Source organism: Podarcis filfolensis (genome assembly GCF_964270895.1).
Source record: "Podarcis filfolensis genome assembly, chromosome: 3".
NCBI lineage: Eukaryota > Metazoa > Chordata > Lepidosauria > Squamata > Lacertidae > Podarcis > Podarcis filfolensis.
This window is the reverse complement of record NC_139606.1, coordinates 117264308-117395966: the sequence shown is the minus strand read 5'-3', so window position 1 is coordinate 117395966 and position 131659 is coordinate 117264308. Positions and strand designations below refer to the sequence as shown.

Here is a 131659-nt window from a genome sequence, read left to right as displayed (position 1 = left end):
TATCCCTTCCACCCCCAGCAAACCTGGCACTCTTCAGGTGTTACGGACTGCAACTATGGGCGAGAGAATCGATTTCTCTCCCTGCTGCCGTCCATCTCAACTCGAATTCTTCACAGGCAACCCTGGGAAACCCAGAAGCAGGATTCGGGAGCAACTGATATTCAGTAGAATCGCTGCCTCTGGCTGTGAAGACACAGCACAACCATCATTGCCACTAGCCATGAATTTGCCCAATCCTCTTAAAAATAAAATAAAATAAATTATTTAATTTTTTTGTTGATACACCGAGAAGAAGAAAAACAGAAATACAAATGAAAATGAACACAATATTACTTAAAGGTAAAGGTAAAGGGACCCCTGACTGTTGGGTCCAGTCGTGGCTGACTCTGGGGTTGCGGTGCTCATCTCGCTTTACTGGCCGAGGGAGCCGGCGTACAGCTTCCGGGTCATGTGGCCAGCAGGACTAAGCCGCTTCTGGCGAACCAGAGCAGCGCACGGAAATGCCGTTCAACTTTCCGCAGGAGCGGTACCTTTGAAAGCACTTTGACGTGCTTTCGAACTGCTAGGTTGGCAGGAGCAGGGACCGAGCAACGGGAGCTCACCCCATCGCGGGCATTCGAACCGCCAACCTTCTGATCGGCAAGTCCTAGACTCTGTGGTTTAACCCATAGCGCCACCCACGTCCCGCCCCACAATATTACTTACAAAACAATAAAGCAAATATTGGTCTTTGAACTATAGACCCGACCTCCCGTCTATTCCTTACTTCAATTACATATTGCTTGTTGCCAATACACACTTTTATCCTAATTTGACTAGTCCTTAATTTATCTTAGATCTGATGTCTTTCTTAAAGCCCGGTCCTCTTTTATAGGAGTTCCTCTCGTCTGTCCTGAATCTTCCAGGATGTCCACCAGTTCTAGGGGAGAGAAGGAGAAAAGCTTTTCTCTATCCACCTTTCTCTATCACCTTGCCAACAAAGGTCTGTATAGTAAAAGCTATGGTTTTCCCAGTGGTGATGTATGGAAGTGAGAGCTGGACCATGAAGAAGGCTGATCGCCAAAGAACTGATGCTTTTGAATTCTGGTGCTGGAGGAGACTCTTGAGAGTCCCATGGACTGCAAGAAGATCAAACCTATCCATTCAGAAGGAAATCAGCCCTGAGTGCTCACTGGAAGGACAGATCCTGAAGCTGAGGCTCCAATACTTTGGCCATCTCGTGAGAAGAGAAGACTCCCTGGAAAAGACCCTGATGTTGGGAAAGATGGAGGGCACAAGAAGAAGGGGACGACAGAGGACGAGATGGTGGGACAGTGTTCTCGAAGCTACTAACATGAGATTGACTAAACTGCGGGAGGCAGTGGAAGACAGGAGGGCCTGGCGTGCTCTGGTCCAGGCGGTCACGAAGAGTCGGACACGACTAAACGACTAAACAACAACAACAACAACATCCACCTTTAAGCTGACGTTGGATGGCCACAACAACAACAACAACAACAACAACAACAACAACAACAACCACCACAACAACATATTATTTATTCCCTGCCCGTCTGGCTGGGTTTCCTCAGTCACTCTCCGCGGCTTACAGCACATTAAAAATTGTAAAATATTAGACATTGAAATTTACTGATGCAGGGCTGCCTTCAGATGTCTTCTAAACATCAGATGGTTGTTTATTTCCTTGACATCTAGTGGGAGGGCGTTCCACAGGGCAGGCACCACCACCGAGAAGGCCCTCTGCCTGGTTCCCTGCAACCTCACTTCTCGCAGGGAGGGAACCGCCAGAAGGCCCTCGGAGCTGGACGTCAGTGTCCGGGCTGAATGATGGAGGTGGAGACGCTCCTTCAGGTCATGTATGATCTAACTGAGATTCCTGCATTGCAAATGGGTTAGACTAGATGGGCCTGAGGGTCCCTCCCAACTCTACATTTCTGTGATTCCAAGACATGCACAATGTGAGAAACTTCTATCACGTCGCCTCTGAGTCACCTGTTTCCTAAACCGCCCTGAGATCCACGGTTATAGGACGGTATACAAATTTAATAAATAATAATAATATAATAATAATAGAATTCTGGGGTTGGAAAGGACCGCAAAAGGCATCTAACCCAACCCTGTGCAATGCAGGAATTTCAGCTAAATCATCCATGACAGATGGCCATCCAACCTCAGCTTAAAAACCTGCAAGGAAGGAGACTCCACTACTTCTCATGGCAGTCTACTCCACTGCTGAACAGCTCTTACTGTCAGAAAGTTTTTCCCCAAATGTTTAGTCAGACTCTCCTTTCTTGTAACCTGAAGCCCTGGGTTCGAGTCCTGCCCTCCAGAGCAGGAGAAAGCAAGCTTGCACCATCTTCCATGGGACAACCCTTGAGATAGTTGAAGATGGCGATCTCCACTAACTCTCGCTTCTAGATAATAAACCAAAACAGTGTTTCTCAACCTGTAGGTCCCCAGTTGCTGTTGGACTACAACTCCCATCATTCCTAGCCAGCATGATCAGTGGTCAAGGATGATGGGTGTTGTAGTCCAACAACATCTGGGGACCCAGAGGTTGAGAACTGCTGAGCTAAAACATCCCAAACACTGGCAACTTTTCTTTATCTGGAGGGCACCAGGTTGGAAAAGCCTGTCCTTACAATATAAATAAAAGGAATGACTGCATTACATCATTATGTTTGTCTTGCATATTTATGTTACTAGTTCTATAATGTGCCTGGAAATCTTGGACTGTTAGGATTTTTCTTGCTTTTCTAATGCTATGTGTTTTGTGAGTAGGTATGACTTTTTATATAGCGTGTGGGTTGTTTTTTTGTTTAAAATGTATTAACTTGTAAAAGTGGGGGCCTTGTGCTGTACTGAATGGTGATTCAATAACTTTGCTTAAACTTTTCCCCCCTATATGTATTGTAAACAAAACCGTGCCTTTTTAAGTGACTTGTATACCAGACTTGAACTTGAAGACTTAAAAAAAGGGATATTTCTGTTGGTATAAATACTGTGCACCAGTCTATGCATTAGGTAAAGGTAAAGGGACCACTGACCATTGGGTCCAGTTGCAGACGACTCTGGGGTTGTGGCGCTCATCTCGCTTTACTGGCCGAGGGAGCCGGCATACAGCTTCTGGGTCATGTGGCCAGCATGACTAAGCCACCTCTGGCGAACCAGAGCAGCGCATGGAAACGCTATTTACCTTCCCGCCAGAGCGGTACCTATTTATCTACTTGCACTTTGATGTGCTTTCGAACTGCTAGGTTGGCAGGAGCAGGGACCAAGCAACGGGAGCTCACCCCGCCGCGGGGATTCGAACCGCCGACCTTCTGAGTCCTAGGCTCTGTGGTTTAAACCACCCGTGTCCCTTACAGTTTTTGCATTACACCCCCCAAAAAAGGGGCGATCTCAATGGAGACACTCTCTTAGCCCTACCAATAAAGTTCCTTCAGCCACAAATCCGCTGAACCTGAAAATTTCTGCAGACAAAGAAGTTTCTCCTCTGTCGCAGAACCATCGCCTCTTTCCCAGGGGACTTGAGGGAACCTCAGGGTAACACATTTTTTTTCCTCTACGTTATTTCAATGCCTGGCTGCCGTATCTTCCATCAATTGTGTGCTCTCCCTAGATTTCCTCCCCAGGTAGGTGCCGGCTGAATTGTTGAATGGGAGCCTTTTCAGACAGGATACATGCTGAATGCCAGGTGCAGAAATATTTTCCTGTGGGGCAACGTGGTGCATGTGAATTGCTGATAACACAAACAATGCAGCAAAAGGGGGGGAAGGGGGGGTTAACAAGTAGATGCTGGAAGCTCCTGGGACAGAAACCGTGTTGTCGTCTCTCTGCCCCCCCTCCCCATTTTTCACAGACTTTCTAGAAAGGTGGGTGTCGAGGAGAGCTTGAAAAGAAACTTCGCCTCAAAATGCTGTTCCCAGCTTTCTCCTCTGCTAATAATAATAATAATAATAATAATAATAATAATAATAATAATAAAAATAATTTTTATTTATACCCCACCCTCCCTGGCCAAAACTGGGCTCAGAGCAGCTAACATCAAATGTATAACACATTAACATAAAATCAGGCAATCAATTAAAATACATCCTAAAATCAGATCAGGATCAGAATAAAATCCAATCAGATGGCAACCCACAGATTAGGGTTGGGGACATTAAATGCTCACCGTAATATACTGAGATTATATACTGATTTTATATATATACAAACAAAACAAAACAAACCCCTGATTTTATTATTTAAAATTTAAGGTTATAAAGAATTGCACTCTGTCTAAATCCCTCATACCAGGTCTTCCAAGGCTGGGAAAGTGCCTGAAAAAGCCTTAAAATATTACACTCTCATTTTAAAAAGTGTATTTGTGGGTACCATAGTTTTCCGTGTATAAGACGATGGATGTTCTTTGCTAAGAAAAAAAATAGTCAAAAATGGAAATATTAAGAAATTGATTTCTTAATTTGGGATTCAAATTTTGGGTCATCTTATACATGGGGGTGTCTTATACACAGAAAAAGATATGGTAATTGCTGCTTGAGAATAGAATCCCAGAGTTATAAGGAACCTCAAAGGTCATCTAGTCCAACCCCCTGCAATGCAGGATCGCCGTTGACCCTGAATAATTTCTTGGTAGCCATTAACACACTTTGCACTACAGCACTCTCGCTATACCTGGCAATATTTGGCAGTGTTTGCCATGAAACAGTCAATATCTGAGAGTACCTGACAACTGACATGCAGAAGCAAGCAGCGTTTGACAGCGTTTGACATGTAACAGTCGATATTTGGCACTTTCTGGAAGGTAATTCGTAGTATGACTCAGTCAGGTGATTGGCACGCAGTAGCAATTGACATTCGACAGTTTGCTGGCAGGCGACATGCAGAAGCGTGTAGTAAATTCTGTTCTTTGTCCGTTCATTCATTTAACCTACCAGGAAACACCGCCTTCGAGAGGAGCGGCGCAAAGTTGAATGTTGGTGTCAAATTGTGTTTTTCTGAGGCAGGCTTTTCGAAGCAAAATCTCAAACCTTGAAAATAAGACAGATTTATTCCCACCCCCCCCCTCTCTCTCTTGGCCCAATCCCTGTCTCTCAGCCTAGCCTACCTCACAGGGTGGCTGTGAGGATTAAATGAGGAAGGGAAAGAAACATGTACACCCCCTTCAGCTTCTTGGAGGAAAGGGGGGGCGGATATAAATGTAACACATAAAATATATTTGGTGTTTCATGGGTAGTAGTAGTAGTAGTAGTAATAATAATAATAATAATAATAATAATAATAATAATAATAATAATAAATTTTATTTATATCCCACCCTCCCCAGCCAGAGCCAGGCTCAGGGCAGCTAAGATCAAAATATATAATACATTAAAACATAAAGTAGACTTCTTCAAGACGTGGAGGTGCCATTTAGCTGTTTGCCATCCTGTCCCAGGGTTCAGCATGTAATAATAATAATAATAATATTAATAATAATAATAATATATTCTTTATACCCTGCCCATCTGGCTGGGCTTCCCCAGCCACTCTGGGAGGCTTCCAACAGCTTAAAATACCATAATACATCAAACATTAAAAGCTTGCCTAAACAGGGCTGCCTTCAGATGTCTTCTAAAAGTCTGGTAGTTATTTTTCTCTTTGACATCTGATGGGAGGGCGTTCCACAGGGCAGGCGCCACTACCGAGAAGGCCCTCTGCCTGGTTCCCTGTAACTTGGCTTCTCGCAGAGAGGAAACCACCAGAAGGCCCTCGGAGCTGGACCTCAGCATCCGGGCAGAACAATTGGGGTGGAGATGCTCCTTCAGGTATACTGGACTGAGGCCGTTTAGGGCTTTCAAGGTCAACACCAACACTTTGAATTGTGCTCGGAAACGTACTGGGAGCCAATGCAGATCTCTCAGGACCGGTGTTATGTGGTCTTGGCGGCCACTCCTAGTCACCAGTCTAGCTGCCGCATTCTGGATTAGTTGCAGTTTCCAGGTCACCTTCAAAGGTAGCCCCACGTAGAGCGCATGGCAGTAGTCCAAGCGAGAGATAACTAGAGCATGCACAACTCTCGCCAGACAGCCTGCGGGCAGATAGGGTTTCATCCTGCGTACCAGATGGAGCTGGTAGACAGCTGCCCTGGACACAGAATTGACCTGTGCCTCCATGGACAGCTGTGAGTCCAAAATGACTCACATATGTCCTTCAAAGCAATGGGCTGCCCAGGAAGCTGAGAACAAACCATGGAGCCAAGGCACGAGATTTCATCCTTCTCCTTCGAGTGATTGAGACTGACTTGGCCGAGCTCCTTGTTACAAACTGTTTTGTCAGCATTTGGTGCTGGGCTGAGCCGAGCCGAGTGACACCAATTATGTTTGTCAAGCCCCCTTTGGAAGCCCAAAGATATATGAAATCTAGCCGGGGAATGATCCATCAAGGCCCCTTTCGCCGCAGAAGGCCTGTCACGCTGACAGGGTATTGAGTGAGCCGGGAGTCTCTCCGGACGGACAGGTTATGGGGAACATTATATCATCCCAAGCCGATCCTTCAGCTGCGGAGAGTGAAAAATGACGCCAGGGTGGTTTCCGCTTGGGGCTATTGACCAGGAAAAGCCTGCGCTGAGATGTAGCGTATTGGCTTTAAACTCGCACAGGCATCGCTGAGACTGCAGCAGGACTGGAATCGCAGAAGAGTTGTAAGGGACACCCAAGGGTCCTGTAGTCCAACCCCCTGCAATGCAGGGATTGCAGGTAAGGGAGCTCAACAATGTCTAGGCAACATGATGACCATCGTTGTTGTTTAGTCGTTTAGTCGTGTCCGACTCTTAGTGACCCCCTGGACCAGAGCACGCCAGGCCCTCCTGTCTTCCACTGCCTCCCGCAGTTTGGTCAGACTCATGCTGGTAGCTTTGAGAACACTGTCCCACCATCTCGTCCTCTGTCGTCCCCTTCTCCTTGTGCCCTCCATCTTTCCCAACATCAGGGTCTTTTCCAGGGAGTCTTCTCTTCTCATGAGGTGGCCAAGGTATTGGAGCCTCAGCTTCAGGATCTGTCCTTCCAGTGAGCACTCAGGGCTGATTTCCTTCAGAATGGATCGGTTTGATCTTCTTGCAGTCCATGGGACTCTCAAGAGTCTCCTCCAGCACCAGAATTCAAAAGCATCAATTCTTCGGCGATGAGCCTTCTTTATGGTCCAGCTCTCACTTCCATACATCACTACTGGGAATGTATGACAGCAGTCACGAAATTAAAAGACACCTGCTTCTTGGGAGAAAAGCAATGACAAACCTAGACAGCATCTTAAAAAGCAGAGACATCACCTTGCCAACAAAGGTCCGTATAGTTAAAGCTATGGTTTTCCCAAACCATAAAAAAGCAAATCAGCGTGCATTACTATCTGTCTTCCTTCAGTGAATCCCAGGGCAAGGTACAACAATTTAAAATTCAGAATTAAAAACAGTGGAAAGAGATTCCTGTCACAGGAATAGGGGGATTCTGAAAACACACATAGGGTTGCCATATTCCAAATAGCAAAACTCCCAAAGTTGTTGAATCACCCAAAAAACATGATTTTTCGATTGACTTATCTAAGATCCAGTACAAGCATAGGCAAACTCGGCCCTCCAGATGTTTTGGGACTACAGCTCCCATCATCCCTGACCACTGGTCCTGTTAGCTAGGGATGATGGGAGTTGTAGTCCCGAAACATCTGGAGGGCTGAGTTTGCCTATGCCTGATCCAGGACAAAGCGTTGCCTTTCAGAAATCCCCCCAGATGTCAATTTGGCCTATGAAATCCAGGTAGACACATCTCAGGTGTGATTCCTTTAATCTAGTCCAACCTCCATTGGAGGTTGGACTAGAATAAAGAGGTGCATTTTCAGTGTTTACTGAAAACTTTCTCATGAAGGTGCCGGACAACACCTTTGTATACATATCTTTGTACACATTTTTGCCTAATTTCTGCAACCAATTTCCCTTAACAGACTGCATTTCTGTATGCATTTCTGTGCAAACTACCCCCCCCTTAAAATGCACATTTCTGGGACATGTGCTTTGTAGTAATGCATTGCAAAATCCGGACGAGTGGCTGCGCTTTGTTTTGGGAAGTGTGCATGAGCTTGAACCGAACTGTTTTCCTCTCTCGTCCCTACTCAAAAGTATATCGTTTGCAGGCTGCAACCCGTGAAGGCCCGGGCGCAAGCAATTATGGATTAAGTCCTTAATTAAAGACTCTCGTTCTCCGCGTAGGAACCGCCACCACCCTGTCTCCTGAAAAAATTCCGAGCAAATATTCCTGCCCCATCTATAGATCATAGACTCAGAGCAGTGACATAATAAATAATCCACCGTAAGTTTTTAAAGGTAAACCCCGGCATGCTATTAATAACCATCCTGGCCCCATATATCAAAGTGAAGCCTTCCCATTAGAGCTGATCTCTGGTCTCTGCTCGCCTTCTGCTGCCTCCCTTCGTTGGGTTTGCTGCTGTGAATTGTACTGCTCCGTATTGCTCATCTCAGGGAACCGCCGTCGCCTTGGGACTTGATGCCAACTGCCCAGGCTAGAATGGTCCTGCAAAGCTGAGACCACATAACACTGGTCCTGAAAGACCTACCTTGGCTCCCAGTACGTTTCCGAGCACAATTCAAAGTGTCGGTGCTGACCTTGAAAGCCCCAAACGGCCTCGGTCCAGTAGACCTGAAGGAGCATCTCCACCCCCATCGTTCTGCCCAGACACTGAGGTCCAGCTCCGAGGGCCTTCTGGCGGTTCCCTCACTGCGAGAAGCCAAGTTACAGGGAACCTTGGTAGGGCCTTCTTGGTGGTGGCACCCTTCCTGTGGAACACCCTCCCATTAGATGTCAATGAAATAAACAACTATCTGACTTTTAGAAGGCATCTGAAGGCAGCCCTGTTTAGGGTAGTTTTTAATGACTGATGTTTTAATTACAGGTAGGTAGCCGTGTTGGTCTGCCGTAGTCAAAACAAAGCAAAACAAAACAATTCCTTCCAGTAGCACCTTAGAGACCAACTAAGTTTGTTATTGGTATGAGCTTTCAGGTATCTGAAGAAGTGTGCTTGCACATGAAAGCTGATACCAATAACAAACTTAGTTAGTCTCTAAGGTGCTACTGGATGGAATTTTTATTTATTTTGATGTTTTAATGTACAGTGGTACCTCGGGTTACAGACGCTTCAGGTTACAGACTCCACTAACCCAGAAATAGTACCTCGGGTTAAGAACTTTGCTTTAGGATGAGTACAGAAATCACGCAGCAGCAGCAGCAGGAGGCCCCATTAGCTAAAGTGGTGCTTCAGGTTAAGAACAGTTTCAGGTTAAGAACGGACCTCTGGAACTAATTAAGTACTTAACCCGAGGTACCACTGTATTTCTAATCCTTTGCTGGAAGCCATGCAGAGTGGCTGGGGAAACCGAGGCAGATGGGTGGGGTAGAAATACTACTACTACTACTACTAATAATAATAATATCATCATCATCATTTTGATTTTGTAGGCTGGTGTAGGCTGTAGCTTCACCCAAACAGGGAGAGAAGAGAATGGCAACCAAAACTTATCCGAACATTTCCAGATGAAGCAAAGGTAAGAGAGAAAGCGCTTTCTATTTCACCTGGGGAAAAGGAGTGCTTTTTCCCCTGAAGCTGAATGTGATGAACCCAGAAGGAAGCCACTGTCATCTCTGGGGAACCACAGCTAAAGTTCCAGTTCAGCAGTTGCTCTCAGTCGTAGGCAGGAACCCCCTCTTGGGACTCAATTAGCAAGGCCTCAAATTAGGAGCACAGAGACTTTTCTCTCCCTGGAACTTGTCCTGCTCATTTGGGAACGTTGTTTTCCATGAAGTATGCCGTTGACTTTAAGGGTGCATTGACCATGTTGGCCATACAGTGGTACCTTTGTTCTCAAATCAGCCTTCTTGATGGTCCAGCTCTCACTTCCATACATCACTACGGGGAAAACCATAGCTTTAACTATACGGACCTTTGTGGGCAAGGTGATGTCTCTGCTTTTATGGATCTATAAAATTAACAGCTTCACCTTTGGGTCATATTAAGCAATTCTGGCCCTATCATTAGGCAGAGCGAGGCAGGGGACTCAAGAATGGCAGCCCCCATTTCTCCTGAGCCCCATGGCAACTCCTTCTCCTGTCAGCTTTGAGCAAAGATTCGGTTGTTGTTGGGGGAGGTGAATCAGCCTGTTTTGGTTCTTCATTTTTCCACCCTTAAGTTCATTTCTCCTCATTTCCACATCAGTTTGGGTGCTGTTCCACCCCCCCCCAAAACCCTACTCATGAAAATTCATCAGCATCGCATTGCAAATTCCTTCTGATATACATTGATTGATTGATTGATTGATTGATTGCATTCACATCCCACCAAGGAGCTCTCAGTGATATGCAATGGTTCTCCCCCCCCCCACTTTATCTTCGCAACAACCCTGTGAGGTAGGCTAGGCTGAGAGGCAGAGACTGCCCAAATGAGCTTCATGGTCATTTGGGGATTTGAACCTTGGCTCTAACCACTACACCACACAGCCTCTGCACTGCCTGATAGACACATTTTTGCAAAGCTATCTCCTCTAACATTAAGCATTTTTGGAATTTATTTTTTAGCCAAATGCATGCAGCTTTCTGCATGTTACATAGCTGGAGAACTGTGCTTTCAAAATTCAGAGGACTACAAAATTCAAAGTTAGGAAACTTCATGCATGAGCTGGACTGAATTTCTGCCCCAGCCCTCTTTCAGTTTTTTGAATAACACCCTTGTTCTAGTTTGGTCCTGAGAAAGGGGCTCTATCCATTCATCTTAATAGCCTGAGCTACAGACCTTCTGGGTACCTGCTTGAATCCACACTCTTTTCCTCCAGGTGGTTAATGTCATCCGAAGGTGAGGCTGATCAGATTAGATCCACAAACCGCTTCTGCAGTTGGTCGGCTGCCACTGGAGGCTGACAATGTAATTAATTCCGCCAGTGATAAGAACACAGCCGTGGAAGTTCCTTAAGAGGAGGTGTGGATTAACCTCCCCCTTTCACTCTGCTCTTTGCACCTATGGGATGGAACATGATGCAATAACTTTAAGCTGGCTTTGCAAACACGACTCTGCAGAATTGACGGGGATGGCTGTGGCCGGGGTGATTTTCTCTTCCAAGCAGCTATTTAGGAGCCTGTTTAGCAATGGGTTTCTCTGCTGCGCATTGTGCTATGGTCTTGCCCTTTGCATGGGCCGGATTTAGGTTTGATGAGGCCCTCAGCTACTGAAGGTAATAGGGCCCTTCGTATGTCCAGCCATCCTTTGTCAACAACAAATTGTTGCTGTTCTTTGTGTTGAATATATGCTCTATGGTAATTTATGGACCTAACAGGTATCTCCCGCAGTTGAAGACAGGAGTGCCTAGCATGCTCTGGTCCATAGGGTCACGAAGAGTCGGACACGACTAAATGACTGTTGTTATTTAGTCGTGTCCGACTCTTCGTGACCCCATGGACCAGAGCACGCCAGGCACTTCTGTCTTCCACTGCCTCCCGCAGTTTGGTCAGACTCATGTTTGTAGCTTCAAAGACACTATCCAACCATCTCGTCCTCTGTCGTCCCCTTCTCCTTGTGCCCTCCATCTTTCCCAACATCAGGGTCTTTCCCAGGGAGTCTTCTCTTCTCATGAGGTGGCCAAAGTATTGGAGCCTCAGCTTCACGATCTGTCTTTCCAGGGCTGATTTCCTTAAGAAGGGAGAGGTTTGATCTTCTTGCAGGCCATGGGACTCTCAAGAGTCTCCTCCAACACCATAATTCAAAAGCAGACTAAACAACAACAAATAGGTATCTAAAGCCATTTGCACATGTTGCCCTGCAACCAGTCCATGCAGAATGTAGGCACCCTGTATATAGAAAGGAGCAAACCAGTGATATTTTAGGGAGCAGGCTAGCAGGCGGGGCCCATGACTTACATCATAGGAGCCTACACAATGCAAAACACTGTTGCTATATGTAGGTTTTATTCTATTTGTTTTTTATCTTGTATTTTGGAAATGTACGTCCAGTTTTTTCCCCTTTAGTTTTTTTGGCCCCCCCCAAGAGAGTGGGGCCCTAAGCTAGAGCTTGTTTAGCTTATACGTAAATCTGGCACTGCGTGGACACACCCTTTGTGCTGGGGCAGACCCGTGAAATAAATGCTCATCGACGCCGGAATGCAGATTCTCATTTCCAGTACTCCCAGACTCCTGAAAGCAACAGCACCTTCCTTCCTACTCCAGACTTTTGTGGCTGTAGGGTCTGCAATGTGCTTGTGTGGCAGCGGGAGGGGGTGGGTAGGAAATGTGAACCCCCCATTCCAGATTCTTGCCCATTTCTTCTTCCATGTGGACATTAATGCACTCCCTCAACTCAAGAGAGAACAAAGCAGTACATGTGAAAAGGATCTAGGAGTCTTGGTTGACCACAAACTTGACATGAGCCAACAGTGTGATGCGGCAGCTAAAAAAGCCAATGCAATTCTGGGCTGCATCAATAGGAGTATAGCATCTAGATCAAGGGAAGCAATAGTGCCACTGTATTCTGCTCTGGTGAGACCTCACCTGGAGTACTGTGTCCAGTTCTGGGCACCACAGTTCAAGAAGGACACTGACAAACTGGAACGTGTCCAGAGGAGGGCAACCAAAATGGTCAAAGGCCTGGAAATGATGCCTTATGAGGAACGGCTAAGGGAGCTGGGCATGTTTAGCCTGGAGAAGAGGAGGTTAAGGGGTGATATGATAGCCATGTTCAAATATATAAAAGGATGTCACATAGAGGAGGGAGAAAGGTTGTTTTCTGCTGCTCCAGAGAAGCGGACACGGAGCAATGGATCCAAACTACAAGAAAGAAGATTCCACCTAAACATTAGGAAGAACTTCCTGACAGTAAGAGCTGTTCGACAGTGGAATTTGCTGCCAAGGAGTGTGGTGGAGTCTCCTTCTTTGGAGGTCTTTAAGCAGAGGCTTGACAACCATATGTCAGGAGTGCTCTGATGGTGTTTTCTGATTGGCAGGGGGTTGGACTCGATGGCCCTTGTGGTCTCTTCCAACTCTATGATTCTATGATTCTATGATTCTATGATTCTATGATTCTATGAAAGGTCTGGGTTTCCACAGTCAGCCTGGATAGCTCAGCTGATTAGAGCGTGGTGCTGATGATGCCAAGGTTGCAGGTTCGGTCCCCATATGGGAAAACTGCATGTGCCTGTCTTTGCAGGGGGTTGGGCTAGATGATCCTCAGGGTCCCTTTCCAACTCTATGATAACATCAGCATACGCCCACTTTTAATGAAAGTTTTGGCGACTCTTCATTTTTTGATGGTGCTTTGCTTGGGTTTGTGTGTAGGTGTTTTGCCAGTGTTTTTTTTTTGGGGGGGGGCATATGATTCTGAGAAAGAAAGTCCTTTTTTTCTGCAATTAAACAATGGAATCCACTCTCACGGGAGGCAGCGATGGCCACCAAAGTAGAAGGTTTTAAAAGAGGATTGGATGAATTCAAGGAAAAGGAAGAGGCGTAGGAAGATCAGGTGGCACCTGGGGTGGAAAATTTCTTGTCGTCACCCCCCCATTGATTTATTTATTTTTTGGCTTGCAAAAATGGTTTTACGTTATTTCATATTTTCTTACAAAGGAATAATAATAAGTAGTAGTAGTAGTAGTAGTAGTAGTAATAGTAATAATAATAATAATAATAATAATAATAATAATAATAATAATCTTTTATTTATACCCCGCCCTCCCCAGCCGAAGTCAGGCTCAGGCCGGCTAACATCAGATACATAACATTGGTATAAAATCAAACAATAATTAAACTACCTCCTAAAAACATGTCAAAATCAAATTAAAGTCTAATAAGGTGGCTTTCCGCAGGGTTAGGGTTAGGAACAGTAAGTGCTCCGCTAAACTGAAATCTCAGCCTTCACAACATAGGAAAACGGCCAAGTCAACAGCTGTTTTCGTGGAAGAGGGTCAAGATATTCACTACAAAAAATTTTTTTCCCTTCCAGTAGCACCTTAAAGACCAACTAAGTTAGTTCTTGGTATGAGCTTTCGTGTGCATGCACACTTCTTCAGATACACTGAAACAGAAGTTGCCAGATCCTTCTATATAGTGAGAAGGTGGGGAGGGGTATTACTCAGAAGGGTGGTGGGAATGGGTGATTGGCAGATAGCTGTGATGAGCCTGTTGACGACTCTTAACGACTGCAATAGGTCTTACAGGAAAAAGCAAGGGGTGAGAAGGTGAAAAATGGCTTTGTCATGTATAATGAGATAAGAATCCAATGTCTTTGTTCAGACCAGGTCTCTCCATGGTTTTAAGTTTGGTAATGAGTTGCAATTCAGCAGCTTCTCTTTCCAGTCTATTTCTGAAATTCCTTTGTAGTAATACAGCTACTTTGAGATCTTGTATAGAATGTCCTGGGAGATTGAAGTGTTCTCCTACTGGTTTCTCTGTCTTGTGATTCTTGATGTCCGATTTATGTCCGTTTATTCTTTGGCATAAGGTTTGGCCTGTTTGTCCAATATAGAGAGCTGAAGGACACTGTTGGCATTTGATGGCATATACAATGTTAGACGGTGAGCAATTAAATAGTCCCGAGATGGTATGTGTGATGTTGTTGGGGCCAGTAATGGTGTTGTCCGGGTGTATGTGGCAGCAAAGTTGGCATCTGGGTTTATTGCAGGCTCTGGTGCCAGTGTCCGTGTTACGTCTGGTTGTAGTATTATTGTGGGTTAGGAGTTGTTTAAGATTGAGTGGCTGTCTGTAGGCAATTCACTGATATGCATGAAATTTCATATACAGCTATATAATCCCTTGTGTAGTAAGAGAAGACCTTTGGAGCAGGCTTTTTTTTTTAAAAAGGTTTTTTTTATGAACCGCCCTAGTACGGCAGTAATTGTTCCTTGATAATTTGTCACCCCCCCTCCATGATGGCACCTGGGGCTGACCGACCCCCTACCCCCTTCCTACGCCCCTCAGGGTCGCTTCCAACTCTATGATAAGATCAGCATCCCCTAGATCTAGGGTTGCCCATATTGTGCCCTCAGATGCCCCCTTGGCACCCAGCATGACCACCTGACTCCTCACTTTTAATGAAAGTTTTGGTGACCCCCCCTTCATTTTTTTTGATGGTGTTTTGTTTTGGGGTGTGTATAGGTGTTTTGCCAGTTTTTTTGGGGGGGCACATGATTCTGAGAAAGAAAGTGATTTTTTGTGCAATCCACTATCACTGGAGGCAACGGTGGCCTTGTGATAGGAATTCTGAGGTCTTAGGTATATGTTAAATGTTCATAAGTGTACCAACCAAGCACGTACATAGATCAGCACAGGAAGACTGACCTGAAACCATTTTGATTCCCAAACTGACCAAATGTTTTCTCTGCAAGGTCAAAGTGGGAAACCTCCCCATTGTCTCTTTCCTCACAAATCATGTCTTAAGGGCACATTTAAGATATGAATAGGGTGTGAGCCTGTGAACTGGCTCAGGAACCAAGTATTTATCATTACAAAAGACTGGCCAGGCTCCCCAGGCAATCCAATCAAGTGACCATTAAAGAGGTAACCTGGCAGACAGGAGGTAAACAAAGCACTCAGATTTCTGCTGTAGACCGCCTCTTCTGTGATGTAGGTATGATGTATCTGGGGGTGGTCTTGGACTCCAGGGAGGGAATTTAAAATGTCTATATAAGGGGTGACACACCTTGGTTCTGGGTTCCTCCTCCTTTCCTGCGTGTGAGGGGAGCACCCTGTTGCAACAGATCAATAAAGATCAGGCTTACTAGCTGCTTTGCTTCTCAATATTCTCTGGTTATTTTCTCCTACCAATAGGGAACCTACGTAAGGACTCTATATGGGCTCTTGGATACCCCATAAGGGAAAAACGGCAGATTTTGTTTACAACAGCCTCCAAAGTAGAAGGCTTTAAAAGAGGATTGGATGAATTCATGGAGGAGGAGAACGCTGCCAGTGGCTATTAGGCATGATGGCTGTGCCTCCACAGTTGGCTGGAAACTGCAGGAGGGGAGAGTTGGTCTTGTGTTCCAATCCTGCTTGCCAGTTACCCACAGGTTGGCTACTGTGGGAATAGGATAGTGGCCTGGATGGACCTGATTTAGCAGGCTCTGAGCATCACCAGTTTTTCTTCTGGCTAATGGCTATTTTTGTGGGCCTCTGGCAGCTTCTTAAATGTCCATATGTGCCCCTCAGCCTCAATTAGGTTGGAGATGAAACCCCCATCCTAAAGTCCAAGGGAAAATGGAAGAATCCCAATAGTGTTTTTGCATCCAATGTGCAAACCAATTTTTTTTTTGTGTGTGTGTAAACAGAATCAGGTCCGCCTGCAGCTTCCAATCTCCAGTCTCTGCTCCCAGCACCTTTTCCTTGTTTCACTGGAAAATCCAATTCTTGGAGCCTGGCAGGCAAAAAGGAGACTTGGGGAGGGCTGGAGAAGGTAAAATATCGAGGCTCAAAGCAACCGAGCTCCCCTTGTGCTGCATTAGGGATGAAATCCGAGACCTGAGGACATTTGGTGACGCTTTGCAGGAAATATTTGTGGGAATCGAAGCTCACCGGCTTCCTCCCATCTCTGCTCCTGGTGTTTCTGCCCATGTTCATGCTTAGCAGCAAGGAGAGGCTTTTATGCAAGGAGCAAAGAATTAGAGAGCTCAGCCCCAGAGCATTTCCTGGCTGACCTACAGAAGCAGCTCATGCAGCACAAAGGTTCAGAGCAAGGGAGGCAGCTAAAATTAGATGCACTGCCAGGTTAAACTGAGAACTAGCCCTTCACAGCCTAGGACCCTCGTACCTACGGGACCGCCTCTCCTGGTATGCCCCGCGGAGGACCTTAAGGTCCATAAGTAGGAATACTCTAGAGGTCCCAGGCCCTAAGGAAGTCAGATTAGCCTCAACCAGGGCCAGGGCCTTTTCAACAAAACAACAACAACAAAAAATAGTACCAATGGGTCATTCTGACTGGTGGGGTTGCCCACACGCCAGCCTCCCAATTCATTTGGGCAGGGATTGGCTGCACTCCATCCAAACCAATAATAAACCAATAAATAATAATAATAATAATAATAATAATAATAATAATAATAATTATTAACCAGCAGGTTCAAATGACAAGGAAAGGGATTTTGTCTAGACTTTAGGAGGAACTCTCTGGTGGTATTAGAGGGACGCAGGTAGCACTGTGGGTTAAACCACAGAGCCTATGACTTGCCGATCAGAAGGTCAGCGGTTCGAATCCCTGCGACGGGGTGAGCTCCCGTTGCTTGGTCCCTGCTCCTGCCAACCTAGCAGTTCGAAAGCACGAAGTGCAAGTAGATAAATAGGTACCGCTCTGGCGGGAAGGTAAACGGCATTTCGGTGTGCTGCTCTGGTTCGCCAGAAGCGGCTTAGTCATGCTGGCCACATGACCCAGAAGCTGTACACCAGCTCCCTCGGCCAATAAAGCGAGATGAGTGCTGCAACCCCAGAGTCGGCCACGACTGGACCTAATGGTCAGGGGTCCCTTTACCTTTACCTCTGGTGGTATTGGCTGTTTGACAGAGGAGCAGCCTGCTATACAAGGTGCAGGATTCCTTAGAAGTGGGTTGGGACAAATGACCTTTGAGGTCCCTTCCGAGTGCATGGTTCTAGCTTCTCATTGGGGTGGGGCATTTAAAAAAAAGAACGAAAGAAAACATAGATAAACAAATCAGGTTTGTTTTATTTTCTCATGTGATGCACATCCATTTTCCACATTTCATTCACATTTACATGCTTGACTAAAAACAAACAATTAAAAAAAGCTATTTTTTAAAATATAAAAAGGCAGGGGGAACCCACACATTTGGAAAGACAGCCTTCTTGCTGCTTAAACCAGACACATTTTATACAGCGGTGCAAATGAGATTTGATTGTCCTTTTCCACCAACCGTTCCCCCCTGGAAAGCTACAATTCGCTTGGTGGGGGGCAGGGAGCAGAAATACAAATTGCTGCCTTTCCCTCCTCAAGTAAAAGGGATGACATATTGTCTCCACGGTAAACACATAATCTGTTGAGCAAAGTTGGATTACCTTAAAAGTTCAAGAAAGTTGTGACGTTCAAATGACGTGCAAACGTCGTCAGGGAGTGGAAAGTGACCTTGTCTATGCGCACGAAACACCTGTGGAACTCCCTGCAGGTTTGTCCATAAGCAAAGCTTCTCATTCAAGAAGCAAATGCCCCGTTCCCCTTGGGAGCAAATTGTTCGCCCTATGACTTGAGTGCAAGAGGCTCTGAAGGAATTCCAGTTTGCCATATGGAGAAGACACTCCCTGCAATGCAATATTCGCAACGGGAAGTCGCTTATCTGCACTGCTGTGGCCGATTCCCCCGTTACAAAGATGCACAGGTATTTGCGCTGCCGATAGACGCAAACAACATCGAGGGAATCAGAGGGTGAGAGATGTCTGGTTTAGTAGGACCTGAGAAAACAGACGCTTCTCCAATGGTCCCCAGAGTCTTGGGTAGCTTAATTTAAAAGTCCAGGTCGTCTTGATCAATCGCCTCTGAGCTTGCCTCCTTTTTAGGGACTGGGCTGCTTCCACCTTTGCTCTTGCCAGTTTTGGGTTTCTTCTTTGCCTGAGGGGATGCTTGGTCTTCTTCCTCTCCCTCTTCCTCCTCCTCCTCTTCTTCACTATCTGGGTACATCTTTGTGGGTTTGGCCTCTGCGTCGCCTTCTGTCTCTCCATCACCACCACCACCACCGTCCTCCAATTCCTTACAGTCTTCTTCTTCTTCGCCACTCCCCTCCTCAGACCCTTTTTGGGATTGCTGGGAACAATTCCCCATAGAGGAGAAGGCGGAGCTTTTTCTCTGGGTCTCTGCCCCCTCGGTGGCTCCTTCTTCCGTTTCTCTGGGGTCTTCACTGCCACCGTCCTGCACAGGTTCGCTGCCCTCGCCATTCGCCTCTGCTTTGTTTTCTCCTGCTTCTTCCACTTCTGTCTCTGGCTTGGCATCGCCCTCATCCTCTTCTTCACCGTCTGCTGGAGGCTGTTCCTCCGCTTCTGCTGGTGCCTCAGAGATCTCGCCATCGTCAACATTTGTTGCACATTCAGGTTCGTTATTTCCTTCAGCTGCCTCTGGATCGGCTGCCACACCATCAGTTTCATCTTCTGTTTTAGGTTCCTCTGCAGCTTCTTCTTCTTCGTCTACTGCCTCTTCTTCCTCATTCATTTCCCCCTCTCCTTCACTTTTGGCTCCCACTTCCTCTTCTTCTTCTTCCATTGCAACCTCCTTTCCCCCCTCTTGTTCCTCTGCTTCCACTTCCTCTTCCCCTTCTTCCTCTTCCCTTCCCTCTCCCTCCTTTTCTTCTTCCCCTTCTCGTTCCCCTTCCTCCTCCTTTTCTTCTGCTTCCTCCTCCCCCTTTTCTTCTACTTCCTCCTCATTTTCTTCTACTTCTTCCCCCTTTTCTTCTACTTCTTCTTCCTCCTCCCCCTTTTCTTCTGCTTCCTCCTCCCCATTTTCTTCTTCTGCTTCCTCCTCCTTTTCTTCATCTACTTCCTCTTCCTCCTCCCCTTTTTCCTCTGCTTCCTCCTCCCCCTTTTCTTCTACTTCCTCTCCCTTTTCTTCTTCTACTTCTTCTTTCTCCTCCCCCTTTTCTTCTACTTCCTCTCCCTTTTCTTCTTCTACTTCTTCTTTCTCCTCCCCCTTTTCTTCTACTTCCTCCCCGTTTTCTTCTTCTGCTTCCTCCTCTTTTTCTTCATCTACTTCCTCTTTCTCTTCCCCCTTTTCTTCTACTTCCTCCTCATTTTCTTCTACTTCCTCCCCCTTTTCTTCTACCTCCTCATTTTCTTCTACTTCCTCTCCCTTTTTTTCTTCCGCTTCCTCCTCCCCCTTTTCTTCTACTTCCTCCTCATTTTCTTCTACTTCCTCTCCCTTTTCTTCTTCTACTTCCTCTCCCTTTTCTTCTACTTCCTCCTCATTTTCTTCTACTTCCTCTCCCTTTTCTTCTACTTCCTCCTCATTTTCTTCTACTTCCTCTCCCTTTTCTTCTACTTCCTCCTCATTTTCTTCTACTTCCTCTCCCTTTTCTTCTACTTCCTCCTCATTTTCTTCTACTTCCTCTCCCTTTTCTTCTTCTGCTTCCTCTTCTACTTCCTCTTCCCCCTTTTCTCCTACTTCCTCCTCTCCCTCTCCTCCTTCCTCCATTGCTTCCTCTTGTGCTTCCCCGCCTACTTCTTCGTTCATAGTTTCCTCCCCCTCGGCTTCCTCACAGTTCTGATTTTCTTCCTCCCCATCTGCTGGGGCTTCTACTGCTTCACCTTCGGTCACTTCCTGCTTGTCAGCCAACACTTCCTGCTCTGCCTCAGCTTCAGTGGCCTCCCCTTCTGCTTCCTCTTCTGCAATGTCCTCTTCTGCCTTGCCTCTCTGCATCCTCAAGATTTGCTGTAGGTCAAAGGCCTTCACAATGGGGGCATTGGCTGCCACCACCGGCCCTCGAGACCGCAGGGCTTTGGCCTCCATTTTCTTCTGGAAGCAGGCATCGCAAGGGCAGTACTCGTCTTCCCCAGGGGGGTCACTTATATCATCTCTGATGGTCGTACTGAAAAAATCTAATTCCTCATCTAATTCCCTTGTCTCGCGTGGCTTGCTGCGGTCATTGTAGAGGGACATTTTGTGAATGCTCTGCAAACGGCGCCTTCGGTTTTCCACTTGCAGGATGGAGGAATCGCGGCGCAGCTGCTCGTCCGGAGGCCTTGGGACCCTCCTGCCTGCCCTGCTTCTGATTTTCCCTAACTCTTTCTCAATGCTCTTTTGGATCCTCCGACTCACTTCCTCTTTCAGCTGCGCAATCATCAAGTCCAACTCCTCACTATTTGGCAAGTTCCACTTCACCTTGAAGTCATTCATGGCGCTGACATAGTGAGCCATGAATTCCTTCTCGATCTTCTTCAAAAGCTTTAGCACCCAAACCGGGTCGGGGTCGATAGATTTCTGTGGGGTGATGAGGGAAGCTTTTGCTGTGGGTTGGTGAGAAACTATGTTGCTGGATACTGTGTCAGCTTCTGACTCATCCACCAGCTGTTTTTCGACACTCTCTTGGGGTTCACTCTTATTTGTGTTTGGATCGGGTTCAGCTTGACTGTTGCTTGGCTCTTCAGCATTCTCTTGGTTGTTGCTTGGCTCTTCAGCCTCTTCAACATTCTCTTGATCATCGCTTGGCTCTTCAGCCGCTTCAACATTCTCTTGGTCATCGCTTGGCTCTTCAGCCGCTTCAACATTCTCTTGGTCATCGCTTGGCTCTTCAGCCACTTCAACATTCTCTTGGTCATCGCTTGGCTCTTCAGCCGCTTCAACATTCTCTTGGTCATCGCTTGGCTCTTCAGCCGCTTCAACATTCTCTTGATCATCGCTTGGCTCTTCAGCCTCTTCAACATTCTCTTGATCATTACTTGGCTCTTCAGCCACTTCAACATTCTCTTGGTCATCGCTTGGCTCTTCAGCCGCTTCAACATTCTCTTGATCATCGCTTGGCTCTTCAGCCACTTCAACATTCTCTTGATCATCGCTTGGCTCTTCAGCCTCTTCAACATTCTCTTGATCATTACTTGGCTCTTCAGCCACTTCAACATTCTCTTGGTCATCGCTTGGCTCTTCAGCCGCTTCAACATTCTCTTGATCATTGCTTGGCTCTTCAGCTGCTTCATCACCATTCTCTTGATTGTTGCTTGGCTCTTCATCAGCTTCATCAGCGTTCTCTTGACTGGGACTCTCTTCTACTTCCTGGATAGCGGGGTCCTCTTGGGTCTGCTCAACAGGGTCTGCATCACCCTCATCAGCTTCTGCCTGCTCCACCTTGACATCTTCCATTTCTTCTTCTCCAACAACTTCTTTATCTTCCTCCTCCTCCTCTTCGCCAACGTCACTGCCCCGGTTCTCGTTGGTTTCTGTCACATCCTCTCCACCAGTAGAGGCTGCCTTTTCTTCTCCTTCAGATTTTAAGCATGGCTGGGAATGCTCCTCTTCCTCTTCCTCACTACAGCCTCCCTCTTGCTCTGCCTCCTCTTTCGCCTCTTCTTTGGTGGGTTTGGCTCCGTTCATTTTCTCTGGCGACAAGGCACAGTCTCGGGCACCAGCCACACTCCCCTCTCCTGAGCCTCCATCGCCACTGCTCACATCCACTCCAGAAGAGGACAAGGGTGTGAAGTCGCCATCTTTACGGTCCTTGAAAGTGGAGGGCACTTTTTCAGGGGCCTCTCCTTGGAGGCCTGAGCTCGTGCCCCCTTTCTCTGACGTGCACCCAAACCAGAGAGCCTGGAAGATGTTCAACAGCTCAGTGTACCTTGGCCTATTCAGGCATTTGCTGGACTTGCTTGAGGGGTCCAGCTCTTCGTCAAGGATCTGCAGGCTAGCCAGGCACGTGATCAGAATGTTTGCCGAGTTGCTGAGCTTTCTGCCCATCGTAGGGGAGACTTCGGGCAAGCTGTGTGAACGGTCCAGCTTGGCTTCTTGCTTGGAAGCCAGCAGCGCCTTCATGATCTGCACGGAGGTCTGGATGGTGCTGGGCAAGTCCTTTTTGTGGTTGTTCTGGCTGGAGATGACAGAGTGGTTGCATTCTGCTTGGCCTGCCTTAGCCTCTTCTGACACCGCTTTGGAAGCTGCCTCGTCATTGAGATCCTCGTCGGCTCCCTCCTCAACGGCCCCCTCCTCAGCTGCCTCCTCAGCTGCCACTTCTTCCTCCTCCTCCTCCTCCTCTTTCTTTCCTTCTGACTCCTCTCCCAATGATTCCTGGTTGTTTGAGCAACTGGGCATTTCAGCATCCAGTTCTGTGCCATCTCCGTCATCCTGCATCTCACATTTCATCAGCAGAGTCTCTGAGGGGATCTTCCTCAACCACTCATGCACAACTTCTTCTGGAGAGGAGTTGGGAAGAGAAGAAGGGATGATGTCCTCATCGCCTTCCACCTCAGCCTCTCCTGCCTCGTTATGCAGCGCTTCAGAAGGACCCCCTGGCCCGTTCTCCTCCTCCATTTCAGTGGGCTGTGAACGGGCTGCTTCCTCTTCCTCCTTGCTCGCAGTTGGCTCCGACCCAGCGGCGCTGGCATTGTTCGATTTCTTCTTCAGCACCGCAGACCGACTTTTTTTGCCACTTGGCCTCCCTTTCGGCGGAGCTGGGCAGTGCAAACTGTACATGGATGCAGACTCTGATGCCAAAGCTTGACTAGAGCGTTCCGCGTTGGAATGGAGGCTGCTTTTCTTCTTCCTCGAGGATTGCGCAACGCTCGACTGTGAGCCAGCATGCTCGCTCCTCCCTGACGCCTCTGTCTCTGCGCATTTACTCTCCGAACGGGAAGACACAATCGACTGGATCCTCCCAAGGCCATTGTTTCTCGCTGCCGCCGTGCAGCCGCATTTGGAGCACGTGGATTCGAACACGCTCCCCGGCCTTGATGCCTTGTCAGTTCCATTTTTCCCATTGGAATTGGAGAAACTGGAGCCAGGAGATGATTCCTTGCTGGAGGAATCTGGCTGGCCGCCCTCCTGGATGCTCTTGGAGGACTGGCTGCAATGCCCGGAAGAGCTACTTTCACTCTCCACGTTGCCGGCGGGAGGTGCCGCTGCTTCGCTTAAGGACGACACGTTGGAACGAGGAGAGCTTGAGTCATGAGATGCATGGCATTCTCCCTCTCTTCCTTCCATCTCTGGGGAGCTTTTGGAGTAGCAAGAGGCCCTGCTGCTCGACCGTGCATCTTCTGCATGCAGAGACCTTTTTGTCCTCTTTTTCTTGATGGTGGACACCCTGGAGACTTTGGCGCCTGCCTCTCGGTGACTGTGGCTGTGCTTGCTCCTCCTGGAGGAAGAGGAAGCTGCTGCGCTGCACACCTGCGTTTCGTTGCTATCTTCTCTCTGGCTATTCCCATCACAAGCTTTGGAACGGAAGGACCGTTCTGTGGAGCACCTCCCGCACTCGCTGACGTCATCCCTGACCGATTGGTTGGACGCCACATTTTCCAAGGCGGAATGAACTTCGCTGGTCTCCTCTTGTTCCTTGGCCGCCTCTTCCTCCATGGAGAACGAAGAGATTGGCTGAGAGTCTTCTGAAGGCTCATCTGGGTTGTCCCTTTTCTCAGGTGTTGTCCGCTGAATGGATTGGCTGTAGGCGCTCTTTGGAGAGGACGGGCAGCTGGCCTCTTCCAAGTCAACCTCTTCCCTCGCCTTGATGCTACGGGAGGAGATGGTCCTCACCACGCTGCTGCTCTCCTCGCACACTTTGATCTGGCTTTCCTCCGAACAGCGAGACGATTTCGACCCGCTGCTCCCCGCCCTGCTGCCATTGCCCTCCGTTCCTTCTGCCGTCGCCGTGGAATTGTCCTCATTTTGGGAATTGGCTAAGCAAGCTGCGGAATCCATTTCCACAGGTGACCCCCTTTTGCTCGTGTTGCTCTGGCCGTGTCGACAACGGCATTTTTGCACCGCACGGTATTCTACCCTGTTCTCTACAGTCTCTGAGTAGCAAGAGGATTCCCGTACGACATGCTTGGAATATTCTTCTCCACTGGATGAGGTGCGGCTGCTCTCGACGGAGGCCGTCTTTTTGCGAATGACCCTACGGTGGGACGACGCGCTTGAGCAGGAAGAGTGGGTGTACCAAGTGTTCTTGACCCATGGCTCCTCTTTCTGGGATGCATGCATGGGGTTCTTCCAAATGTCATACTCTTTGCATGGCTTGCCACAATTGTGGCAACACGCCTCCTCGTTTTCGGACACGTCAAGGTTCGAGATGTAGGAATCGGCATCGCAGGGATATAATGAGTCATCCACCTCAGAGTTGACCTCTGGGTTCTCTTTCTCTGCGGGGTCAGTTCCATTGTCTTCGTCTATGCCCATCTCTTCACAGGGCACCTTGCCCTTCAGACTGGACTTCTGGATGTGTGTGGACCACTGGAGCGTCTCGTCGTTGAGCAGGCGGAAGCGGACTTTCATCTCAACGGACAGGCTGCCATCTTTGTTCACATGCACCCTCTTCTCGATGTCATCGTTGACCAAGGAATGAAACAGGTTGCCCGCTTTAGAGTGTGGGCAGTGGCTCAAGCAGGGGGCGCCATTCTCCGGCGATGTCACGAGGCCGTTTGGATAGGATTTTTCCGACGACAAAGAGAATCTTGCGGAGCGATTGCTCAAGGCCGACCGCGGATGAATCACACTTTTCTTGGCTTTGAGTCCAAAGTTCACTGGAGTTTGCGGGAGATGGGGGTGTCGAGGAAAGACAAAAAGGGAAATTATAAGGAATTATGCCAAGCATACAGCGACACTTAGGACAGTAAACTGGGAGCTCAGGGATATTGTTATTATTATTGGCTCCCAGTACGTTTCCAAGCACAATTTAAAGTGTTGGTGCTGACCTTTCAAGCCCTAAACGGCCTCGGTTCAACATACCTGAAGGAGCGTCTCCACCCCCATCGTTCTGCCCAGACACTGAGGTCCAGCACCGAGGGCCTTCTGGCAATTCCCTCACTACGAGAAGCCAAGTTACAGGGAACCAGGCACCCGCCCTGTGGAACGCCCTCCCACCAGATATCAAAGAGAAGAACAACTACCAGACTTTTAGACGACATCTGAAAGCAGCCCTGTTTAGGGAAGCTTTTAATGTTTAACAGACCACTGTGTTTTAATACTTTGTTGGAAGCTGCCCAGAGTGGCTGGGGAAACCCAGCCAGATGGGCGGGGTATAAATAATTAATAATAATAATAATAATAATAATAATAATAATAATAATTACCTGCCCTTTGCCATAAGATCCCAAGGTGGCTTACAACATCAAAGCAACATCAAAAACTATTTAAAACAACCCACAGCATAAATATAAGGTGGGTCCAAAAACATATGCCTCAGGTGTTAAAAGCCAAGGTACAGAGGTTGCTGCTGCTGCTGCTGTTTTATGACCTGTCTGGCACTTAGGAATCGGCAACATCTTCAAAGCCCTACGGCTGTTTGCAAAGGGCTTTTAAGGCAGCTCCTCCCCTCCTGACACAAGAGCCTCAAATGGGAGCAGGGGGAGGCTCTTTGCAAAAGGGCTCTTTGAAACAGCCAGCCCTTTCAACACCACTCAAGCAACGTTTAGAGGAGGATGCAGGCAGCTTCCTAATGTGCTCTGCAAAATCACTGTTTAACGCAGCCTCCCTGCTTTAAACATTCCCCCAAGTTCCCATCAGAGTTACAGAATTGCCATAAAGAAAATAATCATTCTTTAGCTGTGATTCCTGTATTGCATGTGCCTTTGCACTAACCCTGCAATTCTCTGGTTCATTATACGGTCCTGATACTTACTGCTCCAAAATATAACAAACAAAGCGCATCTCTATATTTTGCAGTATGTTAATGCAATCATTGTTCTCTCATGCTTTATTAATCCATATTTTTTTAAAAAATAAACCATTCTTCTTGCATTGGAACATTATTTCCCCTCCCCCCTTCATTTTTTTGAAATACCGTATTTTTCTGTGTATAACACGCCCCCGTGTATAAGACGCCCCTTATTTTGGGGGACTCAAAATTAAGAAAATGGGAGGAGGGGAGATTGCCCTGTGTATAAGACAACCCCAATTTTTCTCTATTATTTTAACGTAAAAAAACTGGGGACTCAAAATTAAGAAAATGGGAGGGAAATTGCCCAGTGTATAAGACGACCCCAATTTTTCTCCATTATTTTAACATAAAAAACCCCTAGTCTTATACATGGAAAAGTATGGTACTTTTTCATTTTTGGCAGCAGGAAGCAGATTTACCAGTTCTTATCAATCTGTTTCCAGGACTAAATGCTTCAAACAACCCAGCACTAGTATTTCTGCTGGTAATAAACTATATTTTATATATTATATATATATATATATATATATATATATATATATATATATATATATAAAAATCCCATGTGTTTCAAAGATCGAGCACTCCCAAAATATAGGTCTAAAATCTGCTCAATGTTGAATGCAATTGATTTTGTCTCTGTTGTGTTAAGTACCAGTGCTACTGAATTGTTCCCTTCAGCCTCCAAAGCAGATTTGGGGAGGAGATAGACAGGAAGTCCTGTTAAGCAGGTGGAGGTACTTGTGCCAACTTCCGCTTCCCCATCTGTTCTTTACTGAACCTGCAGAACAGCGGCATGTTGGAAGACCAGGAGGTTGAGGCACCTGGCACCTGCCCATCAAGAAAAACTGAAAGACCTAAACTTCCCTAAACAGAGTTGCCTTCAGATGTCTCCTAAAAGTCAGGTATGTCTCCTAAAAGTCAGGCAGAGGGCCTTCTCGGTAGTGGCACCCGTCCTGCGGAATGCCCTCCCAAATAAACATTTCCTTCACATCTGATGGGAGGGCATTCCACAGGGTGGGTGCCACCACTGAGAAGGCCCTCTGCCTGGTTCCCTGTAACCTCACTTCTCGCAGCGAGGGAACTGCCAGAAGGCCCTCGGAGCTGGACCTCAGTGTCCGGGCAGAACAATGGGGGTGGAGACGCTCCTTCAGGTATACATATTGCGTTCTTGTACAAACTGTAGTTTTAATGCATTTTATTTTGTACTCATCCATTCACCCTCGTGCAAAGAAGTGGTATATAAATAAACCAATCAATGAATGAACTGTGATTTGAGGTATTTTTCTATCAGATCTGCAGAAACCAGGTTTGATAGTGGTTTGGCCCCATCCATTCCCAGTCCTTCTCCCCAATTCCTCACAATGGCAACTTCTTTATCTTCCAGCCCCACAAATATTGTTGCTGGCACCTGTCTGTCTCAAGAGACAATGGAATATGCCTCCGCGGGTGAAGTCAAACTGCTGCGTTAATTTGTCTACTGGCTGTTAATTTAAATAGCACCTCACATTTGCAATCTCCCTGTATATTTTCTTGCTTTCTTCACGAGGATAATACAGTTCCCCTGATCCAAAAATAGTGAAATAAGCGGGTTGGTTTGCAACCCATAACACCTGTGGTCTCATCAAATAACTTGGCTACATTTTTGTCCATTTGTTAAATCCTTAATTGTGTTTGAACCAGATTGGGGTCACCCTATTAGGTTGCCCAACATGCTAGTAGTATAAACTAAAAATTCATTATAAAAATAAATGGTGATAGTTCTGTGCATACAGTATTTTTTATTTAAATTATTTCGTCTAAGGTGGCGGATATTGGCAACGTATTTCTTATGCCTCCCCTCTCCACTGCTCTTCCTGATGTCACGTCATCATTTAAACAAACGGAATTCATTTCAGCCAGGATAAGTTAAATGGAACCTCCATGGTCAGGCACACTGTACCTTGGCTTGCCAGATGCTGGAATATAACCAAGCGTTTCCCAAGGCATCTGAGTGGCCGCTGTCTGCAGTCTGAATTCAGACCTACATGGATCCACATTCTGATCCAGGAAGGCCATTCAGATTTTGTCACCCCACCCTGAGACCTTTGGATGGGGTGGGTGATCAATACGTTTTCCAGAAAAAGAACAAATTGCTTCCAAACCACCAACCGAAATGCAACCCCGCTGCCCTCTTTCTTACTTTCGTGGTTTTCGCCAACGTTGCCTCTGCTGTTGGACTGTGAAGGTAGACCGGGCAGCTTCTCTGAGGAGGGCTTCCGGGGGTTTTCCACCACGATGGGTTTGAAGGGCTCTCTCCCCACACAGACGAGGACATTGGGACAGTGCAGCAGAGCTTGCATGTTGTCGATCTGGAGGGGAGGCAAGCACAGCAGACGTCAAAACTGGACTTATCTTACACACCACCTGGGAAGACAGGCGAGCTAATGCCAGTGTACTGGAAGAAGCAAAGATCATCAATGTCGAAGCAATGATTCTTCAACATCAACTTTGTTGGACTGGTCATGTTGTGTGGATGCCTGATGATCGTCTTCCAAAGCAACTACTCTATTCCTAACTAAAATGGAAAGCGTAATGCTGGTGGTCAACAAAAGAGGTTCAAAGATTCTCTCAAGGCAAATCTTTAAAAATGTAGGATAAACACCGACAACTGGGAAACACCGGCCTGCGAGCGCTCCGATTGGAGAACAGCCTTTACCAAAGGTGTCATGGGCTTTGAAGACACTCGAACTCAGGACGCAAGGGAGAAACGTGCTAAGAGGAAGGCATGCTTGGCAAATCCACACCGTGATCAACTCCCGCCCGGAAACCAATGTCCTCACTGTGGAAGGACGTGTGGGTCCAGAATTGGCCTCCACAGTCACTTACGGACTCATGGTTAAAACCGTGTTTATGGAAGACAATCCTACTTGGCTACGACTGATTGCCAAAGTTATACATCATATACCTGTGTAAGGCTTGCAACTTACACAGGTTTTACTTGTGCAATTGTAGCATTATGAACTTCACTTGGGGGGTGGGGATCTGCTAGGAAACTAAGGTAGCTTAAGCTTCAGGTCCCCAGAACCAACTTTAGTCCACATTGCTTAAATGTTTTGGGTCTAATAGACCCAATTTGCATTGCATGACTCAAATTGATTTGTTGTTGTTGTGCATATTTCAACAATCCCAAGTCAGTAGCACAGATGTTGTACAGGTGTGGTGGAACAACCCCATTGAATAAGGTCACAGTGGCTACCCAGATCTCCTTGCTGGTTGCGAAGGGGTTTCCCCATGACAGCTCAAGCTTCAGGGGCCCCCCAAATTTAGGTCTGCTACTGACTTGGCTGAAATTAAAATTTAAATGAGGTGTGGGAGAGAAGGGGGAAAAGAGTGGAAGGTGCCGTTCAAGATCTTGCAAGAGCTTCCAGAGACCACATGAATCTTTCCCAGAGCCTAGAAAGCAAGGCAGAAAGCTTTAAAAGCTCTTAAAAGCTCTTTCCATTCCAAGTTTTCCCACCACAGGAAGAGTTTTGAAGCCCTCTGCCTTGCTTTCCAGGCTTTGGGAAGGTGGCACATGGTTTCTGAAGGCCTTCGTGAGATCTGACAAGATTTTGTGCCTGCTCTGGAAGGCAAAATTGCTTGCGCAGGGCAGTAGGGCATGTAGAATTTTTCAGCATCCAACTTCCGAAAAATGAGGGGGTGCTAAAAAGTTGCAACATGACTTGGGAATCCGAAAGATATTTCGGTTAAATTAATGGGATTTAGTTTTGCTTGGTAAGTGAAAATGTGTGCAAAATTGCATTGAAATCATTAAAAATGATTGCCAAGCAGTTGCAGTTTGTTTGACCACCACCTGACATTTTCAGAAGGAAAAATTAAAATTATTTGGTAGTACGAAAGTAGTTTATATGCTTCTTCATCAAACGTAGATTTGCCAAGCTAAATGTTGTCCTGTCACAAAAATAATAGCAGGTTTGAATTCCTCACATCCCGGAACATATTTTTAAGACCTCTCACGGAAGGAAATGTTCCAAAACTTACATTTCACCCCCTAAAATGGCATGTCCTTGGAAGGCAATTAGGTACTTCCAGGTCCCCTCCCCCCCCGACATCACATGATTTTGTCTTTACGCACCTACCCCCACCCCGGAACGTAACCCCCTTGCAATATGCAATCCTGCTTTTATTTTTGGACACGTACCATCCTAGAACAAGACAGAAGAGAAGCTGCTTATGTGTTCACAGCTAAGAATGGGCAAACATGTCAATTTATTGCTTTCCCAATACTGAGTTCAGTTGTCCATTTTACCATATCAATTGTGATTGATTGATTGATTGATTTATATATATATTTAAAAAGGCCCCCTGAAAATTCGTCATGTGGGACAAGGCAGGTCTTAAGGTGTCTCAAACTGGTTATTCCCCAAAAGCCTGAAGCTTTTATCTTAGGGACAATTGGGTCAGAGGTTCCCAAAGAACATGATTAAATTATTTTTGTATTCAGCTACAGTAACCAGGGGATGCGGGTGGCGCTGTGGGTTAAACCACAGAGCCTAGGACTTGCCAATCAGAAGGTCAGCGGTTCGAATCCCCATGACAGGGTGAGCTCCTGTTGCTTGGTCCCAGCTCCTGCCCACCTAGCAGTTCGAAAGCACGGCGAAAGCACCTAGCAGTTCGAAAGCACATCAGAGTGCAAGTAGATAAATAGGTACCGCTTCCGGCGGAAAGGTAAACGGTGTTTCTGTGCGCTGCTCTGGTTCACCAGAAGCGGCTTTGTCATGCTGCCCACATGACCCGGAAGCTGGATGCTGGCTCCCTCGGCCAATAAAGCGAGATGAGCGCCGCAACCCCAGAGTCGTCCACGACTGGACCTAATATTCAGGGGTCCCTTTACCTTTACCTGGGTAGCCAAGGAATGTGCAGAAAATATGCTATGGCACAGAGATAACATTTACATTCATTGTTCCACCAACTTATTATTATTGATAGATTGTTTGATTGATTGATTGACTGATTGATTTCATTGCATTTGTATCCCACCCTTTTCATTTAATCCCCTCAACAACCCTCCAAAGGAGGCTGGGCCAAGAGGCAATAATTGCCCCTAAACCCCCCAGCGGGTTTCAAGGCCAACCTTCCAGGTCCTAGTCAGAAACTCTAACCTAAACTAAACTGGCTCTCTGGATATGCAAAATATCCACAGTGACATACAACATTTGAAAAAAATATAAACTGAGAGAACCTGAGAGCGTGGGAGAGGATCATCCGACATGTATTAACTTGTAAAAATATTATCTCGTGACTTTTAATGTAATTTTCTATTAATGTTTCTGGGCTATGTTTTAGGGTGGTAGGTTGTGTTTATCCCTTACGAAGGAGTTATCTCGCAATTTGGCAAATTGATTCTTTGGCAGGCTGATTTGCTCTCATGTTCCTGGTCTTTGGGTTCTGGATTCCCGTGCTTGTCGATCATATCACACACGACTTGTGCTTTGGGAGTTGTTTAACCCAGCGACGTACATCACCCATAGAACGTATGATATGGGGCAAGGAGAGATAATAATAATAATAATAATAATAATAATAATAATAATTTTTATTGATATCCCCACCCTCCCCAGCCAAGACCCAATATAAAAACAAATTGATTGAAATACAACTTAAAAACAAGATGAAAATACATTAAAATTTTAAAATACAGCCTCATTTCAGTGGAATGAAATGAGGGATGAAAACGTCAAGTCTTCACCAAGGCTAACTATCCAGCCTGGTCCTACATGGGCCAGAAAAAAGCCAGGGAAGTCCCCAAATAGGAGTTCCATCACAGAAGGAAAAAGGGGGAGGGGATCAAGTTGATTCCAAGCCAAAGGCCAGGCGGAACAACTCTGTTTTACAGGCCCTGCAGAAAGAAATCAGATCCTGCAGGGCCCTGGTCTCATGAGGCAGAGCATTCCACTATGTCGGAGCCAGTGTTGAGAAGGCCCTGGCTCTGGTTGAGGCTAATCTGACTTCCTTAGGGCCCAGGACCTCTAGGGTGTTACTATTTATGGACCTTAAGGTCCTCCGTGGGGCATAATCAATAACCAATCCATAAAAGCCTCTGAAATAGGAGGGGAATTGGACTGGGACTGTAAGGAAGCTAGTAATAGAATCAGATAAACAGAGAATTGTAGAGTTGGGAGGGATCACAAGGGTCAATGCAGGAATTGCAACTACAGTGGTACCTTGGTTCTCAAACTTAATCCGTTCTGGAAGTCCGTTCCAAAACCAAAGCATTTCAAAATCAAAGCACGCTTTCCCATAGAAAGTAATCTGTACCAGACTTTTAAAAACAACCCCTAAAACAGCAATTTAACATGAATTTTACTATCTAACGAGACCATTGATCCATAAAATGAAAGCAGTAAACAATGTACTGCAGTCGCACAATCCATCAATCAGTAGCTGAAGAGGGTTCCACACAGTTGCAAAAGCAAAACAAAAAAGAGCCGCAAAAACAAAAACGCAAAATAAATGGCAAAAACAGACCGATCTCAGCGTAACACTCAAAACGGAAGTGTGGCACTCAAATCGGAAGCGTAACACTTAAAAAGTAGTGTGTTTGGCTTCCAGAAAAAGTTCGCAAACCGGAACACTTACTTCTGGGTTTGCGGTGTTTGGGTTCCAAGTTGTTTGAATACCAAGGCGTTTGAGAACCAAGGTACCACTGTAACCCTTTCCTTTCTCTGTGATGTTTGGGAATTTAAACCCCCTTGGAGTTATCCTAAGTGGGATAGCTCTGTCAGTAGAGCATGAGACTTAACCTCAGTGCTGTTGTAGATTTGAGCTCCATATCAGGCGGCAATATTCCTGCTCCCTCAGCCAGTAAAGCCAGATGAACACCGCAACCCCAGAGTCGTCCTCAACTGGATCTAACGGTCAGGGGTCCCTTTATCTTTACCTTTATGATTTTATGATTAGCCTGAGGACAAGGTGGGTGGGGAAGACAGTTCTCAGTTATGCTGGGCAACGTTATGGCAGAAGACCCGTGGTTTTGGGACTGTGACCGAGGGAACTTCAGGCTCCTTGTTGGGGCTCCTTTGTGAGGTCTGGGCTTCCCATCTGCTACTAGGTGAGATTTGGGATTCCTAAGCTAGTGTGCAAAACCCTGAACAAATCGGGACACCTTGCGTTGAAATTTTTATTAGGTTCCATAACTTTAACCAATTAATCTCAAATTTCTTATACATTTCCTCTTATGATTTGACTTCCGACCTTCCCTTCTATGCTGTTTGTAAACCGATCATCCCTTTTGCATACTGCATAATATCACCTATTTCATTTAATACACCGTCCTCTATTTCATATATTATCATTTTCTTCCCGTTGCTCGGATTCCAAATCCTGCCCATGATTTCATTGGATTATATTATATGTTTTTCATATTGTTGTTGTTGTTGTTTAGTCGTTTAGTCGTGTCCGACTCTTCTTTTTTTTTTTTTAAATAATTTTTATTAACTGGCCAATCACATCAAATTAAATCACATCACATAAATTCCAAATTACAAAGCCAAATTTTTAAATTTTGTTGGGGGAACCCATACTTCAAGATCCAAGTAAGGTAAAGGTAAAGGTACCCCTGCCCGTACGGGCCAGTCGTGTCCGACTCTAGGGTTGTGCGCCCATCTCACTTAAGAGGCCGGGGGCCAGCGCTGTCCGAGGACACTTCCGGGTCACGTGGCCAGTGTGACAAGCTGCATCTGGCGAGCCAGCGCAGCACACGGAAACGCCGTTTACCTTCCCGCTAGTAAGCGGTCCCTATTTATCTACTTGCACCCGGGGGTGCTTTCGAACTGCTAGGTTGGCAGGCACTGGGACCGAGCAACGGGAGCGCACCCCGCCGCGGGGATTCGAACCGCCGACCTGACGATCGGCAAGTCCTAGGCGCTGAGGTTTTACCCACAGCGCCACCCGCGTCCCTCAAGATCCAAAGGGGGATTCAAATCATCTTCTTATTACTGCGTTAGTGTCCAAATCAGTCCCACTCAGTCCAGACAAAGTTCATAATTCTATCCAGTCTTATCTTGGTGTTTCCACATCATATCTTGTTCATAAAATTTCTCTTTTTCTTTTACGATCTCTTCTGTTAGTCTCCTTAAGCCGATAAGCAAATATAATAATCCTGTGTGAATTTCCCGTTCTTCCAATCTAAGTCCAGATGGTTTCCATATATCTCCTTCGTAGATAACATCACTCTTTCCATCATAAATCAGGCATTTTTTTCGCTCTTAAATCCCACAGAGGAGTTTATCCACGATATGTAAACAGCACTATTTCTCTCTTTCTCCTCCCAGACCCAAGAGCTCCAACAATGCCTCCCAAGATGGCGACGGCATTTTTAACTGCGTCATTCCAAAACTCTTAACTTTCCAGCTTCGTCTTGAAACATTGCTTTGGTTCGAAAGTTTATCTCCACACAGCCTTAAATCACAGCTTAAGTCCTTAAAGTTCTGACTTATTAGGGGAGGGGATTCTTGTTAAGTCACGTAAAAAGGAATGGAAGGTTTTTCCCTCCTCCCCCCTCAGTCATTTGCAATACCGTATCTTGTCGTATCTTCTCATATTTTATTCTTGCCTTGTTATCAGAGATCTCTTCTGTCAGCAGTCTTTACTCCCCCTTTTTCCTTGAAGTATGTGCAATTTATCTCGTCAAAATTGTTTCTTTTGAAGATTCTTGCAAACTAGAGGCGCGGATCAGAGACGGCGTCAAGGAGTGCCGGAATCCCACAGGAGGGCTTTGTGCCTAGTGCCCCCACCCCCACAAATTCGGGGGTGGTATAGGGCACAGCAGGCAAGGGCCATCCCCCCCATAATCCTGGGGGGGTTAAGGAGGCTAATTACCCCCATCATAGCCTCCAAATTACCTCGTGTGGGTCGGAGAGATGTTATTGTCAGCCATCTTCCGATGCGCCACCTAGTGGCCCCTCGTGTCCGACTCTTCGTGGCCCCATGGACCAGAGCACGCCAGGCACTCCTGTCTTCCACTGCCTCCCACAGTTTGGTCAAACTAATGCTGGTAGCTTCAAGAACCATCTCGTTCTCTGTCATCCCCTTCTCCTTATGCCCTCCATCTTTCCCAACATCAGGGTCTTTTCCAGGGAGTCTTCTCTTCTCATGAGGTAGCAAAAATATTGGAGCCTCAGCTTCAGGATCTGTCCTTCCCGTGAGCACTCAGGGCTGATTTCCTTCAGAATGGAGAGGTTTGATCTTCTTGCAGTCCATGGGACTCTCAAGAGTCTCCTCCAGCACCATAATCCAAAAGCATCTATTCTTCGGCGATCAGCCTTCTTTATGGTCCAGCTCTCACTTCCATACATCACTACTGGGAAAACCATAGCTTTTACTATACGGACCTTTTACTATACGTCTTCCCTATTTTACAAGCACCGGAAAGGAACATTCCAAGATTCTGTGACTGTTGGGATTGCGGGGGAAACGGCTCTTGGGAAGTGAGCTCAGGAGAGGAGTTGGGAAGCTGGACGAAGGAGAAAGGAAGAGGAGGTGAGTTGAAAAGTAGAAGGTAAATGTCAATATCAGCTGTGCTCGTGTGAACACATTGACAAGCCCCTCACAAGGGAAGCTGTGGCCTTCCAGATGTTGCTGGCTCCATCTCCCATCAGCTGGCAGAGACCGTGATAAAGGCAGTTGTTTTCTAGTACCATCTGGAGAACCTCTGATTTCCCCCATCTCCAGATGTCTTTGGGGTCCTGTTGCGTTCTCAGCAAAGGGGAGGAGATAAACTGAGCAGCAAACAAGAAGGTATGCTCTCCTTGAAGGACCAAATACACACAGAGACTCTTGTCAAATGTAGAAAGAGGAGGCATGGAAGGTCAGGATTGTATCCACTGGTTTAGCCACTGACCTCCATGTCTTCTGGGTCCCATATCTGCCAGGCAGGGCTGGCACAAGAAATTTTGGCACCTGAATCGAATCACAAAATGGTGGCTCTCTCCCAACCAGGAAAGAAGAGGTGAGTGAAGATCTACATTAGGAACACGGGGGAAATAAAGATCTAACTCAGGATCTGCTGCCCCTGTGAATCTTGCCACCTTGACGCCAGGCCTTCTGTTCTGACACAAACTGATTTAAGAGTCAGTGTCATGTGAAAGATGGACTTAGGTTACATTCACGCCATTTCGTTTTGTTTCACTTTTAATTTTTATACCGCCTTTCTATATTACTATGCACAAGGCAGTTCACAAGCTGAAAAAGCAACAAAATATAAAACGCCGCTCATCTTATAGCAATCTGATCCAATACGAATAAATTGTAATAAAAATATGACTTAATGTAAACAACTTTTATCAAATGAAGTAATATCCAGTAATCCATTAAAATATACCCAATAAAATTAACCCACAACATATCAACACATAATTGAACAGAAATTCACTCTCGACAATTACAATAGATCGTTATTAATTTATAATCAATAAAAACAACCACAAAATTACAATAATAAAATATCCCAATGCATTTTTTAAAAACCATGTAAAAAGACTGAATTGAGCAAGAAGGTTACATAGCTTATAAAATTATTATTTTTTAAAAAAAAGATTAAGCACATTTAAAGCACTGTGATACCACTTCAAATAGTCATGGCCTCCCACAAAGAATTCTGGAAGCTGTAGTTTCTTAAGGTTTCTGAGAAATGCTAGGAGTGCCCCATTCTCTTCATGGAGAGGTTTCACAATCAACACCTCTTCACAGGGAACTCTGGAAATTATAGCTTTGCGAGGGAAATAGGAGAACCTTAATGATTCTCAGCAGTACCCTTAAGAAACTACAGCTCCCAGAATTCTTTGGGAGAAGCCACGAATGTTTAAAGTGGTATCGCAGCACTTTAAATGCAAGGTGTGAATATGGCCTCAGAGTGGGGAGACCTGGATTCAAATTCTCACTTCGGTCCAAAGCTTACTGAGTGACTGGCTCCTTTTTCCTTCCCTCCCTCCTCTGATGAACCTCTCCCATCTCTGCCTCCCAAAGGCTTGCACAGCTGTTTCTTGCAGCAGCCCTGGCCACAAGCTCCGCAGGCGTATGGTCCCTCAGGGGCTGGCCAGGGGGTGCTGGGTGCCAGGAACAGAGGCAACCTCGGAGTAAGCAAGCAAGCAGGTGTGGGAACCCAGTCAGCCAGTCCGCCAGTGCTTGCTTTTGGGATGGACAGACAAGTCACAGGCTTCAGTGGTGCAATTTGAGGAGGCATCTCTCTTTGGGTCAGGAGGGGTAACTCAGAGACCAGGGGCAGCAGCAGCGGCTGCTCAGAAGACTACCAAGGAAGATGGGAGAGGAGGCTGAGGGAACCCTCCACCAGGGAGGGTGTTCGAAAAAGGGTGAGAGGCTGCCAGCTCTGCAGGCAAGGGGTGCCGCAACTGGGCCCCTGAGCCCCCCAAGGCTGCCGCAGAAAGAATGCGATTGGTCAAGGGAGCCGTGGACTCAAAAAGGTTGAAAACCTCTGGCCTTAATCTATCTCACAAAGTTGCTTTAAGGACAAAATTGGAGAAGGGGAGAACCCTTAAGGAAGAGAGCAGCAAGATAAAATTCAATTGCTCATTAATTACCCATTTGTTCAAAATCCAGTTCAAACTACAGTGGACGCTCGGGTTGCGAACGTGATCCGTGCGGGATGCATGTTCACAACCCACAGCGGCACGTCTGTGCATGCACAGGTTTGCAATTTGGCACTTCTGTGCATGCGCAAAGTGCAATTTAGCACTTCTGCACATGCGTGACCGCCGAAACCTGGAAATAACCCGTTCCAGTACTTCCGGGTTTTGGCAGTCCATAACCCGAAAACCGTCCGTACCAGGGACGCAGGTGGCACTGTGAGCTAAACCACAGAGCCTAGGACTTGCCGATCAGAAGGTCGGCAGTTTGAATCCCTGCCACGGGGTGAGCTCCCGTTGCTCGGTCCCTGCTCCTGCCAACCTAGCAGTTCAAAAGCATGTCAAAGTGCAAGTAGATAAATAGGTACCACTCTGGCAGGAAGGTAAATGGCGTTTCCGTGCGCTGCTCTGGTTCGCCAGAAGCGGCTTAGTCCGGCTGGCCCATGACCCGGAAGCTGTACGCTGGCTCCCTCGGCCAATAAAGTGAGATGAGCACTGCAACTCCAGAGTCGGCCACGACTGGACCTAATGGTCAGGGGTCCCTTTACCTTTACCTTTAACCCGAAAAAACAAAACCTGAAGCATCTGTAACCTGAGGTATGACTGTATTCGGTTTGATTAGTTCAACAAAATGGAAGAACTTGATCCACTGATACCGGCTTTTCAAAATCTGGTCGTAATTTACACTTCCAGCACCCCCCTGCTACTCTGCTGCCTCTTAACGCCCCCTCCCCCAGGCCATCCCATTGCCCCCCCCACCCTGGGAGGCAATACCACCCACTCTGGGAACCATCAGTTGATCAGCTCAGCTTCTGCCTGGTTCTATTAGAGAAGCCATCAAGCTTTCTAGGGCTGCTTGGGTTTCCATCATGCCGCAATATGCGTCCTGCACTTTTGAGTGTGTAGAGTACACACGCTTTGGACCGAAGCAGCCAAGTCAGGCTATTATTCTATGGAGTGCTCTGTGGCACAAAGACTTGCCCTCTTCCTGTGGCGTTAACATATAATAATAATAGTAATAATTTTTTATTTATACCCTGCCCTCCCCAGCCAAGACCGGGCTCAGGGCGGCTAACAACCAATAATAAAAACAAGTTGATTAAAATACAATTTAAAAGATTCAGATACAACATTAAAACATTAGTATGCAGTCTCTTCATAGGAGGAGAAAGGAAAAAGAAAGAGAGGGAGGGAATCAAACTGATTCTAAGCCAAAGGCCAGGCGGAACAACTCTGTCTTACAGGCCCTGCGGAAAGAAATCAGATCCCGCCGGGCCCTGGTCTCATGAGACAGAGCGTTCCACCAGGTCAGAGCCAGTGTTGAGAAGGCCCTGGCTCTGGTTGAGGCTAATCTGATTTCCTTAGGGCCTGGGACCTCTAGGGTGTTGCTATATATGGACCTTAAGGTCCTCCATGGGGCATACCAGGAGAGGCAATCCTGTAGGTACGAGGGTCCTAGGCCATGAAGGGCTTTAAAGGTCAAAACCAGCACCTTAAATCTGACCCTGTACTCCACCGGGAGCCAGTGCAGCTTGAAAAGCACTGGGTGAATATGCTCCCATGGCAGGGACCCCGTGAGAATCCTCGCTGCAGCATTCTGCACCCGCTGGAGTTTCTGGGACAGCTTCAAGGGCAGCCCCGCGTAGAGCGAATTACAGTAGTCAAGCCTGGAGGTGACCATTGCATGGATCACTGTGGCCAGATCAGGGCGGGAAAGGTAATCTGAGAGAGTGCTGAAGGTGAAATAGGTTACCCAATCAGAACCCAGGGGGGTGGAGTCAGTGAGACTATAAAACCAGCTCTGGGAGGGGCAAAGGGAGGAGTTCATTGAGGAGTTGGGTGGTTGGTTGGAGTGGGAGTGAATTGGGCTAGAGTTGTGGGTAGGTTGAGTTAGTGTAGCGAAATAGGCTGAGTCAGGAATAGTTAGGGGCTAGGCAGACAAGTAAATATCTGAGAGGTGGTTTAGTGAGTGAGAGCAGGTAGCGAAAGTTATAGGACTGGATAGGCACCCCATGAATGTAATGGACTGATACTGTTTATGAAACCACACACTTGTTAAACTGCAATAAATAAACAGAAGTTTCTGTTCCAATTTAAACCTGACTGGACTCAGTATTGTACCAGGTAGGGTCTGGGTGGTGGCAGTGAGAAATAAAGTGGTGGCACAGGGATCAATCGACGGTGAAACGTCCGGGGACCCTGTGTGATCGCTACAGAAAAGTCCTCCCCCTGGGGATTACCATTCTCTTCTCCAGAATGGAGTGAGTCAGTATTTTCACTAATTAATTAAATAAGAGAATTTTACTCTCAACACTGTTCCTCCCAGCTTGGCTTTTCAAGACCCTGGTCCCCAAAGTATAGCTTTAGGTTTTTGCCTCTAACCTTTCAAGCTTACAGTATTTTTCGCTCTATAAGATGCACCAGACCACAAGACTCACCTAGTTTTTGGAGGAGGAAAACAAGAAAAAAATAATATTCTGAATCTCAGAAGCCAGAACAGCAAGTGGGATCGCTGCACAGTGAAAGCAGCAATTCCTCTTGCTGTTCTGGCTTCTGGGATAGCTGCGCAGCCTGCATTCACTCCGTAAGACGCACACACATTTCCCCTTACTTTTTAGGAGGGAAAAAGTGAGTCTTATAGAGCAAAAAATACGGTACTTCCACCGACCCTGAGCCTAAGCCTCTGCCAGACAGTCTTTTCAGATCTCTTGCTCTTATTGTTATCTGGGCCTCACGGCAATCTGGGGTTTATCCCCAGTCCCACCCTCTGCACCACAAAGACTCACCCTCTTCCCGTCCAACGTGTACAGCTTCTTCACCGTGAACTGCATGATCTCCGAAATCTCATCCAGGAAAGTCTTGAAGCTCCGCGCGTTCCTGCGGTTGAGGATTATCGGCCGCCTGGTGCCCACATCCCCGTTCTTAACCAGAGTGACTTTCTTGGGTATCCGCGGACTCTGCTGGGCGAAAGCGGCTGGGTTGTCTTCACGCTTGATGTCTTGGACTGCCCTCCGCAACTCACTGGCTGGCTGGCCGACCTTCTGAGGAGCTGCTCTCCGGCCGCCGGGACCAATACTGATGGGCGTGACGTATTTCTTATCGGAGCACAGGTAACACCCTCCGTCCTCCAGCTGGTCCAGGGTGCTGATGCAGTGTATCCCGCGCGGCGTTGTGATGGTCCTCACCCCGAAAGGCAGGGGGACCCTGTGGGAGAGGTCGTCCATCAGGGCGTTGAAGCTCTTGAAGCTGCGCTGGTTGATGGCCATCTTGACTCCTCCAAACTGAGGGTCCCCGCTCTTGTAAAATGTTATCTTCTTGGCAGGGGCGACCTGGGTGAAGGCATTGGTCCGAGCCACGGGGGGAAGGGGCTGTTCATAGTTATAGGGGCTGGCGGCGGAGAGGGGGTCAGCGGGCTCCTGCGTCATCCTGGCGAATGCTTAGAGGTAACTGCAAGGCGAGAACAAGAGGTGTCTATGAATCGTATAATAATAATAATAATAATAATAATAATAATAATAATAATAATAAATTTATTTTATTTTATTTTTAATTTATTGGATTTTCCACAATAATAACAAAAAGCACAAAGCAGAATATCACACAAAAACAGAAAAAAGAAAAAAAAAGGGGGGGGGGAGAAAAATACAAAAAGTGAACAAAAGGGAAAAAGGAACAATAAACAGATAAACAATAACAACAAACTTAATTCTTTACAAATCCAACCTTTTAAACATCTTGGTTGACTTCCTCTAGTCCCTCTCTTCTGAGTTTCCTTGTAGTTGAAAGTAACAGCTTTCCAATTTGAACTAAAACAATTTCCAGTTATAGTCCATCTTATTCACATTTCTTAATATTCTAAATCCCATTTATTTAATTATAACTTAGTTTAATTCAAGGCCTATTTGTTTCTTTCAAGTAATTCCTAATTTTTTATAATAATAAATTTTATTTATACCCCGCCCTCCCCTGCCAAGACTGGGCTCAGGGCAGCTAACACCAGGTATAAAAACAATTGGTTAAAATACAACTTAAAAACAAGATTAAAATACAACATTAAAATGCAGCCTCATTTCAGTAGGAACTCAAATGAAAAACATTTGGGGATGAAAATGTTCACCAAGGCCAACTATCCCGACTGGTCCTACGTGGGCCAGAAAAAAGCCAGGGAAGTCCCCAAATAGGAGTTCCATCACAGGAGGAGAAAGGAAAAAGGAAAGGGGGGGAGGGAATCAAGTTGATTCCAAGCCAAAGGCCAGGCGGAACAACTCTGTCTTACAGGCCCTGCGGAAAGAAATCAGATCCCGCAGGGCCCTGGTCTCATGAGACAGAGCATTCCACCAGGCTGGAGCCAGTGTTGAAAAGGCCCTGGCTCTGGTTGAGGCTAATCTGACTTCCTTAGGGCCTAGGACCTCTAGTAAAGGTAAAGGGACCCCTGACCATTAGGTCCAGTCGTGACCGACTCTGGGGTTGCGGCGCTCATCTCGCTTTATTGGCCAAGGGAGCCGGCGTACAGCTTCCGGGTCATGTGGCCAGCATGACTAAGCCACTTCTGGTGAACCAGAGCAGCGCACGGAAACGCCGTTTACCTTCCTCCTGGAGTGGTACCTATTTATCTACTTGCACTTTGACATGCTTTCGAACTGCTAGGTTGGCAGGAGCAGGGGCCGAGCAATGGGAGCTCACCCCGTCATGGGGATTCGAACCGCCAATCTTCTGATCGGCAAGTCCTAGGCTCTGTGGTCTAACCCACAGCGCCACCCGCGTCCTTAGGACCTCTAGGGTGTTGCTATTTATAGACCTTAAGGTCATCTGTGGGGCATATCGGGAGAGGCGGTCCCGTAGGGACGAGGGTCCTATGGTTTATATTTGCTTAAACACACGAGCAGACACACAAACACACACACTAGGGTCAATTAGTGCCAGGCAGCAGTAAATCTCACTGTGCAAAGAGAAGTTAACTCTTTATTCACAAGAACACCATCTGCACAGACCAGGCAGAGTGACAGACCTAATGAGCACAGCCGCTCATCCCCACTAGGTCTTGCCCCATAGATCTGTTGCCAAGACTGAAAGTCACCCCAAAACCATTTAAGTTCCCTTCTCTCCAGGGTTTTCCCCCAAGCAATCCGGGACTGTGCCTGCATGAAGCCAACCTCTCCTCTGCCCCTTTCACACCTCTACTGGTTCTGGGAGCTTGTTGCAGCAGGAGGGGAAGAAACCTGTGATTTTGCACCGGCCTGACTCATTTCTGCCTCTTGGCCTCCCTAATCCCCTGCTTTACCTTCTGCCTCTGATTCTGGACTACTCTCTGCTACAGACTCTCCCAGCTCACTAAGCCCTGTTTGCTCTTCAGCTTCCGACACCTTTTCTTCCCAGTCTTCTCCCTCTGACCACTCGTTGTTGTCATCCCACCACTCCCTGGACTCTGAGCCCCCTTCCCTTGGGGGTGCCCCATTTGGGTATGGAGTTAAGTGGCCTGGGGGAGTTCTTGGGACCAGAGGAAGAGACATGGAGGGCCGTATTTGGCCCCTGAGATCCCCTCCACGCATGTCCTCATGCAACCAGTTACTCTCTTGCCAAGTTAGGCACAACACCTGCTCTAAGAGTTTCCAGAGTGGCCGTTTGACAACTCTCCCAGCGGAGGGCATCCCATTTTGAGGCTGCTATTTCTCCTTGCTCCTGCCTTGAACCCTGATATCTCACCATTGGCTTGATAGATCAAAGCAAAGCACTCTGCCATTCAATTTGGCAGCACTGTACATTTTTAAAGCGGCAAAGCGAAATTAATTTTCCCAAGCTGGAGAGTAACTTTGGTCTGATCCAGACCTTGCACCGCTGCTTTCCCCCCAGGAAAACCTGATCTCTACTGCTGAATTGGAGCAAGTGCCAATCAGGTTTTCTCCAGATTGACGTTTGATCCGATTTATTGCTAAAGGGTGGGTTTTCTGGGGGAGAGCAGTGGGGCGAAAGCAAAATCTTGGACCTGAGCTTTCCATCTGATCAGGTATGCTAATGATTTCTAATTCACCTTGCTCATTGTTTTGCTTTCTAATTAGGCCATTAACTTGATGGTTTGGTCCCTATCGACAGTCGAATAAGACTTGAGCTGAGCAGACCGTTAAGCATACAACAATTCAATATATTATGGTCCATGTTAATGCATTTACAGTCAGCATACATTTTAAATTAAGTAAATGGTTGTGCTTTACTTCAACCAAGCATGGGTCAGGTTGGGACAGGGACCTGAAATGGAGCCTAATTTCCCATTTCTAGATTTTTCAAATTTTTTTTATTTTTTCTTGTTTAACCAGGTTTATATACTGCTTAATCAATGGAAACCTCTACAGTGGTACCTCGGGTAAAGAACTTAATTCGTTCCGGAGGTCCGTTCTTAACCTGAAACTGTTCTTAACCTGAAGCTCCACTTTAGCTAATGGGGCCTACCGCTGCCGCTGTACCGCTGCTGCGCGATTTCTGTTCTCATCCTGAAGCAAAGTTCTTAACCCGAGGTACTATTTCTGGGTTAGCGGAGTCTGTAACCTGAAGCGTATGTAACCTGAAGCGTATGTAACCTGAAGCGTATGTAACCCGAGGTACCACTGTACTCAGTTTTTCATAGAACAATATAAACTATTCATATATAAAAAAATCAACGCTACAAACAAGTAGGCATAAAAATACGAAAAATATTGCTAAAACCAGCAGTTTAAAAACAAGAATACACAATAGTGTGGCATGACTGGTTAGGCTTTCTGAAACAAGAACGTTTTTAGCAGTTGGTGAAAACAACACAGTGCAGCTGTGTGCCTAGCATCAAGTGGCAGGGAGTTCCACAGAGTAGGGGCTGCCAAGCTAAAGAATCAATTTCTTGCAAGAGTGGCTCTATCTTCACTGTGCATTTAAAACAGCACTGTGCCACTTTACAGTGGTGCCCCGCAAGACGAACGCCTCGCAAGATGAAAAACCCGCTAGACGAAAGGGTTTTCCGTTTTTCGATGCGCTTCGCAAGACGAATTTCCCTATGGGCTTCCTTCGCAAGACGAAAGCCCATAGGGAAATCTCCAGGACAGCGGGGAAGCGCAGCGCGTCTTCCCCACTGTCCTCGGACCTCCTCCAAAGGCTGGCGGTGGGGCGGAGAGACCTTCTCCCCGCGCCAGCCTTCGGATGGCTGTCCTGAAGACTTGCGGTGGGAGGAGGGTTTTCCTTCCCACCGCCAACATTCAGAATGCTGTTCTGAATGTTGGCGGTGGGGAGGAAAAACCCTCCTCCCACCGCAAGCCCCGGGAACAGAGGAGAAGCGCTGCGCGCCTTCCCCTCTGTTCCCGGACCTGTCCTGAAGGCTTGCGGTGGGGAGAAAAGCCCTTCTCCTCACCGCCAGCCTGGCAAGCGGTCTCCATAGGAACGCATTAATTGATTTTCAATGCATTCCTATGGGAAACCGTGCTTCGCAAGACGAAAAACTCGCAAGAAGAAAAAACTTGCGGAACGAATTAATTTCGTCTTGCGAGGCACCACTGTATTTAAAGCCACGACTATTAATAGCTTTCCCGAAAAGAATCCAGGGGAATGTAGTTTTTTAAGGGTGCTGGGAGTTCTTAGGAAACTCCTCATATTCCCTGCTCAAGGCCACAATTCCCAGAGTGGTTTATCCATTATTATTATTATTATTATTATTATTATTATTATTATTATTAATAATAATAATAATCCACCCATCTGGCTAGGTTGGTCCAGCCACTCTGGGAGGCTTCCAACATATATAAAAACATAACATAATAAAACATTACACATTAAAAAGCTGCCTTCAGATGTCTTCTAAAGGTTACATAGTTACTCCTTAACATCTGATGGCTGGGCGTTCCACAGGGTGGGTGCCACTACCGAGAAGGCCCTCTGCCTGGTTCCCTCTTCCCAGGAAACTTCCGGCGTGTGGTTAGGATGGGGCTGCGGGGTTTTGTCAAAGCCTTCTTGGAAAATAGAGGAGCTTGGGAGAAGAATATGAAGAGAGGGGGCTCGAGAAAATAAGAGATAAATCAAAAGGTGAAACATAAAAGCCTAAATGTTATCATTAAATCTGTGCTTCACGATCCTGTATCTCTTTTTCTGAATGCTACCCTTCTGTGGTCCTCAGGCCACAGCCAGCATTAGTGTGTGTGTGGGGTGTGTGTCAGGCATTTACAGATCACTGAGGAGCGAAACCACATGGCTTCCTGCCACCATCTTAGGAATTTCAGAATCTGTCTCACAGAAAGTCAAGTCCTTGCTCCAACCAGCTCAGTATTTTCCACACCAGAGGCTCTCAATAAGCGTCTGGCAAGCACCCAGAATAGGCACCAACTCTTAGGGACCCCTAAAATGTTTGAGGGCGTCCACCCCACCAAAAAAAAGTTTGGTGGGCCCCTCAATATTTTATTCATTTTGGCACCCCTGCCACACACAGCTCCCGTTCAGGTGATTGGTGGAAAAGGCTGCAGAACTGCCAGGAATAATATGTGCTTTTTCTGACGACAGAGATCACGGTTAGTTTTGACAAGGGCCAGATTACTGGATAGGCTAGCAACGACCTAGCTGACAGCTTGGGATTTTCAGTCCAAATCCAGTAATGGATGCTGAAACCGACCCGGGGCTAATGCTGGAAAAAAGGTTGTGCCCGTTTTCACAGAACTTTCCTTGCAAAAACAAGCGCGTCCATTGCACTAGAAAGCATGGATAGATTCAAGGGCGCTGCCTAGCCTTTTGGGTGCTCATAGAAAACCAGGAAGCCGTTCTTTACAATAATAATTAAAAATGGTAAGCGTAACGCTGGTGGTCGACAAAAGAGGTTCAAAGACTCTCTCAAGGCAAATCTTTAAAAATCTACTATAAAAACCGACAACTGGGAAAAACTGGCCTGCGAGAGCTCCAGTTGGAGAACAGCCTCTACCAAAGGTGTCATGGGCTTTGAAGACGCTCAAACGCAGGACGCAAGGGAGAAACGTGCTAGGAGGAAGGCATGTTTGGCAAACCCTCACCGTAATCAGCTCCCGCCCGGAAACCTATGTCCCCACTGTGGAAGGACGTGTGGATCCAGAATTGGCCTCCACAGTCACTTATGCACTCACTGTTAAGACCATGTTCATGGAAGACAATCTTACTCAGCTACAAGTGATCACATAATAATACAGTGGTACCTCAGGTTACATACGCTTCAGGTTACATATGCTTCAGGTTATAGACTCCACTAACCCAGAAATAGTACCTCGGGTTAAGAACTTTGCTTCAGGATGAGAACAGAAATCATGCTCCGGCGGTGCGGCAGCAGCAGGAGGCCCCATTAGCTAAAGTGGTGCTTCAGGTTAAGAACAGTTTCAGGTTAAGAACGGACCTCCGGAACGAATTAAGTACTTAACCCGAGGTACCACTGTAATAATAATAATAAATAAAAAATCGTGCCCCAGCCACTCTGAGCGGCTTCCAGCATATACAGAAACATAATAAAACACCAAACATTGAAAACTTCCCTATTCAGATGTCTTCTAAAGGTTGCATAGTTAACTTATCTCCTTGACATCTGATGGGAGGGCTTCCCACAGGGTGGGTGCCACTACCGAGAAGGCCCTCTGCCTGGTTCCCACAGGTATCCCTCTCCCCCAGAACCAAGATGGGTTTGCGCATCAGGAAACCCTTTGCACCTCACAGCTATGTGTGTGTTTGGGGGTAGGTCAAATAAGGTCCGGGTGGGATAACAGGAGGAAAAGCCATGTCAAGGATTCTGGGGTTTGGGGGTGGGTGACGTAACAGGGGCCACAACTCAAATGCAAGACAGGCAGGCAGGTATACAACTCTGGATCACAAGCAGGGCAAATATACGTGCCTGTACTTACACGAGTTGGCTTCATGCTGGGTTTTTTTGGTGGTCCGCTGTGCCTCGTTCCTTTCCGCTGCCCAGTGAAGGGGCCAGCCGTTAAGTAAAATGTCCGCAGGCCCTTACGCAAGGCACTGCCGCTCGCCCTGCCCCCGAAATAACTGAGCATGCAGCTCGCAGGGTTAATCGGGACATTGCTGCTAACATTAGACAGCAAAGCCATGTAATCGCTTCGGGGAGGTATTCAAAGCCACCTTCAACTTTGGAGGCAGCTGATACTGCTGGTGCTCTCTCTCTCTCTCTCTCTCTCTCTCTCTCTCTCTCTCTCTCTCACACACACACACACACACACACACACCTTGCTCTGGTGCAGAATCAAAGAATCATAGAATTGCAGAGTTCGAAAGGACCTCCAGTTGTCATCCAGTCCAACCCCCTGCCACGCAGGAGTCACAGCTAAAGCATCCTTGACTTAACTGGCGCAAATGGCAATTTGGGTTTTCCCCAGATTGCTGTTTGTTCTGGATTATCACAAAAGAGTGGGTTTTTCCCTTGGAAAGGAGCAGGGCAAGGGGGAAACTGCTCCCCCTTTCTAAGCCCAAAGTCCCATTCCGTTATCCATTTTTTAGGCGAGGCCAAGGCCAAAGAAGAAACTGCTTATTTCAAGTCCACAGCTTCTGGGCATGCTTAAAGGAAATGGCAGCCACGAGGGCCAGATTTAACACATTAAAATGACGGGTTTGTCCAATAATAATAATTATTATTTATACCCCGCACATCTGGCTCCTGTTTAACATAGGAAAATATTTCAAATTCCCTCCACTTGGGGCAGGGAAAGAATCAAGATTCTCAAGAGTCGTACTCAAGTGGTTTATTCCTCCCCTCTCCCAATACTGCTTTTCTTTTGTTATGAGTCTTTTAGATTGTACAAATAAATGATGAAGATGATTATCATGGTAAGCCTGAAATTTGCAATTTACTCTGGGAGATTTTTTTTGGCTTAAAAACTGCCAATGAGGGAAGGGAGTCTGTTCCACGGTTGAACAGTCTTACTGTCGGAAAGTCTTTCCTGATTTCAGTCATAGAGATGGAAGGGACACCCAGAGTCATCTAGTCCAGCCCGCCCGCAATGCAGGAATCTTTTAGTGGGACAATGATGTGTGGTTGGAAGGAGAAGACTGGGAAGAGGTAACAGTGTTTAGTGAGCAGGGAGAGTCTGTGGCGGAATCAGAGGCAGAAGCTAAAGCAGGAAAATGGGAGGAAGGAGGCCAAGAATTATAGAATCGTAGAGTTGGAAGGGACCCCAAGGGTCATCTAGTCCAACCCCCTGCAATGCAGGAATCTCAGCTGAAGCATCCATGACAGATGACCATCCAACCTCTGTTTGAAAACCTCCAAGAAAGGAGAGCCAGGCAGAGGTGAGTCAGGCTGGGGACGAGTCAAGGGTGTCTTCCCCTCCTGCTGCAACAAGCTCTCCTGCCTTGTCTCCCAGAACCAGAAGAGGGCTGAAATGAGTGGAGCAGTGACCAGCTGCGTGCAGGCGCAGTCTCTGCTTGGGAAAAGCCTTCACGAGGAGGGGACTTAGACGGATGTGGGGAGGTAGGGACTTTCTTGTCTTGGCAACTGATTTCATGCAGTAAGACCCATGGGGAATGGGCTGCTGTGCTCATAAAGACCTGATGCTCAGCCAAGTCTGTGAAGATCATGTTTTTTCTCATAAAGAGTTAACTCCAACTTTCAACGGCGTGATTGACAGTCGTACCTTGGATCTCGAATACCTTGGCTCCCGAACAAATCGGCTCCCGAACGATCGAAACCTGGAAGTGAGTGTTCTGGTTTTTGAACGATTTTTGGAAGCCGAATGTCTGATAGGGCTTCACTGGCTTCTGATTGGCTGCAGGAGTTTCCTGCAGCCAACTGGAAGCCACACTTTGGTTTACCAATGTTTTGGAAGTCAAACAGACTTCCGGAACAGATTCCGTTTGACTTCCAAGGTACGACTGTACTGCCGGCTCGCTTTTTGACATTGTACTAGTTCCTATACACAGTGGCCCACTCTATCGTCCAACCAGGCAAGGAAAAGACATTATCAGTGTTCGACGGAACAGTCCAGCCAGGCCTGGGTGACTGCATTCGGCCCAATCTGATTGATTTGATTTATTAGATTTCTTTTCCGCTTTTAATTCAAATGATTCCGAAAGCGGCTTACAAACAATAAATAGCAATGGTATGATAGCTCATAATAAGAGAACATCACAAGTACAGCACAAATCGTGCGGAATAATTAACATGTTGTAAGAGAAACAATTGCAATCTATGAAACACTTAATGAAGCAGCAACTAAAAAATAAGCTAAACATCACAATTAAAGCAAAAGTCATATTATAAAGTGGTACCTCTGGTTAAGAACGTAATTTTTTCCAGAGGCCCGTTCTTAACCTGAAACTGTTCTTAACCTGAGGTACCAATTTAGCTAATGGGGCCTCCCGCTGCCACCGCACGATTTCTGTTCTCATCCTGAAGCAAAGTTCTTAACCCGAGGTATTATTTCTGGGTTAGTGGAGTCTGTAACCTGAAGCGTCTGTAACCCGAAGCATTTGTAACCTGAGGTACCACTGTACGATTAAAAAAAACGGCATTTTTAATTTATAAAACAATACAGTCATACCTCATGTTACGTTTGCTTCATGCTACGCTCTTTCAGGTTATGTCCCGTGGCGACCTGGAAGTACCGGAAAGGGTTACTTCCGGGTTTCGCCGCTCGCGCATGTGCAGAAGTGCAAAATGACATCACACGCATGCACAGGAGCGCTGAATCGCAACCCATGCATGCGCAGACGCGCTGCTGCAGGTTGCGCTCTTTTCATGTTGTGAAAGGGCCTCCAGAACGGATCCACTTCGCAACCAGAGGTACCACTGTATCAACAACATTAGCAGAAAAGCAGCTAAAAGATAAACCAAGCAGTTTATGCACACATTCTCCACAACCCGTGACTCATAATCTTTCACTCTGTTCAGCTAACAACAACAACAACAGTACCCTGTCCATCTAACTGTGTGACTGGGAGCGGCCGCTGGGACCATATAACACTGGTCTTAAAAGACCTATACTGGCTCCCAGTCCGTTTCCGAGCACAATTCAAAGTGTTGGTGCTGACGTTGAAAGCCCTAAACAGCCTCAGCCCAATATACCTGAAGGAGTGTCTCCACCCCATTGTTCTGCCCAGACACTGAGGTCCAGCGCTGAGGGCCTTCTGGCGGTTCCCTCACTGTGAGAAGTGAAGTTACAGGGAACCTGGCAGAGGGCCTTCTTGGTAGTGGCACCCACCCTGTGGAATGCCCTCCCATCAGATGTCAAAGAGAGAAATAACTACCAAGCTTTTAGAAGACATCTGAAGGCAGCCCTGTTTAGGGAAGCTTTTAATGTTTAACACGTTATTGTATTTTACTGTTTTGTTGGAAGCTGCCCAGAGTGGCTGGGGAAACCCAGCCAGATGGGCGGGGTATAAATAAATTATTATTATTATTATTATTATTATTATTATTATTATTATTATTATTAAGATACGTACACATAATGCTTATAGCAGCAGCAGCGGCTCCCTTCTGAAGCTTCCTTGGGCTGGAGGTGGGACAGCACAGGTCCAAACCGACTACCATCTGATGGCAAACAGGGTCTCTCCCCCCTCTCAGGTCTTCCTCTGGAAACTGCTCCCTTTTGAAGGCTCCTAGGGCTGGAGTTGGGGGCAAGGCCAGCACAAAACCTCCCTCCCCTCTCCTGGGGCCTGAGGTTCTCAGTCCCATTGGTCCGTACGGACCAGCAGCCACTCTCTGGAATTTCTCTACCACTGAGCTACAGCCCTCAGTGGCATAGCGTGGGGGGTGCAGGGGGGGGCGGCCGCACCAGGCGCAACATCTGGGGGGGTCGCACTCGCACTCGCAGCTCTCTGCCCCTACCTGGCTCCACGGGTTAGGGGGCGCAAATTACTTGCCTTGCCCCGGGTGCTGACAACCCACGCTACGCCACTGACAGCCCTTCCCTGTCAACGGATGCTCTTGGGATAACTCTACTGCAGATATTTAGTTTCTGGGCCCAATTAATTCGAGGCTGTTATGTACTGAAGTTCTCACCCTGGGCCAGCAGGGGTATACTGTAGATAGTTTTCCCTCAGGTCCACATATGCAAATAAGGAATTGAAAGTGACGTTCAGTGATTGGATAGTTACAGAAAATGGTTACTATTGCGTTGTACTGGAGCTCTATATAAGCAGGCTGGCTGAACCCTTCAGTTCAGTTCTGTTCTGGCCTGTGAATAAACAAGAGCTGTTTGAAGAATTGCTGTGTCGTCTGATATGTTCACCCACAACTTAACAGAGGCCCTTCTTGGTTTGCCTCTTCCATGAGAGGTCCAGAGGGTGGCAACACAAGACCCGGCCTTTTCTGTGGTGGCTCCCCACTTGCGTGATGCTCTCCCCAGGGAGGCTCGCCTGGTGCCCTCATTGCATATCATTAGGTGTCAGACAAAACTGTTTTCTATAGGCCTTTGGCTAATTAAACAATCTATGACCTTTTAAACTGGGGTGGGGTGGAGGGTTAATGCTTTGTTATTATTTTATATACCGTATTTTTCGCTCCATAAGATTCACTTTTTCCTCCTAAAAAGTAAGGGGAAATGTATGTGCGTCTTATGGAGCGAATGTGTGGTCCCTGGAGCCAAATTGCCCAGGGGCAAAAAGCAGATTGTGCTTTTTTTTCTAGAAAGAGGGAAGTGGGTGTTGAAACAGAGCAGCTGATAGGCAAGGGATTGGGAGATAGATAAGGGACTCTAGAGATAAAGGAGGCTGCCTGGGATTGGTGAGGTAAAAGCACATGGATCCTCAGGATTTTTGCATTGGGCCACCCCAAATTCACCATCAGATCACATAGCAAGTCCATGGCTCCAGCCTGCACCAAAACACACATGCATCCACTGTTTTGTGGGGCCGCAATGGCGCAAAAACATGGTTACAAAGCACGGGTCCACATGGATTCTCAGGATCTTTGCATTGGGCTACCCCAAACTCACCATTAAATCACATATCCACAAAAATCATACATCCACTGTTCAGCACATTTTTTTTTCTTGTTTTCCTCCTCTAAAAACTAGGTGCATCTTATGGTCAGGTGCGTCTTATGTAGCGAAAAATACGGTAATTATTTTTTTTTTAAAAAAAAATTATATTGCAAACCACCCAGTGATCCTCAGATGGAGAGTAGTAAAGATATTGAATAAATCAATACATAAAGCATGTGGTTTTATGCCAAATCTTCGGAAATCTTTGAAATGGGGGGGGGGTGAGGGAGATTCGATCCAGTTTGGATTTAAAGGCAATCTTACCGAAGTGCCAATTTCCAAAGCAATCAGTGAACCAAAACACAGCCATCCTTTAAAATGTGTACTTACATGAATTTTGCAGTAGAGTTATCCAGCCAAGTAAGGTGTCCAAAATCCATGGGTATTTATAACCGACTTGGATGAAGGTATTGAGGGGATGCTCATCAAATTTTCAGGCGGCACCAAACTGGGAGGAGTAGCCAATAATGCTGAAACAAAATCGGGATTCAAGATGACCTTAACACAGTGGAGAACTGGGCTGAAACTAACATAATGAATTTCAATAGTGACAGCTGTAAGGTTCTGGACTTAGCCAGGAATAATTAGGACAAAATTTAAAAACTCCTTACAGTAGCACCTTAGAGACCAACTAAGTTTGTTATTGGTATGAGCTTTTGTGTGCATGCACACTCCTTCAGATATGAAGATGCATCTATTCTTCAGAGATGCATCTGAAGAAGTGTGCATGCACACAAAAGCTCATACCAGTAACAAACTTAGTTGGTCTCTAAGGTGCTACTAAAGGGACGCGGGTGGCGCTGTGGGTTAAACCACAGAGCGTAGGGCTTGCCGATCAGAAGGTTGGCGGTTCATATCCCCATGACGGGGTGAGCTCCCGTTGCTCAGTCCCTGCTCCTGCCAACCTAGCAGTTTGAAAGCACGTCAAAGTGCAAGTAGATAAATAGGTACCGCTCCGGCGGGAAGGTAAACGGTGTTTCGTTCAGCTGCTCTGGTTCGCCAGAAGCGGCTTAGTCATGCTGGCCACATGACCCGGAAGTTGTACGCCGGCTCCCTCGGCCAAGAAAGCGAGATGAGCGCCGCAACCCCAGAGTCATCCGCGACTGGATCCAATGGTCAGGGGTCCCTTTACCTGTACTAAGGTGCTACTGGAAGGATTTTTTTAAATTTTGTTTCGACTCCGGTAGACCAACATGGCTACCTACCTGTAACTAGATGGGGACAGTGGTGGAGGAAGGAATTGCAGGGGGGTGCGGGTCGCCCCGGGTGTCATCACTTGGGGGAGGGGGTTGACAAAATGACAAAAAGATGTTCTTTTTTTAAAAAAATTGGGCTCACGAAATTTTTTACACTGGTATCTCTGGTTACGAATGCTTCAGGTTACGAGCTCCGCTAATCAGGAAGTAGCTGCTCCTGGTTGGGAACTTTGCCCCAGGATTGAAACGAAAATTGCGCGCCAGAGGCAGGTGCGCAGCGGGAGGCCCCATTAGTAAAAGTGCACCTCAGGATAAGAACGGTTTCAGCTTAAGAACGGACTTCCGGTGACTGGGAGCTGCCGCCGAGACCATATAACACTCGTCTTGAAAGACCTACACTCGCTCCCAGTACGTTTCTGAGCAGAATTCTAAGACTTGGTGCTGACCTTTAAAGCCCTAAACGGCCTCAGTCCAGTATACCTGAAGGAGCGTCTCCACCTCCATCGTTCTGCCTGGACACTGAGGTCCAGCTCCAAGGGCCTTCTGGTAGTTCCCTCATTGCGAGAAGCCAAGTTACAGGGAACCAGGCAGAGGGTCTTCTCGGTGGTGGCACCCACCCTGTGGAACACCCTCCCACCAGATGTCAAAGAGAAAAACAACTACCAGACTTTTAGAAGACATCTGAAGGCAGACCTGTTTAGGAAAGCTTTTAATGTTTAATAGATTATTGTATTTTAATATTCTGTTGGAAGCCGCCCAGAGTGGCTGGGGGAACCCAGACAGATGGGCGGTGCACAAATAAATCATCATCATTATTATTATTATTATTATTATTATTATTATTATTATTATTATTATAATACCACTGGGCGCCACACCATGGGGGCCAGCACTTACTGCGGGGCCTTCAGCGTGACCAAGCCACGTGTCTCTCCTGGGAGTGACGTGGTGGCTTGGGCACCTGCAGGCTCCGTGCTGCCTGGAACGGCAGTGTCAGGCTTGCATCTGCCCATCGCCTCTCTCTCAACCGCCCTACAGCTGAGGGGGGCGCGGTGGAGAGGCTCCACATAGCGCACCCTGCCCCCATGGGCAGCTCGCCCACCCGCCAGCTGCAGGACACACACGCTGCACCCGGCACCTGAGCGGCTAGCTACGCCACTGGATGGGAACACCTGGATTGCTAGCAGCACATATGAAAAGGATCTAGAGGTCTTAGTACAGGGTCAGGTTTAAGGTGCTGGTTTTGACCTTTAAAGCCCTGTGCGGCCTAGGACCCTCGTACCTACGGGACCGCCTCTCCTGGTATGCCCCATGGAGGACCTTAAGGTCCACAAATAACAACACTTTGGAGGTTCCTGAACCTCATGGAGGTTAGATTGGTTTCAACTAGGGCCAGGGCCTTTTCAGCATTGGCCCCGACGTGTTGTAACGCTCTGTCACAAGAGACTAGGGCCTTGCAGGACTTGACATCTTTCCGCAGGGCCTGCAAGACAGAGCTGTTCTGCCTGGCCTTTGGTTTGGACTCAGTCTGACCCTTATGTATCCCTCCCCTTATGGTCTTGATTTATCGGCTATTTTAAAATGAGGCTGCATTTTAAATTGCATTTTAACCTGTATTTTAAATTGGTCCCCCCCCCTCTTTTCCCCCTATTATGTTTTTACTGTGATTTTATTGGTGTTAGCTGCCCTGAGCCCGGCTCTGGCCGGGGAGGGCGGGGTATAAATAAAATTTATTATTAGTAGTAGTAGTAGACCACAAGCTTAACATGAGTCAATAGTGTGATGCAGCATCAAAAAAGGCTAATGCTATTCTAGGCTGCATCAATAGAAGTCGAGTGTCCAGATTGAGGGAAGTCATAGTCCCGCTCTATTCTGCCTTGGTTTGACCACACCTGGAATATTGTGTCCCGTTCTGGGTGCAACAGCTTAAGAAGGATGCTGACAAGCTGGAACATGTGAAATTAAAAGGTACACAGATTGCTGAAATAATAAAAAAATAAGGGATTTCTAGATGAAAGTAGGACTTGCTCCCCCCGCCACTCCTAATATAGCCGGAAGAGGTCACTTGTGAGGCAAAACGTGTGGCGTCTTAGCCATGATTACCTGTGACAGGAGTCGAAGCATTAAGTACTTTAGCCTGACCCGGCAGGGCGGTTCACAGCTGAAGCAAGATAATGTCCTGCAGAACCTTTTACCCGCACGCGGAAGAATAAGACTGACAGTGCAATAATCTGTGGGCGAAGGAATCTCCCAGTGATGAGGCATAAATTCACAGGTGGAGCTTAATTCAGGGTTTCTGGGCCGGTTTGCAGTAACAGGTACACTGAAATGCACAACAGCTTGCAAAGAGGAAGTTTTCACCAGGCATTCATTGCATTTCTCTGGCACTTTAATAATAATAATAATAATAATAATAATAATAATAATAACAACAACAACAACAACAACAACAACAACAACAACAACAACAACAATAATTTATACCCCACCCATCTGGCTGGGTTTCTCCACCCACTCTGAGCGGCTTCCAACAGAATATTAAAATACAATAATCTATTAAACATTAAAAGCTTCCCTAAAGAGGGCTGCCTTCAGATGTCTTCTAAGAGTCTGGTAGTTGTTGTTCTCTTTGATATCTGGCAGGAGGGCGTTCCACTGGGCAGGTGCCACTACCGAGAAGGCCCTCTGCCTGGTTCCCTGTAACTTGGCTTCTTGCAGGGAGAGAACTGCCAGAAGGCCCTCGGCGCTGGACCTCAGTGTCCAGGCAGAACGATGGGGGTGGAGACGCTTAATAATTTGCTAAAAGAGAAAGTCAGAAGCCCCACAACAAAACCCCAAGGGTGGGGGACCTCTGGTCCAGAGGGCCAAATGCAGCCCTTGAAATCTCTTTATGTGGCCTATGGAACTCTTCCCAGGCCACACCCCTTCTCTCCTCAGGCCACACCCTCACTGCCCCCCTCGCTTCCCGAAGTGGTTTTTCTTCCCTGGGGTGTCTCCTTGAGCTCTGATAATGCCTTTTGCATGCCAGGCTGGAGGGCAGAAAGGGACGCGGGTGGCGCTTTGGGTTAAACCACAGAGCCTAGGACTTGCTGATCAGAAGGTTAGCAGTTCGAATCCCCGCGACGGGGTGAGCTCCCATTGCTCGGTCCCTGCTCCTGCCAACCTAGCAGTTCAAAAGCACGTCAAAGTGCAAGTAGATAAATAGGTACCACTCTGGCGGGAAGGTAAACGGCGTTTCCGTGCGCTGCTCTGGTTCACCAGAAGCGGCTTAGTCATGCTGGCCACATGACCCGGAAGCTGTACACCGGCTCCCTCGGCCAATAAAGCGAGATGAGTGCCGCAACCCCAGAGTCGGTCACGACTGGACCTAATGGTCAGGGGTCCCTTTACCTTTACCTGGAGGGCAGAAGGGCTGTCTGAGCATGTGCAGAAACCAGCCTACTGAGCTAAGGTGATGTTTGCATCCATTTGATTGCTTCACCCTCTTTTGCACCTTGCCCAGAACTGGAGAGCTTGTTTTGAAAGTGGAAGTTCAGCATACCCCCAGAGGAAGAAATTCCACTTCGTGTTCATCCATTTGCAAAATGAATGAGTTCAGTGGACATTCTCCAAGCAGAAGTGTATTTACTTGGTTTCCACTGTTTGCTTGCAATCCTGAACTTGCTTACTTGGGAGTAAATTACTGGGCCTCAGAATTACTTGGCTCTGCAAAGCCAAGCTGGCTGGGGCTGATGGGAACTGTAGTCCAAAACATTCGGAGGGCATCAGGTTGGAGAAAGCTGCCCTGCATCAACCAGTTACTCAGAAGTAAATCCCATTGGGCCCTTTGGCCCCCATTCACTAAATTGAGTTTAGGATCATAACCTTAGGTAAAGGTAAAGGGACCCCTGACCATTAGGTCCAGTCGTGACCGACTCTGGGGATGCGGCACTCATCTCGCTTTACTGGCCGAGGGAGCCGGCGTACAGCTTCTGGGTCCTGTGGCCAGCATGACAAAGCCGCTTCTGGCGAACCAGAGCAGTGCACGGAAATGCCGTTTACCCTCCCGCCGGAGCAGTACCTATTTATCTACTTGCACTTTGACGTGCTTTTGAACTGCTAGGTTGGCAGGAGCAGGGACCGAGCAACGGGAGCTCACCCCGTCGCGGGGATTTGAATTGCCGACCTCCTGATCGGCAAGTCCTAGGCTCTGTGGTTTAACCCACAGTGCCACCCGCGTCCCTTTATCGTAACCTTAGGACCAGGCTGAATGTCATATGAAACTTCAGTGATTGGAGATTCTGACACATATTTTTTAAACTGCCCCCATATCTGAAAACTCTTTGTGGAGAGGGAAACAATGTCCAGTTGCAATTCGGGAGGCAATGAAAACATTCTGCCTGGAAGTGGCTCCCAGCTAGGGAAGAAATTTGATTTAAAGGCAAACCTAATTCTCACATTCCGAAACACATTATATGAGGAAGCATGTCATTGCAAAACTGTGTACGTTAGGTGAAAGTGCATTCAAAAATATCGGGAGAAATTTGCACCCAAATGTTGGTGCATGGTTGGGCCGCGCATATTTCCCTAGGAAGGGCGTTCCAAAGGTTTGGGGCCACAAAAAAGGCCCCCATTCTGGCACCTGCCATTTTAGCAGCTCTCGATGTCTGGGGTTATTAGAGGAATAACCCCTGGCTTTCGCCCTGGCCTTCTACCCCACCTCCTCTGAATGTGGCATTTCCTTTCTATCTTATAGGTTTTAGGGGAATATAAAGTATTGCACTCATTGGGTGCTGGTGGGACAGAAGGCAAGGAGCTGAACAGCAGGTGGCGCCAGAGGGCCAGTGACAGACAGAGCCAACTCTTTCTAATTTGTCCCCATCCCCTTCCTTCCTGCTGAGTTCTAAAGAGGCAACATTGAGACTAAGCCAACAGGCAGTGCCGCCCTCTGGAATAGCTTGTGGGTAAGATGGCAAGCAGGTGAGAGATGGCTGAGGACAGGTGGCGGTTGGTGGGGCAGTGCCCCATTTACCTTTATACCTGAAGGAGCGTCTCCACCCCCAGCGTTCAGCCCGGACACTGAGGTCCAGCTCCGAGGGCCTTCTGGCGGTTCCCTCACTGCCAGAAGCCAAGCTACAGGGAACCAGGCAGAGGGCCTTCTCGGTAGTGGCACCTGCCCTGTGGAACACCCTCCCACCAGATGTCAAAGAGAACAACAACTACCATACTTTTAGAAGACATCTGAAGGCAGCCCTCTTTAGGGAAGCTTTTAATGTTTGATGTATTACGGTATTTTAATATTTTGTTGGAAGCTGCCCAGAGTGGCTGGGGAAGCCCAGCCAGATGGGCGGGGTATGTATAAATAAATAAATAAATAAATAAATAAATAATAAATAAATAAATAAATAAATAAATAAATAAATAAATACAAAGAAACCAGAGACGTATCTCCTTGGATTGATAGATGAAGAGATACCACGGGGGGTGGGAAATATTTTTCTATATGCATGTACAGCTACTAGAATAGTGATTGCTGCTAGGTGGAAGTCACAAGCTATACCCACAAAGGAGGAATGGATTTGTAAACTAAATGAATATTTAATTTTGGCAAAATTGACTGCTATAATAAGAAATCAGTCGAATCAAAAATTAAATATTTTGATGAATTTTATGGCAAAATATTGCTAAAAAAAAAAAGATACGCTAATATGCCTAGATTAAAATGCGAAGAACTGGATGGAAGAAAAATTAGCAAGGAAAGATAATAAGAATATATAGATGGTTTGAGGAGACTGTAGAATGTGAAGACTATTGTAAATTGTATAATGGGAGGAAATCGGGGGGGCGGATGGAAGTGGGAGGAGGGAGAAAAGAATAATACGATGGATTGAGGAAATATAAATGTAAATGTATGGGGAGGAAATGGTGTTGGCATATCTGTATTGTAATGTAATATGTGAAAACCTTATAAAAAAATGATCAAGGGTCTGGAAACTAAGCCTGATGAGGAACGGTTGAAGGAGCTGGGTATGTTTAACCTGGGAAAGAGGCGACTGAGAGGAGAAATGAGAGATCTTCAAATATATTAAGGGCTGTCACATGGAGGAGGGTGCAAACTTATTTACTCCTGCTCCGCAGGGTAGGACCCAAACCAACGGATTCAAGTTGCAAGAAAGAGATTCTGGCTAAACATCAGGAAGAACGTTCCGCTATTTGACAGCAGATCAGACTCCCTTGGGAAGTTGTGGACTATTAAACAACCTACGGCCTGTGAAAGTGTAGGGGAGCTATTATTATGATTAGTTTACTATTAGGCTATCTGTCAGTATGTTTTTACAATGTTCTTACCACTGATATTTGGTTATGTGTTTCTAGCATTGTACACCGCCCTGAGATATTTTTGATCCATGGTGGTACATAAGCTAAAAACAGATTAAAGCACACATCAGTAGTCTACAAGGCTAGATGGGCTTGCCTAAACAACAATGTTTTTAGCAGGCACTGGAAATAATTCAGTGAAGGTGCCCCCGAATATCAATAGGCGGGGAGTTCCAAAGGGCAAGCGATGCCTCATTAACAGATCTGGACCTTCTGGAAGTGGTGAACATGTCTCCTAATGATTGGGATCTTTGGATGAAGGGCAGCATACAAGTTTAATTAATTAACAATACTAATAATAACAGCAATATTTTCTACAAGCAATTTTCAGTTGGAGAACATGCATCACGAAGATTGCAGAAGGGCGAATTTCGCAGGATAACTGTGTTTTTGGTTCAGGGTGTGCAAAATAGGCAAGTTCTGCTCCCACCTTAATCCTGTGTTCCTTAAAAAATTCTGCAGCCAGAATTAAATAAAGATCGATTTCTTTTATCTCGGGTATATTTATTTCCTATGATCCATGTATTATTTTTTTTAAGTGCTTTAAAAAAAAGCACTTTTTGCTAAAGGGGGAAATGGCATGGCGGCAGTTCCTCATGACCGTGGGCCATTATCATGAGATCTAGCAACCTGCAATATTTACGAAAAGGAAAAGAAAGCGAGAGATTCTCAAGATGCCACGCACGTCATGCCAGATATTAGATACTATTCCGCCGCAGAAGCTTTTGACTCAATCAGGCAACCGACCAACAAACCCATTAAGCGTCAGAATTAGGATTGCTGCCAACTTAAGCCACAGCACACATGACTTGTTAACAGGGCTGCTCTGGAGTAAATGTTCTGAGGATCGGAGCCTTCTCCCCATAGACCCCAACAGCCCAAATTCTCAGATAAAGTCCAGTCGCAGTATGATGTTTAGCATCCTGACAAATCTAAAACACAACTTGTTCTTGACTTACCAAGGTCACCCAAGGACATCCCTTAGTTCTGAGCTCGGACCCAAGACGGAGCCTTTTTCCTCTTCCCGGGAACAGTGTAGAAAACCCACAGTTTCCAGAACAAAAATTGCTTTCAATCTGAAAAGGTTTCTACAGTTTCTGGAGGGAAGCCCATTGTTTTCCCCAAGTCTGGCTGGAAGGAGTTTTATGGTGGTCCCGGACTCAACCCACCCTTTCCCCTCCGGGATCCTGGCTCCATCCTGGGCTACGTGAGAGGAGGCCTGTTTCTCCGGAAAAGCGGGAAGAAAGTGGTGGGTCCCTCTAGCTGGGCAATGGCTGCTCTGAATAGGATTAGGATGAGGAGAAAAGCTTCTTACAGGTCAGGCACCATCTGCAAACCCATGAGAGTAATGAGTTTATGGAGATTATTCGTATCCTGGTGGGTGCTCCAGGTTGCGGGCCTCCAAAAAAATGCACCAACGCCTTTTCTTTGCAAGAGTTAATTCATGATCTTTTTTTTATATATAAATATTTTTTATTAGATTTTCCATAAATAAAACATTTTTACAAAATTATACATCCATTTTAAACTTAAACCCTTTTTTCCAGAACTTCCCTCAGCTTGTCTGATAATTTTCCGTTTATTTTTTTTATCCTCGTCTCACATTTCCCAATATTATATTGCACACAGATACTCTTAATCACATCATATTTTTAAAACAATATTTCTAACAGTAATTTCACAGAGCTTCTTGAAAGCCAACGAACGTTATTTGCTCATCACAGAAATTTTTGATATACTCTGTAAATTTCTTCCAGTCCTCGGAGAATCTCTGGTCACGTTGGTTCCTAATTCTCCCCGTCAATCTGTCCATTTCTGCGTATTCCATCAGTTTCATCCTCCATTCTTCTTTCGTGGGCATCTCTTCCTGTTTCCATTTCTGTGCCAGCAAAATTCTGGCTGCTGTTACTGCATACAAAACTAATTTCACATCTTTTTTACTAATTTCATTATCCAGTATTCCCAATAAGAGAGCTTCTGGTTTTTTTAACAAAAGTATATTTCAACATTTTCTTTAACTCATTATAGATCATCTCCCAGAAGCTTTTTACCTTCTTAGAGTTAAGTCATGATCTTAAATGTTTGGGCACAATGGCTCTATATTGCCATCACCTCCTGGCAAATAGAAGGGGAAGAAATGGAGGCAGTGAGAGATTTTACTTTCTTGGGCTCCATGATCACTGCAGATGGTGACAGCAGCCACGAAATTAAAAGACGCCTGCTTCTTGGGAGAAAAGCAATGACAAACCTAGACAGCATCTTAAAAAGCAGAGATACCACCTTGCCGACAAAGGTCCATATAGTTAAAGCTATGGTTTTCCCAGTAGTGCTGTATGGAAGTGAGAGATGGACCATAAAGAAGGCTGATCGCCGAAGAATTGATGCTTTTGAATTCTGGTGCTGGAGGAGACACTTGAGAGTCCCATGGACTGCAAGAAGATCAAACCTCTCCATTCTGAAGGAAATCAACTCTGAATGCTCACTGGAAGGACAGATCCTGAAGCTGAGGCTCTGGTACTTTGGCCACCTCATGAGAAGACTCCCTGGAAAAGACCCTGATGTTGGGAAAGATGGAGGGCACAAGGAGAAGGGGACGTCAGAGGACGAGATGGTGGGACAGTGTTCTCGAAGCCACCAGCATGAGTTTGACCAAACTGCGGGAGGCAGTGGAAGACAAGAGTGCCTGACGTGCTCTGGTCCAGGGGGTCACAAAGAGTCGGACACGACTAAACAACTAAACAACAACAGCAACAGGTACAGTTGTACCTTGGTTTCCGAACAGCTTAGTTCTCGAACGTTTTGGCTCCCGGATGCCGCAAACCCGGAAGTGACTGTTCCGGTTTGCAAACTATTTTTGGAAGCCAAACGTCCGACGGGGCTTCCATGGCTTCCGATTGGCTCCGGGAGCTTCCCGCAGGCAATCGGAAGCCGCACTTTGGTTTCCAAACGTTTTGGAAGCTGAACGGACTTCCGGAACAGATTCTGTTCGACTTCCAAGGTACGACTGTACAGTAATACCAATGGCTGCGAATCACGAGTGGGGAGAATGGAAAGATGTTTCGTTGGGTTAGCATTATAATACGAACCTTCCCAATCTATGCTTCCCGAAACAGCATGCCATCCAGAATGCAGCTGTCTTGCAAACCGGGCACTTCTCTGGATTGTCTTTTTTTAAAAAATAGTTTTCATTTTAGATTTCCTTGTGTAACGAACATTTTGGGTGGCTTCCAACAGAATATTAACACTCTGGGTGGCTTCCAACAGAATATTAAAATACAATAGTCTATTAAACATTAAAAGCTTCCCTAAACAGGGCTGCCTTCAAATGTCTTCTAAAAGTCTGGTAGTTGTTGTTGTCTTTGACATCTGGTGGGAGGGTGTTCCACAGGGCGGGTGCCACTACCGAGAAGGCCCTCTGCCTGGTTGCCTGTAACTTGGCTTCTCACAGCAAGGGAACCGCCAGAAGGCCCTCGGCACTGGACCTCAGTGTCCGGACAGAATGATGGGGGTGGAGACGCTCCTTCAAGTATACTGGGCCAAGGCCCTTTAGGGCTTTAAAGGTCAGCACCAAAGAAGGAAAAGTACATATAGTCTTTCCACTTTCGGTTTATAAGAGTATTTTCCACAGTTTGTTTATGTTCTTATGTTCGTTATGAGACCCTGTGGTCATATCATAGAATCATAATTGGAGAGTTGGAAGGGAGCCTAAAGATCATCTAGTCCCACCCCTGCAGTATATGTGTTATGTACTGAGTTGAATAGGATCCAAAAGGCAGCAGTCTGATTGGTCCTAGAACAATAGGATTCAGAATGCAGCAGTCTGATTGGTCCTAGAACAATGCAGCAATATGATTGGTTGGCAGGAACCACCCAATCATGCTCCAGATAGAAGTGAATCCACAACCTGATTGGCTTACAGTAGAATTCCGGAATTAGCCAATCATGTGCAGCCCATTGTGTAAATAATGTATATAAAGCAGATACTTTGAGGGGACTTTCATTCATTCCTCCTCACCACTATGAGCTGAATAAAGAGCATGAGATCACTTTGCGACTCTGAGTATATTTCAATATGCAATCACAGCTGTCAACTTTTCTCTTTTCTTGCAAGGAATCCTATTTGGAATAAGGGAATTTCCCTTAAAAAAGGGAAAACATTGACAGCTATGCATGCAATATGTAGTGGGGGGGGGGAGAGACAGGGGAGAACGATGGGGGATATTGATATTTTGTTCTATTGCGTAGTGTTCGTGCGGGTTTTTGTGTCAGAGTCATAAGGGTGGCTCCTTTATTTATATATATATTCATTTCTGTTGGCATTGCGAGAGATTGGAGTTGTCCAGAGTTTAGCTGGTTGCATTCGGTTGGTGGCAATGTGGTTTGTTTTTATGTGTTTGCGTGGGGAGGGGGAGGTTAGGGGTTGTTGTTGCACCACCACAGGCACATACCTCCCCACGTGGTGGGAATGCCCCCCAAATTCAATCCATTTGGATATTAGTATTGCAGGGAATCTGCAAAATAACAAAACATGACTCCAGAATTAGTCCTGCTAAATATCTCCGGATTACCTGATGCAGTTCCCCGACCCAATAATGTCTTCAGGGAAAATGCATATACTGGTGGAAATAATGTAAAATGCATTGCATTGGGGGCAAATTGCTTGCAAAGTATGTGTTTTAAGCATGATTTTGTGCAAAGCCATGTATATTAGAAGAAATGTGCAGGAACTGTGCTAAGTTCAAGGCTCGTGTATTAATATTCAAAGGCCTGGACACTCTGAGCCCAGGAAACCGCCTGAGTCCTTATATCCCAGCATGGTCACTAAGATTATTTTGAGAAGTTCTGTTAGATGTCCCCAGGAGGCTAGGTGAGGTGACTGCTCTTGATGTAGATCTTGATTCCTCTCTTGCAGTGGCATAGCATGGCTTGCTAGTGCCCGGGGCAAAGAAAGTATTGCACACCCTAAGGCAAGCATTGCACCCTTAACCAGTGCTTCTGGTAGGGGACATTGCGTGGCCAAGTGAGGTGGGAGGGAAGGAGAAATATTGGAGGGTATGAGCCATCAGTCACCCCAACCCAGATCTCAAACTAAACAACTCTGGATACAGTTTACAAAAATTCATTAACAACAATGTACAAAAATCTTAAATGATATTTGGAATGCCCAAGTAATAATAATATAATATAACAATATTCTTGCAATAATAATAATAATAATAATAATAATAATAATAATCAACAACAACAACAATATATTATTGCTGGGCTTCCCAGCCACTCTGGGCGGCTTCCAACAGAATATTAAAAACACTATAAAATATCAAAATTTAAAAATTTGTCACACCATCAACAATTATAAACATAGAGAGTTATTCTCTTGGACTTACTGCAGGAATACTGGACTGTTTGGCTTTGAGATGTTGAGTTGTGTCTATTATTATTATTATTATGGCATTGTAAATATCATTTAAGACTCTAAGTCATATAAAGTGTTGAATTTTTGTACATTTCCCTGGACATTACCGGGATATCTAAGGCAGAATTGACATCCGAGGTGCTTTGTCCTGGATCTTAGGAAAGTCAATCGGAATTTTGGGGGGGGGGTGTGTGGTTTGTCCAAAAATAGCAAAGCTCAACAACTTTTGGGATGTCCTGGTTTCTACTTAAAAAAAACTCTTTTAAACCATACACAGAGTTATTTAGCTTGCGATGTTCTTCACTAACCCAGGCAAATGAAGAGTCCTGCAGTCGTCATGTTTTGGGGTAAAGAACTGTAGCTCAGTGGTAGAACAAAGAAAGCTTCTGGTTCGGTAAAAGATGCTGCTGAGAGTGTCATCTAAAAACCTGGAGAGGGTCTGCTGGCCAGTGTAGGTGATACAGAGACAAATTGGCCTGACTCTGCACATGGCAGCTTCCTGGGTCCCTATGCTACTTGGGAGTGCATTTGACGATGGCCCCAGAGCTGCGCCGGAGTGATCTGTATCCCCTGGGCCTCTTACTTGTCTGTAATAATCAGCAACCTTAATCTGAAATCCTGATTATCCTGGAGGTTTTAGGCCTCCAGCACGTAGCATTCTCCTGCCCTGAGGTTTATGCAAGCAGAAGGGCTTCTAAGAACGGGAGGAGAGAAGGTACCCAGATCTCTCTGTTTGCCTCTCCGGTGCCCCTTGGGCATGGCTAACACCATCGCAGGGTTTCATCACCACCATCGTAAAATGGTAGAGTCGTAAGGGACCCTCAACGGTCATCTAGACCAGCCCCCTGCGATGCAGGAATCTCAACTAGATCGTGCATGACTGATGGCCACCCCATGTCTGCTTAAGAACCTCCATCATCTTCAAAACATGCCAGGTGATATTGGCTCCAGCTCTACAAAGTGAGGACATCCTTTTTTCCCCAGTTAATTTTTTTTTAAAGGGAAAAAGCAAGCGCAGATCATGCTTGCTTTTATATTTTAAAAAGAAAATGATAGTTGGCTGTATTTATTTATCTATTTATTTATTATCTAAGAAAAGCATTTATTTATCTATTATTTATTATCTAAGAAAAGCAATGACAGACCTAAACAGCATCTTAAAAAGCAGAGACATCACCTTGCCAACAAAGGTCCGTATAGTTAAAGTGATGGTTTTCCCAGTAGTGATGTATGGAAGTGAGAGCTGGACCATAAAGAAGGCTGATCGCCGAAGAATTGATGGTTTTGAATTCTGGTGCTGGAGGAGACTCTGGAGAGTCCCATGGACTGCAAGAAGATCAAACCTCTCCATTCTGAAGGAAATCAGCCCTGAGTGCTCACTGGAAGGACAGATCATGAAGCTGAGGCTCCAAGACTTTGGCCACCTCATGAGAAGAGAAGACTCCCTGGAAAAGACCCTGATGTTGGGAAAGATGGAGGGCACAAGGAGAGGGGGACGACGGAGGACGAGATGGTGGGACAGTGTTCTTGAAGTTTGACCCAACTGCGGGAGGCAGTGGAAGACAGGAGTGCCTGGCGTGCTCTGGTCCAGGGGGTCATGAAGAGTCGGACACGACTAAACGACTAAACAACAACAACATTTATCTATTGCAGCTACACCCTACGTTTTCCTCCAAGGAGCTCCAACGGTTCTCCTGTTCCCCAGTTAATTCCAATAACAAACCTGTTATTGTCAGGTGATGCTGAGAATCAGTGGCCCATGGCTGAGCGAGGATTTGAACCCAGGTTTCTCCCACCTTCTAGCCCAGCACCATTGCACCATGCTGTCTCTCCAAAGTGCATGTCGTCCTTTTAGAGCTCAAAGCACTTTATCTCCAAATCCTTATGACAGCCACAAATGCTAAGAAAGTATTATTGCCTCTTATATCACAGTTGAGGGCTTTGCAAAGGCTAAGACGACCTCTCTTTCCTGACATGATAGCTTGGGGCTGTTTTTTTCTTTTCTTTTTAACGGAGGAACGTTCATTCATCTGAGCCCCCAAGTGGTACAGTCCAGACACAGGCCAAACCCTCTCACTGAGGACTAGGGCCTTGGGCCTGTCCACACCACAGCAAAATGTAGACCCTATTCCATGGTCTTTACTCCCTTTAAATGCAGGTTATTGGGGTGTGTGTGTGTGTTTACATTAGCCTTTTGGGGATGTTCCAAACATAAAAAAGACCCCTGCATTCAAATGGGGGATAGCTCAGTTGGCAGAGCGTGAGACCCTTAATCTCAGGTGAAATATACTTGGAGACGAGTGTGGATTTCATGCTCTTTATTCAGCTCATAGTAGTGAGGAATGAAAGTTTCCCCCAAATATCTGCTTTATATACATTATTTACACAATGGGCCGCACGTGATTGGCTAATTCCGGGATTCTCCTGTAGGCCAATCAGGTTGCGGATTCAGTTCCACCTGGAGCTGGATTGGGTGGCTCTTGCGGACCAATCATACTGCTGCATTCTGAATCCTATTGTTCTAGGACCAACCAGACTGCTGCATTTTGGATCCTATTCAACTCAGTACATAACATCAAGGTTGTGAGTTCGAGCCCCACGTCGGATGAAAGATTCGTGCATTGCAATGGGGTTGGGCTAGATGATGATGAAGAAGACAACCATACGTCAGGAGTGCTCTGATGGTGTTTCCTGCTTGGCAGGGGGTTGGACTCGATGGCCCTTGTGGTCTCTTCCAACTCTATGATTCTATGATTCTATTCTATGATTCTAAGAAGAGTTTGGATTTGATATCCTGCTTTATCACTACCCAAAGGAGTCTCAAAGCGGCTAAAATTCTCCTTTTCCCTTCCTCCCCTACAACAAACACTCTCTGATGTGAGTGAGGCTGAGAGACTTCAGAGAAGTGTGACTAGCCCAAGGTCACCCAGCAGCTGCATGTGGAGGAGCGGAGACGCGAACCCGGTTGCCCAGATTACGAGTCCACCACTCTTAACCACTACACCACACTGGCTCCTTGTGGTCTCTTCCAAATTTATAGTTCTATGGTTCTATGAAGTATGGGACATCACTGGGGAGGATGTAATGGACAGTGAGACAGGCTAGTACAAATCCACATTTTGGTCCGGTGTGGACAAGCCCTAGTGTTGCTCTTCCAAGAGAAAAAAAAACACCACTCCAGTTCATTGGGAAAGGTGCCATAAACTGGCAACAACAACAACAATTTTATTACTTAAAGCCCACCCATCTGGCTGCGTTGCCCCAACCTCTCTATTCCAACACACACATAAAAACATCAAACATTAAAAACTTCCCGAGAAAGGGCTGCCTTCAGGTGTCTTCTAAAAGTTGCGCAGTTATTTATCTCCTTGACACCCATTGGGAGGGTGTTCCACAGGGTGGGCGCCACTACCGAGAAGGCCCAACAGTTTTACGAGAACCACAGTGAAAACGTCGTGCTCAGCCGTCTCTGTGTGAATTCACCTTCCTTGCAGACAGAGGGTTGTTTGGGGCTGTCAGAAAACCGGCCGTATGTCTGTTTTCCAGCACCCTTGGCGAGACTTGAAATCCTAGACCCTTCCCCAAATTGCCAAGGGCTGCTGGCTGACACTTTTGTTTGCCTTTGTTTTCCCCCTTGCTGAGGTTTCACCTGAAACTGCCTGATCTGGAACGGTGAGCGTCTAACAGAACCTTTCCTTTTCCCTATTCATTCTATGGTTGTGCATCACAAGCCAGCGTCTCCTAGCAACCAGTCCCAGGAAGGATGGCCAAATTATCAGCAGAGGGTGTCGAAGAAGTCTTCCAGCTGCCGGTAAATAAAAAGGGAAGCAAGGTCGAGGCTGATCTTTGCGGACGGGGGTGGAGGGGGTGGAGGCCGTCACCCTGAAATGCAGCACACAAAAGGCTTGCCAAGTTTCACTTTCTCAGGAAACAGAATATAAAGACGAGGCAGATTAATTTTGGGAACAACAAAAATACCCGGCAAATTTGCATGAGGACACCTTTGTGGGTCGTAGCTCAACGGTAGAGCTTGGGTTTCGTATGTAAAAAGTCCCATGTCTGATCCCTGGCATCTCTGACAGGGCTGGGAGAGTCAGACTCCTTGCCTCAAGCCCTGGAGAGCTGTTGCCAGTCAGTGTGGACAATATTGACCTAGATGGAACTGTGATCTGTCTCAGCTTTCTGTGAGAATTCAAGTTTTGGAACTGAGTGTTCAGGGTCAGGGCTGGATTTAGGTTTGATGAGGCCCTAAGCTACTGAAGGTAATGGGGCCCTTTATCTCTCCAGCTGTCCTTTGTCAACATATTGTCACTGTTTTTTGTGTTGAATATACGCTATATGGTAATTTATGGACCTAACAAGGATCTAAGGCCATTTGCCATGCAACCAGTCCATGCAGAATGTAGGCACCCTATATATAGAAAGGAGCAAACTAGTGGTATTTTAGGGAGCAGGCTAGCAGGCGGGGCCCATGACTTATATCATAGCAGCCTATGCAACACAAAACACTGTTGCTGTATGTAGGTTTTATTTTATTTGTTTTTTATCTTATATTTTGGAAATGTGCATCCAGTTTTTCCCCCTTTAATTTTTTTGTGGCCCCCAAGAGAGTGGGGCCCTAAGCTATAGCTTGATTAGCTTATACAGTACGTAAATTCAGCACTGTTCGGGGTCAACCATTTGATATCTTCAGTTGGGAATGATTTTTTTCAGATTTGGTCGGATATGCGAATGTTGTGTATAGTTTTTGTATGTATGTGGTTGAGACAGAGGGGAGAAAGGTCAAATTCTGATAACACAGTGCTCGGGGAAATAAAAAATGACATGGCGGGATTCTTCTGATATGAAGATTGCATTTGTTTGCTTATTTATTCAGTTCACAAGCTGCCCTATAACACCTGCTCTCTGGGCAGCATGTAAGAGAAAATGCCGATAAAGTTAGAAATCACTGTTACAGGAAATACATTCATAAAGTGGCAAAGCCACACCTCTTTAATAAAGAACATCCACTTTCTCGTTGAGTTATGATATCTGAGGGCTCATTGGTGTATATCTATTGGTGATTAGCTTTTAACGAAATCTATGTTGGTGTCGTCAGTGATCTGCAGCTGATATCCACTCAGGCATAAATAAAATAATAAACCAATGAGCTGGTAGATTCCCAGGAAATGTCTTGCCGAATGCCACAAAGTCTCCTGCTCCTGTAACCCTTCTCCAAGTGCTGTAAAGATGAGAGACGCAGTTTCCTTAAAATGCTGCTTCCTTTGCAGGGGTTTTCACGTGGAAACGTTTTTGATAAGGCTTTGAGTTGGCTTGTGGAAATCTGAGTCTCAGAAGCGAAAGGGTGTGAATTTCTGGCTTGGAGAAGGAAAACAAATTGCTTATTTGACATAATAGTAATGGTACCGTTATTGCCAATGTACAACCTGTGTACAATGAAATTAACTGAGCCTCCCACCCACCACAAACACTCAATCTCATTGCACTCTGTGTGTTTGTCGCACAACACACCAACCCCGAAAGTCAATTGCACTATATTATTTTCCGTTCAGCAGCCTAACAGCCCACGGATAGAAACTGTTTTTTAGCTTGTTGGTACGACTGATTATACTTCTATATCTCCTGCTCAAGGGTAGAAGATTAAAGAGGTGCTGGCCGGGGTGTGAATCGTCCCTGAGAATTTTTCTTGCTCTCCTAAGGCAATGATCCCTTGTGATGTCATCTAGTGGGCTCAGGGGACAGCCCATTAATAATAATAATAATAATAATAATAATAATAATAATAATAATAATACCCTGCCCATTTGGCTAGGTTTCCCCAGCCACTCTGGGCGGCTTCCAACAGAATTTTAAAAACACAACGAAACATCAAACATTAAAAACTTCCCCTTCAGTTGCCTTCTAAAAGTCAGATAGTATTTATTTCCTTGACATCTAAAGGGAAGGTGTTCCACAGGGCAGGCGCCACCACCAAGAAGGCCCTCTGCCTGGTTCCCTGTAACTTGGCTTCTCACAGAGGAGGAAACCGCCAGAAGGCCCTTGGCGCTGGACCTCAGTGTCTGGGCAGAACGATGGGGGTGGAGACGCTCCTTCAGGTATACTGGACCGAGGCCGTTTAGGGCTTTAAAGGTCAGCACCAACACTTTGAATTGTGCTCGAAACGTACTGGGAGCCAGTGTAGGTCTTTCAAGACCGGTGTTATGTGGTCTCGGCAGCTGCTTCCAGTCACCCGTCTAGCTGCCGCATTCTGGATTAGTTGTAGTTTCCGGTCACCTTCAAAGGTAGCCCCACGTAGAGCGCATTGCAGTAGTCCCAGCGGGAGATAACCAGAGCATGCACCACTCTGGCAAGACAGTCCGCAGACAGGTAGGGTCTCATCCTGCATACCAGATGGAGCTGATAAACAGCTGCCCTGGACACAGAATTGACCTGCGCCTCCATGGACAGCTGTATACTCATTGAGCTATCTATTAGGACCCCCAAGGTCTTATTCCTGGTCCATCACTGCCAGTAACAAACCCATGAACATATGTGTGAAATTAAAAAACAACAACCCACCTTTGCCTGCTTGTGTTTCTCAGCAAAATTTTTCTGCTCAAGGTGAACCAAAGAGAGCCAGCGGTATTAGCTGTGCTCATAACAAGGCCTCTTAAATGAAGGGCATAATTAACTGAGTCTTTAGGTGAATTAGCTTGAATACAGGGCAGATCGCAGCAGGAGTCTTTCAAATGCTGCTAATCTCTCTCCACAGCCCTTGGCATCAGGACTTTTGCACCCTTATTCCCATTTCGATTCCTGCTTTCAGAAAACCCACTCTCTCACACACATATATACACAACCTTTGCTAAAACGGAACCACCCAGTTGATTCGGACTACAACTCCCATCAGCACCAGCCTGCCTCCTGAGGAGAGTGTTTCATTGGCAGAAAATCTTGCCCATGTTCCAGCAACTGATACAGAACAGGGTGTGTGGCTGGTGATAGCTCAGTGGGGGGTGAATCCAACTGAACACAGAGCCTATGTTGTTGTTTAGTCGTTTAGTCGTGTCCGACTCTTTGTCGGACCAGAGCACGCCAGGAACTCCTGTCTTCCACTGCCTCCCGCAATTTGGTCAAACTCATGCTGGTAGCTTCGAGAACACTGTCCCACCATCTCGTCCTCTGTCATCCCCTTCTCCTTGTGCCCTCCATCTTTCCCAACATCAGGGTCTTTTCCAGGGAGTCTTCTCTTCTCACGAGGTGGCCAAAGTATTTCAGCCTCAGCTTCAGGATCTGTCCTTCCAGTGAGCACTCAGGGCTGATTTCCTTCAGAATGGAGAGGTTTGATCTTCTTGCAGTCCATGGGACTCTCAAGAGTCTCCTCCAGCACCATAATTCAAAAGCATCAATTCTTCAGCGATCAGCCTTCTTTATGGTCCAGCTCTCACTTCCATACATCACTACTGGGAAAACCATAGCTTTAACGATACAGACCTTTGTTGGTAAGGTGATGTCTCTGCTTTTTAAGATGCTGTCTAGAATCATAGAATCTTAGACCTTGAAGGGACCCCATGGGTCATCTAGACCAACCCCCTGCATTGCAGGAATCTCAGCTAAAGCATCCATGGCAGATGGCCACCCAAGCTCTGCTTAAATCCCTCTAAGGAAGGAGAGTCCATAACCTCTCGAGAGAGAGTGTTCCACTGTCGAACAGCTCTTACTGTCAGAAAGTTCCAGTTACAGATAGGTAGCCGTGTTGGTCTGCCATAGTCAAAACAAAAAAAATTTTTTTCCTTCCAGTAGCACCTTAAAGACCAACTAAGTTAGTTCTTGGTATGAGCTTTCGTGTGCATGCACACTTCTTCAGATACACTGAAACAGAAGTTGCCAGATCCTTCTATATAGTGAGAAGGTGGGGAGAGGTATTACTCAGAAGGGTGGTGGGAATGGGTGATTGGCAGATAGCTGTGATGAGCCTGTTGACGACTCTTAACGACTGCAATAGGTCTTACAGGAAAAAGCAAGGGGTGAGAAGGTGAAAAATGGCTTTGTCATGTATAATGAGATAAGAATCCAATGTCTTTGTTCAGACCAGGTCTCTCCATGGTTTTAAGTTTGGTAATGAGTTGCAATTCAGCAGCTTCTCTTTCCAGTCTATTTCTGAAATTCCTTTGTAGTAATACAGCTACTTTGAGATCTTGTATAGAATGTCCTGGGAGATTGAAGTGTTCTCCTACTGGTTTCTCTGTCTTGTGATTCTTGATGTCCGATTTATGTCCGTTTATTCTTTGGCGTAAGGTTTGGCCTGTTTGTCCAATATAGAGAGCTGAAGAACACTGTTGACATTTGATGGCATATACAATGTCAGAAAGTTGTTATAATAATAATAATCATAATAATCATAATAATCATAATATTTTATTAATATCCCACCCTCCCCAGCCAGAGCCGGGCTCAGAGCGGCTAACAACAATAAAAGTAAAACAGTTTACATAAAATCACAATCAATTAATTGAAATACATTCTAAAATCAATTCATTCTAAAATCAATTCAAAATCAAATTAATGGCAACCTTCTATGAGGATTACCAAAGGAGGGGTTCAGACTGTGCCCTGGCCAAAGGCCTGGTGGAACAGCTCTGTCTTGCAGGCCCTGCAGAAAGATGTCAAGTCCTGCAGCGCCCTAGTCTCTTGGGACAGAGCGTTCCACCAGATCAGGGCCACAGCCAAAAAGCCTTGGCTCCGGTTGAGGCCAGCCTAACCTCCCTGTGGCCCAGGATCTCCAAGATGTTTTTGTTTGAAGACCGTAAGGTCCTCTGTGGGACATACCAGGAGAGGCAGTCCCGTAGGTACGAGGGTCCTAGGCCGTATAGGGCTTTAAAGGTTAAAACCAGCACCTTAAACCTGATCCTGTACTCCACCGGGAGCCAGTGCAGCTGGTATAGCACCGGGTGAATGTGATCCCGCGGTGAGGACCACGTAAGGAGTCTCGCCACGGCATTCTGCACCTGCTGGAGTTTCTGGGTCAGTCTCAAGGGCAGCCCCACGTAGAGTGAGTTACAATAATCCAGTCTGGAGGTGACCGTCATGTGGATCACAGTGGCTAGGTCTGGGCGAGAGAGGTAAGGAGCCAACTGCTTAGCTTGGCAGAGATGAAAAAATGCCGCCTTTGTTATAGCTGTAATGTGCGCCTCCATGGATGTTTATGTTTAGTCGGAATCTCCTTTCTCGTAACCTGAATCCATTGGTTCAGGCACTGCCCTCCAGAGCAGGGGGAAACATGCTTGCTCCATTTTCCATGCACTTTAGATATTTGAAGATGGCTCTTCTCTCTCCTCTCAATCTCCTCTTTTCCAGGCTAAACATACCCAGCTCCTTCAACCACTCCTCATCAGGCTTGGTTTCCAGACCCTTGATCATCTTGGTCACCCTCCTCTGCGCACCTTGCATCTTGTCCAATTGTGGTGCCCAGAACTGGACAGTTTTCCAGCAGTGGTCTGACCAAGGCTTCTTAAGACGCGAGGCTTGAACCCAGAAACTTCTGTATTCGAAGCATGCAATGTGTTGCAGCTCTGAGCTGTGGTTGTTAGCCCATAAGGGGTGGCGAAAAACCTGGGATTGTTCCCCCTTTTGTCAAGAGATCATCATCATTGTTAATTTGTTAATCGCTTCCTACACAATCAGCTCAATGCGATGGACAAGAAAAACAGCAAAATAACAGCTGAAAACGCTGAAAAGGAGGCCATACGTTTCAAACAAAACTAAAACAATTCAAAACAGACACTCAAAATATGTAAACCGCTTAGTTATTTCTCTTGAAATGTGAATTAAGTAGTTGATTCATATATCAATCAGTCAATCATCACAAAATCGACATACCGCTTGATTGTAAAAAAAACAACTAAGCCTCTCAAAGCGGTTTACAAAAAAGATAAAACAGTAAATAGGAAAGTTAACAGGAATTATTTAAGACTTTTAATGAAAAGTTAAAATGACTATAGGCTACAAACAGATTTAACCTCACAACAGCTTTCTAAGCACTTGAGTAGGCTTGGCCTGAACAGAAATGTTTTCAGCAAGCCTCAAAAAGAGCACAATGAAGGAGTTTGCCTGGTATCAATTGGCAGGGAGTTCCATAGGTATTGCCACCCGAACATATCTGAGTTCTTACATATGCGGAACTGGCAGCATGTGGCACCTGTCTTGCTGCCAGTTCCACCGAACGACGGGGTCAGGTGGTCACACGTGGGGGAAGGCAATTTCGTAGGCATGCGGGTAAAATATCACGGAGGGTTTCTGGGCATGGGGCAGGTGGGTGTTTGGAATAACAGGCCTCAATGCGTCACTCACGTTTCTTCCTCCTTCATCCCATCCTCTCCATCAGCAGAAAACGGGCCGCCAGCACCTGAGGGATTTGCTGGGCTGGGATGAGTTTGACGAGGTCCGGGATCTGCGGCAAAGCATCTGTCTTGACATCCATTACCGCAGCCTGGTGTTCGCCACCGAGAAAGGCTTGTCGTGGGTGGCTGTGGCGGAAGTTGGAAGGCTGGCGGGGGAGTTGCTGGAGGAAACCATAGGTGAGTCAAGGAGAATTTCACTTTGCTTACTTATTTACAGTGGTACCTTGGTTCTCAAACGCCTTGGTTCTCAAATTCCAAAAAACCCGGAAGTAAGTGTTCTGGTTTTCGAACGATTTTTGGAAGCCGAACGTCCGTTGCGTCTGTCGGCTATTGTTTCCGGGGCGCCAGTCAGAAGCTGCGCCTTAGTTTTTGAACATTTCGGAAGTCAAACGGACTTCCGGCATGGATTAAGTTTGGCGCTTTTGTTTTTGCTATTTATTTTGCGTTTTTTGTTTCTGAGGCTTTTTCGGTTCATTTGTTTTTGTGACTGTGTGGAACCCAGTTCAGCTACTGATTGGTGGATCGTGTGGCTGCGGAAATGGATAAAAGCCCCCATCCAAACAACGACTATCATCAGTGCAGGGAAGAAAAAAAATTAAATTTTCATTTTCATCATCTACAATACTATCTTATTTATTTTATAGTACAGTACATTGATTGTTGCTTTCATTTTATGGATCAGTGATCTCGATAGATAGTAAAATTCATGTTAAATTGCTGTTTTGGGGGTTGTTTTTAAAAGTCTGAAATGGATTAATTGGTTTTGCATTACTTTCTATGGGAAAGCACACTTTGGTTTTGGAACCGACTTCCAGAATGGATTAAGTTTGAGAACCAAGGTAGCACTTGTATTTTCATGATCTGTATTTTTCCATAGATCTCATAACTCTCTCTCTCTCTCTCTCTCTCTCTCTCTCTCTCTGTGTGTCCTACTTTGATTCCTGTAATCCAAATATTGAATCCTGTGATCATCGCCTGAGGCCCTTTTTCGTGTGCCTCCTCCACAAAAGGCCCGGAGGGTGGCAGCATGAGAACAGGGCCTTTTCTGTGGTGGCTCCCCTGGTTTGAGGAATGCTCTCTCCAGAGAGGCTTGCCTGGCACCTTCGTTACATATCTTTAGGCATTGGGAGGAAATGTTTCTCTTTGGCTGATTAACATTCTACGGTCTTTAATAGGTGTTTATTGGTTTGTTTTTGTTTCATTCGGTATTTTGTGTTTTCGTTTTGTGCTTTTATGCTGTGAACTGCCTTGTGATTGGTATACCAGTTTAATAAATATAATATTAGTAGTAACAACAACAACAACCTGCTCTACATGGGGCTGCCTTTGGCAAGTGCTCAGAAACTTCAACTTGCTCAAAGAGCTGGAGCAAAATTGCTGACCAGGGCTGGTTATCGGGAGCAGATTGTTCCAAGAAGCTCCACTAGCTACTAGTCTGGTTTGGGGGCACAATTCAAAGTGCTGGTTAAGAACTATAAAGTTCTACACAGTTGAGGTCCAAGCTATCTGCAGGACCATACAGTGGTGCCTCGCAAGATGAAATTAATTCGTTCCGCGAATTTTTTCGTCTAGCGAATTTTTCGTCTTGCGAAGCACGAAATCCCATAGGAATGCATTGAAAATCAATTAATGCGTTCCTATGGTCAAAAAAAGTCCAAACAAAGCCAAATTTGGTACAACAAGAGTTTATTAAGTGCTCTTTAAAGTCACACATACTGTAAAGAGCATTTCAAAATTCAAACCCAGAATTTTTTTAAAAAAACAGCAGAGTGGCCCAATGGTCACAGAAAATCATAAAAATGCAGAAAAAAAACAAGCTTCCAGATTCTTGCAAACCCCTCCTCAACTGTTCCCCCAGCCACCCAGCACACAGAAATTCAAATCCAGAATTTTTTTTAAAAAAACAGCAGAGTGGCCCAATGGTCACAAAAAATCATAAAAATGCAGGAAAAAACCACACAAGCTTCCAGATTCTTGCAAACCCCTCCCCAACACCAAGTCCTTGAATTCCAAACACCCCAACCCAAAATCCAACCCCCCCCCAAAAAGTTTTAAAAGCTTAACTTACCAAATGGCTGCAAAAGAAGTTTTGGAAAAGCTTCAAAAATCACCAAAGTCTTTAAAAACCTCAAAAAAGGCTACTATGTACACTGCGTTCTATGAGTTGCTCCTCGAAGTCAAGTCGCAACTGTATTAACGGTGTTAAGAAAAAGGAAACAAACTTGCAAGACGTTTTCATCTTGCGAAGCAAACCCATAGGGAAATTCGTCTTGCGAAGCAGCTCAAAAAACGGAAAACCCTTTCGTCTAGCGAGTTTTCCGTCTTGCGAGGCATTCGTCTTGCGGGGCACCACTGTATTCCCTCACACATAATTCCCTGGACTCTAAGATCTTAGGGGGGAGCCCTTCTTTCGGCCCCCCCACCCTCACTGGCCTGCTTGGTGGGGACGCAGGAGAGGGCCTTCTGGGTGGTTGCTCCTGAACCACTTTGGAACTCTCTCCCTAGAGAAGCCAGACTGGCTCCCTCCTTGCTGGCATTCTGCCAGCGGGTGAAGACTTTCTGCTTCCTTGTCCTTGACAAGGACAACTGTGACTTTAAAGAAGAATGGGAACCTTTTACAAAGTACTTAAAGAAACAAACAACTGAACTGGACTCCTTGGCAGGTTTTGAATAAACATACACAAATTTATTATTGGTAACATATAGATAGATAAATTAAGGATCTTTACAATTTTATTATATGCAGAGATTAACATGTGCTGAAAAACCAGAGAGAGGAGCTGAGGGAAGTCTGGGTGGGGTGGGGTGGGAGGGTGGATTTCTGGTTTGGGGAGGGGGGAGAAGGTGGAAAAATGAGGGTGATATGTTTTTGATAAATTGTTGTGCTGAAATTATCAATATAAAAAAAAATATATAAAAAAAGACTTTCTGCTTCCAACAAGCCTTTGGGAATTGGCTGCTTTTAATGAAAGGGCTGGTGCTGTGCTGTTTTTATTGCAATTATCGGTATGGTTTGAATAGATTTCTAAGAATCATAGCATTGTCAAATTGGAAGAGACCCCAGGGGTCATCTTGTCCAACCCCCTTGTGCCACTTGGAGAGTATATTTGTGTGTGTGTGTGTGTGTGTGTGTAGTTTTAATGATTTTTTTCTATATTTTTTGGCTGTTGTTATTTTCATCTGTAAACTGCCTCAAGTGTGGAACTGAGGACTGCAAAAATGAGAGACCAAAATTGGCAGCTTTTATCTATCCCTGCCTAGGGAGCGTTCCCAACATCCTTTTAGAAAGCTAGTTCTGCTCCTGTGCCCCTGAAAGCAGCCTGGCATGCAGGAACGTCACAAGCGGAGCTTTTCCTGGCTCGGAAACAAGCCCGGAAAGGTTCGATCTCCTGATTTTGTAATGTAACTGGAACCAGAGAAACTCATTTGGAAGGAACCCCAAAGGTCATCCAGCCTAACCCTCTGCAATGTGTCAGAGGCGGAGGAGCAGAGACAGTAAAACACCGTGCAGGCGCGGCAGAAGTGAAGCAATGCCCTTGCTGGGAATCAATTCCCCTTGGGTTAATGAGAACGGTTGTTAATAGGAGCAAACCTTATCAACAGATAAGGCAACAGCGAGCAACAGAAACTACACCCCCAGGAGCCTTGCAAGAATTTTTGCAGGAGGGTGTCAGTGGCACCTGTGCCAGGTCCCACCCTCTCCAGATGACACCTGTGGAAATTCCTCTTTTACGATCCGCCTTCGCTTGGTTATCAATCCTGTGGTTATCAGCCGCCAGCAGATTGCGCTGGCAGGGATTGCACCCGGGCGGTGAACTGCAAAGGTGGCAAGTAGCTGGGTGCGTAGAGAATCCCTACCCCAATCCGTGGGGCTGAGACCCAGAGCTGGGGAAGCCTCCAGCCCAAGCAGCTGAGCTCAGCATCCCAAGAGAGAGACGCTTTGTAAGTTCTCCTGGTTCCCAGCTGACTTTTCCAGCCAAGCAAGTTGCCAGAAAAAAGGCGGGTGACCGTGTACCGTGGGCAACTTTTTTTTTTTGCCCGTGGGTAATCCAGGCTGCAGATCTAGGAAACGGATCCCGCCCTGTGCCACAGGCTGGCTGACACATCTCTGCCGCTCCTTGCACAAGCCTGTCGGTTTCTGATTAAGACCTAGATCTCGGCTGATCTGTTTTCTGGGAGGTGGGGGGGGGGAAACGATGACTGGCGCAGGTGGGCTTCAATTTGTGTTTTTGTTTTTTAAATTTTAAATTTTTATTAAGTGCAAATTAGAAAACATACATATTTACAACAAAAGAAAATACGAAAGAAAAAGAAAATACAGATAACCAAGGATAAAAATTAGAGAATACTTTGCCTCTTTTCATATTTACAGTTATTTATACCTCTATAAAATGCTATTCACAATAAAGGAGTGAAATGAAATATAAGATATCAGAAAAAAAGAAAAAAAGAACAAAGAAAAACTAAAGGAGTAAAAGAAAAGGATCATAGGTGAAAATTTTTAAAAGTAAATAAGTATTCACTATACATAGCCGTTTCCCATCTATATTTATATTCAATTGTATAATTTCATCTTGTCCTTGTTGTTGTTTAGTCGTTTAGTCGTGTCCGACTCTTCGTGACCCCATGGACCAGAGCACGCCAGGCACTCCTGTCTTCCACTGCCTCCCGCAGTTTGGTCAAACTCATGCTGGTAGCTTCGAGAACACTGTCCCACCATCTCGTCCTCTGTCGTCCCCTTCTCCTTGTGCCCTCCATCTTTCCCAACATCAGGGTCTTTTCCAGGGAGTCTTCTCTCCTCATGAGGTGGCCAAAGTCTTGGAGCCTCAGCTTCAGGATCTGTCCTTCCAGTGAGCACTCAGGGCTGATTTCCTTAAGAATGGATAGGTTTGTTCTTGTTGCAGTCCATGGGACTCTCAAGAGTCTCCTCCAGCACCACACACATCTTGCCCTTATCTACCTTAAAAAGTGTGGTTTTTTGTTTTGTTTTTTTTAAAAGACTTCAACCGGCTTCAATTTGATGCTGGTGCCAACCCATCCTCATTGGCTCAGCAACTCAAATGGCGAGCTGGGGAGGAGAGCAGGGCAGAGGTCCCTGAAATAATATGAAGAGGCACAACAGCTGTCGTGACCTGGCTGAGGCCGATGGGACCAGGCCTCTCCATCCTCAGGAATTACTATGGTACCTTGGGTTCTCAAACGCCTTGGTTCCCAAATGCCGAAACCCAGAAGTAAGTGTTCCAGTTTTTGAACGTTTTTCAGAAGCCAAACATCCGATACAGTTGTCAGCTATTGTTTCCAGAGTGCCTGGACCAATCAGAAGCTGCACCTTGGTTTTCAAACATTTCGGAAGTCAAACGGACTTCCGGAATGGATTAAGTTTGGCACTTCTGTTTTTGCTGTTTGTTTTGCGTTTTTGTTTTTGAGGCTTTTTCGGTCAATTTGTTTTTGTGACTGTGTGGATGATGATTTTTATCATCTACAACACTGTCTGATTTATTTTTTAGTACAGTGGTACCTCGGGTTAAGAACTTAATTTGTTCTGGAGGTCCGTGCTTAACCTGAAACTGTTCTTAACCTGAGACACCACTTTAGCTAACGGGGCCTCCCGCTGTGCCGCTGTCATACAATTTCTTTTCTCATCCTGAAGCAAAGTTCTTAACCCGAGGTACTATTTCTGGGTTAGCGGAGTCTGTAACCTGAAGCGTCTGTAACCCGAGGTACCACTGTACAGTACATTGTTTATTGCTTTCATTTTATGGATCAATGGTCTCGTTAGATAGTAAAATTCATGTTAAACTGCTGTTTTAGGGGTTGTTTTTAAAAGTCTGGAACGGATTAATCCGTTTTGCATTACTTTCTATGGGAAAGCGCACCTTGGTTTTGGAATGCTTTGGTTTTGGAACGGACTTCCGGAACGGATTACGTTTGAGAACCAAGGTACCACTGTATAATAGAATCATACAGTTGGGAGGGACCCCGTGGGTCATCTAGTCCAACCCCTTTGATCCAGAAATCTCAGCTAATGGGGGAATAGGGAGCTTCTTAGCAACTTGGCACGTATTGCAAACAACAGACCCCAGGAGTCTTCAGGGGGAAGCAGTCTTGACTGCTTAGAGTGGCATGCCCTCCAACATTTCTCCGGTGAAAATAGGGATATTCCATTCCTTCAGTGCAGGGGGGTTGGACTAGATGACCCCTGGGGTCTCTTCCAACTCTTCAATTAAAAAAATACCCTCCAATTGGCAAATCCTAATGGTAGAATAACTGCAGCCAGCGAAAGCAACAGGAAGAGTAAGAGGACAGCCAAAACAAAAAGTCTATAAGGATTGAAGAATCTTTAAAGAATATTTAGAAAACTATGGAATAAAAGTAAACATCTTGGCAGAATTAGACTGATCCCTGTATTGTATAAATATAAGTTTGCAGGGAGGTAAAATGAAATTATATAAGAAATATGTAACTGTGCGGTATAAAGTAATGGATAGATAAAGTACAATGAGATTAACTGGAAGTCAGTTTTAAATTTCTTCTCTATAAGTTTTATAATTGTGTTCAATATCTGGAGTATACATGATGATAATTATATTAATCTTCTTGTATCTTATAGAGTGGTGGTTTGCTTGATTCTTCTGTTATTTGTTTGTTTGTTTGTATGTTTGTTTACTTGTATGTACGGCTGTTTTTTCATAAATGTACTTATTTTAAAGGGACGCAGGTGGCGCTGTAGGTTAAACCACAGAGCCTAGGACTTGCGGTTCAAATCCCCATGACGGGGTGAACTCCCGTTGCTCGGTCCCTGCTCCTGCCAACCTAGCAGTTCAAAAGCACGTCAAAAGTGCAAGTAGATAAATAGGTACTGCTCCCGCGGGAAGGTAAATGGCGTTTCCGTGTGCTGCTCTGGTTCACCAGAAGCTGCTTAGTCATGCTGGCCATGTGACCCGGAAGCTTTACGCCGGCTCCCTTGGCCAATAAAGCGAGATGAGCGCCGCAACCCCAGAGTCGTCCACGACTGGACCTAATGATCAGGGGTTCCTTTACCTTTACTTATTTTAAATTTATATATACAGTGGTACCTCGGGTTACAGACACTTCAGGTTACATACACTTCAGGTTACAGACTCCACTGACCCAGAAATAGTACCTCGGGTTAAGAACTTTGCTTCAGGATGAGAACAGAAATCGTGCTCCAGCGGCACGGCAGCAATGGGAGGCCCCATTAGCTAAAGTGGTGCTTCAGGTTAAGAACAGTTTCAGGTTAAGAACGGACCCCCGGAACGATTTAAGTACTTAACCTGAGGTACCACTGTATATGTATGTGTATATGTATACACACACACACACACACACACACACACACACACATATATATATTATAATAATAGAAATAAAAATTAAAAATACCCTCCAACATTTCTCTGATGAAAATAGGGATGGCCTTAGGAAAAACAGGGCATTCTGGGATCAGATCAGAAACCGGAATGTCTTCTGCAAATCCAGGACTCTCCCTGGAAAAGCAGGGGCGCTTGGAGAGTCTGGAATGATGTGAGGCTGCTTTAAATGCATAGTTCAGAGAGAGCCTTGGTTTGCTTGCACGGTTCTCCGGTGCTCACAGGCTGTATCTCTCACACACCCGTTGCCCCTTCCTGATTCCGAAGGCCCCTTTGTCAACCCCAAATTCTGAATGTGCCTCACTCGGGCTTGTCATCCCATCTTGTGCTTCCTTGACCCGGAGGTGTTTGGAACATGTTGAATACACCGCAGCGTTACCTGTGGGGAGGTGACCTTGTTTGATCTGCCCTAAGGCGGGGGTGGGAAGAAGGTAGATCAGGATCTCCTGGCAGAAATCCAGGTGATTTCCTTTATCAGTAGAAGGAAGAATAACAAGATGTCTGGGATGATTCTCTGTGGCAACCTTTAAACTGCAAAACTCCCTCCCTTCAGATGCGATGTACAGGGGTTTTTTTCAGGCGATGCTGAAGAAACACGCCTTTTCTCAGCCTTTTGGCATTTGAGGGTTATGCATGCAAACATAATTTTATTTGCATGCCGCCTTTCCATAGATAAAACCATGCATCATCATCATCATCATTTTTGTTATTGATATCTTCTTCTTTTCCGATCACTCGCAGCCGAGTAAGATTGTCTTCCATAAACACTGTTTTAACAATGAGTCCATAAGTGACTGTGGAGACCAGTTCTGGATCCACACGTCCTTCCACAGTGGGGACATTGGTATCCGGGCGGGAGTTGATCATGGTGTGGATTTGCCAAGCGTGCCACAAATCCAACTCAATGGAGTAACATTGAAAAATGTCAATCACTTCTCCTACCTGGGCAGTTATCTTTCCACAAGGGCCGACATTGATGCTGAAATCCAGCATCACCTGAGCTCTGCAAGTTCAGCTTTTTCCTGATTGAAGTGCAGAGTGTTTGAGGACCGGGACATTCACAGGGAAACCAAAATGCTTGTTTACAAAGCTATTGTACTACCAACTTTACTGTATGCTTGTGAAACATGGACCACTTATAAACACCATCTCCAACTCCTCAAAAGATTCCATCAATGGTGTCTCCGAAAAAATTTACACATCATTTGGGAAGACAGGTGAACTAATGCCAGTGTACTGGAAGAAGCATAGATCACCCGTGTCGAAGCAATGATTCTTCAACATCAACTTCGTTGGACTGGTCATGTTGTGCGGATGCCTGATTATCGTCTTCCAAAGCAACTACTCTATTCCGAACTTAAAAATGGAAAGTGTAATGCTGGTGGTCAACAAAAGAGGTTTAAAAATATGCCGTCCATCTAACTGTGTTGCCCCAGCCATTCTGGGCAGGTTCCAACAAAACATTAAAGCACACACACAAAAAACATCAAGGCTGCTTACAGCATGAAAAAAACACAGGATTGCAAACATGGCAAAAGCAGCCATAAACAATAAATACAACATATCAAAAAGTGCAGAACCAAATCAATCAATTGCCACATAACTCATAATAAGATCTAAAATAAAGCCACACAAAATTAATATTGATAACAACCCCCATTAAAACATCACCCTCCCTTAAATTTATTTAGTGTGTGTGTTTGAATAATAATAGTTATTTATTATTTATACCCCATCCATCTGGCTGGGTTTCCCCAGCCACTCTGGGCTACTCCCAGCAGAATATTAAAAAACATGATCAAACATCAGACATGATCAAACATTAAAAACATGATCAAACATCAGACATTAAAAACTTCCCTAAACAGGGCTGCCTTCAGAACAGGACAGCAATACAACGGTACCTCGGGTTACAGATGCTTCAGGTTACAGACTCCACTAACCCAGAAATATTACCTCAGGTTAAGAACTTTGCTTCAGGATGAGAACAGAAATCGCCTGATGGCAGCAGCAGGCCCCATTAGCTAAAGTGGTCCTTCAGGTTAAGAACAGTTTCAGGTTAGGAACGGACCTCCGGAACGAATTAAGTTCTTAACCCGAGGTACCACTGTGTGTGAAAGTAGCAATATTGACCGTTTACATTTGACAGTCACTTTCTATGTACAAAAAATGTTTCAGAGCAACTTTAGAAGGTGAACTAAAAACAGCCAAAACCAATTAAAAAGCAAAGGGTTCTTTTAAAAAACAAACAACCCAGCATTTTTCCCCCAGCTGGAACTTGCTAGAACTCTGTTCCATCACCTCTGAGGTGGAAATCATTGCTGTTATAAGAAAACAACGGAGGTTTTTTTCCTGGTGGGTTCTGGCACCTCTTTTCCCCCTAGAAGAATAGCACTGATACAACAGCAATGCACAAAAGCAACACGACAGCAGAGGATAACTTAATGATGATGATTAATAAGGATAATAATCATGGGCTCCTTATTGTTGATGGTGGAGAATTCCTGTCTCGGTTCCCCCTCAGAGCTCGCATGAGCTGACATCCTTTGGCGGCTACACAAATCTGTGACACATCTCCCTCTTGTGGCTGCGATACCAACCTGTTAACAGCAGAAATGCCCCTTTTTTTCTTCTTGAAATAACAGAACTTTATTTAGAAACTGTTTAAAAGTAGAAAAAACCCTGTCAAGAGGAATCTGGGTGGAAGATGGTTTAGGGCACAAAGTATCTAGGAGGCCACAAGAGAAATAGCCCCTCTGATGTTTTAAATAATGGCTTGCTTTTTTGGCATTTGATGAATTTGGGTCTTCCTCTGAATTTCCATAGGGATTCATCTTAGCTGTGGCTGTGGGCTATTTATTTATTTATTATAGCTGAAAAGAAGCTGATGCTTCTTGAAGCTTCCCATCACCACTCAAGGCTCCTTCATTCTTCTAGCAGTAATTCATACTTTCTTCTTCTTCCTCTTCTTCTTCCTCCTCTTCTTTCTCTCCCCCCCCTCCTCCTCCTTCTTCCTCCTCTTCTTCCTCCTCTTCTTCCTCCTCCCCTCCTCCCCCTCCTCTTCTTCCTCCTCCTCTTCTTCCTCCTCTTCTTCTTCTTCCTCTTCTTCCTCATCATCTTCTTCTTCCTCTTCTTCCTCCTCCCCCTCTTCTTCCTCCTCTTCTTCTTCCTCCTCTTCTTCCTCCTCCCCTCCTCCCCCTCCTCTTCTTCCTCCTCTTCTTCTTCCTCATCATCTTCTTCTTCCTCTTCTTCCTCCTCCTACTCCCCCTCTTCTTCTTCTTCCTCTTCTTCCTCCTCCTCCTCTTCCTCCTCCTCTTCTTCTTCCTCTTCCACCTCCTCCTCCTCCCCCTCTTCTTCTTCCTCTTCTTCCTCTTCTTCTTCTTCTTCTTCCTCCTCCTCCTCTTCTTCTTCCTCTTCTTCATGCAACATGACTGGACGCAGAGCATACCTCGTCTGCAGCCTGCAATTAAGACTAAGTACTCTCATTGGAAGCAATCACATACTGCGTCCCTGTTCTCTAGAGCCAGGCTGACATTTCTCAGAATATGTTTTCCCCCTATAACAAAATTTATGAGTTCCCCTCCCTCTCTCCCTCCTTCCCTCCCCGGCCCTTAAATGCAAGGTGCAGGTGCAAACTAAGAGCTAATAGCACCCCCTCTTTACCTTCTATAATTTTTATTAAATTTTCTGTTTTACATTTTGGAATATTCATTTAAACAACCTTAAGATATCAATGACTTCCCTTCTTCTCTTTCCATGGTTCATTTTGCACATCATAAAAAAGGTAAAGGTACCCCTGACCGGTAGGTCCAGTCGTGGACGACTCTGGGGTTGCGCGCTCATCTCACTCTATAGTCCGAGGGAGCCGGCGTTTGTCCGCAGACAGTTTTTCCGGGTCATGTGGCCACATCATAAATCCCTGCATATTTTACAAAAACTAAACCATTCAGTATTCCATTATTACATCCATTAAAACTCATTTACACTGTTGAATTGATCTTAATGCTGCCAACATTTTCAAGTGTACACAATTCCCCCACCCCCATATATTCAGTAAACATTTTCCAGTCTTCTCTAAACACATGTTCTTGTTCTCTTATTCTATATCTTAGGTCCGCAAGCTGCACATATTCCATCAATTTAAGTTGCCAATCTTCTTTAGTTGGGACTTCTCTCAGCTTCCATTTTGGGGCTAACAAAACACGGGCCGCAGTAGCAGCATACATAAAGAACCTTTTTTGACACCTGGGGATTTCCATCTGAATTATCCCCAACAAAAAGGACTCTGGTTTTTTTTTTTTTTTTACAATTCATTATGGATTATTTTACGGGTCCAAATAGCACCCCCTCTTGGGCTATTGCACAGCTCAAGATTAATTTATTTTTTAAAGGTGCAGAGCAGCAGAAATAGCTGTGCACCTGCCCGGGGGGGGGGGGAGGCGTGGAGGACTGAGAGAGAAGTAAATGAGGGGGGAGAGAGAAAAGGGCACATACTCTGGAGACTTTCCATCAAAAACAGCCTTCTGGGGTAGAAGGCCAAAGTGCAGAATAGGGCGCAATATCCATGCCTGGGAGAAAAAAATTATGACAAAGTGGTGGCTGATGGGTCATTTGCAGCCGAAAAAATGGCAGTGATAACCTGCTTATATAACCGTGTACAGTGGTCCCTTGGTTCTCAAACTTAATCCGTTCCGGAAGTCCGTTCCAAAACCAAAGTGTTCCAAAACCAAGGCACACTTTCCCATAGAAAGTAATGCAAAATGGATTAATCCGTTCCAGACTTTTAAAAACAACCCCTAAAACAGTAATTTAAGATGAATTTTACTATCTAACGAGACCATTGAGACATAAAATGAAAGCAATAAACAATGTACTGCAGTCACACAATCAATCAGTCAGTAGCTGAACTGGGTTCCACACAATCACAAAAAGCCACAAAAAAGCAAAATAAATAGCAAAAACTGACAGACCTCAGCATAACACTCAAAACGGAAGTGTGGCACTCAAGTTGTCAGTGTAAGACTCAAAATGGAGCATGCTCAGCTTCTGAAAACGTTCGCAAACCGGAACACACACTTCTGGGTTTGCAGTGTTTGGGTTCCAAGTTGTTTGAGTACCAAGGCGTTTGAGAACCAAGGTACCACTGGTACTTAATTTGATGGGGGTGATTAACTTATTAATCGTCTTTTACGTGGTCATCTCAAGCTGAAGTGCACTAAAATGAGCCAGGAAAAATCCCCCACCCCAGTTAAAACACACACAAAACTACAGATACCTTTAAAACAAGTAAGGAAAATGTTGGGAAAATCTACTGGAAAGTGTGGGATAACAACCGCTTCATATGATGCCATATAATCTGGCTTTGAAGAAATCAGCACGAATGCTCAGTGAGCATTCAATAACCCCACCCTGTTTCTGTGCATGGAATTAAGAGCTGGTGCAGTGGTGTGTGTGTGTAATGATGATGATGATGATGATGATGATGATAATAATAATAATAATAATAATAATAATAATAATAATAATAATTTATACCCTGCCCTCCCCAGCCAGAGTCGGGCTCAGGGCGGCTAACACCAATAAAATAAAATCACAGTAAAAACATAATAGGGGAAAAAGAGAGGAAGGAAAAAAATTCCCCAATTTAAAATACAGGTTAAAATGCAATTTAAAATGCAGCCTCATTTTAAAATAGCTGATAAATCAAGAAGAGAAACATAAGGGTCAGACCGAGTCCAAACCAAAGGCCAGGCGGAACAGCTCCATCTTGCAGTCCCTGTGGAAAGATGTCAAGTCCCGCAGGGCCCTAGTCTCTTGGGACAGAGCGTTCCACCACATTGGGGCCAGTGCTGAAAAGGCCCTGGCCCTACTTGAGACCAATCTAACCTCCTTGAGGCTTGAGACCACCAAAGTGTTGTCATTTGTGGACCTTAAGGTCCTCCGCGGGACATACCAGGAGAGGTGGTCCCGTAGGTACGAGGGTCCTAGGCCACATAGGGCTTTAAAGGTCAAAACCAGCACCTTAAACCTGACCCTATACTCCACCGGGAGCCAGTGCAGTTGGTAAACACTGGATGAATGTGATCCCGCGGCAAGGACCCCGTAAGGAGCCTCACTGTGGCATTCTGCACCTGCTGGAGTTTCTGGGTCAGCTTCAAGGGCAGCCCCGTGTAGAGCGAGTTACAACAATCAAGTCTGGAGGCGAGCGTCGCATGCATCACTGTGCCCAGACTGAAATGGGTGTGTGTGTCAACTTGTCCACCTTGGGCAGCAAAATACCTCTGCCTGACACTGTTCCTGCTAGGCGTCTCGGCTGCCAGCCCCATCCCAACGCAGACTCCAGCCTCGTTGAGACCCATCTATTCAGTCCCATTAGCGGATTGGCATTTAAACAGGCACGGACATGCTTTCGGTTGTGTATACACTGCCTCTCGACAAACACACACAACAGAATTTGCCCTGACCTCTTCCCCCGAGAGGAGGGCTTGTGTGTTTTCTCCCACCCACCCACCCCCCTTCGCCTTTGCTTTCGCCCCCATATCATTGCCAAGAAGTGAATTAGAAGCAATCCAGCGCTGCTTTTGTTTGAAGACGAGATAATACCATCAGTTCACACTGAGCTAAGGTGTGGCTTAGCTCTGGGCTTAAAGAGATGAGGGGTTGAGGAGGCCCTGAACTCTCTACACCCAGGACCTCGCTGTGAATCTTGAAGTCCTATGGGGCAGATGTGCCCCTCTGATCATCCCTGTCTGGCCCTCTCCAAGTCACGCCCCTCAAGGGCCCTTCTAGGTACCCAGGGTGTTTTGGGGGTGTCTGGAATCACTGGATTAGAGAATCAGAGAACTGTAAAGCTGGAAGGGACCCCAAAGGTCATTCCACCCCGTACAACGCAGGAATCGTAGCTGAAGATTTCCTGACAGACTGAGCTCTAAAAGCCCCCGAGTGAAGGAGAGTCCAGAGGGCACCAGGTTGGGGACGGTGGCAAGAAGGTTGGACAAGGTGTTTTCTTTACTGAGGAGATTCTCCCGGTTTCCCAATTCCCTTCAGCTTGGGCTTACCTGCCAGGTGATGCTGTGATAAGGTTTCCGCCCACATGGGAGAGAGTCGGTAATACAGATTATCCTACTATCAAGAGAGATTAACCCGCCACTACAGAGGCTTACACCCAGGCAGAAAACATCGAAACTTCCATTTTCAGACTTACTGTTACTACTGGGTTTTGCAATGTACACACACACACACACACACACACACAAACAGCTAATCCATGCTCAGAGACTTGGTTGTTTGCACGACCCCCTGGGAATCGGTCACGTAGGGAGCATGAGACATTTTTTAGGGGGCTGATGGGGACACGGGGCGTGTGTGTGTGTGTGTGTGTGTGTGTGTGTGTGTGTCATCCCTGAGATCAGCAAAGTACCACAGGCTTAGCTGCTGTTTATTGGCTTATAACTGAAAACTCGGCTCTTGTTTCCTCCTCCCTCCTGATCCATTTTCCTTTTATGCTGTATCTTTTAAGATTGTAAACATGAAAGCAGAGAACCGTCTTTAAAAGAAAGAAAGAAAAAGTGATCTGTAAGCTTTTCCCTGTCTGTGTGAATGCGTGTGTCCTTATTCTTTTTTGGCCGAAGAGCGGGATAGAAATTCTTTAAATAATCAATGGATAAATATTTACAGGAGAAGCCAGGCTGGTTCACATCGGTTTTAGGGCGGGGTTTGGGGGACAGAAGAGGCTTGACAGAGAGATTTCGGAGGCCAGGTGTCACGGCAAACGCTGTTTGTTCTCTGAACATTATCCTGTGTCTATAGAGCTGCCCTAATACCTCTGCTAGCTCTGAAGATAAAAAGAGCCTTGCAAGATTAGGTCAAGGATCCATGCGGCAGAGCATCCTGTTTCACACAGTAGCTACCCAGAGGATCCTTTCAAGAAACCCACACGTTTCTCCTGCTACTGCTTCTCACCAGGAGAGTCCATCTCACCCCCCAGCACTAGGAGCCAACAAGACACACCCTCTCTTCCATGGATCAGGGCTGATCAGGCTTGGAGGAAGATGGGGAGTCACCTAATATTGGGTCAGGGACCTTCCATGGTTTCCGAAAGGGGGTCTCTCCCTGCGCTGCCTGGTGGGACCTCTTGCGCTCCACCAATGATTTTTAGATTAGAATTGTGTACAGATTTTCAGAAGGGATGCACGACAAATCTGAAGAATAGTGAATTGTGCAGGCTGTTTATGTTAGCCAGATTTAATATGTTTCCCTCGATGATAGCCTCGATGATAGTAAGAGGAAGATATTTAGCTCTCCCAGAAGCAGAGAGTCTCTGCAAAATGTAGTAAACAGGAACCTGATACTTTGGAGCATATTTTATTTTCTTGTGATTTTGGCATTTATGCCAGAAGACCATTACAACTTAACAGGCTCAATTCTATGCCGCCAACGGTTCAGGACCTGCTCTTGGACAGGAACGATCAAATTACTTTAATAGTGGCTGAATTTTTGAGGTCTGTCCATGTAGAAAGACTGGGCCATTATAAAGAGATTTAGTGGTTCTTAATTGATCGGTGATGTGGTAGTGTGATATTGTATTATTTATGCAAATTGATTTTCTCTGGAGTTAAAGATCTGACTGGGACAAACCTTGTTATGCTGAATTTATATTTTGCACAATTTGTATCCGGTGTTTGTTTGATAATGTGTGGTTTGCTATGCCTAATAAAGGATTGACTTTTATAAAACTTTATTCGCATTAGCCAATGGCCATAGCGACAGTAAAACATTACAGTACACGCAGAAAAGGAAATTTGATATAAGAGCACAATTTAAAGTCCTGAATCAGCCGTCAGTTAGTGGCCCTTATTCTGATTGCCCTTGCTATGAACCTGGCAACCTTTGCTGTTATCTGCTCATTTTGATCTGATAGAAGAAAGGACATTGTGGCAGTGGCTGAGCGCCCTGGGATGGTTAGTACGAGTCGGGTGATGATCTCGTTCCTCAGGTCTTTGTAGAGAGTACAGAACAGGAGGACGTGTGCCGCTGTTTCGGTGCTATCATCTCCACAGGGGCAAAGACATTTCTCAGGTGGGATCTTTTGGAATCAACCCTCAAGTACCGCAGATGGCAAAACATCCAGTCTTGCAAGTGTAAAAGCACGTCTGTATTTTGGGATAAGGGACATGGGTGGTGCTGTGGGTTAAACCATTGAGCCTAGGACTTGCCGATCAGAAGGTTGGCGGTTCGAATCTGAGCTCCTGTTGCTCGGTCCCTGCTCCTGCCAACCTAGCAGTTCGAAAGCACGTCAAAGTGCAAGTAGATAAATAGGTGCTCTGGTTCGCCACATGACCCAGAAGCTGTACACCGGCTCCCCCAGCCAATAAAGTGAGATGAGCGCCACAACGCCAGAGTCGGTCACGACTGGACCTAATGGTCAGGGGTCCCTTTACCTTTACTATTTTGGGATAATAGGTTTGTGCAGATATGGGGCCAGAGAATCAAAATGGAGAGGTGGAAAATGAACATACCAAGGGCAGAATTTCCTTATAGTGGCCAGGTTGTTCTGATGCACGATATCTTTTAGATGTTGACCAGTTAGACTGTTTACTTTAGTGGGGCCCATAGTGAGTAGGTGTTGTGGGGATAGGCCACAAGAGTGAAGTTTTTGATAGTGAAGTTTTAAGCCAGGCACTTTTATGGGAGTCTTGAAGTACTAGGGATAGTAAACCAGGGGGATTTGAGTTTAGGCAGAGCCAGAAGTTTAGAGTTCTTTGCCAAGTCCGTACTTCTACTGAAGGGAGACTTGCCTCCAGTCTCAATGATGCGTTTGGGACGCATGGCGGTGCAGAAAAAAATCTGCCTTAGAAACTTTGATTGAACAGCTTCCAAAGTGCTATGGGCTCCACCAATGAACTGCTCCTTAAGGATCATGGAATTGCAGAATTGGGAGGGGCCACCAAAGGTCATCCATTCCAACCCCCTGCAATGCTGGAATCTCAATGAAAGCATCCGAGACAGCTCTCCCATCTACAGAACAATACCAATGCCTAACCGCCAGTACCCAAAACAAAAAAAAAAAATTTCCTTCCAGTAGCACCTTAAAGACCAACTAAGTTAGTTCTTGGTATGAGCTTTCGTGTGCATGCACACTTCTTCAGATACACTGAAACAGAAGTTGCCAGATCCTTCTATATAGTGAGAAGGTGGGGAGGGGTATTACTCAGAAGGGTGGTGGGAATGGGTGATTGGCAGGTAGCTGTGATGAGCCTGTTGACGACTCTTAACGACTGCAATAGGTCTTACAGGAAAAAGCAAGGGTGAGAAGGTGAAAAATGGCTTTGTCATGTATAATGAGATAAGAGTCCAATGTCTTTGTTCAGACCAGGTCTCTCCATGGTTTTAAGTTTGGTAATGAGTTGCAATTCAGCAGCTTATAGAAGGATCTGGCAACTTCTGTTTCAGTGTATCTGAAGAAGTGTGCATGCACACGAAAGCTCATACCAAGAACTAACTTAGTTGGTCTTTAAGGTGCTACTGGAAGGAAAAAAAATTTTTTTGTTTTGACTATGGCAGACCAACTTGGCTACCTATCTGTCGCCAGTACCCAGAAAGTTGTGACGATTTCCTACGAGGTAGGTGAAAACCAAGGGCTGGTGCCAATTTGCCAAGTGGAAAAATTCCTACCAGGCCCCTCAACGGCGACCAACCAAGGTCCATAGCAGGGTCAAGGAACGAAAATCTTATAGGATGGGAGGGTAGGAAAAACAGGAACAGGTGGTAGGCGGGAAAAGAGGGAGATCCCCGGCCGCACCTGCGTTAAATAGGGTAGGCCACGCCCCCAGAGCCAGCCAATTGGCTGGCCAGGGGGTGACTTGGTCAGGGATTCCCCCCCCCATGAATCCTCCAGAAGGTGTAAAGGTAAAGGTACTCCTGACTGTTAGGTCCAGTCGTTGACGACTCTGGGGTTGTGGCGCTCATCTCGCTTTATTGGCTGAGGGAGCCGGCGTTTGTCCGTAGACAGCTTCTGGGTCATGTGGCCAGCATGACTAAGCCACTTCTGGAGAACCAGAGCAGCGCACGGAAATGCCGTTTACCTTCCCGCCGGAGCGGGACCTATTTATCTACTTGCACTTTGACGTGCTTTCAAAGTGCTAGGTGGGCAGGAGCAGGGCCCGAGCAACGGGAGCTCTCCCCGTCATGGGGATTCAAACCGCTGACCTTCTGATCAGCAAGCCCTAGGCTCTGTGGTTTAGACCACAGTGCCACCTGCGTCCTGCAGAAGGTGTACCAGATGGGAAAAGTTTTCCAGCCTGAATAAGGCTCCCTATCCCTGAATTAAGCAGCTTGACACAGCACCCCCCCCCCCAGACTTCGGGAATGTTTTAGCGATTAGAGCAGTTGCATGATATGGGCAATTTTTCCGCAGAGGAAATACTGGTGGGTTTGGTAGGGTGTCCCTATTTTCAGTGGATAAATTTTGGAGGGTATGGAATAGGGAGTCCCCAAACACTGTCGCACAGAGAAACCAGCAGGGCAGAGAGAGAGAGAGAGGCAAAGACTTCCTGGTTCTGTGCTGCTTAGCTCCTAAATAGGTCACAAAGTCAGAGCAGGCGAAGCATCACCTGATTTGGGCACAAGGAAGGTGTGGCTCTGTCTCTACCACCCCCTCAGCCCAGAAGGATTAGATTCCTGCATTTAGGGGTGTGATATTTAAATAGGATTTAAAGTGTGATTCATTTGCGGCAGATCAGTTGCTGTTGCGCTGCGACCCCTTTATCTTTCGACCCCGGAGATGCGTCACTGCACGCATCAGGGAAGAAGTGTGCATTTTGGGTTTTTGTTTTTGCTTCCCTTAAAAAAAATAATTAGTTTGTCACAATTTTAACTTTAACCATTTCAAACATTACAATAAAAGGTTCTTTGTTTTTAAATGTCATAACATTTTTATTGTAATGAAAGATTAGTTTCCATCCACATTAACAGTCGGTAGGCTTTTGAAAGCGGTAACTGGCACATATGTGACCAGTGTATGCAGTTTATTAAGTGAATCCTCATCTTCATTGTGCTCCTTCCCTCCCTCCCTGGGTTCCATATTTAAGATTAAATTTACTGCATCTTATTACCATTGTCCAGCTGTTATATATCAATAGTTACCATAGCTGATCTCACATTACAAGGGTCATTACATCCCTGCCAGTGATTTTAACTGTTTACAGCGGTCTTTTAAATAAATTAAAAATTTACTCCGGTCTTTTAGAAATTCCTTCCCCAAAGCTCTGGCAACATTTATTTTACAAATTTGTAGAATTTTAGGATTGGAAGGGACCGCAAGTGTCATCTAGTTCAAGCCCAGGTGTCCATTTAAACCTCTATTTAAGAACCTCCCGAGGAAGAGAGTTCTTTTGAATATTTAGTGGGAATCTCCCTTCCTGTAATTTTAATTCATTGGTCCAGGTCCTGCCCTCTGGAGCACCAGAAAACAATCTGGCTCTGTCTTCCATGGGACAGCCCTTTGGAAAGTTGAAGACAGCTCTCGTATTGCCTCTTTTCCAGGTTTTCTCTTTTCCAGGCTAAATATACCCAACTCCCTCAACCGTTCCTCATCAGGCATGGTTTCCAGACTCGGTCACCCTCTTCTGCACATGTTCCATATGTCATAATAAGACAATTATTATCTTACTATTGCACAAGACAACAACAAGATGAAATGCCCTCTCGCCGAAAACGCAAGCTCTTTAAAATGAATCAAACCATTTCCACAAAGTCTGAAAACAAAGCCATTTCTGCAAATGCGCAGTTAAAATGAGCCACACACCGGGGAAAGCCTTCTCAAGCAGAAACACCTTCAGGTGTTGAATGGATTCATAGAACTAGTCCAACCCCCTGAAATGCGGGGATCTCAGCTAAAGCATCCACCATAATGCTAGGCACTTGAATAATTTCAGCTAGTAACTTGTTCCAGAGGGCTGGAAGTACAACACTAAAAGTCGAGCTTGTAGAAGGAACTAAGTGTAGCTCTGGGGCCCATGGTAGCCTCAGCAGTGCCCCACCTGGGGAGTGCAGTTGCCAGAGAGGAATATATGGGGGAACACGTCGTCACTTGCTGGGCCTACTTAGACCCATAGGCTGGAGATTCCCCAGTGCTGTTGCCATTTATGCAAATGCTAAATGGGCCACGTGGCATGTCAATTTCGGGGGGGAAACAAACCTGCTTTATTTATTTGGAGCATTTGTACTGCACCCTTCAGCCACGAGAAAAGCTCTCAAGAGAAGCTTGTTGTTGTTTAGTCGTTTAGTCGTGTCCGACTCTTCGTGACCCCCTGGACCAGAGCACACCCGGCACTCCTGTCTTCCACTGCCTCACGCAGTTTGGTCAAACTCATGTTCGTAGCTTCGAGAACACTGTCCAGCCATCTCGTCCTCTGTCGTCCCCTTCTCCTTGTGCCCTCCATCTTTCCCAACATCAGGGTCTTTTCCAGGGAGTCTTCTCTTCTCATGAGGTGGCCAAAGTCTTGGAGCCTCAGCTTCAGGATCTGTCCTTCCAGTGAGCACTCGGGGCTGATTTCCTTCAGAATGGATCGGTTTGATCTTCTTGCAGTCCATGGGACTCTCAGGAGTCTCCTCCAGCACCATAATTCAAAAGCATCAGTTCTTCGGCGATCAGCCTTCTTTATGGTCCAGCTCTCACTTCCATACATCACTACTGGGAAAACCATAGCTTTAACTATACGGACCTTTGTTGGCAAGGTGAGGCTTACAGAAAGTAAATTAAGCTGAGATGGCCTCTTCCTGCAGGTTTGCAATCTGAAAGGCACAACAAAAGGAAAAAGGGATGAGGAGGGAAGAGGGAAAAGCTGGTTCTTAAAGGCACCCATTCTTGAAGCTTATAGAATGACCAGCTGGAATGGAAACGGTTCAGGGGCAGGAGGGCTTGGGATGATCCCTGTTTTGCTGTTACATGTTTGACGAAGCCCTGAGAGGCGTCTCACAGCACCCCTGAGCTTATCCTGCCATGGAAATCTTATCTACCTGCTTTCACCTGGTGAGTGTCAGAGGGAGGGTGAGAAGAGCCAGGGGCATGCTGGAACCGTCAGGAAGGAACTTGCACCTCCCTTGCCCTGCCATTAAAAAATAAAAATCAGTCCTGCACTTTCCAATTTACCCTACTTGGGGGGGAGGGAAGTGTGAGACGATAAAACGACTGATTGAAGTCTTGCAAAAGAGGCAGGGTGAGCCAGGGAGCTAATCCCCAGAAACAAAAGTTTGTGGGGGGCAAAACCAAACAAGAATCCATTTCAGATTAAGCATAAAAAAACATTGCAACGTGAACCGACTTTTTTTCTTTGCAGGGGGCTTTGGAAAACACACAGCGGCGGAGTCTTTTGACACGGCTGTGCAAGGATGCACAACCACCCAGAGACTTGCTCGCCGGGCTGAGGGCCAAATTAGATGTTACACATTTGGCTTAGGGGCAAATTAGATGTGTAACATTCCCCTGATGGCTCCCCGCCCGTTCCGAACACAAGCCAAAGCCAGTCTCAAGAAAAAAGACAGGAGGAACTGGAGTCTTAATCCTTTCGCCACTGGTTAGAATTCTTGTTCCCTTGCCATTCTGGGCTCAGCCACTTGTTCCATGTATAGAAAGCATGGGTCTGGGCAGTTTCCCCCTTAGAATTGCTCCTTTCCCAGGGAAAACCCGCTGAATTGGAGCAAACATCCACGTGGAGAAAACCTGAATTGCCATTTGCTCCAACTGACCGCTATAGACTGGTTTTCCCCAGGGGAAGGCAGTGGGATGAAATGATAGGTTTTTAAACATGGGTAAAAGACGCCTGCTTCTTGGGAGAAAAGCAATGACAAACCTAGACAGCATCTTAAAAAGCAGAGACATCACCTTGCCAACAAAGGTCCGTATCGTTAAAGCGATGGTTTTCCCAGTAGTGATGTATGGAAGTGAGAGCTGGACCATAAAGAAGGCTGATCGCCAAAGAATTGATGCTTTTGAATTCTGGTGCTGGAGGAGACTCTTGAGAGTCCCATGGACTGCAAGAAGATCAAACCTCTCCATTCTGAAGGAAATCAGCCCTGAGTGCTCAGTGGAAGGACAGATCGTGAAGCTGAGACTCCAAGACTTTGGCCACCTCATGAGAAGAGAAGACTCCCTAGAAAAGACCCTGATGTTGGGAAAGATGGAGGGCACAAGGAGAAGGGGACGACAGAGGACGAGATGGTTGGACAGTGTTCTCGCAGCTACTAGCATGAGTTTGTCTAAGCTGCGGGAGGCAGTGGAGGACAGGAGTGCCTGGCGTACTCTGGTCCATGGGGTCACGAAGAGTCGGACACAACTAAATGACTAAACAACAACAACATGCAAACTAAGGCCTGGGGGCCGGATCCGCCCCAGTCGCCTTCTAAATCCAGCCCACGGACAGTCCGGGAATCAGCGTGTTTTTACATGAGTAGAATGTGTCCTTTTATTTAAAATGCATCTCTGGGTTATTTGTGGGGCTTGGGAATTCCTTCACCCCCCTCCAAAATATAGTCCAGCCCCCCAGAAGGTCTGAGGGACAATGGACCAGCCCCCTGCTGAAAAAGTTTGCTGACCCCTGCTTTATAGAAGGCTTTGAAATATTTTTGGAGACTTTATAAAAATGATACGAAAAGAAAGAAGAAAACAGTGGTTAGCCAGACCTCGTTGCTGGCTGCAAATTTGATTCTGGGATCAAATCAGAAACTGGGACGGCTTCTGTAAATCCAGGACTGCCCCTCGAAAATAAGGACACTTGGAAGGTCTGTCTTGTTGGATTCCCACGGACCTCTAGTTGCCCATTGTGAGAAAAGGATCCTCTTCTTATGTGCGCTGGATCATCACCTTGTCATGGTGAGTGGGCTTGCATGTTCCTTTGACCCTTGTGAGCGAAGCCATCAAGAATCTCGTACTCCCAGCAGGGTCGCCCAAGGCGGTAAGGTCAAAGGGAAGGAGCTAGACAAAGAATGATCCAAGAAGTCCTCAATGGCAGACCAGGCGGGTGATAACAAGCGATATGTTACAACCGCTGTGAAGGCGGATGAAGGCTGCAGCAGATAGGAATCTACCGGTTTGTCGTGACTGCTTCATGCCATCGGAACAGAGCCCTACTGCGAAGACTGTGCGTTGGTCAGTGTGCACTGATCTGCACACATAAAACAAATTCACGCACAGGTGTCCTCCAAAAACATAACCACTGACAACTGAGAAAGACTGGCCTGTGAGCGCTCCAGTTGGAGAACAGCCTTTACCAAAGGTGACCTGGGCTTTGAAGACACTCGAACTCAGGACGCAAGGGAGAAATGTCCTAAGAGGAAGGAACGCTTGGCAAATCCACACCGTGATCAACTCCTGCCTGGAAACCAATGTCCTCACTGTGGAAGGACGTGTGGATCCAGAATTGGCCTGAATAGTCACTTACGGACTTATTGTTAAAACCGTGTTCATGGAAGACAATCTTCCTTGGCTACAAGGGATCACCAAATAAGGAAAAAGAAGGAGGAGGAGGAGGAGGAGGGGGGGGAGGAGGAAGGGCAAGGGGCTGGGCTTTCTCCTCAAAGAAAAAGAAGGGAGTTTGGGTGCATTTGAGGGTGCTGGCTGCCTCACTCTGGGGATCTGTGGAATGTGGCTTCCTGTTGGACACACGACCCGGAAAGCTGTCTGTAGACAAGCGCCGGCTCCCTCAGCCTGAAAGCAAGATGAGCGCCGCAACCCCATAGTCACTTTAGACTGGACTTAACCATCCAGGGGTCCTTTTACCTCTCTGTTGGGGAACGTCTTAAAATCAAGAGAACTGCAATGTTTTGTTTGCACGTGGTTTTGAGGTGGGCATGGCAGTGGCAAAGCCAAGCCAGATTCCTTCCCAATCCCTTGGTAGGGACATTTAGGCCCACGAGCGCACTTTTGCAATGCTCAGGGGAGGTGGGGAGATGTCCTTTGGGTCACCTTTACCCTGCACACTCTCTGTTTGCAAGAGTGTCATCCTCATACTCTGCAGATCAAGGCAAACAAACAAGCCTTCACATTCCCCAGCTTAAGAGACAAGATCCTGTTAATGGGGATTTGGCTGGGAGTTAAAGAGGCCTGGCTGTTGCTCTTGCGGCTGGCAGACTCTTCTCTCTCTCTACAGACCCCCCTTCCTCAGGCAATTGTTGGCTGTCCGTTCTAAGACACCCCAAACCTCCACATTTACAAAGAGAGAGAGAGAGAGAAAGACAGGAAATATTCTCCTGACAAGAGAGAGTCAAAGGCAAAATGCCTTGAAGTGAAGGGCAATGCTGTTCTGATGGAAAGAATCGCGACTTATGGCCGGTTTGTTTTGGCTGCTTAAGAGCATAAAAAGAGTCTTGCAGGATCAGGCCAATGGTCCATCTTGGTCCAGCACCCTCTTCTCACTGCGGGCAACCAGATGCCCGTGGGACATGTGCAGGATCCGAGCACAAGAGCCCGTTGTTTCCACCAGTGTGGGGCTATGCCCTCCGACATTTCTCTAATGAAAATCGGAACGTCCTAAGGAAAAGCAGGCCATTCTGGGATCAGATCAGAAACCAGGATGGCTTCTGTAAATCGGGACTGTGCCTGGAAAATAGGCCAGGAGGTGTAGTGGTTAGAGTGTGGGACAAGGACCTGCAAGACCTGGGTTCAAATCCCCACTGGGCCATGAAGCTCGCTTGGTGTGACTTTGGTCCATTCGCTGCCTCTCACCCTCACCTACGGTACCTCACAGCCTTCTCCTCCTCCATGAATTTGTCCAATCCTTTCTCTTTTTTTTAAGCCATCCAAGATGGCGGCCATCGCTGCCTCCTGTGGCAGCGAGTTCCACAGTTCAACTGCACGAAGAGGGACTTTCTTTTATCTGCCCCAGATCTTTCGCCCTTTCCCAAACCTTATCAAACTCTACAATATCCTTTTGGAGGAGGAAGGTGTCAGCAGTGGAATGTTCACAAGCAGTGCAGCTTCTGTGATGGAGGTGGAAGATGAGAGACGGGTACTTAAATACAGGGGTCAGCAAACTTTTTCAGCAGGGGGCCGGTCCACTGTCCCTCAGACCTTGTGGGGGGCCGGACTATATTCGAGGGGGAGGGGAAATGAACGAATTCCTATGCCCCCAAATAATCCAGAGATGCATTTTAAATAAAAGGACACATTCTACTCAATTTTACTATCTTACGAGACCATTGATCCATAAAATGAAAGCAATAAACAATGTGCTGCAGTCACACAATCAATCAATCAATCAATCAATCAATCAGTCAGTAGCTGAACTGGGTTCCACACTGTCACAAAAACGGAGCAAAAAAGCTGCAAAAACAAAATAGACCTCAGAGTAACATTCAAAACGGAAGTGTGGCACTCAAATCGGAAGTGTAACACTTAAAAAGTAGTGTGTTTGGCTTCCAGAAAAAGTTCGCAAACCGGAACACTTACTTCCGGGTTTGCAGTGTTTGGGTTCCAAGTTGTTTGAGTACCAAGGCGTTTGAGAACCAAGGTACCACTGTACTAAGCAATCAGAGGAGGGACTTTGAGGATGATCTGAGTGTACAGCCATACCTCGGGTTGAAGTAGCTTCGGGTTAAGCATTTTCCGGTTGCGCTCTGCGGCGACTCGGAAGTAACAGAGTGCGTTACTTTTGGGTTCCACCGCTTGCGCATGCGCAGACGCTCAAAATGACGTCACATGCATGTGTGGAAGTGGTGAATCATGACCTGCGCAGACGTGCGGACGCGGGTTGCGTTCGCTTCAGGATGCAAATGGTGCTCCAGAATGGATCCCGTTCGCATCCAGAGGTACCACTATACAGGCAAGTTGATGGTGAGGGGGCACGTCCCACATCCCAAGCCGGTTCTTTGGACTCTGCCCAGATATGACCCTGGAGACAGCAAAGAAGGACAGCAAGCACTCAGGAGAGGTGTTCCCAACCCCTGATGCCAGTTCGCTGCCTGGCAGGGATGGCAACTAGAATGAAATATTGGGGGAGCCAGGTAACCCTCATGCCACATAATTGATCACATGGCACGGCACACACACACACCATTCGAATGGCAATACCCATCAACTTTGGGGCCCCCCAACCCCCTCAAATGCTTTCTTGATGGGGGGGTACATTAGCCACAGCAGAACAACTTACCATGATGCTCCACCTTTCCAACATCTGTGCTACTGAGCCTCAAACTTTGGGATTGTTGAAATATATCCAACAAAAAATCATAGAATCATAGAATCATAGAATCATAGAGTTGGAAGAGACCACAAGGGCCATCAAGTCCAACCCCCTGCCAAGCAGGAAACACCATCAGAGCACTCCTGACATATGGTTGTCAAGCCTCTGCTTAAAGACCTCCAAAGAAGGAGACTCCACCACACTCCTTGGCAGCAAATTCCACTGTCGAACAGCTCTTACTGTCAGGGAGTTCTTCCTAATGTTTAGGTGGAATCTTCTTTCTTGTAGTTTGGATCCATTGCTCCGTGTCCGCTTCTCTGGAGCAGCAGAAAACAACCTTTCTCCCTCCTCTATGTGACATCCTTTTATATATTTGAACATGGCTATCATATCACCCCTTAACCTCCTCTTCTCCAGGCTAAACATGCCCAGCTCCCTTAGCCGTTCCTCATAAGGCATCGTTTCCAGGCCTTTGACCATTTTGGTTGCCCTCCTCTGGACATGTTCCAGTTTGTCAGTGTCCTTCTTGAACTGTGGTGCCCAGAACTGGACACAGTACTCCAGGTGAGGTCTGACCAGAGCAGAATACAGTGGCACTATTACTTCCCTTGATCTAGATGCTATACTCCTATTGATGCAGCCCAGAATTGCGTTGGCTTTTTTAGCTGCCGCGTCACACTGTTGGCTCATGTCAAGTTTGTGGTCAACCAAGACTCCTAGATCCTAACCAAGACTCCTAGATCAAGCTAAAAAAGACTCCTACCAAGACTCCTAGATCAAGCTAAAAAATTAGCTTGAACTCAAGTTGGGTCTACTAGACCCATATTTTTTTTTTTAAGCAGTCACTTCTGGGGCCTCTCCAGGATCAAGGATCCTGAAGCTTAAGCATGGTGTAGTGGTTAAGAGCGGTAGACTCGTAATCTGGGGAACCGGGTTCGCTTCCCCGCTCCTCCACATGCAGCTGCTGGGTGACCCTGGGCCAGCCACACTTCTCTGAAGTCTCTCAGCCCCACTCACCTCACAGAGTGTTTGTTGTGAGGGAGGAAGGGAAAGGAGATGGTTAGCCGCTTTGAGACACCTTAAGGGGAGTGAAAGGTGGGATACCAAGTCCAAACTCTTCTTCTTCTCTACTGAAGACCCCTCGGCCCCTAGGAGTTGACTCCTAGGTGTCCCTGTGTGGCTCTCATTTTCAGCATCTGCCGGGTATTTCCGTCCCCTCCCCAGATTTCCAAAGGAGCCCACAAACAGCGTGCTGCTTCCTTGACTCACCCTGGTGGGAATTGTGAGTGGCGGCTCTCAAGGGGAGGGCTTTGTTCAAGCGGGAACCAGGCCAATTCCTGTGGAAAGACCTGTGATGTCCTCATAGGTGGGATGCCTCCGAGGTGCTGAAGGGGAACGACAAGAGGCGTCTTGTCGGTGAGAGATCGGTTGGGGCGGGAGAACCCTCCCGTTTCCGTTTCTCGCTTTAGCAACCTTCAGCTTGGTTTTCTTCACGTTTCCGTGCCAGTTTGTGATTCTCTCTTCAATCCTTTCCGAAAGTCCTCTCAGCATTCTGGTGCAAATTTCTCCTGCTGTTTGATTCTTTGTGTTTGGAGACGTGTGGATGTCAAAGACAGAGTTGTTCCACCTGGCCTTTGGCGTGGAATCATCTTGATCCCCTTCCCCTCTTTCCTTTTCCTTTTCTTCTTCTGTGATGGAACTCCTATTTGGGGACTTCTCTGGCTTTTTTCTGGCCCACCTAGGACCAGGCTGGATAGTTGGCCATGGTGAAGATTTGACGTTTTCATCCCCAAAAAGTTTATGATTTGAGTTTCTACTGAAATGAGGCTGTATTTTAATGTTGTATTTTAATCTTGTTTTTAAGTTGTATTTCAATCAATTGTTTTTATACCTGGTGTTAGCCGCCCTGAGCCCGGTCTTGGCTGGGGAGGATGGGGTATAAATTATTATTATTATTATTATTATTATTATTATTATTATTATTAGGTTCTGGGTTGTGTATTGTTTCACCATAGAACCACAGAGTTGGAAGGGAACCCGAGGGTCATCTAGTCCAACCCCCTTTCACTCAACATGGGACTCGAACCCACAACCTGAAGTTAAGAGTCTCTGCCGACTGAACCGTTGTTGTTGCTGTTGTTGTTGTTGCTGTTGTTGTTGTTGTTGTTCTTCTTCTTCTTCTTCTTCCTCCTCCTCCTCCTCTTCCTCCTCTTCTTCTTCCTCTTCTTCCTCTTCTTCCTCCTCTTCCTCCTCCTCTTCCTCCTCCTCTTCCTCCTCCTCTTCCTCCTCCTCTTCCTCCTCCTCTTCTTCCTCCTCCTCTTCCTCCTCCTCTTCCTCCTCCTCTTCCTCCTCCACCTCTTCCTCCTCCTCTTCCTCTTCCTCTTCCTCTTCCTCCTCCTCCTCCTCCTCCTCCCCCTCCCCCTCCCCCTCCCCTCCCCTTCCTCTTCCTCTTCCTCTTCCTCCTCCTCTTCCTCCTCCTCCTCCTCCTCCTCCTCCTCCTCCTCCTCCTCCTCCTCCTGCTGTATCTGTAAGGTCCCTGGAGTCCCTGTTGGCTAAAAAGGGCAGGGGATAGATAGATGATCAATACATAGGTAGATAGATTTATTTGGTACCCGCATGTCTCGAGAGACAATGGAGTGAGCCTCCAGGGATGAAGTCAGATGCTGCATCTGCAGCACCAAAGTGACCATAGACAAGCCTGGTCAGTGTGTCTGAAGGTCCTGGGCTGCTCGGACAACAAGACTCCCCTCTTGGCCTCGTGGTCCAAAGGAAAAGCAGAACAACATGTTGAGAACCAGCTGGACTGCAGGAGTTGCTGGAAGGAGGTGTACAAGGCAGAGGTGGAGCTAGCTATTCTGGCACTCAGAGCAGCCCATAGGCGTGCACTGGCGGCAGGAAGCATCCCAGGGGTGTGTGGCAGTGGCGGCACATGTCCCAGAGGGGTGCACTGGTGGCGGCACGCATCCCATGGGCGTGTGCCGGAGCGTGTCCCAGGGGGGCGGTGGCAGTGGTGATGTCACCCCCTTCAGGGATGACACATGGGGCGGACCACCCCCCACTGCACCCCCCTTTCTCCACCAGTGGTGCAAGGCACCATCCAACCTCCTTAGGGACTCCACTCCTGAGATACTTTTTTATGTCTTGCATTTCCCCAATACCAAGACTCATTGTAGCTCACACAAATTAAAACAACACAGCTTTTTCTGTTGTGAACTGCCCCAGGATCTTTGGATGAAGGAGGGGGGTATGCGAATTTAATAAAATTTAATAGAATTATTTATAAGGTAAAGGACTCCTGGACGCTTGCGTCCATTTCACCCAATGTCCACGGCAAACCCAGAAGTAACTGGTGGGTTTGCCGCTGGTTGCACATGTGCAGGAGCGGTGATTGCCATTCGCGCATGCACAGAAGCAGCGATTGCCACCCATGCCTGCGCACAATGGCACCTCTCCCAGCGACCCGTTTTGACCTCCGGACAGACCTCCAGAATGGATTATGGTCGCAGGTAGAGGTTCCACTCAATAGGTAAAGGTAAAGGACCCCTGGACAGTTAGTTCCAGTTAAAGGCGACTGTGGGGTTGTGGTGCTCATCTCGCTTTCAGGCCAAGGGAGCCAGCGTTTGTCCGCAGACAGCTTTCCAGGTCATGTGGCCAGCAGGACTAAACCACTTCTGGTGCAACAGGACACTGTGACGGAAACCAGAGTGCATGGAAACACCATTTACCTTCCCACCGCAGTGGTACCTATTTATTTACTTGCACTGGTGTGCTTCTGAACTGCTAGGTTGGCAAGAGCTGGGATCAGAGCAACGGGAATTTCCCCCATCGCGGGGATTTGAACCTCCGACCTTCCAATCAACAAGCCCAAGAGGCTCAGTGGTTTCAACCACAGTGCCACCTGCGTCCCTCATAATTTATATAATACTAATAATCAGGGAAGCAGGCATTTCAGCCTCCCAAAATATTCTGCAGCTGACCTTAAGGTTACTGAACTAAGGATCTACAAAGTCACATTGCAGCATAAAGTCATTGGATGTGCACCAGGGCAAGAGGTTCCCTTGTGTATTGAATCAGCATAATCGATTTTAATCACACTTTATGCCTTAATTGGTTTACCGATGCCAAGATGTCTGCGTTATCAACAACTGTTTTTTAATGGCCCTTATTATAAGGTAATTGTCACCACCTATAATTTTCTGCCTTTCATTTCCTTCTGAACCCACCGTGTACAATTGCACACACCCCATAACTGTGTGTGTTTGTGTGTGTAATTCAGGATAACAACCCATGAATCTGATGAAGTAGGCATAAAGCCCACGAAAGTGCCATAATAAATTTGCTAGCCTTTCAGGTGTCACAAGACTCTTTGCCGTTTCTTCCTGAAACTTGTTATTCCAAGTAATACTACAGCTATTGAGGACGACGGCACTGTTGCAAAGAATCAGCTTTAAAGTAATCTAATCATTCTGTTGCCTGAAGCAAAACTTCTCAAAAAGCACGAATATTCCAAACACTTCTGAGCCAGCCTAAAATTGGTGAAGCTGCAGTATTTTACATTTAGTGGAATCTGTTCTCCAATGTTATTCTTTTTTTGTGATTGTGGACAAGATAAGCTTTAGGTTAGGCATCTAAAACGAGCAGAGGTTCATTTGCCTGCTCTTTCCTGTCGAGCGAAATGATTGGCGCTACTAGTGCATCAAAAAATAAAGGACAGGGGGCAAGAAGCTGCGAAAATGACCGTCTCATTGTTTGCCTTGAGACCATTCCTCAAACTCTTGATTTGTTTCGAGCCTTGCGGACGGAAGGCAGCCGCCTTCTTCTCTCTGCAGCCAATATAATCCCAAATCCATATTTATTGGGATCCTCACAGCTCCACCTTATTGACTCAACGTCGCTCTCTAAACAATAGCCGAAAGGAACAAGGATCTCTCATCGCCACCCGCCCTGAGACAAGAGCCTTAAATATAAAATGGGAGAGATAATAAATGATGTCAGCTGTAGTATCCCATTAGATAAATATTGCTCAGTATTAATTGCTATGTTGTTCAAATACTGGCTCCCAGATGTCTGCTGTCCTCTTGAGACACCTCAAGTTCTTCTGCAGAGATGGAAATATTTGGGAGTAATGCGGGCAGGGGGTAGGAGTTTGAGATTCTTCCTGCCAGTCCCACTCCCAGCCAGTGATGGTGAGACACCAGACCCCATGGTCCTCTGCACAAGTAGAAGTATATAGTTTTGCCTGCATTGCAGGGGGTTGAATCTAATGGCCCTTTGGGTCCCTTCTGACTGTACAGGTCTATGATTCCATTTACTGTATGCTTGTGAAACAGGGACCATAAACACCATCTCCAGCTCCTCGAAAGATTCCATCCCCGAAAAATTGTACACATTGCTTGGGAAGACAGGCGAGCTAATATCAGTGTACTGGAAGGAGCAAAGATCACCAGTGTCGAAGCAATGATTGTTCAACATCAACTTCGTTGGACTGGTCATGTTGTGTGGATGCCTGATGATTGTTTTCCAAAGCGACTACTCTATTCCAAACTTAAAAATGGGAAGTGTAATGCTGGTGGTCAACAAAAGAGGTTTAAAGACTCTCTCAAGGCAAATCTTAAAAAATGTAGGATAAATACCAATAAATGGGAAACAATGGCCTGCGAATGCTCCAGTTGGAGAACAGCCTTTACCAAAGGTGTCATAGGCTTTGAAGATGCTCAAACTCAGGATGAAAAAGATAAATGTGCTAGGAGGAAGGCACGCTTGGCAAATCCACACTGTGGTCAGCTCCCGCCCGGGAACCTATGTCCCCACTGTGGAAGCACGTGTGGATCCAGAATTGGCCTCCACAGTCACTTATGGGCTCAGTGTTAAAACCGTGTTTATGGAAGACAATCTTACTCAGCTCTGAGGGATTGCCGAAGAAGAAGAAGAAGAAGAAGAAGAAGAGGAAGAAGAAGAAGAAGAAGAAGAGGAAGAAGAAGAAGAAGAAGAAGAAGAAGAAGAAGAAGAAGAAGAAGAAGAAGAAGAAGAAGAAGAAGAAGAAGAAGAAGATTCCATGTAAACTAATGCAAAGACTGCCAGAACATAGACACCAGAAACTGGGCTATGCCTGTCCAGATTGGAGTGTAGCTGGGCCACCAGCCGAAGCTGATGGAAGGCTCTTTGCCCTACCAAAGTCATCTGAGCATTTTTGTGGATCCAGAGATACCCACAAGCTATGTCCCTGCTCCTTCAGAGAGAGTGTAACCCCATCTGGAGCAGGCCACACCCTGCCCATCCTGTCTAGGGAGCCACCCACTAATAGTGTTTCAATCTTGCCTGGATTGAGCATAAATGTTTGTTGGCTCTCGTCCAGTCCATTGCTGAGGCCAGACTTCAGTCTAGCACACCCCCTGCCACACCTGCAGGTGTCAAGGAGAAGCAGAGCTGAGGATCATCAAGGTGTTGCTGGCAACGCGCTCCAAGACTCCAGGTGGCCCCACTCTGCAGTTTCATGCGGATGTCGAACAGCAGGAGGGGGGGTTAAAATCGAACCCTGTGGAACCCCACACCGGAGACTCCATTGGATAGAAGAACACTCCCCAAGCACCGCCCTCTGGAGACGGCCATCCATGTAGGATTGGGACCACTCACCCCTAATTCAGGGAAGCCACTCTGGGGAAATAACATGTTCAATGGTATTGACAGCCGCTGGGTGACTGAGCAGGATTTCAAGGGACACTTGTTGTTGTTTAGTCATTTAGTCGTGTCCGACTCTTCATGACCCCCTGGACCAGAGCACGCCAGGCACTCCTGTCTTCCACTGCCTCCCGCAGTTTGGTCAAACTCATGCCAGTAGCTTCGAGAACACTGTCCAACCATCTCGTCCTCTGTCATCCCCTTCTCCTTGTGCCCTCCATCTTTCCCAACATCAGGGTCTTTTCCAGGGAGTCTTCTCTTCTCATGAGGTAGCCAAAGTATTGGAGCCTCAGCTTCAGGATCTGTCCTTCCAGTGAGCACTCAGGGCTGATTTCCTTCAGAATAGAGAGGTTTGATCTTCTTGCAGTCCATGGGACTCCCAAGAGTCTCCTCCAGCATATTTCTCCCGGCAAAGGTCATCACACAGGGTGACCAAAGGCATTTCCATGTCAAAACCCAAACCCCAGTTGAAATGGGTCTAGAAGAGTGGTTTCCTCCAAGAGAGCCTGGATCTGACCCACAACCCCACACTCAGGGTCCATGCCCAAGAAGGGAACATGAGCAACTGGCCAGGAATTAGTTGGGTTTTCCGAATCCAGGGAGCATTTTTTAAGGAATGCTTTTATCATTGCCTCTCCCCCACCCCTTTTTAATTTTTTTCAATGCAGAATTACAACATAAATTACAAACATTGAATCTAAAATAAAGCAGTACAAACAAGCAAAACAAAACAAAACACTAGAAAAAAACATAACAGACAACCCCCCCCAAAAAAACCCATCTACAAATAAGATATCATCATTCTGATCGTTATGTACGTATGCACATATTGATTTCCTTCCTTTGTTCTAAGACCTCGAAATTTTTACTCTTTCTAAATTGTTGTGTCTAATGTAGATTACCTCTGTCTTTATACTTTTTGCACCATTTTTCTTTTTCTTTAACCCTGCAAGACCTCATTCGTTACATACCGATATGCTTACTCCAGAGTATATTTTTTTCATATATGTTTAGCACATCCCCATTCTTTTAATAATTTTTGGTCCAATTGTCCCCCTATGGATGCTGTGAGTCTTGCCAGATGTATATATTCACAAATTTTAATTTGCCATTCTTTCATTGATGGAATTTTTCTCCCTTTCCAATTTTTATGAGCATCCTGGCAGCTGTTGTTGCGTAGATATCATTGCCTCTTTTAGGCGGGTGGAGGACCTCACGCCCCAAATACACAGCTCTCAGGGAGGCAACCCATTCAGATGTGTAAATAAATTTGTTGTTTCTTGACTGTGACTTGTTCTTCATTTTATGGGACTGACTTGTGACTGTGACTTTTGACTTCATTTCTGTGACTTGTTTTCGTGACTGTGTGGAACCCAATCAGCTACTGATTGATTGATTGATTGATTGTGTGACTGCAGAAATGGATAAAAGCCCCCCCTATCCAAACAATGACTATCATCAGTGCATGTAAGGGAATATATATATATATATATATATATATATATATATAATCTACAATACTATCTTATTTATTTTATAGTACAGTACATTGAATATTGCTTTCATTTTATGGATCAATGGCTTCGTTAGATAGTAAAATTCATGTTAAATTGCCGTTTTAGGGGCTGTTTTTAAAAGTCTGGAACAGATTAATCCATTTTGCATTACTTTCTATGGGAAAGTTAGCCTTGGTTTTAGAATGCTTGGGTTTTGGAATGGACTTCCGGAACGGATTAAGTTTGAGAACCAAGGTACCACTGTACTCTGTTATTATTTTTATTATTAATTTATTGAGTTTATATACTGCCCTATACGCAGAGGTCTCAGGGCAGTTCACAGAAAAGATCACAGTATATATAATCAGAATAAAAACAACAACCCAATAACCCTCCCCCAAGAAAAGAGCCACATTTTAAAAGGGTATAGGATGTCAATCAGGTCCACCAAAGGCCTGGTTAAAAAGGAACGTTTTTAAGGTGTATAATGAAAGTGCCAGGCAAACTTCCCTGGGGAGAGCATTCCACAGACAGGGAGCCACCACAGAGAAGGCCCTGTTCTCGTGTTGCCACCCTCTGGACCTCTCGAGGAGGAGGCACACAAAGGAGGGCCTCAGAAGATGATCTCAGGTTCCAGGTAGGTTCATATGGAAAGAGGCAATCCTTGAAGCATTGCGGTCCTGAGCCATTTAAAGCTTTATAGGTAAGCGACAAATGCCAAATTTATGATGGAAAGAGCGATGTTATCTACGAAGGAGATATATGGAAACCATCTGGACTTAGTGGAGGAACGGGAAATCCACACAGGATTATTATTTTGCTTATCGGCTTAAGGAGACTAACAGAAGAGATTGTAAAGGAAAAATAGAAATTATATGAACAAGATATGATGTGGAAACACCAAGATAAGACTGAATAGAATTATGAATTTTGTTTGGACTGATTGGGACTGATTTGGACATTAACGCAGTAATAAGAAGATGATCTGAATCCCCCTTTGGATCTTGAAGTATGGGTTCCCCCAACAAAATTTAAAAATTTGGCTTTGTAATTTAGAATTTATGTGATGTGATTTAATTTGATGTGATTGGCCAGTTAATAAAAATTATTTAAAAAATAAAATAAAGCTTTATAGGTAAAAACCAGCACTTTGGACTGGGCCCGGAAACTAATTGGTAGCCAGTGCAGTCGGACCAGGATCAGTGTAATATGCTCAGACTGTCTTGCTTTGTTGTGCAACTTGGCCGCTGAAATCTGCACTGGCTGAAGTGTTAAGTTGTGGATGAACATATCAGACGACACAGCGATTTTTCAGACAGCTCTTGTTTATTCATAGGCCAGAACAGAACTGAACTGAAGGGTTCAGCCAACCTGCTTATATAGAGCTCAACTACAAAGCAACAGTAACAACTTTCTGTAACTATCCAATCACTGAACGTCACTTTCAATTCCTTATATGCAGTGGCGTAGCGTGGGTTGTCAGAACCCGGGGCAAGGCAAGTAATTTGCACCCCTAACCCGTGGATTTGTGCCCCCTAACCTGTGGATTTGCGCCCCCTAACCCTAACCCCCAGATGTTGCGCCCGGTGCGGCCGGCCCCCCCTGCACCCCCCACGCTATGCCACTGCTTATATGCATATGCGGACCTGAGTGAAAACTATCTACAGTATCCCCCTGCTGGCCCAGGGTGAAAACTTCAGTGCATAACATGAAGTTTCCAAACCGTCTCCAGAGGCAGCCCTACATATAACGCATTGTCATGATCCCCCTAAAAGGGTGTCATCGCGTCCTCTCCCCCCCCCTTTCCTCCTGCCCCTTTTTCCACACACTTTTTCTTGTGGATGCCTCTCTGGCACCCAGTTCCGATTCTGAGCTGCTTGTGGCTGTGACCTCAGACCCCTTAACACAGTTACACACAGTGATTTTTTAAAAAATAGAATAATATAAGCAAAACATCAAATCGTCTTCTTTGCAGCCCGAGAAACCAGCCCGAGAGGCACAGGTAAGCTGCTCTAAGCTCCCCACAAAGGAATTAAAAACCACAACGTTATTTATTAAATCCGTAATCTGAATACTGTCGATTTATTTGATTCCATTCAAGGATCCCTTCCTATGAAATATCTCAAGGCGATGTCACAGAAAACACACACATAAAAAGCGATTAAAAACAACTCTACACGTGAAGAGAGTTTAAAACAATTCCCTGTAATGCACGTGTAGTATATGACTGTTTTCAAAGGCTTTTAGGTGCTTTTGATTTCCCCCCTAATGTTTTAGATACGTTTTAAATTGTAAGGATCTGATAACTTGTTGTTTGATGGCCTCTTCCCTCTCCCAGGCTCCCTTTGGAGGAAAATCGGGACAGAAATTCATTAATTTATTTAATTACTGTCATGATGATGATGATGATTACAGCAATAGTAATAATAATTACTACCGGCGTAGCGGTGGTGTAATGGTTAGAGCATTGGACTAGGACCCGGGAGAGAGAATGTTTTTTCATATGTGGAGGACCTGCAAAAGGGTAAAAGACTATTGGGGAATAATTCATAATGAATTGGGGAAAAAAGTTTAAAAGTACAGTCATATCTCATGTTACGTCCACTTCATGTTACGTTCTTTCAGGTTGCGTCCTGCGGCGACCCGGAAGTACCGTAAAGGGTTACTTCTGGGTTTCGCTGCTCGCGTATGCGCAGAAGCACAAAATGACGTCACACGCATGTGCAGAAGCGGCGAGTCACAACCCGCGCATGCGCAGATGCGCCGCTGTGGGTTGTGCTCTTTTCATGTTGCGAACGGGCCTCCGGAATGGATCCCGTTCGCAACCAGAGGTACCACTGTCCTTTTCCAAAAAAAGCACAACCAGAGTCTTTTTGCTGGGGATAATTCAGACGGAAATTCCCAGGTGTCAAAAAATTGTTATTTATATATGCCACTACTGCAGCCCGGTTTTTTTGTTAGCCCCAAAATGGAAAACGAGCGAGGTCCCAACTTAAAGAAGAATGGCAGCTTAAACTGATGGAATATGCGCAGCTTGCAGACTTAACATAGAGAATAAGAGAACAAGAAGAACATACATTTAAAGAAAATTGGAAAATGTTGAATATATGGGGGGAAATTGTGTATATCTGAAAACGTGGGTGGCATTCAGATAAATTGAATAGTGCGGACAAGTTTTGATGGATGTAATAATGGTTTGGTTTATGTAAAATATGCAGGGATTTATGTTATGCAAAATGAACCACAGAAAGAGACGAAGGGAAGTCATCGACATTTTAAGGTTGTTGAAATATACTCAGAGTCGAGTGTGGATTTCATCCTCTTTATTCAGCTCATAGTAGTGAGGAGGAATTAAGTTCCCCCAGAATGTCTGCTTTATATACATTTTTTACACAATGGGCCCCACATGATTGGCTAATTCCGGGATTCACCTGTAGGCCAATCAGGTTGTGGATTTACTTCCACCTGGAGCTGGATTGGGTGGCTCCTGTGGACCAATCAGACTGCTGCATTCTGAATCCTATTGTTCTAGGACCAACCAGACTGCTGCATTCTGAATCCTATTCAACTCAGTACATAACAGTTGTTTAAATGAATATTCTAAAATGTAAAAATAATATTTAATAAAAAATAGAGGGGGGGAATTGAATGGGGGGTGGGGAGGAACCTTGTATGCTGCCTTGAGCCCCTTAGGGGAGAAAAAAGGTGGGGTATAAATGCAAAAAACAGAATTTCTTCCCTTCTACGCCAGGTCTGCCCGTCTCACAAGCCATCCAACTCCTGCAGGAGAAGCTCGCTGCCTTCCGGGTGACTCTTCCGGACTTCCACCTGCGTGCTGTCTGCGATTACTTCCACAACACCTTCATCAAACATTATGGGCTGCACCAGTTCATCCTGGCGCAGGAGAGGGACCGCTGCCAGACCTTTGCCAGCCTGGAGGTCTACGCTCCCCCCAAGCCCCTGCCTCTGAGGCGGGGGACGGAAATCAGGGCCTGGAAGTACCAGCAGCAGCTGGCCGCAATCTCTGCAGCAGAGGAGGAAAAGCAGGCCGAAATGGAGCGGATCAGGGCAACCTTGTGCAAAGAGAGGGAGAACATGCTGGAGGAGGTCTACAGGAGTGTCCGGACGCAAACGGCGACCCTGGAGAAAGAGGTGAGCTTGGGGCGTACAGCTTCCGGGTCATGTGGTCAGCATGACTAAGCCACTTCCGGCGAACCAGAGCAGCGCACGGAAACGCCGTTTACCTTCCTGCTGGAGCGGTACCTATTTATCTACTTGCACTTTGACGTGCTTTCGAATTGCTAGGTTGGCAGGAGCAGGGACCGAGCAATGGGAGCTCACCCTGTCATGGGGATTCAAACCGCCGACCTTCAAATTGGCAAGTCCTAGGCTCTGTGGTTTAACCCACAGCACCACCCGCATCCCTAAGCATCTGGGTAGGCTTGTCTAAACAGGAATGCCTTCAGCAGACGCCAAAAAGAATATGGTGAAGGCGCCTGCTTGAGATCAATAGGCGGGGAGTTCCAAAGTGCACCAAATGACCAAGAGCCGGGGTATTGCGTGGCAATTGTAGTGGCAATTCCGTGGATCGAAGCGGTCGAGTGGGCACCTGTCGGGGTAAGGCGATCTTGTGCACAAGGTCGCCCCCAGCTGTTAACGTCTTTCTATGCTAATAGTAAAGAGACGCAGGTGGTGCTGTGGTCTAAACCACTGAGCCTAGGACTTTGCCGATCAGAAGGTCGGCGGTTCAAACCCGGAGTCATTCGCGACTGGACCTAATGGTAGGGGTACCTTTAAAGGTAAAGGTAAAGGGACCCCTGCCCGTTAGGTCCAGTCGTGGCTGACTCTGGGGTTGCAGCGCTCATCTCGCTTTATTGTTCAGCTTCCGGGTTATGTGGCCAGCATGACTAAGCCACTTCGGCGAACCAGAGCAGCGCACGGAAACACCGTTTACCTTCCCGCCGGAGCAGTACCTATTTATCTACTTGCACTTTGACATGCTTTCGAACTGCTAGGTGGGCAGGAGCAGGGACTGAGCAACAGGAGCTCACCCCGTCAGGGGGATTCGAGCCGCCGACCTTCTGATCAGCAAGTCCTAGGCTCTGTGGTTTAACCCACAGCACCACCCCTTTATGCTAGTAGTAACATCTGGAACTTGACACTACAGTTCCTGGCAACTGGGGTTCAGGAGCTCACTGCCTCTAGCAGTAGCGATTAGTGGCCATTGGCACCCTGATTCAAACCTCCAGCATCTCCCTGTCTTCCCCTTGCCTCGTTGCAGCCCCCTAGGTAATCCCACCAGCCCCCAGGGTGTGGTACTTCTCACTTAGGGATCTAGTGCGTCGATCCCAGTTTGCACCACAGCTTCCACTCGTTGCAAAACTACGGCCTTTGGGTCTCCCGGTTCCAGCAGCCTGTTGACAGCACCTCAGAGTTCCATCTGTAGCTGCCTTGTCCAAAACTTTCTCCCCAGCCCTGATCTGCATAATCAAGCTGTGACGCGTCTTATCGCCCTCGAGATGGAAAATCTCCTCCTTGCCGAGACTTGCTTCCCTGCCTGGGAGCGCACTGTTTGAGGAAACCGAATGAAACTCCGACGTGTTTTTACTATTACTGCCAGCCCATCTACGGAGTGGAATTAATTGGCAATTAATGCTTACACGTGTGGCCCTCAACCCGCTGCCAGCAACGGCCGCGGGTGAGTTCAGAGAACGTCACCTTTTGAACTCGAGCCGAGATGTCTATCCTGGAGCGCTCAGTGGGTTGTTCAGCGTACCACCCTGTGCGCAAATGGGGAAAAAACCCCAGCACCCATCCTTCCTGGTTCCTCGGATTGGGTCCCGCTGCCGTGGACATCCTCGAGATCCGATGGCTCTCCTCCAACCTCGATCAGCTCCTGGGAGCTTGGCAAGAGGCCAGTCCTCACAGCTGCCTGACGGCTTCTGCTGACAGGTATCACAAACGTTGCCTCCCTGACCCACATTGGCCCCCACACTCTCTCCCCGGCCCCTCCCCGGCCTGCTTGCCAGTTCCCAAGCTCCACCCTGGCTTCTCGGAATGCGCAAGGTCAAAACCTTTGCAGAGCTAGTCGCTGAGAAGCGGCAGGCCTTGCAAATATCGGCGGCAAACATGGCGGCCGGTGGCGGCCATGTTTGTTTACGAGGCACCTGTTTGCCAAGCAGGTGTGGGAATCTAATTTTAACAGCGAAAGGGGGGCTGTGCATACCCTCCAAGTGTCCCGATTTTCCAGGGAAAGTCCCAGAATCACAGGAGCCATCCTAGTTTCTGATTTGATCTGGAAATGTCCTGCTTTTCCTTTTCCCACATCTCAGAGAACACATTAAGATGGAGATGGCAGCCAAGTTTCTGCGGCATGCAATGAGGATTTGCGAATGCATTTTAATTGTTAGGTGCCGATTTTGCCGAGTGATTTTATTGTACTGAAGCTTTCAGAATTTTGTCTACAGTGGTATCTCGGGTTGAGAATTTACCCGTATTTTTTGCTCTATAACACGCACCCGACCATAACACGCACGTAGTTTTTAGAGGAGGAAAACAAGAAAAAAAATATTCTAAACGAAACAGTGGATGTATGATTTTTGTGGTTCATGCTGTGGCCACAGACATGTGATCTGACAGTGAGTTTGGAGCAGCCCAATGCAAAAATCCTGAGGGTCCATGTGGATCCATGCTTTGTAACCACGTTTTTGCACCACTGCGGCCCCAGGCAACAGTGGGTGCGTGATTTTTTTGGTGCAAGATGTAGCCATGGACATGCTATGTGATCTGATGGTGAATTTGGGGTGACCCAGTGCAAAAATCCTGAGGATCCATGTGGATCTGTGCTTTGTAACCACGTTTTAAGGGGAGAGGGAAGGAAAAGCACTCAAGGGACAAGGAACATGCGTGGGGTGGGTGGAGAAGGATGCTGCTAATAATGCAGGAGAGGGGTATAAGGGGAGAAGGCTCCTCTCCTCTCCCACTTTGCTCCTTTAAAGCAAGCAGGCTCTGCTTTTCTCCCTCCTCCCCGCTCATCCCCAGCTTAGCGAGCTGAGTGGGGAGGAGAGAAGGACAGAGAGCCTGCTTGCTTTAAAGGAGCCAACTGGACAGGAGCTGCTTACACTCGTGTAAGCGGCTCCTCTCCTCTCCCGCTTTGCTCCTTTAAAGAAGCAGGCTCTCTGTCCCTCTCTCCTCCCCACTCAGTGGCTCTTCTCCCGCTTTGCTGTTTCAAAGTGAGCCACGGAGGAGGGAAGGAAGGGGAACCATGGATCCTCTGCTCACGACTGCAGCAGATCCCCCCTGCCACCCGTAGGCATTCCCTCCATAACACGCAGAGACATTTCCCCTTACTTTCTAGGAGGAAAAAAGTGAGTGTTGTGGTGCAAAAAATACAGTAATTCGTTCTGGAGGTCTGTTCTTAACCTGAAATTGTTCTTAACCTGAAGCACCACTTTTAGCTAATGGGGCCTCCCGTTGCCACCACCGCGCGATTTCTGTTCTCATCCTGAAGCAAAGTTCTTAACCCGAGGTACTATTTCTGGGTTAGCGGAGTCTGTAACCTGAAGCGTCTGTAACCCGAGGTACCACTGTATATGCCAATAACAATTTGAGGTTGAGTTTGACATGCTCAACAACCTCAAACGACCTTGCTGTGCTAGGTAACCATTTTGGAAGCCCAGGCAGCAAGCCCAGGTTCATTCTAAGTCTAGCGGAAGTGTCAGAAGCCACAGTGCCCCTGTGTTTGTTTTCCAGACTCTGATGTCTCTTGTCCGAGAAGCGATTAAGGCCCAGGTCCAGAGTCTGCACGATATCATCCAGAACGAGATCCAGGCCACCTTTGAAATCCTTCAGCTCCGGCTCCAGAAGAAGGCCTTGTTGCTCAACCCGCCTGCCCCTTACCCTCCACCCTACAGCCCTGATGGGAGGAAGACCAGCAAGCAGAAGAAGCTGAAGGAGTTAATATTGGAGGCTCAGATTAAGGAGAGGGAGAAGGAGGAGAGGGAGAAGGAGAAGGAGAGGGAGAAGGAGAGGGAGAAGGAGAGGAAGGCGGAGAAGAAGGCGCAGAAGGCGGCACAGAAGGCTGCAAAAGACGAGAAGTCAAAGAAGAAAAAGAAGTGAGGGCAGCCTTCAGGTTCTCCCAGGCATGCCCTAACATTCTCAATCCCATGCCTGTGTTCTCTTTTCCAGGTCTTCTTCATCCTCTGGCCTTGAGGAGGAGTCTCAGTGCCACAGTAAATTTGTGCCTGGGGCTTCCCCACTTCAGACTGCAGGTGGGACCTCACTTTCCTTCAAACATATCCCATAGAAAACTTGCGCGTCAGGGGGGAAGTTCCTTGCCTTCCTCTCTGACACGCTAGTTTTCCATGGAGATAATTTTCTCTCCCTCGTTCACGCGAACCCCTCCATCTTGCAGCCTTCAGCTGTCTCGTCCAGACATGGGTTAACTCCCTCACTGAGAACAAAGCCAAAGTCTCTTTGTTCACAGGGGTAGAGATTTACAAAGAAACCCAAACAGATGTGTGCACCTAAATGTAGATACGCCAACATTCACCAAAACATCAGAGGTTTTCATTCCATCTTTCTCAACAAAAATTCTTCCCACCAGGCTTATGGAAGGATGAAGAGACTGTTTTGGATGCTGCAAAGGGTTCATCATGAGCTCCCTCTGTCTTTACTGTTCCAAATAAACTAAAACATTTAATATTTCTTTCAACTCAAGCTGGCATGTGGGGTTTTTTTGGGGGGGGGCATTGTTTTAAATAGCCCTCTGAGTTCCCCCTGGCAGGCAATCCTGAAAAAAATCTGCTTAAGCCGGCGTAGCCCTGTTTGCCAGTTCACAGCCTTCGGTCCCGATCCAGCTTCTGACTGCACACAGACCATGGCTGGGAATTTGTCAAAATGTGACACATCCCATTCAAAGGGATAGACCACATCTGTGGGCGATAATGGGCACAGAATCCCAATTGCACACATACTGACCACAGACCCTCCAAGTGTCCCTATTACAGAAGCCATCCCGATTTCTGATTTAATCCCAGAATGCCCTGCTTTTCCTTCGGACGTCCCTGATTTTGTCGGAGAAATGTTGGAGGGTATGGAATGGGACGTCCCTATTTTCATTGGAGAAATGTTGGAGGGTATGGAATGGGATGTTCCTATTTTCATTGGAGAAATGTTGGAAAAGGACGTCCCTATTTTCATTGGAGAAATGTTGGAGGGTATGGGATAGGATGTCCCTATTTTCATCGGAGAAATGTTGGAGGGTATGAAGAAGGACGTGCCTATTTTCATCGGAGAAATGTTGGACAGTATTGAATGGGACGTCCCTATTTTCATTGGAGAAATATTGGAGGGGGTGTAATCAGCGTAAACTGGATCAGTCTGGTTATTTCAATGCATTGTTATAACCCAGTCTTCAGCATTCAGGGAGAATGTTTGGAAATCTAAGTAAGCGAGTTGGCACACTATGTTGCAATAGGGAGTAAATCACACACACACACACACACACACACACTATTTAAAAGCACGTAAAACAAATCCAGATATTTTAAGCAAATCCAGTGGCATTTAACCTCTCATTCCGCTCAGGTCTTCCTCTCTAGGAACCTCTCGCTTCTGCCCTTTCGTAAACAAATCAAACAGGAAGGTAAGTCAGCCTTGGAGACCCCACCCTTCCCAAACACCCCATCCATTGCTTTCGACTTCTGAGACATATTTTCGGGAGTCTTGCTCTCGCCTTCCATGGGGTTTCAGGGGGAGATCAGACATCGTTTGGGGCTGGTGCCCTGAATCCAAGCAGATTGGCCAATTTCCTTCCTGAGACCACGGCAAGACGACTAATGTCCTCGAAATATACCCTGTATTGATTTCATGCTCTTCATTGCAGCGTGTAAAACAGTGACTGAATTGCCCCCCAAACCTCAGACTTTTATATACATTATTTACACAATGAGTCCCGTCTGATTGGCTGATTCTGCTTCCCTCCTGGAGCCGGATTGGTCTTTTCCTGCAGGCCAATCCGTTGTCGCATTCTACGATCCTACCAGCCTAATAGGCTGATTCACTTCCTCCTGGAGCCTGATTGGTCTTTTCCTGCAAGCCAATCAGGTGTTGCATTCTAGGATCCTACTTGTCTATTGTTCTAGGATCCAAGGTTAGGAAATAACACCCCCACTCTCCCCGGAGCTCATAGGGAGGGATGTGATCACCATGACAGGGTCCCCAAGACCCAGAACTTACTGGAAATAAGAGGGAAAGGTCTGTGGTTGAGGGGTGGGGAGAGGAACTAATACGATGGAAATATCTAAGATGAAAGAAGCATCCGTTGAATGGGGATATGTTCATAGAATCTTAAGAGTTGGAAGGGACCCAAGGGTCATCTAGTCCAACCCCCTTCAATGCAGGAATCTCAGCTAAAGCATCCATGATAGATGGCCACCCAATCTCTGCTTAAAAACCTCCAAGGAAGGAGAATTCACAACCTCCCAAGAGAGTCCGTTCCACTGTCAAACATCTCTTGCTGTCAGAAAGTTTCTGCGTATGTTTAGTCGGAATCTCCCTACTTGTAACTTGGAGCCATGGGTTCGCGTCCAACCCTCAGAGCAGGAGAAAACAAGCTTGCTCCATCTTCCATGTGACAGCCCTTGAGGAATTTGAAGATGGCTATCCTATCTCCCTTGAGTCTTCTCTTTTCCAGGCTCTTTTCCAGTTTCTGTGTTCAAACAGTGGTGCCGCAGTTAATGAAGGTAATTGAGGAGCAAGCTCTGTGATTTAGCCAGCCTTGTTAATTACGGCATGAAGAACTTCCAGGAAGAGACATTATTCCCCAGGGAATTGGCCCTTAGACTTCAGGGTGTGATATGACATGATAGCCATCTTCAAAGATGGGCTGTCCCGTGGAAGATCCTGTCGTTTTCTGCTGCTTCGGAGGGTAATAATAATAATCAATTTTATTTATACCCCACCCTCCCCAGCCAAGACCGGGCTCAGGGCGGCTAACACCAGGTATAAAAACAATTGATTGAAATACAACTTAAAAACAAGATTAAAATGCAACCTTAAAATGCAGCCTCATTTCAGCAGAAACTCAAAACCTTTAGGGGGATGAAAATGTCAAGTCTTCACCAAGGCTAACTATCCAGCCTGGTCCTACGTGGGCCAGAAAAAAGCCAGGGAAGTCCCCAAATAGGGGATCCATCACAGAAGGAGAAAGGAAAGAGGGGGAGGGGATCAGGCTGATTCCAAGCCAAAGGCCAGGCGGAACAACACTGTCTTAAAGGCCCTGCGGAAAGAGATCAGATCCCGCAGGGCCCTGGTCTCATGAGACAGAGCGTTCCACCAGGCCGGAGCCAGAGTTGAAAAGGCCCTGGCTCTGGTTCATGCTAATCTAACTTCCTTAGGGCTGGGACCTCTAGGGTGTTGCTATTTATGGACCTTAAGGTAGGACCCAAACCTAAAAGGTAAAGGTAAAGGTACCCCTGACCATTAGGTCCAGTTGCGGACGACTCTGGGGTTGTGGCGCTCATCTCGCTTTATTGGCCGAGGAAGCCGGCGTACAGTCATGTGGCCAGCATGACTAAGCCACTTCTGGTCAGTTGGCAGTTCAAATCCACACGACGGGGTGAGTTCCCGTTGCTCTGTCCCAGCTCCTGCCAACCTAGCAGTTCGAAAGCACACCAGTGCAAGTAGATAAATAGGTACTGCTGTGGTGGGAAGGTAAGTGGTGTTTTTTGTGCGCCCTGGCACTTGTCACTTGTGTGCCAGAAGTGGCTTAGTCCTGCTGGCCACATGACCTGGAAAGCTGTCTGTGGACAAACACCGGCTCCCTTGGGCAGAAAGTGAGATGAGCGCCACAACCCTATGGTCGCCTTTAACTGGACTTAACCATCCAGGGCTCCTTTACCTTTACCCAATTACAGTGGAACCTCTTCTTGCGACCATAATCCATTCCGGAGGTCCGTCTGGAGGTTGAAACGGGTTGCTGGGAGAGGTGCCGTTGTGGGCAGGCACTGGCGGCAACCGCTGCTCCTGCGCATGCGCGAACGGCGATCGCCACTCCTGCACATGCGTGACCAGCGGCAAAACTGCCAGTTACTTCTGGGTTTGCTGTGGACGTTGGGCGAAATGGATGCAAGCAGAGGCGGATGTAAGAAGAGGTCTGACTGTACTTATTACCCACCCTTCTCCCTAAAGTCCCAAAGCAGGTTACAGCATTGAAAACAAAGTTAAAAACAATTTATAACCATGCAAATGAGGTGGATCTTAACAACATTGCACCTCAAGCATCAAAAGCCAGGACAAAGAGGAGTACTTGCAGCTTTCTCCAAAATCTGTGTTGGTACAAAAATGTGTGTTATTGGGAGAGACACTCGTACTAAAATGCTGGTGAATTTTCACGGGCACTTTTTAAAAAAAACCTCAGTGCAGAATATAAGATCGGGGGGGAAATGAGGAACTGAGAAAAATCCAAATGGAGCCATTTATTTCTCTGTGCCTTCAAGGCAGCCCCTCTACGTGTGTTCATGAGGAGGAAGAAAGAGAGAGAGAAAGAGGGGGCGGCTATTTTTCTTGAAGAATAAACAAGCCGTGATTTCTCCTCCTCAGCCCTTTGCTTAAACATGAAGGCAGCACCAGGGCTCATAACATCCGGCTCGAGGGGCCGGCTTCTGTTATCAGGCAGGAAACAGCTCTGAATACATCCGCTCCTTCGCCTCGGCAGCCCAAGCCACCTCCAGTGGCAAGATCTGGCAGGAAAACACGAGTGTCGTGCCTTGAGTCCTTCTCCTTTAGCACAGCGGGAGCCTTGCCTCTGCAGCTCGGGGCGGGGAAAATATATTGCCTTCCCTAACAGATTAAGGCAAGAGAAAGTTTTCTGACTTGGGAGAGCAGGAGGATCTGTACGGCTAATGTCTCGCCTAGTAGCCTTGTCCCAGAGGTGGCCACAAACCCAGCTTTGAGAGTCCTATGATAAAGATTGACCTCTTTCATGGAATTATAGGACCTTAAGGATGTGGGTGGCGCTGTGGGTTAAACCACAGAGCCTAGGACTTGCCGATCAGAAGGTCGGCGGTTCGAATCCCCGCGACGAGGTGAGCTCCCATTGCTCGGTCCCTGCTCCTGCCAATCTAGCAGTACGAAAGCACGTCAAAGTGCAAGTAGATAAATAGGTACCGCTCTGGCGGGAAGGTAAACGGCGTTTCCGTGCACTGCTCTGGTTCACCAGAAGTGGCTTAGTCATGCTGGCCACATGACCCGGAAGCTGTACGCCGGCTCCCTCGGCCTATAAAGCGAGATGAGCGCCGCAACCCCAGAGTCGTCCGCAACTGGACCTAATGGTCAGGGGTCCCTTTACCTTAAGGTCCACAAATGACAACATTTTGGAGGTCTCAGGTCACAAGGTGGTTAGATTGGTCTCAGCTAGGGCCAGGGCCTTTTCAGTACTGGCCCCGACTTGGTGGAATGCTCTGTCACAAGAGACTAGGGCCCTGCGGGACTTGACATCTTTCCACAGGGCCTGCAAGACAGAGCTGTTCCACCTGGCCTTTGGTTTGGACTCTGTCTGACCCTTATGTTTCCCTCCCCTTACGGTTTTGGTCTATGGGCTACTTTTAAAATGAGGCTGCATTTTAAATTTCATTTTAACCTGTATTTTAAATTGGTCGTCATCGTCCCCCCCCCTTATGTTTTTACTGTAATTTTACTGGTGTTAGCCGCCCTGAGCCCGGCTCTGGCCGAGGAGGGCGGGGTATAAATAAAATTTATTATTATATTATTATTATTATTATCTAGTTCGACACCCTGTAACGCAGGAATCTCAGCTAAAACAAGTTCAGTACCTTGCTACGCAAATAGAGTTGTCACAATACAAAGATAGCAACAGGCTGAATGATAATAACTGTGAAAATTTTACTGGTTATTTTCTGTAAGTTACTTCTTGTAAGTACACTAAGGACTGTGTTACACAGGAACTTACAAGAAGAAGCAAAAAGAAAAGAAAAGGAAAAGGAAAAGGAAAGGAAAGGAAAGGAAAGGAAAGAAAAGAAAAGAAAAGGAAAGGAAAGGAAAGGAAAGGAAAGGAAAGGAAAGAAAGGAAAAGAAAAGAAAAGAAAAGAAGACATGTATTTATATTGGAATTAGCCTCATAAGTTATACACCGTACATATGAACTGTATATGTTGCACATACTGGGCTAGACCTTTACAATGGGAAATAACCAGTAAAATTTCCAGCCTGTTGCGCTTTGTGTATTGTGGAATCTCAGCTAAAGCACCCATGGCCTCTGCTTTAAAACCGCCAAGGTAAGGAGGAGAGTCCAGCAAGGGAATCTGCTCCACTGTCAAGCAGCTCTTACCAACAGTAAGAGATTTAGTTGGAAACTCCTTTTCTTACAATTTGAATCCATCGGTTCGCCCCCCACTCTCTGGAGTAGCAGAAAACACGATTTGCAGGAACGTGACACATTTGCAGGCTACTCTGAAACCAGAACTAAGCTGCTCTTCTTATGAGCAGATATTTTGCAGAGTCCTGATCCGAAGGTTGAAGCACCCACAACATTTCCTTTCTTGTCTGACAAGGGTTTTAACTCCTGAAATTTCTGGGGCTAGCAATCAAGGGTATGGGGGGGGAGGGTGGAAATCACCACCCGATTCTCAAGATTCAAGGAAATGATCTTCCAGGGATGCACTGACACACTTGGGCCATGTTCCAGCAGCTATCCGGGAAGGGTGATGTAATGATGCCTCATGATTACTAACACAGCAGTCTCCACGCCAATCATATCGGCTGCAGATGGACCTGAATGATGGGTAATTTTTTATTTTTGTTTAAAGTAAAATAGAATTTCCATTCCTCTAGCTTCAGAGATCTTGGTGCAGCCTCTGACAATTCGAATGAGCTTCTGCAAGTAGTACCCCAGAGGGTACTACTGAACTTGTGACTGTCTTTTTAAAAAGTCATCGTGAAAATTCACCAGCATGTTAAATGTATGCGTTGTTGCATGCAATTCTTCTTTTGCATTTTTGCAAAGCAATCGTCCCTAATGCATGTATGCGTGTTGTTTGCACTGACATATGCACATCACATATGCACATGACAGCAGTCATGAAATTAAAAGATGCCTGCTTCTTGTGAGGAAAGCGATGACAAACCTAGACAGCATCTTAAAAAGCAGAGACATCACCTTGCCGACAAAGGTCCTTATAGTTAAAGCGATGGTTTTCCCAGTAGTGATGTATGGAAGTGAGAGCTGGACCATAAAGAAGGCTGATCGCCAAAGAATTGATGCTTTTGAATTATGGTGCTGGAGGAGACTCTTGAGAGTCCCATGGACTGCAAGAAGATCAAACCTCTCCATTCTGAAGGAAATCAGCCCTGAGTGCTCACTGGAAGGACAGATCCTGAAGCTGAGGCTCCAAGACTTTGGCCACCTCATGAGAAGAGAAGACTCCCTGGGAAAGACCCTGATGTTGGGGAAGATGGAGGGCACAAGGAGAAGGGGACGACAGAGAACGAGATGGTGGGACAGTGTTCTTGTAGATACCAGCATGAGTTTGACCCAACTGCAGGAGGCAGTGGAAGACAGGAGTGCCTGGTGTGCTCTGGTCCATGGAATCACGAAGAGTCGGACACGACTAAACAACAACATGCACACTTTACCCAACTATCTGCAATTTTGCTTTGCTGGAGAACTGCATTGCAAAATTCAGAGAAGTGGGGATTTCAGAAGAAGGCTGTGTTTCAGAAGAGCCAGCGTGGTGTAGTGGTTAAGAGTGGTAGTCTCGTAATCTGGGGAACCGGGTTCGCGTCTCCTCTCCTCCAGATGCAGCTGCTGGGTGACCTTGGGCCAGTCACACTTCTCTGAAGTCTCTCAGCCTCACTCACCTCACAGAGTGTTTGTTGTGGGGGAGGAAGGGAAAGGAGAATGTTAGCCGCTTTGAGACTCCTTAAAGGGAGTGAAAGGCGGGATATCAAATCCAAACTCTTCTTCTTCTTCTTTTGGTTTGCGGGTTGTCTTGGAAATTGCAAATTGGGTAGGATTGACTGTCAGCGTGAACTGAATTGAATTTTTTCTCCAGCCCAACTGGTGGGTCATGCCATACACATCAGATAATCCCGTCTGCCTCCCTCTTAGTGGCTCTCACTGTTGGAAGGCGCTGCCTCTAATTGCTTCATAGCAGAGCCACAGCTGCAAAAATGTGCCAGAGGGAGAAAGCTTCTTCTCTTTTGCCTCGCTAGGATCATGAAGGCCTCATTGCGGACAGTAACTTCCCAGCCCTCCTTGAACCATCTGGGGCCACTTCCAAACAAGCCGGTCATTGAGCCCTGTCAATCCTCCACTCTTTCTGGAGAACCCAAAAGCTGTTTTGCTATTTTGTTAACAGGGTTTTGGATTTTATTTTCCAAAATAAAAGCGGCAGTTTAACTCTCACACCTGCATGCTAACATAACACACACACACACACCTGCTACCCCTGCTGAATTTATCGAGTGGGTTATTCTCCGAGAAAAACTATCTAGCATGTAGAGGATTGTCAATGACAACAACAACAACTTGCTATTTATACCCCACTCATCTGGATGGGTTTCCCCAGCCACTCTGGGCGGCTTCCAACAAAATATTAAAAATACAATAAAACATCAAACATTAAAAACTCCCCTGGAGTAAGCATATCGGTATGTAACAAATGAAGCTTTGGAGGGTTAAAGAAAGAGAAAAATGGTGCAAAAAGTATAAAGATAGAGGTAATCTACATTAGACACAACAATTTAGAAAGAGTAAAAAATTCGAGGTCTTAGAACAAAGGAAGGAAGTCAATATGTGTATATGTACATAATGATTAGAATGATGATATGGTTTTATTTGTAGGTGTGTTTTTTGTTTTTTGTTTGTTTGTTCGTGTGTGTTTTTTCTCTTGTGTTTTGCTTTCTTTCTTGTTTGTACTGTTTTATTTTGGATTCAGTGTTTGTAATTTTTGTTGTAATTTTGCACTGAACCCCCCCCCCCAAAAAAAAAACCTTCCCTAAGCAGGGCTGCCGTCAGATGTCTTCTAAAAGTCAGATAGTTGGTTATTTCCTTGACATCTGATGGGAGGGCGTTCCACAGGGAGGGCGCCACCACCGAGATTGCCCTCTGCCTGGTTCCCTGTAACCTCACTTCTCGCAGGGAGGGAACCAACAGAAGGCCCTTGGCGCTGGACCTCAGTGTCTGGGCTGGACGATGGGGATGGAGACGCTCCTTCAGGTATACTGGGCCGAGGCCATTTAGGACAACTACCCGGGAGATGGTACCATTGTCCCTGCTGTGAAATGAGCAGTAGGGTTTCAGCTACCAGTTCCCAGGGAATGCCAGTTTAACCCACCTCAACTCCATGGCATGGTTTTCCCCTGAGATTGCCGAGAGAAGGGCAGTTGATGGAACGCAATTGCCGCTTTTTAGTTCAGAGAAAAGGCGATGAAGAAGCAACTTGATGGAAGTTTGCAAAAAGATTACGCCTGGCATCAAGAAAGAGAAGAGGAGAACGCTTTTCTTTCTCTCTCCTAACACTGGGACTCGTGGACATCTGAGGAATCTGAAGGATGGGAGATTCAAGATGGATAAAAGAAGGCATTCGCTCTGATAGGAACGACCACCTACCAATGATGGCCACCAAATTTGGATGGCTTTAAAAGAGGATTAGACAAATTCATGGAGAAGACAATGAATGGCTTTTAGCTGTGATAGCTATGCTCTCATTTCTGAATTCCAGTTGCTCTAAACCATAGGAGGCAAGAGGGCTCTTGTGGTCAGATCCTGCTTCCCTGGTTCCCATTGAGGCATCTGATTGTCTACACCAGGCATAGGCAAACTTGCCCCTCTAGCTGTTTTGGGATTACAACTCCCATCATCCAGCTAACAGGACCAGTGGTCAGGGATGATGGGAACTGTAGTCCCCAAACAGCTGGAGGGCCAAGTTTGGCAATGCCTGGTCTACAGGATGCTGCACTAAGACAGGCCCTTGGCCTGATCCTGCAGGCTCTTCTGATGTGCACATGGAATGCTTTTGGAAACAATGTCCCTTATTTTTTTTATGACCTGTAACGTTATCATTACTTGATTGGGCTTAATTGGGTTGCTGCGGTTAGATTGCTCTTCACAAAGGTTGAGACGCAATCATCAGCCCGCCAGGTTTATCAACGGCTTGTTGATTGATGGGTGCCCTTTAGCGGTGGGGCGGTGGGGGGGGGCAGGGAGGGTGAATTATTTGGCAACCGCCGGTTTTCTCTACCCAGACCTAAGATGCAGAATAGGCTCGTTCAAAGTGCTTCGATTGCAGGTGAAGCAAAAGATGTCGATAGCTTCTTTATCTCGAAGATAGCATCGTACCGCCCAGCGGTTGCATAAACCCTCTTCAAAGCAACACACGAACGCTGATCAACAAACCGCCTCTGCATTGCATTCTTGAGGTTTCCCATGTTCTCAGAATTGCTCGATATTTAATGTGATTCCTTGATTGGGCTTAACTGGGTTGCAGTTCCTAGGGCAGGCAGATGAAGTCAGAGAGGCATCCCCAATGCATTTCAATGGGGATATACCGTATTTTTCCGTCTATAAGACGCCCCCATGTATAAGATTCCCCATATTTTGGGGGACTCCGATTTAAGAAAATGGGGGGCAATACTATCCATGTACTGTATAAGATGAGCCCAGATTATGAACATTATTTTAGAGTAAAAAAAAAGTACGGTAATAACCTCTTGCCATCACCACAGAACCAGCACTATTACAAGTCCCACATAATACCTGTTCCACGTTTGTAAGAAATCATTTTTTAGTCTGGCGGTGGCTACACTTTGGAATTCCCCGCCTATTGATATCAGGCTGTGTGCTCTTGGGTGCCTGCTAAAAACATTTTTGTTTAGATAGGTCTACTCAGATGCGTAGAACATTGGCATGTGTTTTAACCCATTTTTATTTCATTGCTGATTTTGTTTCCCTGGAATGTTTTTAACTACTTATTCTCTCCACAACCCACTTTGAGGTTTTTATGACAACCAAGCGGTGTATGACTTTTATGAAATAAACAAACAAGCAAACCAGACCATCGCTTTTAACATGCACTTCGCTTTTGTTCCATCTGGAGAACCGAGGGTGTAAATAGCAGCGAAGGAAACTTTCTGGGAAGATCTCCACAACCCTGCTCCGTCGTGGCTCCCCAGTATTCCCTGGCTGTGTGTATGTGAGGGAGGGGGTGCTGTTGAACTGAACAATTAAAATAAGTTGTGGATAAATGCACGTAGAGTAATACTGCTATCTGCCATTTAGGGAAGTTTTTAATGTTTTATGTTTTATCATGTTTTTAATATTCTGTTGGGAGCCGCCCAGAGTGGCTGGGATGGGTTATAAATAATTTGATGTTGTTGCTGCTGCTGTTGTTGTTGTTGTGAGCTTTTGGGGGCACAGTTGCTGAGATTCCCCCCAAAAAAATCTCTAAAAGAGTAATGAGGTCTAGTGCCGAGGGCCTTCTGGCGGTTCCCTCACTGCGAGAAGCCAAGTTACAGGGAACAAGGCAGAGGGCCTTCTCGGTGGTGGCACCCACCCTGTGGAACGCCCTTCCACCAGATGTCAAAGAGAAGAACAACTACCAGACTTTTAGAAGACATCTGAAGGCAGCCCTGCTTAGGGAAGCTTTTAATGTTTAACAGACCACTATTTTAATACTTTGTTGGAAGCCGCCCAGAGTGGCTGGGGAAATTTATTAATAAATAATAAATTATTATATTATTATTATAATTAGAATGAACTTTTTCATTCAGCTATTTTAAGGAAATTCAGCAAACACTTCCAATATGGCAAGGCTGCCGTACCTCTGGGTTTCCCCGGATTTTTTTGAGATTTTCTGAAATTTTGCCCAGATGCTCTCTCCAACGGGTCAATCCTGTATACGTCTGGGAAAACATGGACTTATGGCAGTCCTACCAGAAGGACTTCCTTCCTCCATTGAAGGCTCCCTTCCAAGTCATCAATTCTATGTCTCTATTATTTGCTGAAGCTAATCGATGCTGGTACTTCCCTCTAGGTTGAGGTGATTCGGTGTTAATGCGTCCAGAGAGTGATCATTCCATGAACATCCCCTTTGCTAACGTTTTGTGAATATGTGTGTGTCACACACACAGCATACATCTAAAGCACATTTGAAGCGCATGGCTTGATCCAAAGCATGCTACGAAGTGTAGTTTGTTAAGGGTGCTGGGAATTGTAGCTCTGTGGCGCTGGTGGGGAGTCCAGTTCCCTGGATTATTTGGGGGAAGCTATGCATCTGAAAGGGACGCGGGTGGCACTGTGGGTTAAACCACAGAGCCTAGGGCTTGCCGATCAGAAGGTCGGCGGTTCGAATCCCCACAATGGGGTGAGCTCCCGTTACTCAGTCCCTGCTCCTGCCAACCTAGCAGCTCGAAAGCATGTCAAAGTGCAAGTAGATTAATAGGTACCACTCTGGCGGGAAGGTAAACGGCGTTTCCGTGCACTGCTCTGGTTCGCCAGAAGCGGCTTAGTCATGCTGGCCACATGACCCGGAAGCTGTACGCCGGCTCCCTCGGCCAATAAAGCGAGATGAGTGCTGCAACTCCAGAGTCGGCCACGACTGGACCTAATGGTCA

At 46.4% G+C, this 131659-nt stretch overlaps 2 protein-coding genes across 12 annotated transcripts; one reads left to right on the top strand and one right to left on the bottom strand.

Moving 5' to 3' along the window:
- Positions 1–17707: 17707 nt before the first annotated feature.
- RP1L1 (RP1 like 1) lies at positions 17708–66834 on the bottom strand. 7 transcript variants are annotated; one of them, XM_083604690.1, is made up of 5 exons: positions 66212–66834; positions 53265–53404; positions 40764–41424; positions 28536–28704; positions 17708–25217 (listed from the first exon to the last, which is right to left on the bottom strand). In XM_083604690.1, exons 3-5 carry the CDS (start codon positions 41400–41402, stop codon positions 18520–18522), a joined length of 7506 nt encoding a protein of 2501 aa, XP_083460816.1. In that variant the 5' UTR covers positions 41403–41424; positions 53265–53404; positions 66212–66834; the 3' UTR covers positions 17708–18519. The 7 variants fall into 7 exon arrangements, with proteins under 7 accessions (XP_083460816.1, XP_083460818.1, XP_083460821.1 ...); XM_083604692.1 differs by lacking the exon at positions 66212–66834 and having other exon boundaries at positions 17708–19407; positions 19462–25217; positions 53265–53495; XM_083604695.1 differs by lacking the exon at positions 66212–66834 and having other exon boundaries at positions 17708–19605; positions 19936–25217; positions 53265–53495.
- On the top strand, positions 40945–119738 carry LOC310758668 (uncharacterized protein C8orf74 homolog). Of its 5 annotated transcripts, XM_083605499.1 has the most exons (6): positions 40945–41087; positions 49314–49420; positions 69635–69714; positions 76267–76459; positions 114777–115177; positions 118778–119738. In XM_083605499.1, exons 3-6 carry the CDS (start codon positions 69667–69669, stop codon positions 119141–119143), a joined length of 1008 nt encoding a protein of 335 aa, XP_083461625.1. In that variant the 5' UTR covers positions 40945–41087; positions 49314–49420; positions 69635–69666; the 3' UTR covers positions 119144–119738. The 5 variants fall into 5 exon arrangements, with proteins under 5 accessions (XP_083461625.1, XP_083461628.1, XP_083461626.1 ...); XM_083605502.1 differs by lacking the exon at positions 49314–49420 and having other exon boundaries at positions 40946–41087; positions 76270–76459; XM_083605500.1 differs by lacking the exon at positions 49314–49420 and having other exon boundaries at positions 40946–41087.
- The last annotated feature ends 11921 nt before the right edge of the window (positions 119739–131659 follow it).

Coding starts and splice junctions, on each gene's coding strand:
- RP1L1 (XM_083604690.1), bottom strand. CDS start 41,402: ATGACGCAGGAGCCCGCTGACCCCCTCTCCGCCGCCAGCCCCTATAAC. Junction 28,705..40,763: donor ACACGTTGGACGGGAAGAGG/GTGAGTCTTTGT, acceptor CCTCCCCTCCAG/ATCGACAACATGCAAGCTCT. Junction 25,218..28,535: donor CGTTGGCGAAAACCACGAAA/GTAAGAAAGAGG, acceptor CGCAAACTCCAG/TGAACTTTGGACTCAAAGCC.
- LOC310758668 (XM_083605499.1), top strand. CDS start 69,667: ATGGCCAAATTATCAGCAGAGGGTGTCGAAGAAGTCTTCCAGCTGCCG. Junction 76,460..114,776: donor GTTGCTGGAGGAAACCATAG/GTGAGTCAAGGA, acceptor CTTCTACGCCAG/GTCTGCCCGTCTCACAAGCC. Junction 115,178..118,777: donor CGGCGACCCTGGAGAAAGAG/GTGAGCTTGGGG, acceptor TTTGTTTTCCAG/ACTCTGATGTCTCTTGTCCG.